The sequence below is a fragment of the Rhinolophus ferrumequinum genome, chromosome 7, assembly GCF_004115265.2.
Source record: "Rhinolophus ferrumequinum isolate MPI-CBG mRhiFer1 chromosome 7, mRhiFer1_v1.p, whole genome shotgun sequence".
Lineage (NCBI taxonomy): Eukaryota > Metazoa > Chordata > Mammalia > Chiroptera > Rhinolophidae > Rhinolophus > Rhinolophus ferrumequinum.
Window position 1 is genome coordinate 57,361,636 of NC_046290.1, and position 144,179 is coordinate 57,505,814.

General features: G+C 34.3%; 1 protein-coding gene, 1 long non-coding RNA gene and 1 pseudogene across 8 annotated transcripts; 2 read left to right on the top strand and 1 right to left on the bottom strand.

The window, feature by feature from the left end:
* Window positions 1–7,441: 7,441 nt before the first annotated feature.
* On the bottom strand, window positions 7,442–80,742 carry TMEM161B (transmembrane protein 161B). Of its 4 annotated transcripts, XM_033110268.1 has the most exons (13): window positions 80,591–80,742; window positions 60,835–60,938; window positions 49,057–49,140; window positions 46,941–47,038; window positions 43,500–43,656; window positions 25,595–25,746; window positions 24,987–25,047; window positions 24,333–24,473; window positions 21,377–21,490; window positions 17,228–17,402; window positions 14,787–14,883; window positions 13,517–13,629; window positions 7,442–7,594 (listed from the first exon to the last, which is right to left on the bottom strand). In XM_033110268.1, the coding sequence occupies exons 1-13, from the start codon at window positions 80,591–80,593 to the stop codon at window positions 7,478–7,480; spliced, it is 1,416 nt and encodes a 471-aa protein (XP_032966159.1). In that variant the 5' UTR covers window positions 80,594–80,742; the 3' UTR covers window positions 7,442–7,477. The 4 variants fall into 4 exon arrangements, with proteins under 4 accessions (XP_032966159.1, XP_032966161.1, XP_032966158.1 ...); XM_033110270.1 differs by lacking the exon at window positions 7,442–7,594 and having other exon boundaries at window positions 10,803–13,629; window positions 25,595–25,708; XM_033110267.1 differs by lacking the exon at window positions 7,442–7,594 and having other exon boundaries at window positions 10,803–13,629.
* LOC117024770 (heterogeneous nuclear ribonucleoprotein A1-like) lies at window positions 68,953–69,911 on the top strand (annotated as a pseudogene).
* Window positions 80,743–80,807: 65 nt separating the features above from the next.
* Window positions 80,808–101,473, top strand: LOC117024771 (uncharacterized). 4 transcript variants are annotated; one of them, XR_004423506.1, is made up of 3 exons: window positions 80,808–80,897; window positions 95,220–95,331; window positions 96,535–101,473. It is a non-coding gene; the product is annotated as an uncharacterized LOC117024771 (long non-coding RNA). The 4 variants fall into 4 exon arrangements; XR_004423507.1 differs by having other exon boundaries at window positions 80,812–80,945; XR_004423508.1 differs by having other exon boundaries at window positions 80,812–80,897; window positions 95,223–95,331.
* The last annotated feature ends 42,706 nt before the right edge of the window (window positions 101,474–144,179 follow it).

The following is a 144,179-nucleotide window of genomic DNA, read 5'->3' on the forward strand; positions in this document are numbered from 1 at the left end:
ACGAGTATTTCATAGCTCTGTCCTCTCACTGAGAGGGTCTGGGAACAATGACAATCCAAAAGCAATAAAACATAACTAAATGTACAACTCATGATTTCTAAATACCATTTTCCACTAAAGGAAACTAGGGTTTCTTAGAGAAATGACTGATTCCAGATTAGGGAAAATGCAGTATGAGTCTGGTATGTCTCGCTGTGCTGGAAAGGAAGGAAGTGCTCAAAGGATAATGGGGACATGTCAAAAGGTCACTGGAGGAACTTCTAATAGCAAAATGTGGGAAAATATGAGCATCAAATGACAGTGACAGATAATGACCCATTTAATAAACATGAGTTCATATGATTTAAAGAAATTAGTAAATTGTAAATTTGGTAAGAATCAAGATATTTAGAGTTTCAAGGCACCTCTCTACAAAATACTTATTAAAAAGGATGAAGAACTTTTTTATAGTGGCAGACACCACCTTAATAAAGGGATAAAGTGAACATCATCAGTATGTGTCAGCTGATAGGATACAATGAGAAAAGCAAGGTGTGCACGTCTGTAATAATCCTGCCAAAATTAAATAACCTGAATTTCCTCGTAAGAAAACATCGGACAAATCCAAATTGAGGGCCATCCTATAAAATAACTGACCTAAAGTCTTCAAAATCGTTATGGCCGTGAAAGCCAAGAACAAATGAAGGTGCTATTTCAGACTGAAAGACTGGAATAGTGACATGATAACTTAATTCAGTGACTGATTCTGCACTGGATTACAATAAAGGCCATTATTGTGACAACTGGCAAAACTTGACTGTGGTCTCAAGTTTAAATGAAGTCATGGATCAGTATAAAATTCCTGATTTTGATGGTTGTATTGTCATTACATAGGAGAATATCCTTGTTTGGCAAGATAGTGCACTAAAGTAATAGGAAGTGAAGAGGCATTTTGTGAGCAATTCACTATCAAATAGTTCAGCAAATTTTTTTAAAAAACGTTGTTTGTACTGTACTTGAAACTTTGCTGTAAATTTAAGATAGTTTCAAAATAACTAATGATAACAATAATCTTTTTTTTTTTTTAAAGGGCTTGCTATAAAACAGGCTACTTGTTAAGTTCTAGAGATACAGTAGAAAGAAAAACTCAGTTCTTGCCACCTGGTGCTGATGGTCTGGCAGGGAAAACAAGAGTTGAACAAGTAATTGTAAGTGCAAGAGAGGAAGCTGTTCAACTGAGGGGACAGTTGGACCCCTTGAGAAGGTGATTTTTATGCTAAGAATACAATGAGGCACAGGATTAGCTGGGTGATGGTGAATGAGTGTGTGCTACGGGGCTTGGGGATTTTGGACTTTGGCAATAGGATGTCACTGGGATGATACAGCTGTCCAAAACCCACTAGACATGCAAAGAAAGTGATTATTTATGATGTCAACCATCAATACCAAAGGACTTTAAAGTACAGATTCCAATAGTTTAAGCTCAATAAATGATTAAAATGAATTTCCTGAGATATCATTGTTAAAATGCATAGAGTAGATTAAATTTTGAAAGAAAAATATGCTGTAACACCTTGATTTTAAATAGTTCCTTCCCTCAAAGAAATTCAACATATTTTCACTTAGTCAATTTTTAAAATGTTGCTAAGAAGTTGTTTATCACTATTTTACACTTGGAGAAACTGCGGTAAATAACTTGCCAAATTCACAGAATTTTTAAGGTATAGGGCCAGGACTATGTCCTTAATTTTAAAATTCCACGCCAATGCTTTTAAAAATTATTTGCAGTGAAAATGTCAACCGTATTTTCATGGCATGACGAAAGAAAATATTTTATACTCTTCATCACAGAAATAGAAATATATTTACAAAGTAAGAATAGCACTGACCACTCAGTACAAATATATAATTACTTCATAATCAATGTAAATTTGATTACTTTCCCATTATAATCTTTCTTCTTTCACAGCTCTTTTACTTTTTGATGACTATTTTACTTCTAAGAAATATCAGACCTTTCCCTTTGCAATTCATTTTCGAACATACATGAGCTTTTATTTCAATGATTCCTAACCTATTTTTAGCCACAGATCTCTTTGAGAATTTGATAAAATTTATGAACCACTTCTTCAAAATGTTCACACACACCAACATTTGCATGAAGTTTTAAGGAGTCTGCTGAGCACTCTCCCTTCTCAATGTCATTTGTGTACCCCAGATTATGAACTCCTGATCTTCTATGCGTCAGTCATTGATTATCTGTTTTATTTTTATGACAACCTCTATGGAAGGTACTGTTATCCTCGTGACACAGCAGAGGAAACTGGGCCACATCAAGTAGTATCGCTGGGATTTGAATCAATGTGTCTTACCTTCCCTAGATCCTTTCACTTACATATTCTTACTTATAAAGTAACTCTCAAAACTCACTCACCTAAACCTCGTCTTACATTGGCCCGCATCTGTCCAATCAGCTTCCTCCACATGCCAACTATTTTAACAATTTACCCATTCATCTGAGAAAAATCAAGTCTAGGAAAGCTGCCACACCCCTCAGGAGGCTTAAAGAATTATTTTTAAATAGTTATCCCCTTGCTACGTGGTCTCTGGAAGCAGCTTCCTAAAATCCAGCCTAGCTATAAGTTCACTACTGAGGCCGGTTCCTTTGTCCACAGCTTCTTTGTAAATGTCAGGCTTATGATAAATAGGGATGTGGCTGGGCAAGGTTTTCTAAGTTCTCAGTCTCCTTTTTCTGGCCTACTTACCTCCTGGTTGACAATGTAGCCTCGTCCTAGAACCATTACTGTGCCTCTCATCCTCTCTCAGCATTAAACAAAAAATGAACTATATGGTAGACAGAATTTTCGAACAACTGGTTACATAAGGCAGGTGAAAACACTACCTCAACCAGGGAGTTATTTTTTAAAGATTTGTATGTCTAAATGCAAAATAAAAAATTTACCTTCTTGTTCTTCTGTACATCAGCAGCCAGACGGACAAATTTACTGTTTGTTTGACTGACTGATTATTGGAGCAGAAGGGTGAATGAGTTAAAGTTCCATTAGATGAATTAAACATGGGCAGATTCAGGTTTTGTGGATCCTGAAACATAAACAATTTAGGGGGATTCTCAAGGAAAATACGTAATCATGTATATAAAATTAGGTTAAAAAGTGGTTACTTAGAATGAAAATCATATCAAAACACAATTATAACACTGAAAATACAGATGTTAGAAAATCCGGAAAAATAACGTAATTTTTATTAGGTGACACATCTCTGGCCCAGCACCTCATGACATGAGGCTGGATGAGTCAGCACAGTGGGAGTTGGCGATATTCTAAAAATCAGTCCTATACTTGGATGGCCAGCAGTAACCAACCATGGAAGTGACAGTAAAATACATAAACTTACCTCACAAAACGTACCTGTAATTCAACTTGCTCTTAGCTGGAAGCCCCAGCCAATCTAACAAATTCAACCTCAGGAGCAGTGCAACCGAGGAAGATGTCTGAGTTTGAGTCGGCCATCTTAAACAACTACAAATGTTAAAATTGATAAGATTCAGGAAAACAGCTGCTATCCCATTCTTCATTTTGCCTAGTAGCAAATAATTTTCTTCTTCTGACACCATCACATGGTGTTTGCTTGGGGCTGAATGTGGACTCTTAGATGGCCTCTCCTCTTTGCAGAATGAATCTCATCCCTTCTTTCACTGTCTCTAATCTAAACCCCACCTCTAGGTTCCTCTAGCTTTGTCTCTGGATAAATGTATGCTCTATAGATTTAGTGTTTTCTGTTTTGTTTCATTAGCAACTACAAAGATGAAGAATTTTTGGAAAGAGACTGAGACAGACCATCTATTTTCTCCTTTATCTTATGAATAAGAAACCCTGCTCAAAGCGCTTATAATTCAGATTCCCAGACTTCAAAAATAGTGGTTTAAATGTTTCATACTGCTATCCCCACATCTATGATTCTAGAATGTAACTTTCAGTATTATTCCAACTGCTGTTTGAATTTCCCGCCTTGATTATTCTTAACATTATGAGTACTGATAACTCCTAACATCTTCATTTTCTTAACATTCAAAGATTCAGCAACACAAACTCCAACTTTCAAGGCAGCTTTTGTCCATTATAAAGTTTTCCCTAAAAAACAAATTTATATTAGTTCTTAACAAAGCATTTACCACTCCATATGGCAACCTTGTCTTAACTAGGTTAAGGTACTTCAGAGCAGACTCTCTTGTTCACATTTAAATGCACAGCATACATTACAGTGGCAAATACTAACTACTAAATATTTACTCTGAAAACTAATGCACATTTGAAAGATACACATCACTAAAACATACACTTAGTTTATAGAGGTATGATTATCAATGAAAACACTTGGAACTTGGCCTTGCTTTTTTAACGTTAACTGTTACCACACAGGCAATAGCCGTTGCAGAAATTGATGGAGGTTTCAATTTTCAGATAACCTCAAAAGGTTAGTCAGCGCAAGTTCCAACCTTGTAATCTAGGAAGAAAACACCCCAGCTCACTCCACCCTAAAACATAAAAACCCATGATGAACCTTACTGGGTTCCGTTACGCAGATTTCTACCCCTCACCTTCTGAATCCATTGCCCTGAGGGTGCCATCTTCTCCAGGGTCTTCATTTTCTACCTTACTGATTAGACCAAAAATAATGAGTTCTTTCCTTGGATTCTGAATTGTGGAAGATCGTAGCATTTCCTTTTAACACTGGAAGCCAGATGAGATTGCGGGATATCCTTGCTTTTATTTTACTTGGTTCTTCTGCTTTTTTTCCTTTGCTTAATGGTGTCAGAAAGCATCAGAAACCCATCTAGAGTCTTAAAAATATGTAGAGGTAGATTTATGAGAAACACCGTAAAGCAGTAATAGTATTTTGGCTTGACCAAAAAAGGAGGAGCAAGTTTCTGAAACTTTTCAGGAATTGGTAAATGCTCTGGCTCTCAGACTTTTTGATTTCAGGAACTAATAATCAACTTTTTATTGTAGTGCTATTTCATTATTGGTAGATCAAACCTACTAGCATCATTTCAAAGCAAAAGATATTGTTAACATTACAAACTCTAGAAGCAATCTTAGAATAAAGAACAATCCTTTCAATTGTATTACTTTAGCTTCAAGAAAACTTATTACATTGTCCTATTCTCCTTATCTGGCTACAGAAGAGCAAATACTCCACTACATTCAGAACCTATGAGTTCTGTTCTCACTCGGCATTCCTACAGTCCAATATTTATAACATTTTAATAACCCATAAACTTCATATGTATTTTTAAAATAAACTTTTACTAGTTTTAGATTTACAGAAAAATTGCTTAGTACAGAGCGCTCCATACACCCCATACTCTGTTGCTCCTGTCTTACATTAGGATGGCACATTTATCACAACTAATGAACCAGTACTGGTTCATTACTACCTAAGATCATACTTTATTCAGATTTCCTTAGTTTTTACCCAAAGTCCTTTTTGGCTTCCAGGATCCCATGAAGGATACATTACATTTAGTCTTTATGTCTCCTTTCTCTCCTCTAGGCTCTAAGTTTCTCAGAATTTCCTTATTTTGGTATTCTTAGAAGTTCTGAGAAGTGCTGGTCAGGTATTTTGCAAATTCTCTCAGCTGCCGTTTTTCTGATGGTTTTCTCATGATTAGAAAGGTGTTATTGGTTTTGAGGAAGACAACTGAGGTAAAGTGCCATTCTCATCACATTATATTAATGTAACTTACTGTTGATATGAATCACTTCACTGAGGTGATGTTTGTCAGGTTTCTGCACTGTTAAGGTTAGCTACTTTTTCCCTTCTACATTGAACTCTTTGTAAGGAGTCACTATGCGTGTAGTACTATGCCGAATAGTGTTCCATTGTACCCATATACCAGTGCATGGATCTACTCTACTATTGCTGGGACACTTAGGTTGCTTCCAGTCTGGGGCTATTAAGAATAAAGCTGCTATAAACATACTAACCAATCTTTTTGTGAATGCATTTTTATTTCACTTGGGTAAGCAAGTATAGAATTGCTGGGGTAAGTATATTTTTAATTTTATACGAAATGCTAGAACTTTTTATGAAGTGGTTATATCATTTCTAATGTGGCTGTACCACAACGTATGAGTGTTCCAGATGCCTCACATCCTTGCCAATATTTTGGTGTCAGTTTTTAATTTTACCCATTCCAGTAGGTATATAGTGGTATTTCATTGTGGTATTAATTAGCATTTTCCTGGTGATAAACGATGTTGAGTGACACATCTTTGAAAATAGTAAGTGAATGGAAGCCTGTCTCTGAACAGACTCTTGGTGGGGGACAAAAAGTCTCTAGTAAGAAATTGAAAGCTGGAAAAACTGCGGCCTTCCACTTCCTGTCCAAATGAAGTTAACAGGGACCAGATGCACTCTTCTATCTTACAAAACTAAAACACTCAACAAAATACATGAAAAAAGTTTTCAGATATTGAACAGGCAGCACAGGATAGTGATTCCTAAAAATTATGAGGTGAACTTTGACTGCTCCAGCTTACTGAGTGAAGGATCTAAGCCACAGCACAGGAAAGAACTGAAACTGAGAATCCAGTTAAGAGCATCCGAAAGGAGAGCACAGAGAGAGCTCCAGATATTTGGCAGAGGGTTCCTTCACGTCTTCAGCTGAGTTCTGATCAATAGATGCATCTGAAATTACCCAATGTTGGGTGAAGAACCACCAGAATGGAATAAGCAGAACAATCCTTGGGACTCAAACAGGGGTAGTTATAGCTCCTGTTCCCACCAGACAAAGTGAGAAAACTTTCTAATAATACATGGGAGCATTGGTGGGGTACTCAGAAGGATCTTTATTTCTTCAGTAGTGGGTAAACATTAGCACGCAATTAAAGGCTGCTCTTCAAAGTAAGCCTCAAAAGAATCAAAACGATCTCTAGGTTTCCTAGTAAGTTAACTGCATTCCAGAACAAAACTCAGGAATATTTTTAAAAAGTATAAAAACATCCAGTACCCAACAAGGCAAAATTCAGTGCCTAGCATCCAGTCAAGAATGCAAAAAAGCAGGAATATACGTGTGACCCATAATGAGAGGAAAAATCATTCAATACATAGCTCCAAATGACACAGAAGATAAAATTAGTAGACAAGGACAATATATCAGCTATTGTAAATATGTTTTGTATGTTCAAGAAAATAGAGGAAAATATGAACATGTTAAAGAGAAACATGGAGGAAATAAAAAAGACCCTAATTGAATTTCTAGAGATTAAACAAATAAAGGTCTGAGATGAAAAATACACTAGATAAAACTGAACATCAGATTAGACATGGCACAAAAAATTAGTGCAATTCAACACATAGCAATAAAAGCTATCCAAAATAAAGCAGATAGGAAAAAAAACTGGAAAAAAAAAGAAGTGTCAATGAGTTGTGGGACAAATTCAATTTAATAATGACAAAATTTTTTTTTATTGTATTACAAGCCAGCAACAAATACAGCTGAATAATTATAAACGCAGTACTTCAAAATTCTCAAATGGAGTGAGAAGACCAGAAAATAATTTTCTTTCAACACATTCTTCTGCAGAAAGAGCTGTCAAAAAAAAAACTATTGTAAAAGCCAACAATGTACTACAACTGCATTTCTACTTCTTTCCTCAGGATGGAAAAATTAAGTCTTTAACTCAACCTGAGATAAAAACCCAGGTATCTAAGAACCTTAGTGAACTCAGTACAGGAACCAAAGAAAACTATAACAAGAATCCTATTAATTGCTACAGGTTCAGCACCTTTTCATGTGCTTTTGGTCAACTGTAAAGTGTCTATATGACCAACAACATTCCTTTGTCTCAGGTTTTGAGAATATTTTATCTCAAGCTATGATTTTCTTAACAGGTTTTTTTGACGAGTTTTTAATTTCTATGAAATTGCTCTTATCATTAAAATAAATTTTATAATTACGTGTCCTAAGCAACCTCTGTCAACCTCTAAAGTCATCAAATATTCTCTTACGATTTCTTCTAAAAACTTTATGGTTTTAGCTTTTACAATGAGGTATATGGACCCCCTGAATTAATCTTTGTGTAGTATGATGTAGGGATTGAGGCTCATTAAAATGTGGATATACAATTATTCTAGTGCCAACAGTTGAAATGACAGCTTTTCCCCATTGTTGCAATGTTGCTTTTAAAATTTTACCAGTAAATTAAATATTTTTAATAATTAACATTTTAAAATAAAATTTTTTGGACTTTTCCTATAGTTCAGTTCTCTCATGTTGAAATTTGGTTTCAACAAACTATTCAGTTGACAGATTATTAACTTTAGACATCAGCCACTTATCCAAAACAGGTATGTGGACAACCTACTATAATAGAAATTTAAATATGTAGGAAAAAAATTACATGTCATGTTCTAAAGAACTGTTAAAACTAGAAATGAAAGAACAAGTAAATATGCATATAAACATAATTAAAATAATTTCTGTATCTTATCATTGCTACTTGTTTAACATAATTCTACTAACATGGTGTCATTTGTTTAGTCTTTTACAATTTTCTATTTATAAGTATAAATTGTTATACTATAGAACTACAGAAAGAAAAATGCAACCCAAATAAACAAAATAGATGTTAAAACTAATTTTTGTAGAGCACTATTTAAAAAAAACACATCTCCCTCTTTTTCAATACTTCAACAATGGGTACTTAATATACTCAAACTGTTATATACTTGAAATTTTGACGTTATTAGTCCAAATTTGTCCTCAGTCATGTTATCCTTTGAGTAATTTTACCTTTGTGTAACTGATTATCTGACATATTAAAGAGCAGTGGGTAAAATTTGTCTGCCAAATAGACACAACATATTGCTTTACGGTCTTACAACTCTTTTGAAACCCTCTGGGTCTTTAAAGGTTCTACAGAAATGAAATGTAAACATTTCCAAGTTAAATTAAAAAGTACTTGACAAAGAAATTATAAAAATGGACTCATGAGATTATATTTGTTGTACGCTTTCCTGTTCATTAGCAAACAAACAACATTTAATTCGATGGCTATGATCCTTCCTGTACAATACAACTGAATAGGAGAACACATAATATTGTCATCATTTTAAAAATTCCTTTATTGACCTCACAATTAGCAAAGCCCATGCAATCAGGGTGTTGTGTCAACCAAAGAACTACCATGATACAATTAAGGAAAATAAAAGTATGATGGTCCTCATTTCCGTCAAGTTATTACTCAGAAATCACCTTCTCAGTGAGGCTTTCCCTCAATACTCTATTTAAAAATTTAACTTTATCCTTCATAACCCCCCTTCCCTGATTCCCCTTATCTTCCACTAATCAGATCTTATCACTAACATGCCCTATATTTGACTCATATTTATCTTTGTTTAATATCTGCACTCCCCCACTAGACTCTAAACTCCTGGAGGGCAGGGATTGTGATGTTTTGTTCACTGTGCTATCTAGGTAGTCTTTGGAACATTAAAGGCACTCAAATATTTATTGTACAAATAATGAAATGAGTACAAACAAAAACATTCCTGGAGAAAACACTCTTTTGAAGTCATTTTCAGAATGTCTTCCAACTAACATGAAGCCATTCCTGAAGCCAAAAATAGCAATTCATTTTTCTCATGTTAACACAAAGCAGACACAGAAAATATGTAGCCATACATTTAATGTAAAAACAATTTTACGTGATAAAACTGAGGTCAACAGTGATAATACAATTGTATTTAATTAGTATAGGTTGAATACCTAGTAAGTGCAAAAAACAATTATAGGCAGAAATGGTGTAAGAAGAGAGGTTTCTGGATTTTTAAATTAACATTCTGTCCACAAAATTATGCTGCTATGTCATTTGAGATAATGAATAGTCTTTTGCCAAATGGGAGAAAAGAGGGGAATAACCACGTATAGGCAGTTTTAAAAAATAATAATAAACAACCAAGCCAAAAACAAAACAAAACAAAAAACTCTGATCCATTAAAGATAGGCCCATCCAACATAAATAAGTGTACTGCTAAAGGAGTCCCGTAATAACAAAAGACAAGCATGTGCATAGGCTATATCTGGTTTTACTTTTTTTCTTATAAACAAAAAGACATGAAAATGTTTAACATTTTAAAGAATGAAAAGATTGACATTAGCCTGACCATCCTTAGTGTTCACATCAGACATGTAAACAGCAAGGCATATAAACAGCACAGCTATAAACCCAAGTTATAGATATAATGAGATGAGTGGGAGTTAAAAGATGAGGTTGCATGACTATTTGAGACACTGGGTTCAAGCTCTAGGATCATAAGTATGTTTAAATCTGATTCTTTAAGCTACCTAAAGCTCTGTGAAGACACAAAATGATCCAAATTCAAAAATCACTTAGCTTTATTTTGCTGAATAGAGCCATATACTACCATGATACACCATTTTCAATTATGAGATGGCTCAGAAAGTGTGTATGAATTCAGAGAATGTTGAGACCCTACGCTTTGCAGTACTGAGAATTTAAGCTTTCATTTGAAAGAATAAAATCTATCCAGTGAAGTTTCAATTATAAATTTCATAATGAATTCTACTTATTGCTTCCTGGACCTATCAATTCCATTAATGGATGAATATCTCTTCTGAATCATAACTCAGGAAGAAATGTTACTATATTATCAATGATATTTATATCAGAAACAATAAGACAATGAGCCCATTCTATTTGGATGCATCGGTCATTTATACACAGCAAATGGAATTCTGGGGAAAATACCAAAGATAATAAACATGTATAGGGATATTAAGATAAAATTATAGGCTTTTTATTTCAAACAAACCAATTGGGGGAGGAGGGAGAATAGAGCTCTGATTTTTATAGCGCAATGGGCAGCACGGGGGAGAAGAAACAAATAAATTATCAAATAAAACTCCACAAATCATACAAAATAAGATTTTAAGAATTCCCAGGTAATTTCACAAAAATATACAATAAAAGTAACTGACCTCTGAAGCACATGTTGACTAGAGTCTAATATGAAAAATAAAATAATTCTACTGATGTAATTTAGGCTATTAAATATTATTTGGAATCACTCTGCAACACATACATGTATCAAATCATTGTTATACATCTAAAGCTAATACAATGTTATAAATCAATTATATCTGAATTTTAAAATATTTGGTTTACATAAAGTACAAACCCTTTTGCACTTAAAGAACATAAATCTTGGTACAAAGACAAGATGCATAAATAAACCAGTTAGTAATTATAACCATCATTCTCTTCAAATTTGCTTCTAAAGGCTTAAACAAACAAAATAAGAAACCAAACCCATTACTTAATGTGCAGCTTGTGTAAGTTCATTATACTGAGGGAGAATTCAAGTTTGAAAAGTATAAGTCAATAGTATTTTAGAAATATGTTATTCCATCCAATAATGCTATGCCTCTTTTCCCTATATAAATCCACTGTACAATCCTTGAAACTCAAAATAATTTTAATTATAATTTTAAAAATGTAGTTTTTAAATAAGAATGGTTATATCAGGTGAGATTCTTTTCAAGTTCAACACGTGAGAATTTTCACATAAAATGTCATACTTTGCTGTTATCTTGTAATAAGATACTTATTTTAGTGATGCTGATATATCTTCAGATATATTTGGCATGAATGCTTCTTTTGGAAATACACATGAAGTATCATTAGGCTATAGTCACAATTCATTTCAACCAGTTTTACCAACTTAAACACTTATCTTATTATTCAGACTTAAAATAGCAGCTATTTTTAAAATATTTAATCTACACTAAAATATAGGAATTTGCTGCATTGAGATTATTCAAATGAAAGTGAACCATGAGTCTTGAAAGTAATTCCAAAAGAAGTTTCAAAATTGCTTTCCAGTAGTGACAACAGCACTGAAATAGAAAATATATCCTCTAAAGACAGTTGTATGGAAGAATATTTATCAACTCTACCATTTGTTTAAAAAATAAACAAACATGTTTATCTCAGATCCATTCCCTTTAAAATTGTAACCCTTCATTTTGGGTTTAGATGTAAAAAGCATGAAAAACAATTTTGCAAGTTTTTAAACTTTCGTTTAAATTTTTCAATCAAATTCTATTTCTAGACTATAAAATAAAAATTCAACATTTCCAATTCTAGACACTACAGAAAAACAAGTCCTAATTACCACGATTTAAATGATACCTGTAGGTATGTTTAGACTGGGAAGGGTTCTGATTTTTGAAAATAACAGAAAAAGAATTTTTATTTGGGAGAAATCACCTATTTATAAAATATAACTACTCTCACACAGGTAACACAAATAAATTGCTTGCTCTAATGAACTTTGAAAATGTGTTTTAATCTCATTCCAAAAAGAAAGAAAAGTTCTAGATACAAATACATCTCATTCAATCATGTTTTAACATACATTCAGCAACTTAAAATATTATAAGGATCCAATATTTTCATCTTTTATAATCTCCATATATTATATATTTAATATATAATAGATACAATACATACAAGTAGTCAGCAGGATTACAAAGGAACTTTCTAAAAGTTTGATCCATATTGATAAATATTTTTAGATTAAAAAGAACTATTTAGGATCATAAAATAAAACATGGGAGGCCCAAACCTAACAGCAAGACTGCAAATGTTCATATAGCCAATCATTTTGAAAGATCCTTCAAGTTGGATAGAACACATTTTAAAACAATACTCTTGCTACTTTCAAGCAGCAGTACTTATAGATATCAAGCATGTACATCTCCATTAAATTTAAAATTACTATGCAGCTTTCTTTACTGTAATATACAGTAGCTATTTCTTCATTTCTGTTGGATTTGTTGTTGTTTGCAGAATGTGACTAATAATTACCAACAGAAGCGACTTTAGTTCTTCTCCCCCTCTAAAACATGGCTCAGTTTGAAGGTTGTTCTATAGGCAGCCACATGAATATTAAAAGTACCTTAATACCATTAAGAGCAATCAGTCATTAACTGGAGTTACATGAAAACTTTCAAAGACTGCTGGAGGTTTCTGTAAACCAAGGTAATCAGAAATATTACCCTGTGGATAGAACTCTCACATCAGTTAATACAAGGAGTTAAAATTCCAATGCCACAGTATAGCACTTAACAATCTATTCTGTAATTTTCCATATTATACCATTAATTCACCCTGAGAATACAGAGGAAGCATTTCAAACAAGATATCCTGATATGGTTTTTTTTCCTTTGTACTTGCTTTCTTCTGGTTTTTGTCAGCCCTTCAAGGGCACAAATATGTGAATCCAAAGTGTGACTTGGATATTCATTTTTGTTAACCGAGAGTCACGCCACAGTGAGATATTGGTGATAGAAAAGCCCAAAAAGGCTTGTAGAAAACAAACAGGCAGCAATCCACCAGGTCAGAAAAGACAAAAGTCCTCGAAAAAGCAGAGGAGTGAAAATGTTTTTTAAGCTGCTCAGTGCCACTGTTATTTGTGTAACAGTTACCTTCATATTCCCATCAGCAGAGGGTAATTCATGGTAAACAGAATTGGAGGGTAGACTAGTATCCACTGGCAAGGTAGAAATAGATTCTGGATAAATGCCCCAGGAATGATTACCTAGAAAATTCAAGACACAAATAACACTTGAAGATTAACTAATTCCAAAGCTTCTTGTTAAAAAAATTAATAAATTCTTTAACTCATATTTGAAATTAAGAATAAGAAATTTAGTGCTTATGTTAAAAATAAAGTAAAATAATAATCTTTCTATATACCTCTTAAAAAATTCACTTAACTTGACCAGACTACAATCTGGCTTCTTCAGTAAAAGTACAGATAAAAGCTACAAATCTAATTTACTTTTAATAACAGCATAAAATTGGACAAAATAATAAAAACAATTTTTCCTTGTATAATACATGAATCAACTACTTCTACTGAGTGGCAGGGACAGATTCAATAACTTCTACTTAGAATTCTTTTCTTCCTCTAGAATATCAGAGTAAATTTCTTCCTCAGAAACCATCTATGATTTCAATGTGAAAGGCTATTAATAGCTTGCAGAATTTTTTTCATGATATATTTTCCAATGTTGGATAGGATATGAATCACATAATTTACAATTGAGATACTCCTTATGTTCCATAGATTCCTAAAGGACATTTACATCTAACATTAGCTCTATGGTGTGTCTACTAAACCCACCCCAAAAATACTTTTAAGTTCCTTTAGCTTCTTAACCCTCCCCACTGGCACCAAGGGAAACGATCAATACAGTAATGGATAGTTCCTGAATAATACCACACAAGGACTTGATAGCTTAGCGAACACTTATAGGAGAACTTGGTTCTTCCAGAGAAATCTTTACTCTTTCAACATAAGTTATCTATAAAGTAGACCTCACCAAAGGATTCTGTAGTTCATATAAGTTTACAAGTACCTTGTAATAATTTAAATGTTAGGCACTAACAAAATCTTAAATCATCCTTTCATAACAAAATAAGATCAGCAGTGCTCATTCCAGTTATTCAGTAAATTTGAAAATTAACCTTCATCAAACAATTCTTATAAGTAAAGCATAACATTTAAAAAATATGGGCCTGATTTTCAAAATCAAGATGAGGAGCCAACTTCTACAGCCAGAAGTTTCTCATGTTTCTTCTTAAAATTTTTAAAGAGGGAAACAATTATAAAAGGCATTCTTCTTCTAACAAAAAGCATTATTAATTATAGATAGAAAATAAAACGTTTCCCAGTTGCCAGGGCATGCCTACCTAGTGTTTTCAAAAGCAGAGTTGTGTGAAGCAGCATTACCAGAGGTGCAACATACTGCAGCGCAATGACACAAAGGTAATAAAAGACTCGAGCCACCTGCAACCAACAACATTCTTAAGTGTCTAATATGGCTGACATGTTATGAATAAATTAAATTTTCATATAATTGTCAAACTCAATTGCTTAAGAGATTAAGTAATCCTTTCATAAAAAGGAAGCTAAATGGTAGTAAGTTTTCACTTCATTATAAATGCCCCTAAACTGACTTCAGAAAGGCTGTTTGAAGAGAAGTTTTTTTAAAATGTGAAAATATTAAAGTAAATTTCTTAAAAATAGTTCTTAAGTGACGAACATAAATTGGAGAAAATAACCACTAAAATTTAAATGGTATACGAGGTCTGGCAATTAAGTTCGCGAACTCATCCTAGAAAAAGCACTACATACCTCATTGCTGAATATCACTATGGTCACCTTCGAAGTACTCCCCTTGGGAAGCCATACATTTATGCCAGATCCCAGTCTGTCCTTCAAAGCAATTTTGGAATACTTTTTCTGGAATGGCCAACACACAGCTGTTGTCGTATTACCCTTGATGTTCTGAATGTCATCAAAATGTCTTCCTTTCAATATTTCCTTTATCTTCGGGTAAAGAAAGATGTCATTGGGGGCCAGATCAAGTGAGTAGGGAGCGTGTTCCAATACAGTTACTTGTTTACTGGCTAAAAACTCCCTCACAGACAGAGCCGTGTGAGCTGGTGCATTGTCGTGATGCAAGAGCCATCAATTATTGGTGAAAAGTTCAGGTTGTCTAACTTTTTCACGCAGCCTTTTCAGCACTTCCAAATGTTAACTGTTTGCCCAGTTGGTACAAATTCATAATGAATAATCCCTTTGATATCAAAACAGGTTAGCAACATCGTTTTGACTCTTAATTTGAATAGAAGGAACATTTTTGGTCATGGAGAATTGGCTGACTTCCACTGTGCACTTTGATGCTTTGTTTCAGGGTCATATTGGTACACCCATATTTCATCACCAGTGATAACATGGCCCAAAACATCATCTTGCCTCTCCAAAAGTCTTGGCAAACTTCAACTCTCCTTTGCTTTTGTTCATCAGTGGGCTCCTTCAGGACCATTTTTGCTCACACCTTTCTCATGCCAACATTTTCAGTTAAGATTTTCCTAACTGTTTCTCTATCAATGTTTACTTGGTCTGTTATGCTTCTTACAGTCAGCCGATGATTTTGACGCACAATTGGATGAATTTTTGCAATGTTTTCATCAGTTCTACTCGTTCCTGGCCGCCCTGACCTCTCTTCATTAGTGACGTGTTCTCTCCCCTCAGAAAAATGTTTAATCCATTTGTACACTTCCGTTTTCTTCATGGCATTATCCCCATAAACTTGGACTACCATGTCCCTGATTTCACTTCCACTCTTGCCAAGTTTAACAAGAAATTTAATGTTTATTCATTGCTCTAATTCAAGCCCAGACACTCTCGCGATAGAACACAAAAACACACAACAATGAACGCCACTCAGCAAGACACGGCCACACGTCGACATGAAGACAGCTATGAGACACTGATATACCAAGGTTATGAAACTTTACCGAGCTGTTTGTACAGTGCTGCTGATGTAGCGCACAGGGTGGCAAGTTTGCTAACTTGTCAGACCTCGTATATTCATTTACATTTCAAATATAAAACAAAATGCTAAAATCTCTAATGACACCTAAAACATTTAATGAAATAACAGCAACAGAGTTATATATGAGCATAAACCCCTTATAAATAAAAACATTAAAATCCCCATCCTATATGAACATATTTACTGAGTTCAAATTACAGAAAATATAAAAATATATAAAGAAAACACAGAAAAAAAAGTTGTTTGAATCTTTATAACCACTCCTAACTTATAAATCAGAGTCAAAAACAGGAGATCCAACTTCAATTCTCTAAAAAGAGATGATCAGGTAACAGGTCCAGTTCATTACAACAGTGAGTGGATTCCTAGCACTTTGCTTCTCTTGAAACTCCATTAAGTTAGATATTTACGTTTCATGTTAAATACTTAGAATACTGTTAAAAAGAATAAATGTAGTCATTGAAACTGGTATTTCCTACCTTTTAATTCATACAGGATGGACAGTATATTGTAATGTCTTTCAAATCAATTAGGGGCCCCATTTTAGCAACAGTAGACATACCCCAGCTTTGATACTTCAAACACTTGAGGCAAGGAGAGGAATTGAGACCCTTTATTCACTTAGCACCAAAATCAAACCAAGGTCTCTCTGGTGTCTGTTTAAAGTTGTCCCATTTATTTACAATAAGAATATTATAAAATAAAATGATTATTAATGGAAACCAAATTCTTTTTTTCTTGCAACACAGTATTTGCTATTTTTCATTTTAACTATAGTTTAAAACTTACCATTTTCTGTAGCTCAACCGTACTTATTCGCCCTGCTTCTTTCTTCATCTGATGCACACATTTCTGGGCTAAGTTCAAGTAAGCTTGCAGGTGACTACGCATCATGGCCAATCGCAAAGCACACAGCAGGATTATTAACCAGAGTCTCAGGGTATCGAACGTAGCTTCTGTCATTCTACAGATCAAAAGGGTGACATGGTGCTCTCAAAGATCCAAGTATGCCAGCATGCTAGTCATATGTATGAGTGTTCACCATATAAGACGTAGGAAACCTACATTAGCTTGAGACGTAAACAAAAGTATCCCACTGTCACAGGCTTACCTATATAATATCCATATATGTTCACTTGTATAACAGAACCAGATAGATAAATGCATCCTGAAAGTAAAGTAGTAACAGATATCTAGAAGAAAAAACTATAACAGTACTTGGGATCCTTCTCTACCTTCCTCCACGGGGGGAAGAGGAGGGGAAATGGCTGTGGAATGAAGAGAAGTTTGGTGCACTTACACTGGAAATTGCAAAAAAGAAAAAAGGAAGTAATAGGAGAGTGCCGAGCAACTCTCAAGAATGACCCATATATTACTGGCTAGAGTTCTGTCAATCATATAGATAGTTGGATAGGATCTTTTAATCTCCTAAGTTCCTGATTGGCATCATTGGAAAACATCAAGATTCTGATACATTATGAAGAAATGAAATGCTTCCGATTCCTTTTCAACAAGTCACCTGCTATGTACATGCTGAAGCTGGCTCAGTTTCTGAGCAATTGCTCAAGGCTAAGGTTAGGACTCCAGATGAGATGTACCCTCAGGACACTTTTTTCAGAAACTAGACTACTGGCAAGGGCTCCTTAAAGGGTTTTAGAAAGGTTAATTTCTGATGTCATTTTGGGGTTTAATGTTTTTAAAGGACCATGGTTTCTGCTTTGCTAAAGGATTATATTGTGAGTAATTTGAAAATAATGGCTACACCATGCTTGGCATCTGGTCTAATCTCTAGCACATAACAGGTACTTAACATATGACTGTTGAAATGTGTGGAGTGACTTGCCACAATAAGATCTGGAACTTACAAGGGTCTCTCCCTCAAAATTTTAAGACCATGAGGATAGAATGCATGGCTATAAAAAAAAAAAATGGGAAAAGATAAAACATCTTACAACATTTCTTCCTCAAACAGGTTCCGTTATCACCCTTTCTTCTGTCTAATTTTAAGTAGCTAGGAAAGGAACTAAAACTACAATATAAAAGTTGCCTTGGGAAATCAAGTTGAAGAATAGTATAGGAAACAGAGGCAGCTGAAAAGAACATGTGAAAGTGTACATTTTTTTATTTGAACTATTTATGAAATAGAGGTCAGACATCGGGATGCAACAGAGGCTTTATTATGTGTATGCTCTCTGATTTCCTTTTGACAAGGTCATTAGTGCACATGGATATAAAAATTCCAATGGAAAAGAACTGTTGGTTAGGTAGAATAAAGGCATAACTTTATATCCGTAACTTACAATTCCATTATAATAAACAATGACAGCAAGGAGACAGTCATGTAAGACTGACAGTACGTAAGACGCAAAGCCACCCACAGCCTTGAGCTCTTCCAAGGGGCCTATAGACAGCACTGGTCCCTGGAGTTGTGCAACAAGGAGGCTTGACTGGTAGCATGCTGAAGACAGCTATTATCTAGGCTTTGAGATAATAGAATGATGGGAATGGAATAAAGCAGTGTATCAAAAAATATTTGCTCAGTTTATGAGGAGTTAAGGATTTAGGATAATAGTCATTCAATAGTACCTTCTAATTCATAACTTCATAACTTAACTAACTTCATAAAGATGTGGTAAATTGATCTGATGGAGTATCTCAGAGAAACCCTGACCTGGGATAAAATATATAGGTAAAGAACAGGCAGAAGACATTTCTACTAATTTCTGAAGCCACTCTAAGTTTCACTGTATATGCTGTCTTTTTGTTTTCTTCTTGCAAGGTCACAAGCACACCTGGACTGTTTGCTCACATTTTATTTTTTTGTTGCTAAATTAGAACACACGGATAGATTTAAACAAATTTCCAGCTTGTAACTGCATTGTAACCATTTTTGCTTCTGATTACAAATAAAGTCCTTTCCACAAACCATTCAGTCTATGTAACATGAAAAACCTGTCACTTGTTTTCTTCTTCATCTCATTCTCTTTGACTGACTGGCATCCATTCTTTCTCAATCTACCACATGGACTGGATTTTAAACAAAAATGCAATCATTTCTGTCTAATCACTTAATGTAATGGTCTGACAAATAAAAAATAGGATGGAGCAAAGAAAAGGCTGTAATTTTGAAGTGCTTATGAAACAGGTCAGAAATGGGGATGGGACAAAGGAAATAAAGCTATATTAAGAGGATCCTAGGTCTTCATGTACAACAAAATTGTTCCTATAATATAATATATACCCAAGGGGAAAATTCCATATCCCCATTTCTTTTAAGCATAGTATTTGCTACTAATTTGCACAGTTTAGTTAGGGTGACAGTGAGAAATAAATGTTGGTATAACCACCAAATGCTTTATATGTACCAAATCTGACCGAATAACCTTAGCCAAATTATTTAATTTCTGAGTCCATTATTTCAGCCATAAAATGAGATGAGAACAGCAATCACAAATAGAATTACTACAAGAATGAATGTGATAAAATATGTGAAGTATCAATACCTAGCATAATAACTGATGTATGATGGGTATATCATAAATGCTGGTTTCCTTGTTTTCCTAACTAAACTAAGGCAAATATAAAATCAGAGAATATTATTACCAGCGTATAAAATCTAAGTAATATGACCAAACTTCAAAGGACTGGGAATGCTTTCAGTATTAGACATGAGTTAGAAGTTTCTCTGAAATTTTTGTCTAGAACCCTAGGATCCTTAGGATATACTTTTAAATAGTGAATCTGACAAATTAAAATTACCATTAAGGCTTATTTGTGTGGTGAAAAAACATTATGACTTCTATGAATACTTCCCTAGTTCAATAAGATTAAGTCCTTAAAAAAAGAGTTATGGTCATCATTGATTATATACTCGACAAATTTGTACCAGGAACTAAAAGAAATATATAATATAAAATGCATACTATGGAGTCAAGGACTAGTCAAGGGTTTTTATTTTAATTTTGATGAAGCAAAGCAGTGAAAGAACATTTATTAAGCACTTACTTCCAGCTGGTTGCATTACATGTCTTCTTTAATTCCAATGATAACTTTGTGAAGTAGATACTATTATTTTCATTTTCCAGATGGGGAAACAGAGGCTCAGCGAACTTAAATAATCTCCCTCAAGTGACATTTTAGTGAGTCTGAGAACTGGGGTTTGAACCAGTTGTATCGGAATTTTTCTATTACTCTAACATAGTTCCAAAAGGCTAATGAATTCATATATCAAGTAGAGTTATTAACACCTTTTAATAAATTGTTTGTTTCCTTACCATCTTCTTTTGTTAAAATACAGTTGTCTAACTGAGGGAATATAACCTAATATTAGATAATAATGTTAGACATTATTTTTTAATTTTCATAGGTGTGATGATAATATTGCTATGTAGGAAAATGCCCTTATTTGGCAGAGGTGCATACTCTGTAAACAATTAGTAAAAATGTTAAGCCTCTAATTTACTCAGAAAACTACATCAAAAATGAAACCAAAAAAGGGTGAAGCAAACATGGAAAATGTTAATATCTATTATAGGAGCTTCGTATATGATTTCCATTTATACTCATTTATTCCTCCATAATTTTCACAATTAAAATACAAAAGAACTGTACAAAGTATCTTAAAAACAGACAAAATGACAATAGAAAAATGTCAGGTAACAAGTGGACATTAAGTGAAAAAAGAAAAAAAAACTTATGCATATAAGATACTATTAATGCAGGGTAATAATCGTTCAGATTCATTAACGAAGATAACAAAAGATTAAATAATAACCTGTAGTTTCAATTTTATAACACATCTTTTAGCATTTCTATTAAGTTTTAAAAATACATGTCTTAATATTCTCCTTAAAAAACTTAAATACAGTATATAACATTTTGGAAACAGTTTTGAGCACATAATGAAACAGAAATTAGCTCTCAAATACCCATACTTACAATGGGACACTTTCTTTACCCAATGGTGGGTTCATAATGTAGTCTTTGGTGATTGGTTTTACCCAGAGCAGAACCATAAATAAAGGTGCCAAGAAGTTGATATGAAGTAATGTTCTGAAAGTATGTAAGAAATAAACATAAAAATCCAGAAACAAAATACAGTAATAAACTACAGAAACTTGGGACTTACAAAATAAAGGCAAAACTGTTTTCAGTATTTTACATTTAAGGTACTACTGTCACCATTATTTTATATTTATCACTATCACTTAACATTGTTTTGAGCCCTTGCAAAACTACCTCATTATCTTAATTTTTCAGATTTGAACATTTAGATCCAGGAAAGTTTTAAATGACTTGCTCATGTCAATATTATAGGTTAGAGGCAGATCTAGCACTAAAATCTAAATCTGTTCCCTTCTAGTCTAGTGTTCTTTAACAAACTGCCCCATCTCCCTGATTTAAGACATAGGTAAATGATTCTCTAACTTTACACAATCCAGTGAATTTTCATATGCAGGAGTCATCTTTTGACACTTTTCAGTGTAGCCGAAACAAAATGCCTCCTTATTTTCCAAGTAAAAGATAGTGATTAGCAAGGTCCATAAACTAGAAGGCATATCGCAGTTTGAACTTATTGCAACAACTTATCACTGAGGGACCCTTCAATGTGATGATCATATACTGTTCTAATTAGACCAGGGGTGTCCAAACTTTTTTCAATGTTTTTACCAGGGCCGTATGCGGTAAACTACACAAACAGCCGGGCCACTCACTCGAGGTGAAGTATGTATTGCCTCACCTGGTTTATTTAAGTAAACTAAATATATTTTTGGAATTTGCTGCGGGCCAACTAACAATGGATTGCGGGCCGCAGTTGGCCTGCGGGCCGCAGTTTGGACACCCGTGAATTAGATATTGCTAAAATTATAAATGATTCACTTGTTTCTTCTTAATTATAAATATACCTGAAATTAATGTCCTTAACAAACCAAGGAAATTTACATTACTTCTAACAATGCAATATACCTAATACAGCAAAAGGTTTCAGTTAACTATTGTCTCAAGTTTGTATCTTACAAAAACATGACTAGTAGGGATTTTTCTTATTTTACAAAACAGACAAACTTTTCAGATTATTTTACTAGCATATACTGCTTTCAATATCAACCACACTGACGGGCTCCACTGGAGGGGTGTAAACACACACACACACACACACACACACACACACACACACACACACGCACACACACATTTCAAAACATCACTACAGTGTAAGTGATAGTAATCTATGTGAGGAAACGGAGCCAGATCAAGAAACCATGGACACCAGACAGGACAGGGAAGGAATTCTGGTTCTAAGCTCTGGCATTAAAGTAAGCAGCAGTGCCTGGCGATGGGGATGAGGAGAATGCTGCTCTTTGTGCCAGTCATGCTACACAGACAGAACTAGCTTGCCCAAACCCTATGTCAAGGCTGAGTCCTTCAATACGTGGGGGCTACAATAAACTGAAAATAAAATAAAACTCCAAATCCCCAATGGGAAAAAAATCTTAGAAAGAAGCCAAGTTTTACTGAAAAGGATGCTGAAATGTGCTCCCCCACCCCCACCCCAAACCATCACTAAATGTTTTAAGTGTTTTTATACAGTGATTCTTTCACCCCACAGGCTGGGGAAGAAAGCAGCAGTATTAGGGATGCAGTGTTGCTAGGGAACACTCTAGTATTAAGGAGCAGCCCACAGCGGTTTCAGTAGCTGGAAAAGGGCTCCCCTCCACCCACCCTTTCAGCTTATTTAAATCCTAACACTGGGGTTAGAGGACTGAAGTGTGTGTGGAGAGGAGGGGGGAGAACCAGGTTTTGTTTTAAAGGAAGACATTAGAGAGAGGAATGATGGGAGAAAGGCAGGATGTAGCCAAGAGCACACTGAGTAAAAAAGGAGGAGAAAAAGAGGGATGGAGTGTATACTGGGAGTTGAGAATCACACACACACACACACACACACACACAAAGCATATGTAAAAAAAAAAAAAAGAAAGGAAAAAAACAAAAAGACTATCAAAATTAAAATAAGGGAAAATGACATAGGTAAGAGAGATAAGAATGTTAAGAAGACTAGAGAATCATCATCAAGTATGAGGTTTTAAAGATCAGAAATGTTAGGAAATACGATCACGCAAACTTAATGACTATAAATACATATCAAAAAGGACTATTCTCAACTTGAGCTTATGGTGCAAAACAAAAAGATGAGATGAGAATTTGGATCTGAATGTGAGTTGGAGAAATAAACCTGTCATTCTGCCAAGGTGTCTACATCAAGAAAAAAAATATTTGACGATCACAAAGAATATAGTAAATGGACTTTGAACGATATATATATATATATATATCTTTCTCCATTTGAGAACTAAAATAGAATTTGATAGTTAAAAGTAATCTGATATTTGACATTGTACAGTATTAGCAATCCCCAAATAAAATAACGTATTACTTTAACAAGAGTCTTACAAATATCTTGTATGTATACAGATTTCACTTTCAAAAAAATTTTAAATGAAGTATTAAATTATTTAAGTAAATTTATATAAAATTTAAATAAAATATTTTTAATTAAAATGTTGTAGTTTAAGAAAATTTCCATAGAACCAGTCGTAGAGATTACACTATCATAAAATTGACCTGTGAGCTAAAAAGAACTAAAATACTGGCTTTTCCATTTTAACAGATAAAAGAATTTAGTAATTGATATTATATTTTTTAAATAGAGGACTTAAAATTTGCAAGTGAATAAAAGAAATTTGCTTATAGTAGAAAGAGGAAGTAGTGTGACATCAATGGTTATTCATTAATTTTCAATACAATAATTTATGATTTCATTACAATAATATACCTTCATTAAGATGGAAAACATATATTTATCTGCATGTGCTTATGTACATTTTCCGCTTACTGTGTAATTTTTTCTGTTGCCAAATTCAGGGCATCCAGATGCATTTGAGCCAGCCGTAATCCAGGAAATGTCAAAAAAGCCCCAATGAGTGAACAGAAAATAGCCAGGAAAAATTTGAAAGTAAGTTTTGAAACAGGACCCCTAAAAATAAAAATTTTAAAACAGCTGATAAATTTTTAAAGGTAACTTTCTAGGAATTTCCTTTCTTCTAATCAATTGCTCTAAAAACTGCAATAATGTAATAAGAGTAATACAAAGCAAATGTTTACAAAAAGACCGCTCTTATTCAATTATCTGTAACAAATTTTGGCAAAGTATAAACTAAATCAAGCATCTCTTTAGCCACACTTGTAACAATCCAACCTATATATTCAACACAGAATTTGATACGTTGATATGACCCAGATATAAATTTAGTTTAATCTGTGGTGGCAGAGGAATTAAATAAAATCCAAATAACAATTCTATGAAAGATCCTAACTTTATACAAATGTAAAAATTACGAGCAAGGATATTTCTAAAAGTGACAGTCCTACTTGAAAAAGAACTCTTTTCACAGATTAAAAATAAAAAACTACTTATAATAAATACTGTTTTACTAAAAATAGAAAAATTTAAATTTAAAATCATGCTTAATATTTTAAAAAAACTTACTGAGATTCTAAACCTTGCTTTTCAAGAAACTGCATTGCACTGTCTGAAAAATTTGTAAACCCTGTAGGGGAGAAAAAAAAATATTCTTATCATGGGTAAAATACAGGATCTTTCTTTGGAAATAAAATGCTAGAAAACAGAGCATCTTAAATTTTGATGTGACTAGTTTAGTTCTTTCATGTGCTAATTAGTAAGCCATATGCAATAAAATTTGGTTATTAGCAGGAAGTCTTTGAAAACAACCCTTTGATATTTGTACATTCCATGAGTGTGCATAAAATTTGCATTAAGATTTGCATCTCTATCTTTGTGAGTAAACTTGAGCATTACACAAACTTATTTAACTGTAAGGAAAAATGGGGAGGGAGCCATATTTCTGGGTAAAGGTAACAAAAAACAGCTCCAAGAAAAAAAAGGAAGAACGATTTTACTTAATAATAATAAAGGTTAATTATTTAGAACATTACAGAATATGCACCTCACAGCTAATTTTAAAAACTTATCAGATATAAAACTTACTTAAAAATCAAAGTCAAAAATATTATCACTAGATAAAGCAAAACTAAAGTTTTGCTTCATACAAAATTAAAGTTGTATGAAATTATTACCTGTTTCAAGTCCAAATTCCAGATAGTTTTCTGTTACAATCAAGACTGCCATTGCTTTCACGAAGAAAAAAAATCCAAAGGTAACACAGACTGATCTTTCACCACCATCTTTTACTTTAAAATAGTGTGTAGTTAATGAAAATAGAACTTTGCTGCAGAAGGAAAAGTTCAGGAAAAACACCACAAATAACTCTGTGGGAGTTAAACACAACCATCTTTACAGGAATTGAACTCCAATAAAATTTGACTACATTTCTTTTGATTCTACAACATACTTATCTACAAGGCGGTTTTTGGAAGGAACTGAAAAACTAATGAAAATCTGAATAGTCTTCCAAGACACAGGCCATAGAAACGAAGCAAATCTAAGTGAAGTTATAATATTATAATTAATCAAAGGTGCACATACACACGTTAAGCTGTAATTAGGGAAGAACGTATTTCTAGTTTTTCTGACTCAAATTTTACTACTAGGTTATTACAGTAATTTTATGAAATAGGTTCTCAGTGACATGAAAAGCCAAGGTAGAGGTTATATCAGGGAACTAACTATCATTATTGGGCATGTTTCTCAAGTATTCATACTTAGAATTAAACACACAAACACAAATCACAGGAATCATCTGTAAATCATTCAATAACTCAAAATTTGACAATTACTAATTGCCACTGGCAAGCAGTGGTAGAAAAACTAAGTATCTGGGATCACTATTTCACAGTACAATTAAACAAGACTCTAGAGTAAACAAGTTCCAGTTGACTACTCAAAAGTAGCCAAAGGTTTGACATGCTGACCTATTAAAAAACATTAAAATATTTTAATTGTATATGAAAATATTAAAGAGATCATTTTATCTGAACTCTTCCCCACTAACTGATCAAATAAAGATCACATCAGTGGATGATCCAAATTAGAACTCAGATTTCCATCATACCAAACTGTTCTCCTTGAAAGCATCAACCCACCAAACAAAATAAGATGCTTGGCAAAAAAATCTAGAAAAGCAACTTTTATATAAACTATAGGTCCAATATGGAAAACAATAACAGCTGTCATTTAGTATTTGCCAAGTACTAGGCATTACCAATTAACTCATTCTATCCTCACATAGCCAGCTATTATCACTATTTTACAGGTTTTTTTAAAAGTGTGGGACAGAGAGATTAAGTAACTTGCCAAGATCACACAGCTACACTACAGTCAGATGGGATTTAAATCTAGGCAGTCTGGATCCAGACTCTGTTCACTAATTATACTGCCTCTACAAAACTGTACATCTACAAAACTGTACATAAGTACAGCACCTAAGTTATGTGGTGGTTTAGCAGTTACCTATAAAAAACAGAGCTGCCATGACAGAAGTAAACAGTTCAAACATTCTCACAATCAGAAGAATCTTTATTCAGGAATGGCTGGGCAAGAGTAAGGACTTTCATCCTTACTCCTTAAAAGGAAGCCGTCCTTTGTTGCCCTATTTAAAAGGGGTTAAATAGTTATTACCTACTATCTATTATTAGGATGCTACCTAGAATACTGAATATGAATGCAGAGTCCCAGCTACTCTAGCTACAGGTACCTACCCTAAGTTAGCCAACCCAGAGGTAATAAAAATGGATGACTCTTTTCGGCATCTTTCAAATAGAACTTAAAAATGGAAATAAATCTCTACTAGAATGTAAACTCCATGATACCAAGGATTCTTCTTTTGTTCACTGCTGTAGTTAGAGCACCAGGAAGTGCCCGGTGCATAGTAGGTACACAAGCAATTGGTGAATAAATTTTGCCATGGAAATGTTTTACACAGCAGTTTAGGTAAGCTGAAACAGTACTAATTCTATACTTTAATGGTAAGTAAATCTTTTGAAGAATGATATAAAAAAAAACAGTTTCCCAGGCATTGTATATTCTAAGTACAAAACAATACATAAAAGGTTTTAGTATAAGAACTGTTTTTATCGTCATTAATAACAAAAATACAAATTATTTACCACTCAGGGTAATAAACTTAAAGGATTTGCGGGTTTTATAAAGGATAAGGCTTTGTTTTCCTAAGGCTATGGATAGTTCCCACTTTAAAATGTCAACAAAAATAAAAAATAAAAAACCCACCGAACTACAGAATAACTCATATTTACCCACCTATTCCTGGGGCAACCTGGCCTTGAGAACAATGTATGATGGAAAGTATTTTTATTAACCTCTGTTGGTCAAGCACCTTATTTATCAGTATCATCCCTTTTCCTGCCTTTCACTGTTTTCAGTTAATTCCAATTTAGCTAAGCTCCCTTTCACACAAATCTCTACTTTTATTCAAATACCATCATTCAAGCAAAATACTTTCTCAAATTTGTTTCCCTAATTACTTATTAGCAGTAGCATTATGTTCCTTGAAAAAATTATGGTCTTGTTCGCTACATTACAGACCACGTGAACTTTCATGGGCTAATCTTTGCAGAGGGAGGGGGTCATTTATAGCATTATTTCTCAAAAAAAAAAAAGATTATTTTATTTCAATGTACATGTAAGTTGGAGGTACTTCCTGAAAACTGCTGTACTAGGAATTGGTTTCAACTTTTTAATATATTTATTTATAGACTATTATAATGATATTACTTACAATGCTACATTCTATAAAGTACCGGATTTGCTTCTAAGACAAGACAAAACCAGATAATGAAAAGCCAGATGTAACCTCTGAACTTTTTCATTAAAGAGACCTCTGCCTGGTTTCATATTTGTTATAATGAATATACGATATGCTTTAGGGTACATATAACTAGATATATATAAGAAAGCTTCAGCATACACCTTCTGAAGACATTCATCAGGTATGTTACTTTCATTCTAAATGTCTTCTTATAGTCACCATAACTCAAGTCATATATATATAATACATGCATACATATATATGAGTATATACCTATATATGTCAAGTATTTGAACAAATTCCTTATTTAATGTAAGAAATAAAACTAATAATCAAATACCATTGGTTTACAATTATTATCCCCATCAACTATTCAGCACCGTAATAAGATTATCTTGCCCAGTTTAACTCTGCAATACTCTGGTTCTTGAACAATACAGAAATGAAACTCTACTGAAGTAAAAAAGTTAATCCACATAATAATAAATGTTACTTTTTTCTATGATATTGAACATAAGGGGAAACTAAATTATTTTTATAACAAGGGAAATAAATCCTCAATAATATTCTGAACATTATAAGTTTTCCCAAAACATGTTTGTGAATCTTCTTCCTAATAGCTACTAAATCATGTATTAGCAATAAGAGTATACTGCATCACTGCAGAAGTTGGCCTGATTTTGTAATATTAAGCTTAAGCAGGATTGTCAAATTAATAGGATATCAGTTTCAATTAAAATTATTAATGAGGGTTTAACAAAGCACATTTAATTTCCATGTCATTTTAAGATGTAATGTGACTATTTTAAAACTTTTCCACAGTTTAATCATTCCATACACCCTACCACTACTTTTATCTCCTTTTCTTTAAGAATTTAATTCATTTCAGAGCTTATGCATTTTTGCTCTCACATCAACAACAAACACTGGTAATCTATAGTTGTTTAAAGTGAAAAAAAAAGGAAACAAAATTATGAAGACTATATATCCAGGACAGGACTCTGACAGTAAGCACTCAAGGACAGTCTCCAGCTAAGGGAGATGAAGACAGGACCTGCCCCACCACCAATCCCATTAACCTAGGTGAAAATATATTGTTTGTAATGAAGGATTGTAATGACAGGAAGGAGCTAGCTATGTGCTCAGGCAGAAAAAATGTTACAAAACATTAATCTAAACCACTTGCATAATCTAAATTTTTGGCATAGTTTTCTAATTAAACCAGGTAAATAAATATATTGTAGTTTAAATTTACAATATGATTTATTTTTTAGTAGTTCAATTGATAAAGAAAAACTACAGTTAAGACTTCTCTGCTTAAACTTTCTCACTTCTCGTAGGAGAAAACAATGTATTATACATAAGAGTCGATTACACAATTATTTTTAAAATTGTGCAATTTTAAAAGTATAACCTCATATTTATGATTAATAAGTGATATTAATCATTTCAGTAAAAGTTGAAGCCAGGTTAAATGTGAAAATATGAAAGGCAATCACACACACCCACACACACACACACACACAATCTGAGTTTTAAATAAATAAGACTACTGAAGCTTTTCGTCAAGCAAAAAATAGTTTTTGTTATAATGAGGAGAAAATCTGAGTACAAGCTTTCTAAGAAGCAAGTTAGGAACAAGTTACAAGTCTTAAAAGAAACTTCATTTAACTTTCAACATTCAAGATGGAGTTTACGAAACATAAACACTGTTTAAGAGTGGTGATAGATTCTAGAATACAGATGCTGAAACTTTTTCCTACAGGATATTCTGAATCCCATGTTCCTCACTCATCTGTTTCTTCTCTAAAATGTAAAAATAAAAGAAACAAAGCAAGTGGTTCCTTTTACTAGTATCAAACACAACAGGTTCATCTCTCTCTTTTTTTTTTTTTGGCATTGTAAGGAAGAGCTTACATATGGGAGAGAATTAAAACAACAAAAAATTAAAGAACAAAATACAAAAACTCCAGAACTATAACTGAACTGCTTTTGAGATCTAGCTATGATTGCTCTTTTGCCTGAGGACCCTAAGCCCAGGTTGGAAAAAACACCTTCATTTTTACTGAAAATGGATTCAGGAATCTATAAAGAGACAATTTCTAACTCGTTCACTTACACTAAAAAAACAAAATAACTTCCTTAGCCAAAATTGTTATCAAATGACCAAAATAAATTTGTCAAAGACTATACCCACTACCAAACTTTGTTACCATAGAATTAAATTACAAAATATGTCAACACTAAAGGAAAAAAAATTAGATGCAACTTAATCCATGAAACATAATCTTCCTTATATCATTAATACTTTAATCTGACATAACCCTGTACCACAAACACCTAGAATGCCATAATACCTGCATCTTCAATTCATATTGAATACTGGATAAATCTTAAAACCAAGTATTTATTGAGTCCCATGTTAGAACAAAAGCCTCCCATAACCCCAGTGTAAAATACATACAATATTCTGGTATGTAAGACTTACCTCAAGCTCTACATGTTTCATGAAGCTTACCTTTACCTCTCCAGCCCAGAGCATTCCCTTCCCCTTCCGAACTTATGGTACTTTCTACTATCACTTGCCAAGTCTATGAGACTGTAGTGTGACAGAGAGCATTCGCCTGGCTGAAAACAGAGGTATGAGTTGACCTCTGTATAAGCAGAAGTTGGACTCCCAACTCTCCCCTCCTATTACTCCTGTGCAGCCACGTAACAAATTCCACTCTGACTCCAGTAGAAGCTAAGCTACAGCCTCTGAAGAAAATGAATCGAAGGTACAATAAAGTTTAGATTTAAGTGAACGTCTGCATACTCAAAGGTATACTCACCTTTGAAACATGTGGAGCAGGCTTGTACACTCCAGGCAGGAGATTAGAGACTCTCCTCTATAGAAACCAAAGAGCCCCAAAGAAAAGACCAATATGTAATGATATAATGGTCTACCTAAAACAAAACTAGCTTCAGCATTACCAAGTTCTTCTTCAGCGAAGCTAAACAAGCCGTATTTACTTACAGAGTTTACAAATCGCTTTTAGTGCCAGACTCTTAAATATGAAATGAAAGCCAAGAATCACCAGGCTTTAGAGCAGGGATCAGAAAACTTTTTCTGTAAAGGACCAGAGAGTTAATATGTTAGGCTTTGTGGGCCATATACAGTCTCCGTAGCATATTATTCTGTCTGCTTTTTAATTTTTCTAAACAAGCCTTTAAACATTTAAAAATCATTCTCAGCTCAAGAGCTAAACAAACACAGGATGTAGCTCTGATACAGCAGGCCAGTTTACCAACTTGTATCCTAGCACAGCATTTTATGTGAAAGATAAAAGAGAAAGGGCAATGGGGAAAAAGTAACTTAGAGAAATGAGAGTTGATAAAGGCAGCAAAATAAAGTTTTATACATATATGTCAACACACACAGGTTTTGATAGATATCTATATGAGATACAGCTATAGTTCATGAAGGTAAACAAAGATAAATGCATCTCTGAAATATGAACAGGACGCTATGAAAAAAGAATGGTCAGATGTCAGAAGCGCAGAAAAATTAAAAATAGGACAGGCAAAATACATTTTTAAAAACGTATTTGAAAGATAAAGTTGAGGGAAAGTTCCACCAAGAAGAAAGGGTATTAAAATGAAAGAATCAATCCAGGAAGTAAAAAAAGTAAGAAAGAGCGGAGGGATTACAGAAGGGAAGAAATTATCAAACATAATAAAAAATAATTTCCAAACTCAAAGTTTCCAAATTAAAAGAGCCTACCAAAAGCCCAGCACCAAGAATGAAAAAAAAAATATTTCCAACAAGGTACATAATCATGAAACCAGAAAAATAAACAGAAAATTGTAAAAACTTCCTAAGAGAAAAACAATGCACAAGTCACATGCAAAAGATGAAATATCATGACATTGTACATTTTAAGAGCAACTATGAAATTGAGGACAATGGAACAATGTCTTCAAAATTATGAAGAAAACTATTGACAACCTAGAATTCTATACACAGCCAAAATACAATTGAAATAAATGAGAGTACAAAATTTAGGCACTTCCAGTACTTCAGTCTAAAACTAGTTACCTGCACACTTTGGCAGAAAGCTCCACCCAAACATTTGAACAAACCAAGAGAGACAAAAACACTGAATCCTGGAAACTGAAGATTAAACCTGGGGAAAAGGTAAAGAAAATTCTACACTGACAACAAAAATAAGTCCTGGGATGACAGCTGTGCAGCAAGAGTTAAGAACAAGCCCAGATAAAAGCCAGAGAATGGAGGTCTCAAAGAAATGATCTCTATACAGGTAAAAAAGTAAACTAATACAAGTTATAAGTGACCTTGTGGAAAACTATAGTGAAAAGCTAGTGGAATTAATAATAAACACACACAGGGGTGACCAGTTAGCTCAGTTGGTTAGAGCGTGGTGCTAGTCGCTCCAAGGTTGTTGGTTCGATCCCTGCATGGGCCATTGTAAGCTGCACCCTCCTTAAAAAATAAATAAATAAAAATAAAATAAAATAATAAACACACACAAATAAAAATAATTAAAATTTTAAAAATCATTAATTAATGAAAAAATTGCAAAAGAAGTTATAATACTTTATAATGCTCACATATAACTAATTAATGAAAAAATTGCAAAAGAAGTTATAATACTTTATAATGCTCACATATAACTATTTATATAATAATCACTGAATGTTGACTTCAGTAAAAATTATAAAATGACTACATTAAGAACATACAGAAGAGGCACAAAGGATGGCACAGTTTAAGAAAGAAAAACCTTGATCTACCGTAATTGATGAATCAGTAGTATAAGCATTATATTTAAAAATATGAACATTTTTAAAAGGCAGAATAAACAGCTGAAATAGGATCAAATGTGGCAAGGCAACAGAGAAGGGGACTCTTAGTTTTTAATACACTACTAGTACTTTTTGTCTATGTAAACTATTATATATAAATTATATTTTATAAAAGTTATCATTTTAGAAAATTGAATCTAGGTTTTAAGAAAGTTCTGATCTACAACCTACTCTCCACCCCCAACTCCAAAAAAAGTACATCACACCCTGGAGTTTAATAGAATCTAAACTACGTACAAATTCATGTAAAATACATGCACTGAGATTATTTCCACATCCTATGAATTAAAGTTCAGTGAAACGCTAATAATGATTAGTATTAATCACCTTGTTGAAAATGCTTCTCATGCTTGTGCAACACTATCATAAAATCTTAAGATTTTAATACAATCTAGTCCTTCACTGGCAAAGACCTAATATTCACATATATACACGCAGAACAGAACAAGTATTTCACTTGTTATAGAGAAGTAAACAGGCAGCTCTAATAGTCTCCTCCCAAAAGTAAAAAATATAAGTATTTTCCAGCAATAACCCCAGTGACTAAAATTCGTTCCTTGCCAATAAGAGTTAAGCAAAGACTTGCTGAACCAATTGAAGTCTATTTTGTAGAATCGTCATATTTCAACTCAAACTCAAATGTTTCTTCTATAAAACTTTTAGAGCACCATGAATTTTATTCCATTTACATACATAACCCCAAATAGTAGTACATGGTAGTAGACTAAACAGAAACCTCCTAAAAGAAGACAGACCTTTGTTAGCATTAGACACATTAGAATATAATTCTGGCTTTCTTTTTAAGAGACAGGAGAAATAACTGCACTTGGTATCCCACATGGAATTCCTCACTGACAACTGTGGTAACTTTGAGATCACTTACAAAGACTTTCTATACCAGCTAAGATACCAACAAAGTTTCTAATTGAGCTACTTATCAAATTTCTTTAGTACCTATATATCAAATTATTTTGAAATAAAGAAACAAAATCCTTTCATGCTCTAATTCTATAAATATGCTTATTAACAATAAGTTATTCATATAGGAAAACAAACTACATCTGAAATACTATAGAAATGGAATTCAAAATGAAATTTTTCTAAGTTATTTCCTTTGAATCTGCTCTTTCTTCATAAATTGTCCACAATTTCCAAGTAAATTAGATATACTTATTTTCTCCTTTTTATACATAAATACAACCTGAAAATGTAAATAACATAATACCAAAATAAAGCTTCTAAATTTATAGACAGTATAACAAACACTAGGTGAAATCATGGCATTTATGACTTAATGGAAATAATGGTCACGTACCTTCACTATGAGTAAACTGTAGCCCCTATTTTTATCCCATTATAATTTTCATAAATCATTCTATAAATTAAGACTTTCATAGAAAGAACGTATTAGTAAATATTCAAAACTGAATATGTCAAACTACCGATACAAATAGTCATTTTCTTTCAACAACCTTTTTCCCTTTGTTAACTTCACCCCTCAGTCCTAGCTATAAATGGACCAACTACTTATAGTGCTAATTTATTTTGTTTTATACTACAAAACCTCAACCCTTAAAATAAAGAGAATGGCATGATAAATTTTTTCCTGCTTACATGGCTGATATTTTATGAGTTTCAATTTAACATCAACATTTTTTCCAATTGCAATTTGGCTATAATTTATAGATGTAAATACAAAAATTACAATAGGAAAGGATTTTTCTATCAAGGACAAGTAAAAAGATTTACTCACTAGAAAGTATTTTAAATATATTTATCTCTGAGCTGGAGATAAGAGCCTCCAAATGATCAACAGGTTTATTTTTCATTCTAAAATGGTAAATTTCTCTCAGATTTAGGATAACAAGTTAAATAAAATATTCTTATCAAGGCACTAATATGTTTCAACTTAGTTTATATTTACATTGCTTTAATGACGCAATTCTTGTATTAAGAAAATGTCTTTTATACCCTAACATTTTTAAATTATCCAAAGATATTATTTATTTTATTAATGTTTTTTTGAGAAGGAAAGAAAAAGAAAGAGATCATAGGCTAAGAAATATTTTGTTGCCAATACACAAATCTAATGGATAGTATCCTAAGGAATCAACAGAGTTTTTCAGAAGTTTCTCATAATTTCAAATTTATGATTATCTTATAAAAATATATCATGTTTCCACTCAAGTAGGCAATTTTCATGTAAACTGAGTTTTTCTACTCTGTTAAAGATTATATTGTCTTTGCTACCACGGACAATTGAAAAAAAAAAACAAAGCAAAAATCCTTTTTTTCCCTACTCAAATGGTTAAATCTCCCACATCTACTTTCCCATAAGGTAAACAAAATACCCCAAATCATTTTACTACACATTCGCACTGCAAAGGAACCTAGAAACTATACCAAATATTTGCTACAGTGCCTGCATTGAAAACTAACAATAAATATATTAATCCTCATGACCTAGCAAGTAAAATCCTTTTAAAAATAATATGAACCTATCTTCCAATGTTAAAAAACAAAACAAACAACTTGGATAATTTTTAAGTAAAATATTTTTCATATTTTCTTTGAGATGAAGGCTTAATTCATATATTTTAAAAATGAAAGAAACAGAACCTAAAATTCTCTTAGATATAGGCAAAAAATTAATTATGCATCTGTAAAACCCATCCCACAAAAAGCTTATATAGCCAGCCAGCCTCAATCTAGCCAGACTGTGGAAGGAAATAATAGCCAAAGATTTTTGAAAGTATAAAACACAGACTTTGTTTAGAAATAAAAGCAAACAAAAAAAACTATTAACTAACCTCCTGGATTAAAGTAGAGCAAAACAATAAAGGTCACCCTTAAATTTTTAGATTCAGAAGGAAAATGATCACTTCCAAGCTAAAAGAAAAAAATGTCATACTTAATTATAAATTCATAAACAAATATAATCCTGTCTCCCAAGTTAAACTCCCTACATAATGCTAGGTTTGACCTGAAAGGTGAATGATTTGGCAGCATTAATGTCACAGATGAGCTCCAAAAGTTTATAAAAGGAACAAGCTTTGACACAATTTTTACACATGCCATGTAAAAATTTTCAAGACAAAGCAAGTACCTTGGCTCAGATTCAAAAGCATTGACTGTTTCTTTCTCACTAGTAGACTTGACATCTTACGCAGTTCACTTCAGGGTTTAGTATTTTGTTTTTCTTATTAATCTAAAGAAGAATATTCTTGTAAAGTAGGAATACAGTGATTTAGAATCTTTTAAGGAATTTAGAAAAGGTGACTTAAGTTGCAGTAGTTTGCTGCAGTTGTCTATTTTCTACAGCAAACAAATACAGCATTTAAATTACAGACCTTTAATTTACAAATCTACATACAGAACTGAATATTTAACACAAAAAAAGCCTAGAATTTATTTCAATTTGAATCATTCATAATTTTGTCGTGTATAAAATTTGTATTTCTGGAAAGTAAGGCAAATTAAAAATTTAAAACATAGCCTTAAAAACATACATAATAGGGTTTTGTACCTTAAACCATCCACATTGTAAAATACAAGCACTGTGGAAATGTGACTAATGATCCAGTCCTTTAACCAAATACAATAGGACTACTGAGAAGCTTTATCACTTTGTAGAATAGCTTTCTTCTCACTCAAATTCACGTAATTGACTCAATATTACCCTGTGATACAGCTTATTCATAAGAAAAGGTTCTTTTTCTAAAAAAAAAATAAAAATTGTAGAGTATGTTAATTTTTAAAAGTTTTACTTCCACCAAAGGATCTGTTTTTTTCAAGTTCCACTTTTAACTTTGCCTTTATTCATAAATGAAAAAATGTGCTTCACATAATAAGCAGACATTTCTCTAGTGACTCTAAGACTTCATGGGCCCATCATACCAAAAAAAAAAAAAAAAAAAAAAAAAAGGATAGTATCTACAACTGCTCCATCTTTACAGCAAGGTCTTTTTTACGCTTTACCTTCCCCACACCATGTAACTTGACATAAATGGAACACAAAGACTTGGTCAAATAGGTGGTTAGAATTACAAATAGATAAGAATATTAGTTTGGGTTTAGGAGTAAGATTGGAAGCAAGTGTGATAGCTGAGATGCATGTACAACTCAGTTGAAGCGGAAAGCAGAGCTGATGACAAGAGATGACTCTGTTGTGTGTTCCAGGGTTCAAGATTTTAGTGTCACACATTTTAAAAAGTCATTCTTTTGCTTTTAGAACTTTCAAGATTCTATGAATATTATAATTATTGTCCTACATAAGTATGTCAAATAAATCTGATTGGGAGGGATAACCGTGGAAATAATACATTTTCTTCCTCACTTTTAAGTGAACCAACTATTTAAGTTATATGTGTCTAATTTGGGGACCAATTTAACAAAGGACATTTCATCAGTAACAACTGCAGAGAATTTCTGAATCAACTGATGTATGTGTGACTCTGCAATTAAGTGGAGCTATTGTCCTACGTAATCAGTGGAGACATGTGTTTGACTAGTAAGTCGGCACATACAATAAGAAAATAAAGAGAAGCCAGACAGAGGTCACTGCAGCTAGACTCTGTTCATAGGGTATGAAAGGCATACCAAATATGTTACAACCAAGATAAGATAGGCTATAAACAGACTCCTCCTTGGTGTTAATCTGGATATCTGGCATTTAATTCTGGTTTCCTGCATGCCATTGAAGGCAGTAAATAGGTCCTTTTCTCACATGGTACAAGTCTGAAGGAAAATCCTGTACCTAAGCATAGACACAATTCTACTTTCCTCCTTCTTCCCTATCGCTTTGCGAAGGGTCAAAGTTGGGAGAAAATAGCCTGCATTCTAAAGCCCTTCAGCATTTACTGTCTTCTCTGAGATGGAGAAATGGCCAGCTACTAGATTCCCGCAGGGATGCTATTGTTTGGTGCCTTTCACGAGTGCACTACTTAAATCTATGCAGAGCCAGTTCAGTGCTAAAGACTGTGTGGGACCTTTGCTCTGACATTATTAGGCATTACTGACTGACTGAAATGGAAGATGAAATTTATTCACATAAACAATAATTGGAGTTGCTATTGAATAGTACATTTTTCTAATTTCTCTGGTAAGTGAATATTAAGGACTGTATATACATTAAATAAAACTGGTTATGCATTTCCAGGAGCAGCCAGTTAGCTCAGGTGGTCAGAGCGCAGTGCTCTTAACAACAAGGTTGCCGGTTGGATCCCCACATGGGCCACTGTCAGCTGCGCCCTCCACAACTAGACTGAAACAACTACTTGACTTGGAGCTGATGAGACCTGGAAAAACACACTTAAATAAATAAAAGTTAAGAAGAAGAAAAAAAAGAATATGCATTTCTACATAAATGTCATAAACATTATTTTAACATTGTATCTATAAATCATGAAGAAAATGAAGCAAAGACAAAATATTTCTTAATAAACAATATTTCAGAGAACATGAGAACTCCTAAGTATGAAAAAGTAACATGACATACAGTCAGCTAGTGCTAATTATCAAGTAAAATATTTTTAGTGTGTTTCATATGACTTGATGTCTAGAGATGGTTCTTTATTCTGACTAGGTATTTTCACATATTTTAGACTTAAAAATATTTTAATTGCTAGCATTTAACTTGCTCTTGAAATTAGTACATTAGATATCTATGGATGTTTCTCAACGGACACACATGATCAGTATTTTTACATGATCAGTACTCTGTCGGTACAATATATACTTTGTGAAGATGTTGACTCTTACGATTTTGTTCTGGCACTTCTGGTCTAAATTATACCTAAATCAATCGAAAAGTGTCAAAGAGAGATAGCATAGTGGTGTTGAATGCCCAATCATATTACATAATTTAAATGATATCCACTTACAGCTTTAAAACCAGAGTAGTAATTTCTGGTCTGATATAAAAGATGCAAGACATGCATTTACTCTGCTTACTCCCAAAATCTGACTAAATAAAACACTGAGGAAAGAAAGAAAAAACCCTCAAAAATAAAAAGTAGGAAGAGATGACAGTAGAAAAGCGATTTCAACAAAATGTGGAAGACAGTAAGTAGATGGACAAACAATAATTGATTTAGGTTTCAGCTTTCTCTGCTAAGCTGGGTCAACAGGGGGAGAAACTCAGTAAGAAGAAAATTCATTTCGAATATGCCCTGGCAGTCAGGAATTTGAGACAATAGGTACCTCTGATGGCAGGATTGTAGAATGGATGAAAGCAGAATGATTTGGCTGAATGTCTATATTAGTAGTAACTAGATTTCCCAGATTTTCTCTCCTGCCTAGTCATATAGTTTGGGTGATGGCCCTTCCCCAACTCTGGCAGAACCCAGAAAAATCAATGTTAACCAGAGAAGATTGGGCTTGGGAGTACCAGGCAAAACGAAGGGTGACAACGATAGGCCCAACAACATGCAGATACTGATATTAAAGGTTCCTCCAAGAATGTTGCCACGTCTCCACTCATCATTCACTGAAAGGCCCACCAATCAATAAGTTCCAGGCACTTGCACAAAACTTCCAAGTATTTCAGCTCCTCTCCTTGAATATACGAGGTGTGATCAAAAGACACGGTGAATGTTTAAATGAAGAGAAAATTTATTACAGTAAAAGATACACTGCCATTAATCCCCCTCAAAATACAAACTCTCGTTCTTGTCACTTTCTGAAGTAGTTCAGGAAGTCCTCTTTCAGGAGTATCTATATCATGACAACACTCCATACCACACATCGCTACTGGTAACAGCAATTTCTGTCAAATAAAAACATTATGGTGTATCCTCATCCACCTTATTCATAAGATCTGGCACCATGCAATTTCTGGCTCTTCCCCAAAGTCAAAATGATTCAGGACTTCGAGGCAGCCACGACAGTGCAACTAAAGACACTCAGGAAAGAGGACTTCCAGAACTGCTTCAGAAAGTGGCAAGAATGATGGGTATTCCCAGTGAGGGGGATTAACGGCAATGTGTCTTTTAATATAATAAATATCTTTTAAACATTCACCGTATTTTTTGATCACACCTTGTAAACAGATACTCAGAAATCACAAAACATTTGTGAACAATCTTTAACATGACAGTGATTATAGCAAAAAGGGAGGGAAGAGGCACTCAAACAATGTAAGGTCAAATTAAACTTAAAAGAGATTAATATCCTTAGAAATAAAAAGATATTACACATCCATGATATAAGAATAGAACATTAAAAAAAAAGGTCTTAAAAATTAAAAAAATAAGAGTTGATATAAAAATTTCAACAGAATGGTTAAAAAAGAAAATTCAGAAAAAACAAGAATATAGTATAAAATAAATGGAAGACAAGAGATAAGAAAATTAAGGAATCAGTCAAAGAAATCAAACATCTCACTAACAAGTTTCTGAAGAAGACAGAAAACAGAGAATTTTACCAAAGAGACAATTTAAAATTTGTGGATAAAAATAGCAGATTGAGTACATCCACTTACTTTTGGCCGCTTCCTAATCCACACCAAAATGACGATAAAGGAATTTGTTTTTAAGTACATAAATACAGTGAATGAAAAGAGGAAAAGCAGTAAAATTTTGGAAGCTAGAAAGCAGGCAGATAAGCGGTAAATGACTTAACAGAATGAGGAAGCTCAAGTGGAAAACCAAGAATGCAATCTGATTTTATTGCACAACTCCCAAAGAGGATAAGGAACTGGTCAGAATGCCACATAATTCCCGACATTGGGTGAAAGTGTGAATATGTGTGTCAGTGGTGATGGGCGGTACTAAGAAAAAAGCACTCCTAAAAATAAGTACTTTAATAAAATAACCAGTTAAAACTTTCCCCACCTGAAAGAAGTCTGAAGATTTCTGCTTGGAGGGGGTAGAAAAGATGATTTCTGGCCTACCTAAATGATTCAACAACTTGCCAAACCATGTCTTCAGAGCTTCCACTCAGTCTTTTAGTGCCTCACACTTAAATATGAACAGGCAAATATCACATCTTTCTAAGAAAAGTCTTTAACATGAAAGATAGCAACCAAACAAAACAAAATCAACTCAGAGTAAAAAGACAGTTGGCAGAAAGAAAACCTTCACAAAATCTATTAGTATCTCAAATAGACACAAGATAACAAAATCATAAAACAAGTAGGATTCATAAAGGGGGGGAAGAAATAAGGGAAACAAGCTCTTGAAAATTAAAAATTATAGCAGAAGCAAAAAACAAAAACTAAATTGGGAAGGTTGAGAAAGTCTCCTAGAAAATTAAAAAATATAAAAATACAAACATAAACATACATATGACAGAAAGAATATGACATTCTTAGAGAACCAGTCTAGGGGGCGATCCAGTATCTGAACAATAACCATTCCGGAGAGAAAATGGAGAAAAGGAAATCACAGATAAAATATTCAAGAAAAATTTCTAGAAGTCAAGATCATGAGTTTTCAGACTGGTGAAATCCCAGCACAATGGATGAAAACAGATCCCCAACGAGCTCATCATAATAAATTTTAACACACTAGGTGGCTAAAGAAAAGATGGTTAAGATTCAACAGAGGAAAAATACAGAACATACAAACAAATCAGAAATCAGAATGGCAACTAGAATTCTTAAAGAGCAACAACAGGACTTCAAAGACAATAAAAATAATACCTTAAAAATTATCAAGAAAATGATTTTAAACCTACAATTCCATTATCAAAGGATCAATTAATATTCAGGTACAATAAAAATATTTTCAGGTGTGCAAGGTCATAAAAAATGTACTTACCATGCAACCGTTCTGAAGATAATACTGGAGGATAAGCTCCAGCAAAATGAGAAAGTAAATCAAGTAAGAGCCATATATGGAATATAAGAAAAAGAGCACCAATTCAAGAAATGCAAAAATACCTAAGAAGTAATTGGTGCTTCCAGGAGGATAGCTGTGCATCAATCAGTTGGGAAGGTTAACCAATTTAGCTCCAAAAGAACTCCCTCCAAGAAGATGAAATTGACACACAACCTAATTCTTCTGAACAAAAAACTTTGAGGCTGAATTAATACATACAAAGAAAACAATGCAAATGGAAAATTAAGACAAGTATTTACCTGTGAATAATGTTTACATGATCATAATATAAGCACTGAATATTTTTCTTATAAAGGACATTACTATACTGGGAAGATGAGGTGAATAAGAAATGATCAGTGCTACCGTAGGTAACAACACAGGCAGGTGTGCAATGTCCTCATTTCCAGAATGAAATGACAATAGTTACAGCCTAAAACTGAAATTCAGCAGTGGTCTTGTATACATATAGAAATACGGATGTAAACATCAAACAGAAAGGGGCTGGGAGAAGTTGCCTCTGGAGAGACAGAAATAGAAGAATGTTTAATTTTAATAAAAATAAGAAAAAAGAAAAAAAATAATGCCCAGCAGTAAAGGAAATGAGTTTCCAGATTTAAAAGCTAAACCTAGAACTTAAAACAATGATGAAGCTTCAGAATAGCAAAAGGATAAAAATATGTAAGGGTTGGGGGTAAGAGGGGCATGCCAAGAGCAAGAGGGTTTCCAATTGCTCAAGTTTTCAAAACTCTGAGGAAAAATTATTTCTTACAGTATGTGCTGAATCAAACTGTCAGTTAAATATGAGGAAAAAATAATTGCAGGCATACACGATTTCAAAAGGCCACTATAGAAGAGTGCACTCTGCCAAAAAAAGACTAAACCAAGGAAGAGGAGATGATGTGATCCAAAAAGAGACACAGGGAATTCTTAGTAAAAGAGTGAAGAAAATCCCAGGGTTAACAGTTACGTAGGAAGTTCAGAGAACAGAAGGCTCCAGGGAGATATTTCCATGGGAAAACAAAATAGAAATGATACATCTGAACTACTGAGGTTTAGAAATCTGTAGAAGAGCTTAGCTTTTACATAAAAAAACCCCACACAATTGTTTAAGGAACGTAAAAGCACACTATAGTGCTTAACTATAAATATTTTCATAGACGTAACTGAAATAGACTAGTGATTTAATAAAAAAAGGTTGTCTCCTTACTTTTTTGAAAGAATTGAAGGGAAGAGGGGGAGAAAGGAGCACTAATATCTAAACTTAAATACCATTATCGCATAATAGTTAAACATATGGAAGAAAATCCTAAAAGAGATAAAAATGACTCTTCTGTGACATGAGACTCAAATAGGAAAGAAAAGGCAGGGAACTAGTATCTTCCCTTGTATTTCAGTTTTGAAACTATTTACCTCTACTTTAAAATTTTTTTCAATTAAATAAAGAGGATTTCAACAAAGAAAAATTCTCTAATGATATAAAATCTTTTTCAAATCAAAGATGAGATCTAATGGTGTTATCTGCAAAAGGAAAACAAATTCGTAAAATACTAATGATGTTCTGAAGGATACATTGCAAAAGACAAAACCAGCAGGCACCAGACTAAGCTGATATTCATTTCCTGTGTGGGCTTCATAAAATTGTAGTAGACTTCAGTTACTAGATATACAACTGTGGCAGCCACTGTGAAATCCACTAGCCATTGGTATTCTGGAAAGTAATGCAATGCTGAAAAATAAAGGTTAAAAAAAAAAAATGTTTTACTTAAACTTTCATAAACAGCTTAGAAGTGTTTACCTTTAATTCTAAACATGCTAGACTTTATTTGGTGATTTGCAATGTAAGGATTATAAATATGAGACTCTAAAAATACAGGAAATAGATCAAGAATGTTGGCATCCAAAACTAAATTTTAAACCCCATTTAAATTAAATAATTTAAATAAACCTGACATGCGGATCAAAACTTATTTAAATTGTTAAAAATATATCATTGCAAAATGAGTTGGTATTTTCTTAGCTGATTGGCTACTTTTTACAGAAATTATAAATCAAAACTTTTTTTAAAATCTGAGTAATGATACTTTAACTTTAGAATATAACAATGTAGACTACTACAGATTTACTTATATTCATTTTTGTGAAGTAAGACAGCTAAACTTATGTTAGTTATTAATTGCACTACTGGAGGGTTAGTAATTTTGAGTTACTGTGGATTAAAATAATAAATTAAATATACTTTTTATTCCCTCTTCTGCAAGAAAAGGTGATGAAATGCCTGTCAATGTCTACTTCTCCCTAAAACTACATCCTTTAAACAAACTATTCCATCCTTAATGGTTTAGATTAAAATTAGCATTCTCTGAAAGTAAATATGATTCCATCTCTTTTCATCTCAGATATTCTGGTTTACTTCTGCCAGAGTGCAGTCCAAAAAAATACCAACATCGTTTTGTAGAAGGGCTCCTAAAAATGTGGAAATAAATCACATACATAAACATCAAATTCTACATTCTCATGGGCACATAATAAAATGATCTACACTGTTTTGGAAAAATTTTAGTTGTAAAATGTAATAACTAAGGATATTCTGAAATCCCACATTTATAAAAAAAAGTATTTTAAAAATACCATTCAAAGTAAGATTTATTTAAAATATTAATATCAAAACAAACTAACCAAACTTATACTTCTATGAGGTGATAGCAAAAATTCCCAATCCGTTTATTAGGGTTTTCATTTGCTTTAAGTTAATTTAACACTCTTAATTTGTTTCAAGTTATTTAACCGTTTTTGTGATTGACCTAAAAACTTCTGAACATCAGTATGAAAAATTTGCCTCAAAGTGGTTGCAGGATTCCTACTTTCTAGTTACCTCTCTTGCCCTCTAAAGTCACCCAGTTGAGCCTTTTGAATAATTTTCTGGGAGGACGACAGAGAAATGGATGGAAGAGATAAACAAATATCTGTGTATCTAAAGGTTTTCAATTTTTATTAACAATTTAATTAAGTGTTCTCCATGCCTCCCCATATTCTCACAAGCTTCCTCCAGGGAATTTAACAGCAAACAGCCAAGAGACATTCAAACGCTCCTGTGTTCTTTAAGAGGTTCTTATAATGAACAGCTAGTAAGAATTGAGATATAATTTTAAGATAGTTATGCAGGTATCAATAATACATTCAACAAAAGTAGAAATTACACATATTATTGACTATGTATGTAATCCAAGTATTACATTCTTTTTGTATTCAATAATATAATTGTGTATCTGCCTTTTTATAAAACATTAGAATCAAAAGAAAACAGAGTTTATCAAACCAGGTGTTTTTCAATAAGCTCCTGAGAGTACCTAAAGTTCAAGCAGAAAATTCTCTACTTTTACCTAAACAAACGTGCACAGCATGCATTCACAAATAAATACATCAATATAAAGATAAATAAAACATCTCCCTGTTGTTCTGATTAACTGAAATGCTCTTGATATTATGTGGCCAGTTGTTAAACTAGTACCATTTACAATTAGTTCTCAAAATTGTACAAGTAAAACAAAACACTGAATAAGCTGTGTGCTGGAGCCAGACAACCCTAATTTCAATTTTTTAAGTTCATTAAAATAGCCTACTTCTCACTGACTGTCTCTACCACATTTGTTGTGTAACTCTGGCCAAGGTATTTAACTCCTGTATCTAAAGAGTTTTTTGTTTAAAGCTTGATGATAGTTACATACCTCATAGAATTGTGAGGATGAGTTAATACAAGTAAAGCACCTCTAACAATGCCTGGTAAATATGGAATTTTAAACTATCATTAAGGCAAATTATCTTATCTTTTAAATGTTTTAAATTTTACATGAAAAATAGTTAAAAAGAAAAAAAAGGATGACATAACCAGTCTTAATACTACTAGATAACTGACTTATATTTTTCCTAATCGACATTTTTGGGTTCTAGGATACCGTTCCCATATGTATACATAAAATCTTTGTACGTGTATAATCAACTTTCGAATAAATTAAGCCACTTTGAATCACAAAATGATTCTATAAGAGATGCTAGATGACTCTAGATTTTTCTGGGGTGCTGTGGTTTAATCCAAGAAGGGCCAAATTATATAATGATACTTTATACAATACTACCAAAATTATTTTTTAGAACCATATTATTTTATTTTCTCACTTATTATGTAAACCATCAGTTCTCAAACCTGCTAAAAAATTAGAACCACTTGGAACATTTTTAAACGCACAAATTCCCAGAACCCATTTTAGATTTATTCAATCTCCAATAGTGAGTATGAGTATTCTTTACTTTTACAGAGTTGCTAAAGTGATTCTGATGTACAGCCCGATTTGAAAACCAGTGTTTTAAATAATATCATATTAGATTCGTTCTCTTGTAAGATTCAAATAATATCATATAAATTTTAAAATAATTATAGTTATTATATAATTATAAACTTTGACTTATAGGAAAAAAAACTGAATGACTTATTCAGATACCCAATGGGTAAAAGTGAATCTTGAAGTTTTCTTATTCCTAATCCAGTTCGTTATTCTAAAACCACTTTCTTTTCTACTAAATATGAGCACAAAATGGAATTACTGTAAATATAGGTAATTCAATACAAATATACAAATGCATTTATGCAAGCCACATTATAAAAGAAACAGACTGGCAAAGATAGCAAAAACTCTCGAATTCAAAATAATGAAAACCTGACTATGATCTCAAAATAAACAGAAACTGTGTAACAAACTTATGTAAGTCAGCCTCTACTGAAAAATGGGAAATATAATGCTTACAATAAGTTAGATGAATAGAAAGAGAAATACAATTCCAACCAAGTCATCCTGAGCTTCTAAACTCTGAGAAAGATTTCATATTCTGTATAACGAATTTAATGATTAGAAAAACAAACAAAAAGTCTAACCACAATAGATAAAAATGAAAGCATTTTCACTAGCATAATATAAAACTGAGTTTTAGAGAACATTTTACCAAGATTTCCCTTACCTAAAGTATCCATTTCTGTAACTGACTTTGTTTCTAGATGGAGGTCAATATCCTTTGGAATGGTTAGTGGCTTACTTTCAATGTGACCATTGTATTTCCTACAAAAATCAAACAAGTGAAACAAAAAATAAGTTACCTACACTGTTATCCAAGTGCTTGTATCAAACTAATTACAAATGAAGTTTTAAATTTCACAGTGAAAAATAAGCAGGATTTCTAATATTTCATAAAAAAAGAGATACGGTACTCAAAAGCAAGTTTTTAAAAGGGGACTACAAAATGTGGATGTAAATTATTATGTGAATATACATATTACCAGGGAAAGAGTTACCTCCAGTAATAGGAACAAAAAAATCTTAATTGCTAGCGGGGCATTTTACCCCATTTATCCCACTGTCTCTTCTGTAGATTTAAAGACAACTTAACATCGCTTTTTTTAGGCCTAAGAGTAAAAGCAAATGAAGACAAAATGCACTTCTCTTTGAAATTATACATGTATACACATACATACATGTAAACAGATCTGTAGCTAAAACAAGTCATAGTTAAAAAAATATATTAAGATTTATGTGCATGAGAAATTCAGAAACATGAAAGGTCAACTCAGAGTAGCTTTTAAGAATTACGGATGGAGGAAAACAATTCTTCAGGTGCACATGCATCATTCCCAAATTTACCTTTTAAAAACAAACATAAATAAACTAAGTTTCAATAACATTAATTACAATACCAAGAAACAATTTTGCATGTATTCTTTAATAAACATAAACTGGGAAAACCTCAGTAAAAATATTAATTCATGTCAATAAATCAAATAAAGATTGTTGTCACTAGGAACAAGACAGTATCATTTAGTGCATCCTTTTGTAAATGTAAAGCATTTTCAACATATAAAAATTACTGGAAAAATAACAGAATTACTGACAAGGCATACACAATAAGAATTCAAATAGTTTGTAAAATAAGTACTTTACTACATAACTAAATTTTACAAATGTTGAACATGGCAGATATGAATAGGCAGAGATGGAACATATAATTCTGACTCAATAGTTACGTGAACACGCCAACTCCTTTAACATCTTTGATCAAAAACTTCACTAGTAAAATATAAATTAAATTAATAGCTAATCAGGGATGTTGGGCAGACTATGTAAAACTGTTCAAATGTGTTTTGGAAATTATAATATTAAATAGGAATATTTTATTAAAGAACGTAACTATTGGAATTCAGAGAAGGGTTTAAACTTCCAATGAGTTTCAAGGTTTTTTGTAATTATAAGTGAAAAAGAAAATGGTAGTGAGATCAGAAATGACAATTTTTTTTGCAAATTTCGAATTACATGCAAATAATCATGAAATTTTAAAGAATTTTTTAATTTTTTAAAATTTGACAGTTTATTATCACTGACATTTTATAATAGAGTAACAAGTTCAGGTCCTAAGAATTCTTTCCCCACTGAAGAAATTAAGGCCCACTCAGAGAGGCAAATTAACAAGTGCTTTCCTTGAGAATTCAATTTAAATACAGATACAAAATTTTCAAGCTGGAAAGAGCCTTCAAAATTACTGTTTGGTCCTTCCATTTCACAGATGAGGCTGCTGTGGTCCATTTAGTGAGGGTTAGTGAACAGTTTTCTTCATAAACTTTAAACATCAAAATAATATTCAACAGCTGAATGGGACCTAAGAAGTTATACTGCCCACCCATTTTATTTAAAAAAATGAAGAGAGGTCAAAAGTAGGTGAATTTGCCTCATATCATAATAGTGACTGGTAGCAAAACCCAAACCAACTGTTATGTTTAAATTACCTGTAGGGCAAAGATATGGTAACCTCCCACTAAATTTTCATATGATGGTTGTTTGTTTTCAAAGAATAAAATTTACCATTCTTAAGTAAAATCATCACTTTTGTGCTTGTATCTTAGATTACTACATATGGGGTTTTTTTTAAAGTGTGATTTAATATTATTTTAGATCATGAGTTTTGATCTCAAATTTATCAACTGTTTATGGCATAATTGGTAAATGTTCCTTTAACCAAAGTACAAAAATGTATTTACATAAATTGTATCAAATATTTAACAGTTTACAAGCTCAACAATATAACTTACCTATCTTTTTTGCTTCTCCCTTTTTGCTGCTTCCCTGCAAGAATTCTTAATTCTTCTTCTGTAGGATGCTGATACCATCTTAAACTAAGAAAAAAGGAATCCTTTTAAATAAGGCAATTAAAATCATCAGAATTATTCATGTATTCTTCAAATATTTATTGAGTTTCCTATTTGTAAAGAAACTTCAGAAAGTATCAGGTGAAAAATTCTAATCTGAAACAGATATGACTGCTTAAACTTTAAAAGAATTCAGATTCAATCTAGCCATCGAGCACTTACTAGATGCCAGACCCTAAAATACTGTTTGTAGGTATATTTCTTATAACTAACAATGTATTAACATATATTAAGATGATACAGGCTTACTATTAAAAGTAAACGGGTAAACTCTCCAGGTAGGCTGCAAGAGCACATCAAAATTCTCTACTCTTCCCTTCATTTGCACCAAAGGAACTGATATGTCTTAGAGTCCTTTGAATGCCCTAAAAAATACAAGTAGTCTTTGCTTTGCTTTCCTTTCTTTCCCTCCTTTAATTTAGTTGAAGAATTCTCAAACTTTATGTGTATTAAGAATTAGAGTAAATCATTGTATTTAAAAAACCCTTTACTCTTAGCGATATCTAACCCTCTTCAGTTAGGGCTCAAACAGTTGGGTGCATTCACCTCCACCACCCAATCAAAATATCCAAACAATCATTTGTTCCCTCCTAAGCACCCATTTGTTCATTCTCAATTTCCTGTCTAACTTGAACTTCCCATCTACCAGCCACCTAAATCTGAGATTCAGGTTTTATCTTCAATGTGCCCTCTCCACCTGTTATCATTAATTCTGTTCTTTAACTCTTAAAATTCTAAACTTGCCCGCTCCCCTTAGTTTAGGCCTTCATTCAGGGTATCTTCCATTCTAGCTCTGACTATGGCAAGACTCTAACTGGTATCCTTGTCTCCCCCCAGGACATTCTCCTAAATGCATTCTGATACTACATTTAGTTATTTTTCCATAATGCAAATATTAACAAAATATATGCCCATTTAAATCCTTTCCAAGGGGCGTCCAGATGGCTCAGTTGGTTAGAGCGTGAGGTCTGACAGACAGGATTGCGGGTTCAATTCCCACATGGGTCAGTGAGCTGCACCCTCCACAACTAGCTTGAAGACAAGGAGCTGCCGCTGGGCCCCCAGAGGGACGCCGGATGGCTCAGTTGGTAAGTGTGAGCTCTCAACAACAAGGTTGCTGGTTCAGCTCTCGCATGGGATGGTGGGCTACGTGCCCTGCAACTAAAGGCTGAAAACGGCAACTGGACTTGGAGCTGATGGGCCCTGGAGAAACACATCGTTCCTTAATATTCCCCAATAAAATCTATTAAAAAAAAAATCCTTTCCAAGACTCCTCAAGGGGTAAAGCAGTGAGAAGGCAGCTCAGCAGGCTAGGCAAGGGCTTTCACCAAGGTCCTGCTGTCGTAAGAGAAAAACATACACCTCGTATTGCTAGACCTTCCTAAGTTTCAAATACAAAAATCTAGATTCTTAAAGTGTAATATCCCAATTAAAAAGAATATTAGCAACTGATTTGCTGTTTGTAAAAGCACTGCAGAACTGGCAATTTGAGTAATGACTGGATATTTGATGTTAAACAATTATTAAAATTTTCAGCAATAATATGGGATAACAGTAATTTTTTAAAAGCTCATATATTTTAGAGATACACTGAAATACCTATGAAATATTTGCTACAAATCAAATTTGAGGGGGGGAAGAGAGATGAAAGGGAACACACATGAAACAAATTGGCCACCAGTTATTAATTGGGATGGCTACACAGGATCTCATTATATTCATTATATTCAGGTTATTCTGTCTACTCTTTGTATATATTTGAAAATTGCCATTAAAGTTAAAACACGTATTGCAAGGCCCAAATGTGTATAGGGTTTGTGAGCTCCGGTTTTCACAGTCTTTCAGTCTGACTGTCTACTTCACTGGACTCACCTTCAACAATTCCACTTTTGAACATGACATTCTACCTAGACTAAATGACATTTCACAAATTATTTCATTCCTTGGTGTTTTGGAATACATTCTTCTCTCTGCTTGTAAATACCTAGGCCCCAATCTGGCAAACTCCACATTTACCTTTTACTGCTCATAAGGCAGTCTCCAGGTGATACAAAAAAGAATATACATATATATTTTTCAAAAGCCCTAGGCATTTCCTGAGTGATAGTGCGTGTCTTTGTTATGCTAATGAGGGGACTCAGGGTGCAAGAGGCTAGTCACCAGAAATCCCTAGCACTTGTGATTAGAGTTCAGCCATGTGACCTCCAGGATGGAAGGAGAGGGGGCTGGAGATTAAGTTCAATCATGTAGCCATTGTTACCTGCGTGACCAACCATACCTAATGAAACTCCATAAAATCTCTGGACACTGAAGCTCAGGAGCATCCTGGAGGGTCAACATACAGGTGTGCCTGGAGGGTGACATGCCCTGACTCCACCAGGAAAGGGCAGGAAAACTCCATGCTCCTTCCCCAACCTCATCCTGTGTGTAATCTTTATAATAAAACTGTAATCATAAGTATAGCACTTTACTGAGCTCTAGTCATTTTAGCAAACTACCGAATCTGAGAGGTTTGTGAAAATGCCCTAATTTGTAGACAGTTAGCTGGCTGTTAGAAGCATGGGTGGCTTGGGGACCCCAAGTACTTGCAGCAGGCATCTGAAGCCTGGACATTCTTATGGAGGACTTTCTTTTTAATCTATGGTGTCCATGCTAACACCAGGTAGTACCAAAATTTAATTGCAGCTGGTATCAATCAGTTAGGTTAAAATGGAATATTCCCCTAACTGAAAGATTCTTGGAGTGAAGATTTTATGACTTTGCTTTTGTATTATTTCAAAACTAGTACAGTTACTGGTATATACTAAGTACTCAAAAAGGATCACTGAACCAAAATGAATTCAGTTCTCCTCTTAGTTTAAGGGTTTTAAAGTAAAATATATATCTACCCAAAAAGTCCCTAAACTATAATATAATTAGCATGGGTGAGGAGGCACTTCCTGAAATTTCCACTGAAATCCAGAATTTTAACTTACAGTCAATTCTCGTAATTCGCGGTAGTTATGTTCTATAAAGTCGCCGCGAACACTGAACCATTCATGCCTCCTAGGGGAAATACAGGGTTAGGTTCCTGCAAGCCTCTGGTCACATTTTCATCAACCAATAATTCGTCATCTTGTTTTATGTGTGTTTCTATTTAAAGATACTTTATTTACTATATATTGTTGATTCATTAATATTAAATTCATGGCCAAAAGCACTGTAACTCATGCCTGTACTAAACTTATCTAATAATTGTAATCATAAGTATAGTATTTTCCTGTGAATATTTGTAGCAAATTTTCTTCATAATGCACATTATAGCTTTCTTGCACTTAAAAACACAAGCAGCTGTTCAGCACTATGTTTGGGGGTCATTTTAAATAGTGAAGTCACCAACAAAAAGCAAAACTGAAAAATGGAGCACTAAATAGACCATGAAAAGGACGTCTGTTTACAATATGAAAGGTGAAACAATAAGGCCTCATCTGGGAAAATGGGCACAGGGCCACTGAAATTTTTCACCACTTTGCGGATGTTTATAAACAACTTCAAAAGCATCACAATTGCGGATTTTACTGTGCTTTAATAAATAACTTTTACAAACAATCATTAGCAAGTAGTCAAATCACAATATAGAATCCACAAATGATAGGAATTGAGTGCATAACATTTGGAACACTTAAACAATACTCCATTTAATAGACTAAAATTAGTTGTTTAGGTTTGAGAAATAATAAATAATTGTATAAGAAACTAATATAAGAAAACTTACGTTACATTTGGAGCCCTAGAATAATAAAATATTGTTAAGACCCTTACATTTTCTACTTTTTAAATATACTCAAAATTGTTTAACCTTAATTTGTGAACCCATTTCTCTAAAATTGATTGCATTTATTATACTTCTTATCGGACAACTCAGGTCATCTTTACTAACAATTATTTGCTCAAGGCTGGAATCTGAGGATGCCAGGTGCTCTTAGGGCCACTTCTAGTCTGTTACTCATCTACCATCCATTCATTCACCAGATATTTATGGAGTCCACTGTGGTCAAGTACTCTGCTAAGCAACAGAGATATAATCACACACAGTAAAGCATAAGTCCCTGATTTCTTGATGCTTGTATTCCAGTTGGGGCAGAATTTAACCAATGAAAAATATGACAAAAAATCATAAACTGGATACCACACAAAGGAACCAAACAAGTAGTGTGAATGAGAGACATAAGTAGGACATTATTAGGTTATAAGTAGGACATTACTATAATATTATAATATTGTTATATTATATATTATAAGTAGGACATTATTAGTAGGACATAGTAGGACATTTCAGAGAGGAAAAAACCTCTCTGAAATGACACTTACCCAGCAACCTATAGGATGAGAGTGGAGGGAAAGAGCATTCTACGCAGAGAACAGCATGTCCAAAAATAGAAAGGCGTGAAAGAAAGCACAGAACACTGCAGTAACCAAAAGGCCAGTGAGGCAGGAGCACCAGTGCAAGGAGAAACACATGAGGGAGGCTAGAGAAGTAAGGGAACAGATCATACAAAATTTCCTGGGTCATGGTATGGACTTTAGATTTTATGCCAAAGAAATGGTCTCAAAGCAGGAGAAAGGACTTGATTTACATTTTAAGACTTCTTTTGCTGCTCTGTGAGTTAGAGGACTGCAAGACTAACAGGGAGATATATTTTGACATCGAATCAATCAACACGTCTTACTGACGGACTAAAGGTAGGGAGTGAAAAAAAGTAAGGAATGAAGGATGACGCCTACATTTCCAATTTGAGGAAGAGGGTACATTTTCTGAGATGGAGTAGATAGAGCAGGAAGAAATCAAGAATTTAAACATAAGTGTTTAAGTACCTATGAGACATCAAGTTACAATATCAAGATGGCAACTGTATATTAGAATCTATAATTCAGAGATAACTTGAGGTCATTATATAATTGTGTTATTTAAATCTACAGGAATTAATAAGATCACTTAAGGAGAAAATAAAACATACCAGAAGGCTAAATAGCTAATAAGGAAATGAGAAAATACAGTTTACGAAAACAATGAATGTAACAAATTTGACTATAAAGGAAAACAGGGAAATAAGGCCAAAACTAAGGAATGGCTATAAAAAGGGCTTTGCTTTAAAGGAGCAAGGGAGGCAACCAGGTCTGTGACTCTTTTTTATTTATTGTTGCTATTGCTTTTAATGGGAGATCCTTCTTTTTTAAAGTGTGTGTGTGTGTGTGTGTGTGTGTGTGTGTGTGTGTGTGTGTATTAACAGAAATAATCCAACAGAAATAAAACAATTAATGACAGAGAAGAGAGGGACTAGCCAAAGAGCAAAGTCTGGGTGAAGGTTAGAGGGAACGGGGTACAGAGCACAAGCGCAGAAATTGGGCTCTGACAAAAAGGATACTTTCATCACAAGCTAAAATTAAAAATATAAACTCAGAAACAAAATAAGGGTTGCACGTATAACTGGGGTGGGTTTGGTGATGTGAAGATTAGAGTATGGACTCTAGTTTCAAGAGCTTAGAGTGAGGCTGAAGCGGGTACGCATGACGTTTGAGGAGAAAGGATTTGGGCTGAAAAAGCTGTCTACCAGTGGAGCACACAAAGACTACCAGGCAGAGTAGAGTGGCCAGCCAAAGTTTGAGATCATGAATTTAAAGGAAAACCTGTATGAAGTACAGTGGCACATTTTTTTTAAGAGTCAGTACTTCTACAGTTTGATTCCATGCCATATGGTTGCCATCTACTATACTTTAAGCTCTAGTCTCAATTTTTCGTCTTCTCCTTTCCTATTATTTGGAATAACTATCTCAGCAAAATGATTTGTAATCTGCTTATAACTGCTGCACTATACCTTTCTAATATAGGTTTGGAAGACAGATACAAAAGTTTATTAGCTTTAGATTCTCTGTAGCAGTTAATGGTTACAAAAAAAAAATCAGAGAAAAATGCTTTATGTTAATATGTTAAGTAAAAGGAACATGATGTAAAGTTGTATACACAATATAAACTCACAACCATTAAGAGAAAATATGAACAGAAAACATTAGAAGGAAATACAACAAAATTTACAGAGACAATCTTTGGCCAGTGGGAATACAGTCCATTACCTCTGATTTTTCCTTTTTATCAGTATGCCATCATTTTCTACATCATAGATGTGTTGTTTTTGTAATAGAAAAAAATAAACTTCTTAAACAATAAAAGTATAACAAAATCTCAAAAAAGAGCCTCTTACATTTAAATGTATTGATTTCAGTGTTTGACATTTACCTTGGTTATTCAGTGGCTTTTTTCACTTATGTTCAGATTGTCAGCAGTGTCTCAGATAATAAAGCCAACCTCGTGATACATATGACAAAATTATGAAATAATTTTCAATAATTTTCTTGTATAAATCTCTTATGCAAAATATGACCTTTCTTACTAAAGCAGTTCAATAGCACTGAAAAAAAAAATGTATCAGAAAATGTAGAATGTATTGGCCCCTGCTCTTTAAAAAATTTAAGCAGTACTATAATTTGAAGCAAACCACTTTAAAATTTTTCAGAAATAAAAATTTCAGAAATTTATAATGGAATTCTGAACACGAACAATAAAGAAAAATCCAGTACTGAGAGCAAGTTAAAAAGCTTTAATACATAAATAATCATACAAAACTCTATTTCAGAGTACAAAACATAGGTTTTGTACTAAAGACAGCTTGAGTCTCCATTCTAAATCTCCGTAATTTTGACAAGTGTAAAAAAAAAACTTGAGAAAACAAATACCACTTAAAACTTAGAAAACCTTTCAGTACAAGCAGCTAAAATATTGTGTGTGTGTGTGTGTGTGTGTGTATATATGTGTATATATATATACACACACACACACACACACACACACATATATATATGTATGTATGTATCGTAGCCTGTTAATTATTGGAAATTTTAATAGAATATCATGACATTCTGGAACGGGAAGTTAAGACAATTAAGACAAGGAGAGCAAGAGCTCAGGCATTCCGTAAGGATAGAAGCTGAAGGTTTAAACCTTTCCCTTAGGTCATAGGTCCCATCTACTGTGCATTTGAGTAGTTGTTTTCTCTCACCAAAGGGAACTTGCAGATTTGTGAATCAGGCAACATGCAAAAGAGAGAACAGGCAAAAAGAATTAGAGCAATCGAATGTGAAAGTGTTGTTCCACCCTTTTTACCCAATTCTGGATAAGACAAAATCAGAATAAATCTGACCATAACATATTTTCTATTAGGGACATATGAAGGGAAGTTGCAGACCAAAGTAAGAGCCTAGGGAGACAGAGGGGTAGAGAAAAATGCGTAAAGGTTTGAGCTGAACAATCAGGAAAATGGAAAGCAGGTTCAGCAAGGAAATTATTATGGAGAAAAAGCAAGATCCTACTCCTCATGCAAAATCCACTACTCAAATGTACAAAGAATGTAAGTAACCTATCACTTACCTCTCCATGAAAAGAGGGGCCAAGCAAACTTCAAAACAAAAAGGAACTTTCATTACAAGACAAAGTAGAGAATATTTCGGCTACAAATCAGTGGTATGTTGGACATGATAAAGAACATCTTAAGGTGATCTGAGCAACTGTTAAAACAAGTGTTCCTTACTTTAGGGAAAGCAGTTCACACTAAAGGTGCAGAAACACCAACTTCCCAAGAGTTTTCTTCCTTTTGGGGAGGGAGGGAGAGGGAAATAGGGCAATCTGAGAGAACGAGACTCTTCACAGTTGAGCTCACTGGTTTTGGCAGAAGAGATCTTGCTACTTAGGTTCTTCTTAAAGCAGGAATCCCTTCAACAAAATCTGATAGTTATATAAAAAGGCATGTAAAAAAAGAAGAGAACTGATAATATTTTCTAGAAGAAAAATATTTTTCTGCTAAAAAAATGGATGAGTGGAACACAAAATATTTATAATTTGTAATGTAGAATAAATTTAATTTCAAATGGGGAGGTGAGAGGTATAATTTGAACAACAGATATTTCTTAAACTTTACTTCATACTAAGCCTGCTTTTGGTAATCAAAATCAGGGCTGATGTGCCTTTTTAGTTTAGAATAAAAAGGTGGCTATGTAGTCATAGAGAAGCCATAAGACTACATTAAGCAAAGAGAAACTATATGCTATTTATAATCTGAAGATAATTTTTCCTAAAACTAAGTACAGCTATGAAAAAAAAGATAAAAAAGGAAAATCTTAAATAAAGTACTCTGGAAACTGCCAATAGAAGTCACAGTAGTTGTAGAAAAGTTTACCTCCACCAAATTCAAAACTGTTCAAGTATGTCAGTTCCAGGACAAGGTCTGGAATGGATGAGCAGCCAAAAATCAAATAAATATTAGACCGTGAATCAGATTTCCAGGGTAAGAAGCCTGGATCTGTTTCATTTTTCAGTATGTGAACGTGACTGAAGTTAAAACTTGTATTCTCATTTGTAAAAATGGAGACAATATCACCTACAGCAGAGAACTAGATACTCACCAATCCTGCTTTTAATTCCTAGGTAAAATGAAAACTACATTTCCCAGCCACGCTTGCACTTTGGGCTTAACTAGTCATAGGGCATTAGCTTATGTAATGTGGGCAGAAATGATACATCTACTTCTAAGCTAGGCCCCTAGATTCTCCTGAAAGATCCATATTCCCTCCCTCTCTCTTTACTTGCCAACTGGCAAAGCCTCTAACGCAGGACTCCAAGGTAGCAGGAGAAACAGAGGAGCCACAAAACAGAAGCAGCTTAGAAACCATAAGTCACCACTTGGAAGGATTGCTGAATCCTTGAAACACCATTTTGTGAATGATCTTTCTGGAGAGCTGCCCAAACACACTCTGATTCCCCCATGTGACCCTCATTCCTGTCTGAAGAAATTGAATGAGACACTTTTATTAAATTCAGACATTGCGATGTCTGAGTCATAACATACCCCAACCCATCTCCTCTCCTACTTAGCTCAGAGTGCACAGATCCAAATGAGGTAGCAGAAATAACCAGGCTAAAGACTATAAAGTTTTTTTTTTTTTTTAACTAGATCTACAATAGTTAACAGCAATATATAAATGCTATTTAACAAGTGCCAAAAAATGAGTCAATTTTTTTATATTAAAAAAATCACAGGGCTGCTATTTTTAAGCAAACAATGTTTATTTCTTCAAGGTATTTATTACTTCAGGAAAATGGCAGGCTTACTCCATTAAGTCAACATAATAGAATCAAGTGCTGTTTGAAACCTTCCATTTCAGAAGAGACAGTGGTTGATGAGAGATATAAACAAATTAATTTGTATGATACAAAAAGAGAAGCCGTAAGTTTTATGAAAAATATGAATATTACAATTTAAAGATATGATACAAGTGGAATAAATATTAAGACATACAGAGAAACTAAAAAGAAGTTTCTTCTGTCATACTTACGACTAACCCATTGAGGTATCTACACATATATTCACTTGAATAGTTGTATTAAATAGTTCTATGCAATATAGTCATTCCCAAGCCATCCTACACCATTTATAATTTAACAAGTCCTCAAGGGCCTCTTCCCTTAAATGATAAAGAATGCCCTCAGATCTTTCTCCATCTTCAACTCAGCAGCATCATATGGTTTAAAATGCAAACTGTCATTTCTGATCAATAAGTATTTATACGAACAATTTGTAAGAATTTTTTTTTAGATTTTTCTCAATATTAAAACTTTCATTTTATATCACAAAAAGTTGGTAAAAACAGTAATCCAAAAGAGTAAAAATCAATGATTTTATTCAATGGAGTTAAGAATTTGGCTTCATGATCTAAACATTTCAGGATTAACATTAAAGAAAGGTCTTAAAAAAACAAAACAGGGAGGAAATGTAACTATAGTAGAAGAGTAACCGTTACTGGAAAATGCTGATTGGTACCCCTGGAATCTGATTTGGAATTCGAGAGAGCATTAACATTAAATATAATGTTTACAAAGGCAAATCAAGAATATCAAAAAACATCAACTTCATGTTTATTTTTAAAGGTTGAGCTCCCCATCAAATTAGTAGTCTGTATACATACCTATGACACATACATGTCAAAAAAGTGAAGACTTTAAATATAATACATTGTTTGAATACTACAAAGAGAATTAAGTTTTCATCTGTGAAATTTTAGTTTTTACCTATAAATTTGTTTTATACAAACAAATGGAAATCAAGTTATGTAAGAACATGGAAATTGCCTATAGATGAAAATGTGACAAGGCTGTCAAGATCTTTACAGCCAAAAGAGATCTAGACATCTCACTGGAGTCTGATCATAAACTATCTAGAAATGTGCAGTTCTCAGTAGAGAAAAGGCTACATTAATGTATCATTTTATCAAGTCTATTTATTCAGATTCCATTTATTTAGAATAAATGATAATTTTCCTAGCTGATGTTTACCCTTTCATGACCTATAGAAAAAGTTTTTGCTAAGCAAAAAAAGTAAACAAGATTACACAGGGCATGACCCTACATATTAACAACTCGTTACAGGGGATAGATATTGCACTTGTTAATAGCTCTGATAGAGGTTTTCAACTTTACTATAACTTTAGTCATTATTTATTTTATTAATATACATCCTCAAGCAGCTGTTCTCTCACACATTACACACACACACACAAATATAATAGTGTTCAAAAAATCTTTTAAGCAGTCTGAATAATATTTTTCTGTATTTAAGCACTGATACGGAAAAAGTATAAAGCATACAGAGGAAGAACATAAATAATTAAAGAAAATAAGTTCCATGGAGTAAATTTAAGCTTTGTGGATAGAATGGCCCTTAAAGGTTTATTATTTATCTTGCAGTATGTGAAATCATTACGAAGACGAGAGCTATTGATTGTTTTCTAACAATCTAAACAAAGAAAACAGACATACAAATCAGTAACAGAGTTTGGTTATTTATTGGAGGTGAATAATTAGAGTAAAACTATAGGCCTAGTACCAAATCTGTAACTTACCTTTCATAATTACACAGGATTTTGGCATGTATTTCTGTGTGGATAGTTTTCCTACTTTTGCCTAGCTATTATGTTCTATATTTATCGTCTTTATTTTTGCTTTTATCATTTTACCACACAAATTTCAACAAGACAACTTAGCTCCTTTGTGAAGGTGTGGGGATAGTAGGCAAAATTAAAAGCCTACAAAATAATATAACCTCCTCCTTGCTAAATTAAGTTTAAAATTCTTTGCAGAAAAACAAAGAACACTGCACTCATAATAAACTCTCAACTGAGCCATCAATAATAATAGGACATATGCTTTGAGTCATTTTTTCTAACAATGGTGAAAATATTTAAGCATTTCAATTTACAGTCTCACCCTTTTGCTGACCAACTTTTTAAAAAAGTACGTAGTAAAGTTATGTTATTTTCAGTGGCCACGGACAAAGGGGACAGGGAAGGGGAGGTTCTGAATTTTTGACCATGACCCTATCACCTTTGTGCTAATCAGATAAACTACTAATATCTCACGTAAGAACAATAAGAGCGCTAAATTTTTCTCATGACATTCCTTTGCCATGTTTTTAGAAAACAGGAATTAATGCTTAACTATCTAGGAAGTTAATCAAACTGGTAAAGTAAATAGAGATTTGAAAGTGCCCAGTCACAATCAGCCTATCCTTGACTTACCTGCCATTACAGAGTAGCCATCGAGCAAGAGAATAGTGAGGTATAATCTTCTGCATGACACTGGTCATCACCATCGTAACAACCAGCTGTATACCTATTACACCCTGTGTAAAAACAAAACAAAACAAAAAAAAAAAAAAACAAGTTTAACAATGAATGAATGTAGATTTGAGGACATTGCTGGAAAACTTCATACATTTTGAAAATTATACTTTAAAAAAGATGAGTTTACTATTAAAACATGTATTATTCTGGCATTTAGGCATTCAGGACCACATAAGTTTAAACTTAAAATATGCAATTTCATCTTATAATCCTCTGCAAGTTACCCACGGGTGACATCCATGTGAACAAAAGTTAAATGAATCAGCACACACATTCAGAATCTATTCAAGAACTGTTCTCCATTATTTAAAAGTATCAAAATGAAGTGAAAAGCAGTGATTTTTTCCATCTTTCTCCAAATTTATTCTATTCAACTCATAAAACACTAACTGGGCAAGTTTTAAAAGTAGCACGACTATTTTTTAATTTTAGGGTGATAGTGAATGATTAAAGAGTGTTAATTATATTAAGTGTGATGGCCTGAAAGTCACTAGAAAATAAAATTTAACTCATGCTGTCCTCACCAACTTCCAGCGGGTGGGCCTTCAACCATGTTCAAAAATCCCATTAGTTTTTTTCCTCATCAATTCCTCTCCATAGCTAAACTTCAAACCTCCTTTCTTCACACCCCCAACCGCCCTCAATCTTTGAACTCTCAGCGCAGTAGAGGACTCCTACTTCAGAGAAAATACACACCAACAAACGGGAACTATCACTTGCCACGAACAAGCTCTCAATCACTTATATCTGCACGTCTTTTACCACACCCTCTAGAAATAAAAGAACATTTCTATACAAAGCAAATCCCTACATCTGTGCTGCAGAGCTTCTCCTCACTTTGATTTTCATGAACCTCAACCACAGAATAACTTCCGTCCTGTATCTTCTTTAATCTCCTCTATTTAAATGCTTCTTATCGGCATTGTAACATCTGTAAATTTCTTTCATCTTTCTAAAAAATAACAATAATCTTCCCTTACTCTACAGCTCTCCTCCCTCCTCATACAGCCTCTTTTCAAAAGACTTTTTCTCACAGCTTCTATTTTCTCATACCCAACAGTTCCCATCTGACTTCTGCTTCAGCCCATTCCATTTAAACACCTACCACCAAAATCACTTTATCTTGCCAAATTACATTTCCTAATCTTAAATCTCAGCAGTTTCCCTGGAGGTCTACCACATCCATGGCTTTACTCCCATGGTGACAATCAATTCTTTCTAACTCCTCTTTGGTGGCTCCTCCTCTACCCAAGCCATCCAAAAATAAGGTTGAATTCCTACCTCAAACCTAATATACCAAACAAGTACATAAAGAATATAAAATGTTTTTTTAAAAGCAGTATAGCATATTGGTTTAAAAGGATGAGCTCTGGACCCAAACTACCTGGGATAGAATCCACCATCTACTAGCTGTGTAACTTTAACAGGTAATTGAAACATTCTGTGCCTCTACTTTCTCTTCTATAAAATGAAGTTAATAATTCAACCTACCTAATCAAGCTGTGGTGAGGAACTGTGCCTGGTACAGAGTAAGAAGTTAATATGAGTTAATACTATTCGTTGTTATTGTCATTGTTATCACTATTATTACAGGATAACATTTAATATCAAGAATAAAGGCCTTTCAAAAAGTATCAGTCCAAAAGATAAAAAAGGACTACGAAAATAAATTGAAAGATCAAACTTAATTGATTTTAACAAATTGTTTGATCGGTTTTTCATCATTCCAACAAATATACCACTATGCTGTGGGACGTTCACAGTGGGGTAGTTTTGCATGTGTAAGGACAGAGGTATACAAGAACTCCCTGTACTTTCTATTTCATTTTGTTGTGAACCTAAAACTGCCCTAATAGATGAAGTTTATTAATTTTAAAGAATCAATTTCTGTATAGAGAAGCCATACAATGTGAAAAAACTAACTGGGAAAAAACGTTTGTAACTAACATCACAAAGAGATATTTTACTTATTAGATATTATAAAGTTCTCATAAATCAATTAGCAAAAGACCAAATGCTTAATTTAAAAAGAGAAACAAGCATATACAGTTGTAAGTAAAAAAAAAAAGTAAGTAAAAATGGCTCTTAAACAGGACTGTTTTTAAAATGTCTTTGAAACTACCTCAGCTATGGTTTTACTGTGGATATTTTAATGCCTTAAATTCTACCAATTGGGTTAAGGCTCAGACCACTTTTATATTCACCTAACATCAAAGGTTACATTTTTACCTTTTTCTTTCACATTTCCTATCACTCGAATTTACTATCCCATTTTCTGTGTAGTTTGTGATAGAAGTTCTGCAATCTCCATACAATGAATGCCATTACAAAGAACTCTTTCAGGCAGAACAAGGACAAGAAATATATTAGCAAGTATGTCAGAAGGTTGGTGTATTTGAGATTATAGACTTAAAAGCAAAGGATAATTTTTCAGTCAGAGAAAGTTCTGTGAACAAAGTGAACTTCAATCTAGTCTTGAAAGAAGTGATAATATCACAGAATCTTCAAGGTCATCTAGTACAATCTCTCACAAACATGTAACAATTTATTAGAATGTACACCCTTTAATAACAAATTATATCCGAGTCACAACTAATAAATGTTACAGATATTACTAAATGGCATTTCAGAAAGACTATTCTGGAACATATGATGAAATGTGACGAACTGAGGAAGAGCGGCATCTTGCCATAACTCTCCTCTCTTACTCCAAATCAATAAGCCTAATGAGATATTGCTGATAGACGCACTATTGAAGAGGTATGTGAAGGCAAAACAAACAAAAATCAGCAAACTGGATTGATTAGAATTAGGAATATCAACTAGGTTTCTCAATAATCCAGACCAGAAATGATAAGGTACTCAGAAGAGAAGTGTTACGAAGATACTGTTGCAGAATTCAGAGACTAATTAAATATGGAGGCAAAGGAAGAAGAGACCAATGTCGAGAAAGGCGAACACCATAATATAGCTGGCATATTATCAGTGTTGTAGTTAGTGTTTGATTAAAAAACATTCAATGCCAAAGTGTAACTCATTCCATTCCTTCACTGTGTCATTTTCATCTTTTTAAATAAAGCTGAAATACTTTCTCAAAACCTCATCTACAAGTATGTACTGTGCTAAATAATTATTTAATGGAAGTCTTCTTCCAATTTTCTAATAGAAGCCAACAAATCTTTCTTAGAATGTATGTATCTTCTGTTAGAAGACTCTTTATATATGTGCTATTGAAAGAAAATGTCATTTTTATCCTGATACAGGAATCTACCTAAACTTTTGGAGAGGTAATTTTTAAATTATGTGGAAAACACTTCACCAAAGTTATTCCTTTCAATATTGATTTAGGAAATAATCTTTGGAATATATTTTCAAAATGGCAATCATTTTACAGAATTATATATTATAAATTTAATACATTAATACTAAACTTAGATCAACTTTTGAGACATTACTATGCAATTGACAATTACAGTGTACATGCCAGAGATTAATATATAAAAACATAAAGTATTCAATTCATTAACTAAGAGATAAAACTATTTGAAACTTAAAAGCAAACCATTCCAATAACCTGACTTCACTGCCCAACTTAATATCTATGTATAAGTTTATACAAAAGCAGAATTTTTTAAATGTTTCAGTTAAAAGTCAAATTTCCTGAATATTTTCCATTACAATTTAATTAAAAGAGAATGCTTAAATAAACTTAACTATAAACAAACATAAATTTCACAACAGAAAACTGTTATACTGGACAGAGAAGCAGTGAAGCTACAAAGACCACCCTGGCGGAAGTCTCAAACACACAACCATATGGGTCATTGATTCAAGTGGCCTTAACGGTATTATTAACGCTTCAAAACACTAACTTGACCAAAGAGATGGTTTCTGTTTGGATTCATTGCCCCTAGACCCCTGATTCTCTTCATAACTGGGACTGGGGAAAGTCACGTATGAAATAGCTCATAAGCACCCAAGAAGGGTGAACACTAGGGAAACTTAGGCTTCAATCTTTTCCACATCTATTAACCTGAGACCATGAAGAGCATGAAAGAGATATTTGCCTTTAGTCTCTAAAGGAATGATCATTTCAATTTTTGTCAGTAATCATTTCTAGGTAAGTTAAATTTTTTTATTTACCAAGGAAAATTAAACAGTTCTCCAAGAAATAAAATACATCAAATAGCAATATTTTATCTTGCTTGTCAATACTGAAAACAAAATTCCCCAAACTTAAATGCAAACAGGCTGCAATTTTAAAATTCTAACTTGGAATATTGTGTTTTCAGTGAACTTGACATTTTGTCTTTTTTCATTAAACTAGCTCTCCGGACAAGCAGACTAAAACAAAGCAGACATTGTTTACTATTAGAAGACATATTTATAAACATAGTTGGGACTCAGACCACCCAAACTGGTTCCAGTTATCACCTCATGAATAAGTTAGAAGGGAGAAAAAGAGGATATTACTCAATAACCTTCCTATTTTTTGTTTCTTACCATTTGCTTATTTTACTGATAGCTAGACATGTTGACACAGCCTTCTTAGAGATGCTCAAATAATTTAAAGGTCTAAATTTTGTTATTTCAACCTAAATTCACATAAAACTTAGAATTCAAACTTTGAGCATTTAAACAAACCATCTCTAAACAATTTACAAATAAGGAAATTAGAGTCCGACACTCAAGATCACAGAACTACCCAATTACAGACTTATCCAGAACCCAGACCCTTAATTTCCAACTAATACTTTTTCCACTAAGTTGATTCAGTGCATTTGATGAACATTTATTGAGCAAAAAACTACATGTGCTGAGCATCAGACCACTTGCAAGCAATAGGGATAAACAGCAGTCCTTGCCATCAATGAGCAACCAGTCCACTAGGAGAGTAAATGGACCATTATAATACAAAATGATGAGAAGACAGGCAGAGCATTCTATGAGAACATAGCAAAAGTAGAAATCATTAAGGGCAAAAAGCTGTGAAGGGGCATTTTGGAAGGTAAAGCATGAGTCAAGACCCAATGGACTCAGTTTGGTGAACCATCAGTGACATCTGCTTCAAATGGGATGGTAGTAGGTTCAAACCAGATACTGAAGGGCAAAACTAATGGGTTTACAATTTAACACACAGGCAATCGGAAACCCAGGAAAAGTGATATGATCAGATCAGTATGCAAGAAGAATCTCTCTGGACAACCTATAAAGAATGGATGAAGGACAGCCCAGCAGCACTAAGGCAACTGCCCAGGTAGGAGGGGATGACATGTACTAAAGGTAGGAACAGTACTGTATGAAGTAGGGGTGCAGCTTCTCTTACTTTGGTTATAGCTATAAAACATTATATATTATGTGATGAATGAGTTAGGGTCTCAAACAATGTAAAAAAATCACTGCAAATCCAAATTATGTCACTATAGAAATTATTTATACTTATAAATAAGAAAAGCAAATAAAAATTTAATTTAACAAATACTGGCTGTCTGTGTAACATGCATTCAATATCTTGCTAGCTGTTTCAGGAACTTGACAAAGGATTTTTGAGTTTTACTGACTGCTGTATCACAAATATGTAGCACAGTGACACTTACAATAAGTCAAGGCACAGTGCAGGGCACTTCATATCTGTTGAAGAATGAATGAATGAATGAATGAATGGCATTACTGCAAAAGAATCTGTCTTAACAGACTTAATATGAAAATTCATATTAGCCAACAACAAATACATTAAGATAATATTGCAGCACAAAATTTCATAGTACTATGAACAAAGGGTTACAGACATTTTAAAAATTGAATATAAAAGTTACATAGAGTATATGAGAATTAAGGTGGAAATTGAAATCATACAAATGAAGAGTATAAGGAAAGGAATTCCAAGCTAAATAGCAAATGTGAACAGCAACTATGGAATAGCAAAAAGTCTATCTCAACCAAAGCAGACTTTAGTATATGATAAAGAATTGTGAGAAATAAGATAAAGACAGAATTTTACATTGTTGAGTCATTAAAACCAAAAGGACACATTTAGCTGATGTTTTTAAAAAGCTCACCTTGAAAGACTTCAACAGGCAGTGGTAGGAGGATGAAACAATGCAAGTAACATATAAAGAAAGTAACACATAGCAACATGTTGATCAATTGAAGAGAAAAACCTAAGACTAAGGTAGAAGTGGTTGAAACTAAAAAGGAAAGAAAAGGATAAAAAGAAAACCAATCAAACTTTGAGTGTGACAGAACATAAAGCAAAACAACTGTAGAATAAAACTGAGGAATGCCTTAAAGTTTATTTCAGGATGTTTTAGTTTGGATGATTGGTAGTATCCTAAAGTCACTGACAGGATAGCTGTAGATTGAAGGACGAATATCAAGAAAATGGACTAACAAGCCTCAGACAGGCCTGCCAAGGACACAACCTTGGCTGCACCCTCAGCTTTTCAGAACACACAAAAAACATGCTGTGCTGATACAACCAATCTGCATGAGACAGACTGGCAATAATCAGTTTGAAGAGTTTTATCAATTAATTTACAGTCAAACAAACTACCATGGATCAGATATTCAAATTCACTAAGTGTTCCATTCGATTACTGTCTTAAGGATACAGTGGAAGTCAAATTATAAGCAGGCTGCTTGGTAAAGAGTGACTGAGAGTAAAAGGCAGCATTGAGAGGCATTTCACTCAGGCAGTGCTGAAGTCTAAAAAATACACAGAACAGCCCTCTAGAGTGTAAAATACTCTCAACCCTAAATAGTTCTGGATAAATATGTTCAATTCTGGCTATTTAAACTGTTTTTCTAGACTTCCCTCATAAAACTTCTTTCCAACTGATATGCTCTTTCTTTAGAAAAAAATCTATCTAAAAATTATTTTATCTTTTAGTATGTAAATACCATTGATTTGGCTACAATCTAGTCTACCTAAGGCCTTGGAACTAATCCATATCTAAGTTCAAGGTTGAGAGGACACCTCATTTCTTCCACCATATTTGATTTGATCAAACTGTTACAGTGTTAACCACCCCTCATTACCACCTACAAATAATATGTGATAAGTGGTATGGTACGGGTAAGTGTCACTGTAACAGGAGCACTCCCAGAAAGGGAGTGATTAAATCTACACTGGAGAGCTGGGAATGACTGGTTCACAGAGGTGACATCTGAACTAGTCTCACAAGGTTATAGTATCCCTTTGTCAGGCAGAAAAGGAAGAGAAATTTAGACAGATGTACCTATCTGTACCAAGAGTAAAAGGCATGATCCAGAATAATGAGCAGTTCCACATGGCTAGACTTTGGTGTGGGTTGCATACAATGGACTTTTCTACAGGTATTTAGATCTTAAGCCTGGAAGTAATCAAATTTTTGGAAGGGTAACTCTGTCACTATAGTGAAAAAATAAAGTGGACGGGTAAAAGTAATTGGAAGCAAATAACCAAATTAGAAATCTACTGTAAAATACATAGCCTGAACTAAAACAGCTTCAAAAACAAAAGTAAAATCAAAAAGAATTCTGATTTTTAAGAAAATAGGAATTAGGCATGAGATTAGTAATTGCAAGGAAAGTATCAGTAGGTAAGGATAAAACTTAGATGATTATGTAAAGATATGATAGAAATAATGGGCATAATTATTCCTTGGAGAAACTAAGCAATAAGAGAAAAATCTGATAGTTACTAGAATGGTTTACATATATAAATACATTTTTTAAGGTAAGGAACCAATGTTAGGGAGGTGCTGAAGATTCTAGAAAGAAGTTAACTGTGGGAATTTAATCACTTAAGAATCAGAAATAGATGAGACCAAATGTATAAGTTGAAAGTACAACTTTATACCTTTCTGTGGGCGGACGCCTCCGAGGAAGCATCATTGAAGTCTCCCTTCCCGTGGTCGTCATATGTAAGTCAGTCTCCCAAAGAGCCTGCACAGCTGCAGAAACCCTTCAGTGGAGGCTTGAGCTTTGAAACAACCGATGAGTCTGAGCCATTCTGAGCAGTGGGGAACGCTCCCAGACTGTGTGGTGATGAGGGACCCAAACATCAAGTGCTCCAGAGGCTTTGGGTTTGTCACCTGTGCCGCTGTGGAGGAGGTGGGTGCAGCCATGTAGGCAAGGCCGCACGAGGCGGGTGGAAAAGTTGTGGGATCAAAGAGGGCTGTCTCGAGAAGATTCTCAAAGACCTGGTGCCCACTTCACTGTGAAAAAGATTTGTGTCAGTGGTATTAAAGAAGACTCTGAAGATCACGACCTAAGAGATGATTCTGAGCAGTGTGGGAACATCGAACTGATTGAAATCACGGCTGACCAAGGCGGTGGCAAAAAGAGAGGCTGTGCTTTTGTAACCTCTGATGACCATGACTCTGTAGACAAGACCGTCATTCAGAAATACCACACTGTGAATGGCCACAACTGTGACGTAAGGAAATCCCTATCTAAGCAAGAGATGGCCAGTGCTTCCTCCAGCCAAAGAGGTCAAAGTGGTTCTGGAAACTTCAGTGGTGGTTGAGGAGGTGGTTTTGGTGAGAATGCCTTTGGTCGTGAAGGAAACGTCAGTGGTCGATGTGGCTTTCGAGGCAGTCGTGATGATGGAGGATATGGTGGCAGTGGGAGGGCTATAATGGAATTGGTAGTGATGGAAGCAATGTTGGAGGTGGCGGAAGCTACAGTGATTTTGGCAATAACAACCCATCTTCAAATTGTGGACCCATGAAAGGAGGAGACTTTAGAGGCAGAAGCTCTGGCCCTTATGGTGGTGGAGGCCAGTACTTTACCAAACCACGAAACCAAGATGGCTGTGGTGGTTCCAGCAGCAGCAGTAGCTATGGCAGTGGCAGGAGGTTTTAATTATTGCCAGGAAACAAAGCTTAGCAGGAGAGGAGAGCCAGAGAAGTGACAGGGATGCTACAGGTTACAACAGATTTGTGAGCTCAACCAAGCACAGTGGTGGCAGGGCCTAGCTGCTACAAAGAAGACATGTTTTAGACAATACTCACATGTATGGTTAAAAAACTCGAGGACTTTTTGTGACTAATTGTATAACACATTATTTTAGTTTCTGTTCTGTGAAAAGTGTAAAGCATTCCAACACAAGGTTTCAATGCAGATTTTTCTTTTTGCACCCATGCTGTTGATTGCTAATTGTAACAGTCTAATCATGATGCTGAATAAATGTGTCTTTTTAAAAAAAAAAAAATAAAGTACAACTTTATGAGACAATGTCCTACTGAACGGAAATACAAATAGACATAGAGATGTATGAAATTTTAAAACTAAGTGAAGAAAGTTTGAGAGTCCTTGAAGAATAACCACAACAGGATCAAGATCTTGGCAACGTGACAGAGAGGAGGTCCAGAAACTTGAGAAGAAAGGTCTAATGAACTTATACATGTGGATGACTGACAGACCCAAGCTGGGTTTATAAAAATGATTAGCTTCAATAGGTTCTTTAATAGAATTGAGGGCTGTCTAGATTTAATCCAGAAGAGAAATTCTCCCATATAATGCCAAAACACCACAGATCATTAACAGGCAAGAATTCCTGCCCACAGACCACCTCTAGAATCCCAGGGTTGATTGTACAAGCTATCTTGGCTTTTATCTGATTTTATAGTATAACTCCAGCCCTACAGACACAATAACCTGTCCTGAAAACAAGAAAAAGAGGCCTTCGCTAAACAAATAAAATGAAAATAACGAAAGGTTTTGGCAGGAAATCAGAGATGAAGGCCATCTATTGATATTTAGTATACATTTATTGATTTAATCATTGAAGCCACAGATATTTACCTGTTTGGATCAACCAAACAGCAATTTTACAGTCTAAATTAACACGACAAATAGAATTATATATGTAAGAAAGTAAAATGAGCAAAAAGGAAGTATAAAGCACAACTATCAACATTATGATTTTGAACTCAAGCACATGGGTTTTCAAATTTAACTGCTTACAGGATTAGTTCGGTTTGCCAGCTTCAATGTTTCACAGCACAATACATTTGTAATTTCTTTAAGTAAAAAAAATACAACCAGAAAGTTTTGCTATTTTCCAATTGAAGAGTAAGAAATTAAAGTAATTTAAGGTCAAAAATCGTAAACCCTCAATAAAATTCCTAGATACATCCTAAATATCTTAATTTTAGACAACGCAGAATGCATGAATTTGACGTAATTATATTTAAAAGCAGCAGCTCCAGGCTTTCTGCTGAAGATGGTATCAGGCCGGTTTTTTAGAATTTGATTAAATTTAAAAATAAACTTAGGACATTTTCCTCAATATAAATCGGTAAGACAGAGTGGAAGACCAACAAATAATTGGCAAGGATAGATAATTTTTCAGAAGAGGCATTCTAATTAAATATAATTCATAAACCATTTTAACATTAATGTTAAAATTTTAACATTTTAACATTAATGTTAAAATTAATAGTTATTTATTTTAAGGTAATTTTCCAGATACAGGTTACATGAATTATACAATATCTCATATAAAACAAACCAGTCATTAAAATGTTGATGAATGAAATATTTTTAAAGATGTTAACAAGCCACTTCATCTCTAGACATGCATAAATGTTTCATTATAGCACTGATAAGTAACAAACGAAAGGTTCAGTGGAAGGAGGCATCCCTAAATTCTGCCATTCTTCCTAAACTGTACTTTCTGACATTACAGAAAATATCCCTACAGATCTATATTCTAAGAAGGTATTAGTCAAAACTAATAAATTTGTACTTGACACTTAACAAGTAACCTTGTTCAGACCAATTCCTACTCATTCCTCAACCTTCACTTCCTCTATAAAACATTCCTTGCTAAAAAACATACTCAAAACTCCGAAACAGCCTTTATCATTCTCAACTGTGACCATGAATTTAAGCGTCTCTCCCTTACTAAAACTGTATTCATCTCATTTCTTCAGCCCCATCCCCATTATCAAGGAAGTGCCTAGCACAGCAGGCTTTCAATACAAGTTGAATATTTACCTTTTAGATGAAATGAGAATAAAGCATATATTTACCCACTGTTTCACTACATTCAGGTTTCCACCATGTGTCAAGCAATAAAGTTTAGCATAAAGATGAAAATTATTCACTTCAAGATCAAAAGACAATATACTGTGCTTTCTACAAATCAGAGGAAGAGGTATACCTATTTTTACAAGATAATCTTCTCAATGCAATAGGTACTTGTGTCACAAATAATTTTAAACAAACTATAAATTACAACTTCATTAAGTACAGTAACAAAGCTTCACTAAACAAATTTAAAATAAAAATTTCAGCTTAACTCTAAGTTTTAAGCCATATCCAAGAAATTAAACTGAACCCCTAATGTTAACTATTAGAAAGACGCATTCACTGTAAATATTTTAATGTGTTGAATAATTAAACACACGAGGGTCATAGTAGTTCTGTCATTAACTAGCTACCTAGCAATTAGACAAGCCCTCTCTGAAACACACTCCTTATCTATAAAATAACGAGTTGGCAAATCACCTCCAAAATCTTAAAAGATCTTATTGTTGATGATTGCAATATTTTAATTAAATACACAACAGGTTGTTGGCATTCACATATTTACCATTTCTAAATACCATCAAAGACTGTGATGTGTAGTTATCGCTATTAGGAATGAATACTTATCCCTTTCTCATAAGGATTAAATAAGCAAACATTTATAGGAGACCTGAAAGGAAATCACAGCTCCAAGTAAATGTACAGGAGTACACCTAGCCCACTGCCCAGCATTTTTATTCAATTAGTGGTTTGTGGGAATTTCTCTGATTTGTGAATTCAAGTTCTAGTTTTTTGTTTTGTTTTCATTTATCTCGGCCAATTCTAATTCTCTCTTATTCATTTTCTTTATGATCTGAAATTTTTAAGTGACTATCAAAAGAAAGAGCTACCACTAAATACCTCTGATATGAATGACTGAGAAGCTCTTTATTAAAAATCAAGAATGTTAGTGGAAATCTAATTAGAAAATCGTTTTAGTCTTAATGAACCAATAATGTCTCAGTTAAAGTTATGACTTACATTACAATGAATGTTATCAAAACTTTCTTATCTGTCCCTCCTGACTAGAAGATACATTGTTGGAAATCAATTCTAATTCCAGTTTTCCAGATTCTTTTCTACTTTTTTGTCTTAAAGACTGGAAGGAAAAGATTAGTATACTCATTATGAAACATCTGATCTATCCAAACTTAGCTGTCTAGTGATAAATTACACCGTGAGTCTTCATCGTCCTAACGTTAACTAATTTAATAAGGGAAAGAAGGGGAGAAGTAGTAAGCATAAATTTAAGTAGAAGTAAAATTCTAATGAAGTTAGCCACTAATAAAAGCAAAACTTTTGAGGAAAAAACATCATGGCTTCTCTCTTGAGCAAGACTGCATCCAGAAACAAATGATTCTAGTCATGAAACACTTATACTTAAATACATATGCTCATAACCCATAAAATAATTGGAACCATTTTCAATCATTTGTACTCATAACAAAAATGGCCAAAGTCGTCTTAAATGATACAAATAATAAACATTCAAGTTAATGAAGTTTTGGTGGAGCAAAATCCTCTAGTATGACTTCTTTCAGGTGAAGAAAGCAGGAAACTATGGCATTGCTTTTTCTATGAGGATCATTGCATTTGGGCAAACACTAGCAATCAACAGGTAAAAGATAACAAAAAATCAGCTAAGCATTATGTAAAGGGCAGACATAGATAACTATAAAAAAATAAGCAATTCAGATTAACATTTCAAAGGCTTATGACAAAGATAAAAATATTACATTTATTTAAAAACCGCTACAGCTTTATAGTGCCTTATTTGTGACATAAACTGATGGCAGTCTATAATTATATATTTGTAATATGGAAGAGAACAGCTTATTTAAGTTTCTTTTTCATTAAGTATTTCTATTTTTGGAGAAGTCTCCCTTTCTCTCTCCAATGCCCTTTAGTATTTCCATCTCATCTTTTTTAAAACAATCCAAACCTCTCTACTCCCAAGAATTTACTGCAAAGGCCCATCATTATCATCTTGAGTGTCTACTTTTTTCCTAAAGGATCTTTATGATAAATAAAACCAAGTGAAAGGAATTTGAAAGAATCCTTATTGTGACTTACTGCAGCAGTGTCAGTGTTTGGCATCTGAGTTAGAACGGTCATTCATTAGATGCATGACAGTGGTGATTAATTTCTCTAACACCATAAGAGATGTAATACTAGCTTTTAACCAGGTTGAGAGGAGTTTCTAGACATGTAATAGTCACTAATTATAATATTATTTCTATAGGAAAATGTTTTTGACATTTCGTCCTTTTCGCAAGGTGAAACTTATCAAAGATAAACAATAAGACGGGCACTAAGGTACAGTGAACAAACAGCCTGGGTTGAAGTCAAATTCCACTACCACTGGCTGTATGCTTTTCCATAGGAATTTAAATGAGTTAATAAGAGTAGCTAAATATTCATCAGTAAGTTAACGCAGCTATTGTTATTATTCAGGAAAAGTAAAATTCAATTTCTTATCCATCTGACATACTTCTACTTACCTATAAACACCCAGTCCAATCAATCCTTTGGGAACTCTTTTTGAACTTAACACAAATTGAATATTCCCTCCTTTGTCCCCTCAATGTATATTCAACTAAATGTACATCAACAATATCCAGAAACTCACATATTCAGAATCACAGAACCGTGAATCAAACTATAGAGGTCATCTAGTTCTAGTTCAAGCAGACATTCAGTGCCATATATTTATTGCACTTTTCCCAAAGTCATTTTTAAAAGTATGTGCATATGAGCAGATTGGTTTTCATAATATCTAGATATGTTTTTTTAAATAAAAATACAAAGAAGTATAACATAAAACATCATAATCAGACATTAACATGTCCTGAGTTTCAATATTAAAGTATCAAAAGCTGAAATTGTTTCAGGTTTTCCTAAATCTTTTGTTTATGGCCAAAACATGAAAGATATTTAATCTATTTTAATAACAGAATTACTAAGTCTGTTTTAGATCAGCAAAAAATATGGATATAACATCAGGATATTTTGAGTGAAATGAGCTGTATTCTCTCCAGAACTGTAATTATTTACAAGACTAAAAAATTTGGCACAAAAATGCAATTTATTAAATAAAATATAGTATCACCTACTACCATAGGGCTTTTGAAATAAAATATATACATCACTTTCCTGTTCACTGTTTAGAAAAATGGTAATATATAACTTCATCAAAAGATTTATACAGCTAAAGACAATATGAGCTTTGTGCCTGATACTACAGTAAGTTTTTAGGGTGCGGTTCATAAATATGTACTCATAGGTACCAGGCATAGAGTCTGAATGTATACATATAAATTCACATTTATTCCAATGTCACCTCCTCATTGAGACTTTCCCTAAATGCCCTATGAAAAATAAGCTCCCCAATCATTTTTGATCCCTTAATGTGCTTTATCTTTCTTCGTTGCATTTACCACATACTATGTCTCATTTGATTGTCATCAGACCTCCCAATAAAACATAAGCTCCATAATGGACCGTCTGTATTTTATAAACAGTTATATCCCTGTTGCCAAAAACAGTACCTGACACATAGATGGTGCTTCACAAATAACGAATGATTGAAAAAATACTTTTGAGATAAAAACATGCTTTTTAAATGTTTGGTGAAACAAAACATATGATCACTTCAATAAAAATGAAGAGAATGTTCATTTCAACAGGACCCACAATTTACAGACAAATTTATTTCTTCAAAGTTCCAAAGTTGTGTTCATTCTTGACTTTGTAACATGGATAAAACCATGGTACAACAGTAAAAAAATAAATTCTCTCTTAAAAATGAACAATTTAGTGTATCGCCTGATTTACTAAAAATCAATCAAATTTACTTTAAGTTTTTATCTCAGAACAAATAAAATGAACCAAAACCCAAAGTATAAACCAGTCTTAAGAATTAAACTTGAATCAACCAAATGCTAACCAAGAGAAGTTTCTACTATTACTTGAACTAAGCCTCTTTAGGAAAGAAGCAGTGAATGTGAGGAGTCAGAGGAAAGATTAGAGAACTGAGAATAAACCCAAATCTTGGCCACTATGTGGTTAACTGATGAAATCTGACCAGAATCCATCATTCATGCTATACATGTCCATTCACCAAGACAGACCACATTCTGGGCCATAAAACACACCTTAACAAAGTTCAAAGAATAGAAATCATAGAATGTCTGCCCTCAGATCAAAATGGAATTAAACTGGAAAATCCCAAAATACAAAGATTAAACAACATATTTCTAAATAACACACAGGTCAAAGAGGAAATCTCAAGATAAATTAAAAATATTTTGAACTAAATGAAAATAAAAACATAACATCAAAGTTTATGGGATGCAGCAAAAGCAGTGCTTAGAGGAAAATGTATAGCATCAAACATATATATTAGAAAATAATATTCAAAATCACCTAATGTATCACCTTAGGAAATTAGAAAAAGAGCAGATTAAATCCAAAGTATGCAGAAAAAAATACAAGAATTAGAGGGAAAAAGATCAACAAAATTCAAAACAAGAAATCGAGAGAAAAATTAACGAAACCAAAAGCTGGTTCTTTAAAAAGATCAACAAAATCAATAAGCCTCTAGGCAGAATAACTAAGAAAAAAAAGGAGAAAACAAATTACTAACACCAGAAATGAAAGCAGGTATATATATTACAGATCCCATGGACCTTCAAAGTCTCATAAAGAAACACTATGAACAACCCTATACCCACAAATTTTATAACCTAGGTAAAATAGACCAATTTCTTGAAAGACACAATTTGCCAAAACTGATACAAGAAATAATCTGAACAGGTCAGTATCTATTGAAGAAACTGAATCAGCAATTAATAACTTTTCAAAACAACACAGCAGGCACAGATGGGTTCACTGGTGAATTCTACCAATCATTTAAGAAATTATACCAATTCACTATAATCTCTTTCAGAGGCTGGAAGCAGAGGTAATACTTCCTAACCAGTTCTATGAAGCCATTATTACCCTAATACCAAAACCAGGCAAAGACATTATAAGGAAAAATAAAAAATGAAAATAAAAAAACTACAGATCAACATTTCTCATAAATATAAATGCAAAAAAAAAATCCTAAACAAAATCCAACAATGTATAAAAAGAATCATACATCACAACTAAGTGGGATTTATTCCAGGTATGCGAGGCAAGTTAAACATTCAAAAGTCAATTAAAGTAATCCACCATATATACAAACTGAACATGTCTGATTATCACTAAGCACAACAACCTCCAATATCTTCATCAAAGTCTCTAACGTCTGCATTAGAGTTATCTGAAAAGTGTGGTTTAACGGCCACCAGTTTCAGACTTAACTGCAACACTCATTAAAAATAAGATTCTGAAACTCCACCCCCCAAAACAAGGCCCAGATAAGCATGTTTATCAAGCACCACAGGTGAATCCTATGCAAACTCAAATTTAAGAACTAGTGTCCTAACTCACTTTTCAAAACTCAAGATGCAATCACCTGCTACATAACCCCTGGCCCCATTTAGAATTTCTTCCTCTGTACTCTGAGCACATTATATATATTTCTCTTATAATATTTACCACATTGTCTTCCCAACACCCCTCCAACCTACCAAAAGGAAAACTTTCTCATTAACTCTAAAGCACAGGTTCACACCCCTCCCCCTACCACCAATAAACCATAGCTCAATCCCAGCAGGAAAAGTTACCACAGGATGCTACATAGATAAAACAAACCATGAGATGCATGCAATTCCAGGAGCTAGCTCTAATCTACTTTTCTCTGCCTCAATGGCGGAAAGATTTATTTGATTTAAGTTGGTCTGTAATTTCCAAAACATATAATAAAAATATAGTTTTATTCATTTAGTAAATTCTAGATTATCCATTTTCACAACATGAACACAAAAAAATTAAGAGTGCATACTCAGTATTTTCAGTCTGGATCATAATACCATTGTCATTTGTTCAAAAAAGGAGAACCTAATTACATGCACAAGCATTTACTGCATTTTTATATATTATACATAATGTATCAAAGAGAAAAGAAAGAGTTTATACCACTTAAAACAAAAATAAAATTAAGGTGTCCCAAGGTTTTATTTTTCCATTTTGAACTCGCATTGAAACAGTAGTGAAATACTTGCCCAAACACGTGGACAAAGATTCCAAATATTACCTACATGATGTATTAAAAAACAAAAAGAATGACAAAAGAAATCAAACTTCAGAATCAAACAGCAAAGAAAAAAACACTGGAAATCAGACTAAATCTTATTTAATCAGAAACATGTACGTACTCTGAAAAAAGTCCTGAGTCAAGTCATAAAATCATAAATGAGTTAAAAGGTACTTTAATTTTTAATCCCCATCAAGTCCCACTTCTCTTATCTAGGAAGAAGTTGGAACTCTTAACTAAGTTGGGTGATTTTGCTATATTCATGTAACTAATAATGGGCAGAATCTGGGTCTTCCGAGTTCAAGTATTGTATTTTCATTATATCATTTGGTCAAGCACTACAAAAGTTCCCAATTCAACCAAGCTGAATCCTAAATAAATTCAACCCTTGCTAACTTCATTTAATGGCTAAACCCTTTCTTTTGAAGGATTCCAAGCATTGATTACACTTACATATACAGACCTGATTAATTTCATACCCAGGAAAGCTAAAGCAGAATTAAGTAAATTAATTTAGAAATATAAGCAATACCAGAATGAAAAGAATCAAGTACCTGGTCCCTGGTGACATTCTCTTAAGTGACATTTTGAAAAACAGCATGAGTTTAAAACAAAACTATCTTTTTTGAGTTATCGGGGGAGAGAGGTTTTACTTCTATTTAGTATTAAAGAATACTGGAAATAAGTTCACATTCAACTTCTCTATGACTATTTATGAATTCAAGGTTTTAAATTACATTCTATCTTCAACTTCTCAGACCAAGAGATCAAAAATTGAGCTTAAATTTAAGAAGTGGAGATCTGAGTTTTAGTACAGACTATGCTAAACCACTGTTACCTTAAGTAAATCACTGTCTATTTCTAAACCTCAGATACTTTCTTCTGTAAAACTGGTGGTGGGGGAAGCAGTTAGGCTAATTTTTATCTTTGGTTCCTTCCTGTTGTACTGTTCCCTGTCTTTGTCTAATTTCATTGATACAAAACGAAAAAAATATTACAAATTATTGTATGTGAATAATGTATTATTCACTGAGGTTAAAACACACAGCGACCAAGAGTCATAGGTTAGTAGTCATAGCACAGTAGAGTGCACTAGGAACCACATTATTTGGAGGTTCTTTTGTTTCATATTCAGTCAAGTTTCTGAAAGTCATTCAAAAGTCAATCATTATACACAATAGCTGAATGTCAACATTTGATCCTGAAAAAGCATGGCAAGCTGAAGCCAAATTCCAAGAAAGAATCCCCTCCAGATGAGGATTTTAAATCTTGTATATAGTCAAGTAACTGACAACGTTGAATTTTACCAGTCCCCTGAGATGCTGGAAAACAGCAAAGGTTAATAAATCACCCCGCCTCACCCCCTCACACACACACCCTCCTTTTGTATCCTAGGAAAGTCTTACTGCAAAGAACCACTGGTCCCCATAGGACTTGGGCTAAGACTAAGGCCTCTCTTGTTTACCTATGACAAGGCTGGATACAAACCTGCAAACTCACATTCTTTGTTTCATAAATGACTAATTGAACTGCTAGTCCCCATAGATCAATCAGAACAAAATGTCTGTTACCCAAATTCTGGTTAAGATCCTCTTTCCCCAGGTCCCTGAACTTTGGTCCACCCTCAGTCTGAAACAGCATGCAACTCCTCCTTAACAGTTCCACAGAGTAGGCCCGCCTGAGGGTGAAACAATCTCTGATCTACTACTATCCAATCACACTACCCTTTAATTTCACTTACCCATACCCGGTCCTTTTTAGCCTTGTTTACTCCTCCCCATAGAGAAAAACCCTTTTTACCTAACCTTTGACTCTTGCAGATCTTAAGGTCAGGGCATTCTCCCTATCGCAATATTCCTTCCGAATAGTCTTTCCTTATTAAGTCCGAATTTTTCATTTGACACCTTTTCCAATTCTAAAAGGGCTGAGTTTGAAAGATAAGCTGACCTTGCCGTTTAAGTAACTGACAGGTGTTGATTCTCTACAGAAAGGAATCCGTTGTGTCTGCCTGGAAAGGCTAAAAGCATTTATCCCTAAGACCAGGGCTTTTGGCCACTGCCTTGAAGCTAAGGAGCAAGGAGAGGAGATGATCTACGGGCAAGGTCAACTATGAAACCACCTAGCGCCACGTGCCGTACAAGTGAATGGGTCACCAACATTTTGGCTACTTACTCCGTACTCCTGGACAGAACTCACGGTTGGACAGGATAGATGCTGCTTCCTCAGGGGTCCAGGGGCCCAGGCACTCCGGGGCTCCAAGGCAGTTGGTCAGTCCTACCCTGCTGCTCATCCCATTGCTCCCGCCCGCTCCATCCTCAGCTGGGCACCCGATCGGCTCCCGTCACAGGACTGACCTCCTGGCCCCTTCCTCCCAACTGCTGTTACTCTAGCCCTCACAGATAGACTCACCATGGCGCCAAGGGCAGGTCGTGGACAAGAAACCCTGGAGTCGCCGGGAGATTCCCGGACCCCTCGTCCCGACCCTGCAGCCGGGAACCTCTGGATACCGCGAAAAAGAGGCTCTTCCGGCTGTGCCGGAAGTTCTGTCGCGCGGGACAGGAAGTCCCTCCCCTCTCCTGATCGCCGGCGACCCCACGCCACGTAGAGGTAAGGATACGCAAGACGTCCTCTACAGCCACTTCCGTGGGTGCTAGGTTAGAAGCTGGGGGCGGTGCTGACCTTGAAAACGCGCCGGGGAGGCGCAGGCGCAGCACAGGTAGGTGGGCGGGCGGCTCGCCGTTGCCGCGCCTGTGAGGATCCAGAGGTAGGTTGGGTGATTTGCGTAAGAGCGTATCCTCACCCTGGGAGGTGATGGAGGCTCAGGTTGGTGAATGTGGTTGGAGCTGACCCCAAGCCCAGCAGATTCAGTGAAGGAGAAAACCTGTTAGGGCGTGCTCGTGCTGAGACACCGCAGTACTTGCTTCGGCTCAGCTACGCCCTTTCTCTTTTTACCTTCTCATTTTCTGGCTGGCCCTTCTTGGAGACTGCGGATCTCCATAGACTTCTCTCTGTCGTTTGTGCTCCCTGCGTTAGTGGGTCCTCCCCTCTACCTTTCCTCAGGGAAGTGAAATTTGATCGTGAGAAGTTTCTTCACTATTCGCAGATACCAGCTGAAGAAGAACGTCTACCAAGAGCAGAAAAACCAGGAAGAGAAGTCTGCCTATTTAATATATTACAATATGGACGGATTTCTTTTAGTTTGAAAAATATGTATCAGCTGGAAGACAGTGAAACTCCCCTATATCTCTTAGTTTTGTGTTGTTTCTTTCCAAAATCTGTACCCATCCAACTCTCTGCGTTTTTATTTGGCTCTAATAAGACATGGTACTGGAAGAAGGCTTGAAATGAATATACAGAGCATCTTTATCCCAGAAATTAATCTCACAACTTGGGGATCCTTGCTTAAGTCAAGACTCTAATCTGCAGTTTCACCTCTGGGATCTTTTGCGTAGTGTCTAGTTTTGTCATAAAGCTGGAATTGGGGTGGGGAACTAGGAAGTTTCAGAAGTTAAGAAGATTGGCCAGGTAGAGGTGGCTATAGATGTTATGTCTCACCCTCCTTATCAGACTACGCTGACAGCCAAGCTATAAATGGTCAAAAGACCCAGGGTATCATAGTTCTGAGCCATCCAAAAGAAGCATGCACGGGGCAGTTGCTTTTTATTGGAAAGGGGGCTAGAGACTGAGTATAGGTTGTTTTTACTTTCAATTTTGTTTTGTGGGCAGATTAATAGCTTAATTAGAGAAGATACAGGAATCGTAAGTATTAATACTGGAAACAGCTAGAGGTGGGGTGAGGGTGCCAAATAGTTTGTGGAACATCCTGCTGTGGATGGATCCAGAACTTCCCTGAGGGTCCCACTTCTGCTGTGGAAGGACTAGGTTGTAAATAGGACAGCCCCAGGGCATCTGCAAATGGTTAAGTGTGGTACAGGGACTGGAGTCGCCTGCTGGTGTATCTGTGGGAAGCATCTGCTATCCTTGAGGAAGAATAGGTGCAGAAGGAAAGTGGCTATCAGTCTGTCAGTGACAACACATCTTGTGAAATCTTTCCCTTTCGTATCTGACACTGGTTCTTACATCTGTCCTAAACCTGGCAGCCTCATTGAGGTTCAAAAAGCATCTTCTTCTAAGTGACAGTAAGACTGGAATTATTATCAGGGTGGAATCCATCCCTGCCAGAGTAAAACCATGAAAGGAAATCACAGTCAGTATTTGTTACCTTATTATTTTTAATAGATCATGGTTCTATGTTCCTTATTTGGTGTATGGCAAATTGATAACCTTTGGTTCTTGTCCTTTAATGTTTCTATTACACTATTTCTATTACATTGTGAAAAGTCTGTTATAAGTAATGTTTTTTAAAGATTGAAATGCATACAATATATGTTTTAAGACAGCATTTCCAAGTTTTTTTGTTTGTTTGTTTTTATCCCACAGAAAAATTATAATGTTTTGCATTAGTTACATGCCTTGAAGTAGAGGGATTTACCTATTTCCGTTACTTAAAATAGATGAGAATCTTTGACAAAAATATAAAGAAATGGGAGAATTATGAAAGGGAAAAAAGATCTGGATGATGGAGAGTAAAAAGAAATTTGGTAGTTTTTGGCAAGGTGGGTAGGAGTCCAATCCTTGATAAAAATCTTGGAGCTTTGTGTTGAGAGCTTCCTGAATGAGAACTGTTCTTATGTACTAAAGAACACCAACAAAAAGTTACCTCTTCCAACACCACACCAACCTGGAACATTTTCAGCCATAAAGACATCACTTTTTCCAAGTTCAGCTCCATAGTCTTTGCAAAATGTTTTTCTCATTAGCTCCTCCTCCTAAGAAATTTCCACTATTCTTAACTTTAATAAATATTATTATTATATGCATTCTTATACTGTGCTTTTGTAGTCCCCTCCCCCAATGTATATTGTTTTCCTAAGTAGACATAAATGCCTGGAGAACTGGATCTTCTTTTTGTGTTGCCCACCCCCTTCCCCTTAAGAAATACCATTTAAATGAATGTTATGGACAAAAATGTTATTTGTAGCAATAATTAGGTAAGAAATTAGGAACAATCTTTAACAATTAGAGATTGGTCAAATTCTATCATGTATGCTTAGTGGAATATACTATAGCAATTTTTAAAAAGCCATTAGACTAGTTTTTCTAATGGAAAACTTTTATTTCCTAAGTTAAAAGAGCAGGATGCAAAATTGTGACCAGTATGATTGCTTTGATGTGAAAAAAATCGTAAGCACAGAACAGAGTAAAAAAGGAAGTAACCAAAATATATCATTCACCAAAAAAATCACCATTCCTGGAATTACCACGCTAAAACAATCTTTCTATAAGGGGGTAATTTTTTAAAAGTGTATTTTCTTAAGAATGAATGAAAGGAGCTTTTTAAAAATTATCATTTATGCTTTGTAACATCCACCTATGTTAGTCTCATCTTTATAATTTGGGACAAATGAACATGTTCTTCAGTAGCATATTACAACTGTAATAATTCAGTAGCCTTTCTCCAAACCTTTCCTTTTTTACATGTTATCATAGTTATATCTAGGACTGCAGCACACATCTGATTAATTGGTAGAATAACTCCTGCAAATTTTACACAAATTATACAATGCACATTTTCAAGGATCACTAATATACACAAATGGGATCTTGATATCATTTGACACCTTTTGGTATCACGAAAGTCGTTAAACAAAACCAACAGCATTAAACATACAAAACAATAAGAAAGTATCTATCGGTTTAAAACCTCAAGTAGCTTTATTCATTCATTAAATAATAATTGAGTATCTGCTTGTTTCAGTCACTGTTCTAGACTTGGGGAAACCGTGGTAAATAGAGGATAGGCAAGGTCCCTGCTATGAGGGAATTTACATTTTAGTGGTAATGGGTCATAAATAAGCAATAAAAATGTAAGATGATAATAGTGCTAGGCAGAAAATTAAAATAGATGACTATCTTAGATTAGGTGACAGGAAATCTAAGAAAATGCCTTTTAAGCTGCTTTTGACAGGAGAACCCAGCTTTGCAAAAATTAGGTAAACTATCACTTGCAAAGGGGACAATAATGTAAAACCCTAAGACATGAACTAGCTTGAATAATTCAACAACCAAAAGAATGCCTGCCTGGTTGGAGCACAGTGACTAAAAGAAGAATAAGTTTGAGGGTAGGAAAGGGCTAAATTACATTGGCATTGACAGCCAGGAAAGGGTTTGGATTTTATTCTAAGTGCAATGGAAAAAGTATTTTAACCTAAGGACTAATATGCAATAATGTATTTTTAAATCTATTCTGATATTTATATTTTGATTGGATGTTTATTCTGCTTACTTGTAACACAAGTATACACACACACACACACACACACACACACACACACATGGATTTAAATCAACTATTGTATTATTTGCTTTTTTTTGTCCCATCTTTCCTATATTGATTTTCTCCTTTTATGCCTTCTTTTAGATTGATTATTTTTATTTATTCCATTTCTCTCACCCCATAAATTTGACAGTTCTATATTTTAATAATTTGTATTGTATCTCATCTGGACAATGTAAGGACTCAACTTCATGTGTCTACCACCTCACTTCATGTTATATACATTGTGTATACTTAATATATATTTTCTAAATTCTTCAAGATATTATTCTTATATAATGTATTTTTATATTTACTCAAAATTTTACTTTGTCTGGAATCATATTTCTGCCTAAAGAACATGCTCTAGTATTTCCTTTTGTAAATGTCTGCTGGTGACAAATTCAGTTTTTGTACCCTGAATCTATTTATTTCACTTTTATTTTCAAAGAATGTTCTTATTGAATTAGCAGCTATTTTATTTTATCATTTTGAAGATACATTCCATTGCTTTTGGCTTCTATAATTTTTCTGAGAAATAGTGTCACTTTTATTTTTGCCCCTTTAAAGGTCATCTCTTTTTTCCTCTGGTTGCTTTGAAGTTGTTTGTCTTAAATTTGAAGCAGTTTTATTATAAGACTAAATGTATTTTGTTTGTTTGTTTGTGTTTGTTTTCTGTTTGAGGTTTGTGATACTTCTTGAATCTGGAATCTAGATGTCATTCTGTTTTGGAAAATTCTCAGCTCTTATCTCATAAGATAATGCCTCTCCACCATTCTTTCCTCTACCCTCCTTCTGGTACTCCACATAAACATATGTAAGATATTTCACTTTACACCTTATGTTTCCGTTTGTTTCTCTGTGGTTCATTCTGGATAATTCTTACCTTTTTTCAGTTCACTGTTTTCTTTTTAATAGTCTCTAATCTCCTGTTAAACATATCTGTTAAAGGATGTATTTCAGTTTTTATCTTCTGGTTGTCAGTTCAAACATTTCTGTGTGGTTCTGTTTTATATTTCCAGTTACCTATTCAATTATCTATCTCAACCTGATATTTTCTCAAACATTAAGCATAATTATAACCTCTGTTTAGTAAACTATGAGGTCTGATATTGTCTGAAGCTTCTTTTGTTTCTTTGTCATGGTTGTTGTTTATCATATTGTCTTATTCTATGTCTTTTATACTATTATATATTGTGTTATTTTTATTTATTTATATATTTATTTTTATTTATAAAATTTTGTTAATTTATGTTATTTTATGTTCTTTTTGATTGAATGCCAGAGCTAGTATATGAAAAATATTATACTTTGGGGTCTAAAGTGATGATATTTTCTGCAGAAAGGATTTATGTCTCGCAGAGGCTTTGGGCACCAGTAATCTAAACTTCACCTTAATCTATTCTATTACTTTTTCCCAGGGTATAGATCTTTACTTGAAGCCCATAGAGTTTACCAGAGTAGGCTCTGAACCACCAGTTTTGTCTTTTTAATTCTATGAGTTAGTCAGAAACTGTTCAGCTTCTTAGCCACCCTCTCAAGAATCAGCAGATAACCCAGAGAAAAGGCTATCATAAAGTCTAGGTTCAAAGCTCTGTTTTTTCCTTCTGTATTTTCCACTGCTCACTAGCTCTCTAATGCCTTTAGGTGTTTGTTTTATATTTTGTCTAGACTTTCTAGTTGTTTTCAAGAGAAGGGCTAGTCTCAATTACCTAGTCCATCTAAAAGTAGATATAAAAAAATATGAAAGTAGATATAAAAACATATTTATTTACTAAAAGTAGATATAAAAAATATTTTAAGTACACAGAAACCATTTACAAAATTTAACAATTAAAAGTCTGTCAAAATTTCAAAGGATTGGTGTCAGATCACATTTTCTAATTGCAGTATAATTAAGTTAGAAATGAATGACAACAGAAATCTAGAAAACCTCATATATTTGGAAAATAAGAAACCTATTTCCATGTAAAATGGGTCTAATTCAAATAATGATTCTCAAAGAAAAACAGAAAATATATATTCAGAACTGAATAATGACAGAAACACTGCATATCAATATCTATAGAACAGTAAAGCAGTACTTATAAGAAAACTGAAAACTTTAAATACTTGAGGAAGAGTGAAAATTAAAGAGCTAATAATCTGTCCTAAACCTAAGGGATTAGGAAAAGAATAATGAAAGTAAAATAAAAGTAATGAAATGAATGAAGCAGAAAGCAAATATTCAACACAGACTGGCAACAGAGTTAACAGTTGTATCTTTTTGTACAAATTGCCAAACATAATAACAGTCAGGAGGATGTAAAGTGCAGCATAGGGAATATAGTCAATAATATTGTAATAACTATGTATAGTGTCAAATGGGTACTAGACTTATTGGGGTGATCACTTTGTAAGTGATAAAAATGTCTAATCACTATGTTATACACCTGACACTAATTTAATATTGTATGTCAACTATAATTGAAAAAAAAGTTGTATCTTTTAATAACAACATTAACAAATTTTGGACAAGGTTACCCAAGAAAGAAAGCAGACACAAAGAATATTAGAAATGAAAATAAGGACATTATTCAAATACTGTAGTGATTGAGGAGATATCATTAACAATTTTGTTATATGGTGTTTCCCTGAAAATAAGACCGAGCCAGACAATCAGCTCTAATGCGTCTTTTGGAGCAAAAATTAATATAAAACCGGTCTCATATTATAGTAAAATAAGACCAGGTCTTATATCACTTTTTGCTCCAAAAGACGCATTAGAGCTGATTGTCCGGCTAGGTCTTATTTTCGGGAAAACACAGTAAAAATAGAAAAGAGTAAGTTAAATAGTTCCAGAAAAGTGTAACCTTTCAAAAGTCATTTAAGAAGAAATAGAAAATATGGAGGGTCTGATTACTGTGTAAGAGATTGAATCAGTAGACATTTCCAAAAAAGAAAACAGAGACTTGCCAAATATTCAAAGAATAAATTCCAATAGTACACACAGCATTCCAAAGTATAGAAAAGAGAAGATGTGATTGTATACATTTTATTAGGCTTACTAAACTTGGTAAGGAAAGTAAAAGAGACGCCAGTTATATGCATGAAGATAGAGGCAACAATCCTAAATAAAATAGCAAACAGAACCCAGGAAATGTGTAAAAAAGATAGTAAAACATGATCAGGTTTAATGTATTTTAGCATGTTAGAAGACTAACAGAGAAAATCTATAAGCTTTAGAAAAAATTGACAGATGTGGATAAAACCTTTTGCCAAAGTAGAATTGTGCAGACTTCCCTAAGTCAATAAAACCTACAACAATTTAAAAATGAAATTTTTGAAACAATCCCTTAGAATCAGGAATAGCTACCATATTGGAGGAAGCGGAAGAATGGGAATAAATAAATTCTATTTTTAAAAAAATGTGTATATATATATATATATATACACATATATAAATTACATAGGAGTAAATTAGAAAATATAGAAGACCTTTAAGGGAAAAAAATCACACAGCATTATTGAATGGCATTAAATAATGTCTATTAAAAAGAGAAATATACCATGGTCAAGTATTTAGAGACTTTGGAATTAAGATTCTCCCCTACACAATGAAGGCAATTATAATAAAACTCCCAAATAAGTTTTTCCCAGAAAACTGACAAGCTGATTCTGAAGTTTATATGAAAGAGCAAAAGGTCAAGAATGTCAAGATATTCCAGAGGTAAAAAGTTTAAGATAGAGGGAATTGACTTGTAAGATAAGAGTTATTTTTAAATAGTATTAATTAGGTATTTGTAATAGCCAAAATGTGAAAACAACACAAATGTCTATCAGCTGATCAAAGGATAAACAAAATGTATATCTATTCAGTGGAATATTATTTGGCTTCATAAAAAGGAATGAAGTATGGCTACCTGCTATAACGTAAATGAACCTTGAAAACATTAAGTGAAAGAAGCCAGTCAAAAACCCCCACATATTACATGGGTGTACTCATGTGAAATATCCACCATAGGAAATATATAGAGAGAGTGTATTAGTGGCTGCTTAGGGTAGTGAGGTTCAATGGCATAGAATAGTGATAGCTAAAGAATATGGGGTTTCTTTTTGAGGTGATGAGAATGTTCTAAAATTATGATGATTGCATATAAGTGAATACACTAAAAACCATCCACCGTACACTTTAAATGGGTGAATTGTATAGTATGTGAATTAGACCTCAATAAACCTGTTAAAGCTATAGTAAATAGGATAGCATGGTATTGTCTTAGTGATGGAAAAATTGATTTATGCTGGAATACAAGCCTAGAAGTAGATGTACTCTTATAAGGAATTTTGATTTAAGACAGATGGCATTGCAAGTCAATGGGAAAAAGAACATAAATGTTGCTGTATATCCATTTGGAAGAAAATGAAATTGTATTTAACACCATACAGAAAAAACAAGTTTCAGGTGAATTAAAGATTTGAATGTGAAATGAAATTCTATTTAACTTTCAGAAGACAAGATGCAAGGTATCTTTATGATCTTATGGTAGGGAAATGCAAACTGTAGAGAAAAAAAACTGTATTTAAATATATTAAAAGCCTTTGTTCAAAAGACACCATAAAGCCTTAGAGTAGTAGTTGATTTCAGTTAAGCACAGGAATTATATTGAACTTGTAACATTTTATTGTGCAAGATAACAAGAAAGCTATCATAGACTAGTAAGGTCATGTCAAACGGGACTCAGGAGACAACTGAAAAGTATCCCACTGGCCAAAGTTGGGACAGTTCGAATATCAATAAGGATATACAGGTTCGAAATTCTGAAATACACCTGAGCACAAGTTGGAACATAACAAATGCAATGGATTGGAATGTACCAAATTATCAAATGTGTTTAAATCCATGAGTTCATAATCATAGTAAAACTAACAAAAAGCATCTAGTGGTCAACAATGGAGGATGCTATGGAATCCATTCATTATTTCGAAAACCAGTTAAAAAACAACAACATATGAATTGTACCAAACTTAACCAAATAGTAAATGAGGGGAAGTTCTCTATATTCATGTACTAATAAATGAAGAAAGAATGACAGAAAATTTCCATTTTGAGATTCATAATGAATAAACGGATTTATTCATTTTTACATAAACAGCTGCTAGCGTGACAAATAAGGAAACTGTATATCTTTTAATGGAAAAACACACCATCACCTATTTAAAAACCTTGCCTAAAAAAACTGAACCTGATATCAGGAAATACAGAGAACATGTTAAACACCATGACTATGCAATCAGGAAAATTCAATCTACGAAAAATTATGGGACAAATTAACTTCAACAAATACGTTGCAGGAGAGGGAGAAAGAAGGTGAAGAAAATTGTAGATTAAAAGAGGCTTACTTGAAATAAGTCAGACAGAAAAAGCAGAGAACCATATGATTTCACTGATATGTGGTATATAAACCAAAAACAACAAAAGAACAAGACAAACAAATGAGAAACAAGAACTCATAGACACAGACAATAGTTTAGTGGTTACCAGAGGGTAAGGGGGGGTGGGGGGTGGGAGATGAGGGTAAGGGGGATCAAATATATGGTGATGGAAGGAGAACTGACTCTGGGTGGTGAACACACAATGGGATTTATAGATGATGTAATACAGAATTGTACTCCTGAAATCCATGTAAATTTACTAACAATTGTCACCCCAATAAACTTTAATAAAAAAAAAAAAAGAGGCTTACTTAAAAGACGTATGAAGCAATAAACTTGTTATTAGTTATTTGTTGCTGTATAACAAATTACCCCAAGACTAAACAGCTTAAAACTAAAAATATTTATCTCACAGTTTCTGAGGATCAGGAATCCAGGAGTGGCTTAGCTAGATATTCTGGCCCAGGGTCTTAGGAGTTTGCAGTCAAACCGTTGACTGGGTTACAGTCTTCTGAATGCTTGATAGGTGATAGAAAATTCATTTCGAAGATGGCTCACTCACAAGGTTTCCTTAGTGTCCTCACAGCATGGCCCCTGGCTTTACCCAGAGTAAGTGATCCAAGAGAGAGAAGTTAAAATCACTCAGTGATATATCATTACTCCTGTATTCTATTAATCCCACGGATGATCCCTGATACAGCGTGGGAGGAAACTACACAAAAGCGTGAAAACAAATTGTGGCTTCCACAATTTGGCTTTCAGAGTCACATCTTTCCCATATCCAAAATATATTCTCCCAAAGTTCTCCAAAACTCTCACCCCATTATAGCAATAGCTAAAAGTCTAGAAATCTAAATCAAGCCTGGGTAATGGGTGAGGCTTTTCAGGTGTACTTCCATAAGCACAGCTCCTTAAATAGAATTTTTCTTCATCTGAACACCTATAAACTAAAGACTTGCAGTATCTGCCTATGCACACATAATATAAAGTGGGTAGGATAACCATGTGTATAGATGTGTATTTGAAAGGGGAAGGAGGAAGAATGAGGCACACAAGTTCACAGAAATTCTGAAATCCATCTGGGCACAGGTACGCAGTTCCTTGATTAAGATCCAAGGCCTGTGAGTAATTCTCCATGGCTCTTAACTCTGCTTTCTGGTCTCCGATCCACCCATGTTTACAGCTGTGTAGTTCATTGTGCCTATAGAAACTTGGATGTCCAAAGCCTCTTTTCATTTGGTACCCTGTCCCTTTCTGTCCAGGCTGGCAAACAGCCTTTTAACATAATTCCTTTTTTAAAAGTCTCTTTAAAATTGTATTCTGCAAGTATAATTCTCTTATAAACTTTGTGAGTCTCCTATGAATTTTATTTGAGTTTACACCTTTAGACAAAGCGATACCCATAAATCTCTTCCATATAAACCCTTTTCTGCCTTGGGCTTTTGATGCTCCACACCCTTAAACTTCTTTGAAGCCCTGTAATTTAAGAGGTTGTGAAGCACATCCTTTATGTCTGAATGAAAATACTCTGAGGTAGCACACTCGATCCTTCTGAGGACTTAAGGGCTTTACAACTGCACCCTCAACTTCATATCTTCCTGTTAGTGCCCTGCATTTGTTCTTTGTTCTGAGCCATTTCCTAATTTTATATCACTTGTCACTGGGAGAAGCTGGAAATCTTCAAATCTTGCAAGTTCTGGCTCCTTTTTTAACAGGTCTTCCTTTAACTTATTTCTCTCCTCACATTTTACTATATGCAACGAAAAGAAACCAGGTTGACATCTTTAACATTCTGGCTGGAAATCTTAGCTTGATCACTCAGTTTGTAAGGCATATTTTCTACTTTGCACATAACTGCAGGTGACAAATTTGCTAAACTTTCTGCCACTTTCCTTCAATTTCCAGTAAGTCTTTTCTAATCTGTTAAGACTTCATCTGCAGCCTCAATCTTATGCGTTTACAAATCATTTCCTTAAGACTCTTCAAACTCACGAACACTCTCCTCCAAGTCCTTCCACCTTCTGCCTTCTGCCACTTCCAAAGCCACTCTTTCATTTTAGGATTTTGTTATGTCATTATGCCACTTTTAAGTACCAAAATCTTTATTAATTTTCTATTGCTTTATAACAAAGTACCCCCAAAACACAGTATTTAAAGCAACACACATTTCTTATCTCATGCAGTATGTGAGAGTCAGAAATTCAGGAGCAGCTCAGCTAAGTGGTTCTGGCTCAGGGTCTTTCAAGAAGTCCCAGTCAACAGGGAAACTGTCAACTGGGGCTACAATCATTTGATGGCTTAACTGATACTAGAGGATCCACTTCCAATATGGTTTATTCCCATGGTTATAGGCAGGATACCTCAGTTCTTCACTGGCTATTTGGCAGAATACCTCAGCTCCTCACCACATATGCCTCTCCATAGAGCTGCCTGGCTCCCCCTAAAGCAAGTTATCTAAGAGAAAAGAGAGACAGGAACCATCATGTCTTTTGTGTTTTTTGACCAAGCCTCAAAGCATACCATCGTCATGCAAGTATGTGACCAACAGGTTGATCACACATACCAACCAAGCTACAGTGTGAGAGGGGGATTACACAAGGGTGTGAAGACTGGGGAGTGGGAATCATTGGGTGCCATTTTAGAGGCCAGCTATCACAGGACTTTGTCATGATTCAAATAAACTTAAAATTTTTTTATGATAATTACAAATTTGAAAGCTTATTGAATATTTGATGATATTAAGGAATTGTAAATTATATTTTTTGTGTTATAGCAAAAAATTTTAAGCTTATCTTTTAGAGGTACATATTAAAATATTTAGAGATGTAATAATGGGGTATACTTCAAAATAATGAGATGGGGAAAGTGGATGGTAGTATATATTAAGCAAGATTGGTTATGAATTGATAATTAATGAAGCTAAGTATAATAGGTAAATGGGAGCTCATTATTTTATTCTGCATACATTTATATGTTTTAATTTCCATAAAAAGTTTTAAAAAAAAGACCATAAAAAGAGTAGAAGGTAAGCCACAAATTGGGAGGAGATCTTTACAACCCATATTACTGGCAAAAGGCTTTATATTTAGATTGTGTAAAGAACTATTACAATTTATTTTTTTAAAAAAAGATAGGTGATGCTCTCTGCACACCTCCCCTTCAAACAAGCAATTCATAGAAGAGAAAACCTGAAGAGATTCTCAACCACAGGAAATAGCATTTCACACTCACCACTTAAGCAAAAACTTGAAAGTCTGACTATATCACCAGAACAATTATACATTGCTGGTTGGAGTATAACTTGATATATACAATTTGGAAAAACAATTTATCTAGTCAACTTGAAGATGCACATCTTCTATGGCCCAGAAGAAATGTGTACCAGGATATATAAGCAAAAAAATTCATAACAGTATTATTTATAACAGTAAAAATTTGAAACAATTGTTTATCAACAGTCAAGTGGTTAAACACATTGTTTATGCTCATACAGTAAAATATGACAGTGGAAAAAAATGAATTACAAATCAATGGACATGGATGAATCTTAACTATTGAGGAACAAACATCACAAAAGAAGGATACTACTTCTATAAATTATAGAACCAATAAAAGTAAATAATATCTTGTTTAAGGGTATGAACATAAGTAAATTTATAAATTCAAGCAAAACTGATAATCATAAAATCAAGATAAGTATTTAGCTGCAGAAGGAAGGGAATAGAATAAAGAAGTACACAGGAGCATAAAAATAATTATACATGTTGGTTTAGCCAGTATAATCCTGGTTTGCCTATTTTCCTGGTATAATAATAGCAGTCTTTCATTCTCAAAAGTGTTCTGGTTTGAATAATACGTTATATGTTCATCCTTTTTAAAGTCACTTTTTCCCTTTTGATCTGGATGGAGGGCATATAGATAAATCTTCATTGATATATCTTCCTTATATCATGTAGGTATTTTACAAATATTCATTTGAAATCGCCAAATTTGATAATGTAATTTTAAATCTTGGCCAGTGACAACAGTAAAAAAAAAAAAAATGTAGGATAAATGTAAATAGGATTTGAATGAAACCTCTATCTGGGTGGACGTGGAGATAAATATTATACCATGTGCCTGGCATTGTGTTAAGCCCTTTACAGATATTCATCTTCATTGCAAGACTTTTAGGTAGGTATTATTACCTCCATTTTACACATGAAGAATCTGAGGTACAAAAAGTACACATAACTTAGCCAAAGTCATACTGTAAGTGACAGCAAAATTTGAATCCAAGCAATGTGACACCAGACTACATGCTCTTAACCATAATGCCAGTCTGTAATAGACATTCTTAATCTTTTTTGTTTCATGGATCCCTTTAGCAGTCTGATGTAGCCTATAAAGCCCTTTTTTGAATCATGTTTTTAAATGTGTAAAATATGTGTAAGATTATAAATGAAACCAATTGTACTAAAGCATAGTAATCAAAATAGTCAACAAAAGTGTGCTATACAGATGCTTTATTTTTTAATGCATCAAATAAAATCTAGTAGAAGGTTTAATAATGTCTATGATTTTAAAGTGGTGAACATCAATTGTATCTTGAATATTCTACAAATTTAATAATATTATGGGAAAATTTCTGTAATTTCTATGGATGAAAAAGTAACCAGTACTTTTGATAACACTGTGGTTTTTACCTATGTTCACAATTGAAAGAAATGCTAAATTTCACTTTGAAATTAGCAAAAATTACGGTATAATATGTTTTTCCCATTGAAATTCAAAGCCTTCTGTTTTATGACCTTGATTCATAGACTTTCTGACATATAGTTTACTTCAGAGAGGTCATATTCCTCACCCCACCTCCCACTTTCTGGTTTGAAATTATACTCAAAATGAGATACACAAATTTATTAGAAGTAAAAAATATTTCTCCATGTGGCTGTCTTGAATGGATGATGAGAAACAGGAAAGTGTTACAATGACAAGATGTGCATATAGATAATGGGATGATTGAAACTGCTTTAGAGTGTTTTATTTTATATAGTTCCAAATATTCACATTGCACATGTAATTATTTATAAAAGAATTTGTTATTGATACCACAGTGCACTGCAATATACTATTTGTCAATATCTGTAGCAATGCAACAATCAGAAAAGAAAATTCAAATAGCTGGACACCTTTTAAAAGTTTCATGGTGCTAAAAGAAAAACATCTGACAAGTTTTTGATTTGCCTTTCTCATGATTTGATGTCCCAGCAGAGCAACTGGGGAACCTAATTCTGACCAACAAGGAGGAATTGCCTGGCTAATTGGAAGTGACAGAAACCTTGGGAGAAAACAACCACATACCAAGGATAATTATAAGAAGGTAACATGGGCCCTAAAGGATAGTGTCAAGAAATCTGAAACACCCAAATGAGGTGAGACTTGCAAAAAATGCTAAGACAGGACAAAGAATGGGCTTTTTAAAATTCTGTTCAGAGCCAGAAGATGATCAAGGAAGAGAAAAGGCCACTTGCAGTTTCTGGTATGAGGTTAGAGCTGACAGAGAAAGCAGAACTCCGAAAATATTTTTTTGCTTCATTCTCCACAAAGGAAACTTAAATGGGTTGACATAGTAGAAAGAACTATGTGTATTCGTGGGTCTGGCAAACCTGGCTTTGAGTCTCTGTTTCAACACTTAGTAGTTATATTACCCTGGGTCTCCTTTTTCCTGTCTGTAAAAATGGAGATAACCATATCTTTCTCGTAGGAGTGCTTGGAGTAATACAGAAGCAACACATCCAAAACACTGAGCCAGGGTCAGTTATGACTCAATAAACAGCAACTTATTACTCAAAAGAGTAGTATAAATATTGACAGGAAGCAATACTCTTCCCAAATAGGGGGACAAATTCTAAGAAAGTAACTTAACAGTTCCAATTTAGATTACACCATCTGATATGAATGGCTTATATTGCAGGCTTTGAGGGTTGCGGAGTAGGAGGAGGGGAGTACAGATGAGACCTGAGAACAACTGTTCTCATCTTTGAGGAATTATGGGAAACGTAATAGGTGCTAGAACACCAAACATAGGCAAATGTCTACCTTCAGGGTGAAAAGTGGAAATCTGAAACCTGGAATTATTTGCTCTCTTTGACTCAGTGATATTTTCTCCCATTGATGTAGTATTTATTTGTCCAGGGAAGGGGGAATCCCCCCTCCAAAAAAAGCAACTGAAACAAAGGAATAGATTGTATTTTCCAAAGAAGTGCTTAAAACGAAGGTACAAGTCTTGAAAGCTAAGTTGATGGAGAAAGAACAGTTTTCTTGAATTTCTTCAAAGCTTCAAGAGGTAAAGCTTGAAAAAAGGAAAAAATTGTATCCTTAAGCAAGATGCAATGGGTTGAATGATGGCTCCCCAAAAAGATATGTCCATGTCCCAATCCCTGGAACCTGTGAATGTTACCTTGTTTGGAACAAAGGTCTTTACAGATAAAAATAAGTTAAGGCTCTTGAGTTGAGATCAGTCAATCCTGGATTGTTTGGTGGGCTATAAATCCAGTGACAAGTATACTTCCTTATGTGACAGAAGAAAACACATGGAGAAGAGGAGGCAATATGACCACAGAGGCTAAGATTGGAGTGATGTGACAATAAGTGAATGAATGCTGACAGCTACCAGAAGCTAGAAGAGGCAAAAAAACAGATTCTCCCCTAGGTCTTTCAGAGGAAGTACAGCCCTGCTGACGTCTTGATTTCAGACTTTTGGCCTCAGAACTGTAAGAATAAACTTCTACTGTTTTAAACCACCAGTTTGTGGTAATTTGTCACAGCAGCCCTACAAAGTTAATACAGAGAGTTTAAAAGGGATCTGTAGTAATATCTCTGGTAGATTAGGTTTTTGTGGGTTGGAGGGAATAGGAGACTGAAATGGACGGTGGAGCGTGGAGAAGGCCTGAGGGACTCCTTGGAGGGAATGTGTGAATCAGAGTGGAGTTAGCAAATTACAGACTACATAGTCTCTGCCTTGACAGAGATTGTTAGCTTAAAAGAGACCTCACAGGGTTACCCTGCATTGCTAGGACCAGGAAATCATGTGTCAGGCAGCCAATGCAGTATTCAAAGTTGTGTTTGAATATTGTATTTCATGTTATAAGAGAGAGTTTCTGTTTGATTGACAAATGCTTTCCACTTCCGACGCACTTGATCTGTCAGGAGTAACAGCTCTCTGTATGCTGGTATTTTACTCAGTTCTATCTAAACTACTCATTAAAAAAAGTACTTTTAGGACAATTAAAGGGGTTGCAGTGATACAGAAGGGAATCCATATCACTTCAATCGTTACTTGACCAGGATTTGATTCATTCAATTGAGAGTCCCTCACACCTCTAATTCCCTACCAGGACCACATTGATCCCAGGCAAGAATCTAAAAGGAATTCTTAAAAGGATGCTCTGGCAGTATCAGAGAAAGCAGTAATAAGTCAAATAGAGTATGGGTTTACCAACCAGAATTTACTTGTCTAATTTTATTTTCTTCCTGACAGGGTTACTAGGCTAGTCCATTAATGAAATGTAGTAGACAATACTTATCTGTGCCCAGCACGTATTGACATTTTTCATCGCATACTTATGAGTAAATGGGGGAGGAAAAAGAGCTAGATGATAGACTGACTCCTGAATGGCAGTCAGCCTCTGCAAAGGTTTCTAGTGTAGAACCACTGTCCCTTACTGAGTCAATGCTGTATTTCATTGTCTTGAGAAAATGCATAGAACCCATATTTATCAAAATTTCACCCAATTCAAAGTTGGAAAGGGTAGGGGGTTTTACAAACCTTAGAACAGCTTGATGTTGACTTTGGGCTAAAATCTAGATAGTCATTATTGGAATCATAAAATTTTGGGATTCTAACCATGTAAGTGGAGCCCAACCAATAGGGATTTTTAAGTTGATTCACTTATTTTGGTGTCACAAATTTATGGAACATCTACGCTGTGTAAATGTCTATATTAGACTTTAGAAAGATGATTATTGTCCTTGGATTGCAGGAGTTTAATATCCGGTGAGTAAAACAGACTTGTAAACAGATCAAACATATTACAGCATAAATATTCATCATAAGGCCTTATATTTAGGAAATATAAAAAAAAACCAATTAACTACATTTAATTGTTTGGGATGGAGTGGCACTAGCATATGTAAAACATCTTTAAGAGTTTAATTAGCTGGAAAAATATAATACTTGTCAAGAATATGACAGTGAGCTGATATTCTAGCTCATACAGTTGACTTTCTAAAAATTAACAATGGTTTAAACACCCAGAGGAGGAAATACAAATAGCTAATAGAGATATAAAAACCTTGTAAAAAGTCATTCTCATTTGTAAGCAAATCAAGACAACAGATTTTAAAAAAATTAATAATAGTATCCCATCCTTGCAAAGGTGTGGTGAAATGAGCACTTACATACTGCTGGTGCAAACATAAAATGGTAATATTATATACAAGATATCATATACAAGTCATACTATGCAATACAGCTATTTTCTTCTAGGAATCTACTTTAAGAAATAATCTAAAATATATACATAAAATATACATGAGGAAGTCCATAACTGCATTATTTATAATAGCAAAAAATGTTTAAGATGAATGATTAAAAACATATGTCTTATGATGGAATGTCACAATAATCAGAATTGTGTCTTAAAAAGAGAGTGTCTGCTATATTATATTTATTATATAAAGTTATATCAAATTATATTATATCATATTATATTATATCATATTATATATTCAAGTATAAGGTTAGGGATCATGACTTTTCACTGTAAACCTTGGACATTTTGAATTTTGGGCCATATGCATGTAACACATTCAAAAAATAAACAAAATTTAAAAATATTCAGCTTAAAATTTTAAAAATACATTTACAAATCTTTTTTGTACCATGTTAGGAAATACACTAAGTGAAATGCAAGGAAATTTCATTATTTACTGCATAAAATATGTATAGTTAGAAAATGTATTTACTCTGGCTGTGTTACTAGAAATATTTTGTTCAGTATTTTGCATCATAAGAAATCTGGGACTACTTTACATACAAGCAAGAAGGATGGTAAAGAAGCTCATCTAAGGAATGATTGGAGGAAAATGTGAATGTTTAGTCTCGAGTATGTATGTCTGTCAATGGCTGTCTTCAAGTATCTAAAGTACTGTCATTTGGAAAAGGGACTACACTTCCTCAGGAAAGTCTCAGAGAATGAAACCATACCCACTGGCAGGAGCTATAGTAAGCCATTTCAGCTCAATGTCAAAACACTTACAGACTTGCTTACTTGTTTATGATCCATTTCAGCTCAATATCAGGGAACACTTCCTATTAGAACTGGACAAAAAGAGTGAATTTCCAGTCACTTGAAGGATTCAAGCATGAATTGTCACCAACTTGATCAGACATTATAGAATAAATCCAAGCATCAGAAGTGTGGGTTTTGGTATGATTCCAGCCGTGTGAGAAGTTACTTAACCTCTCTGGGACTCAATTCTCTGTAAAACAGGAAAATTCGACTAAATAACTATCATGTTCCTTTTGAGTTTTAAATTGTTTTGATTCTGCATTGGTTACATTCGGCTGTCTTTTCCAGATTTAACATAATATCAGTCTTTTATCACTTGAAATTTATCTCACTATACTGGGAGAATTAATTGAGGTGTTTAAAAAAGTATTTGTGAAAATGCAAAACACTGTGTAAGGATAAGACGTCATTATAGTTCAACATCATTGGCCATTTGGAAAATATAAATTAGCACCACATTGAGATAACCACTACACACCTCTTAGAATGGCTACAATAAATGGCTAAAATACTGATGATACCATGTGCTGACAAGATGTGGAGCAACTGTATCTCTCATACTTTGCTGATGGGAATAAAACTGATACAACTACACTAGAAAACAATTTGGCAGTTTTTTGTAAAGTTGAACATATCCTTGCTATAAGACCCAGTAATCCAACTACTGGGTATTTACTCTAGAGAAATGAAAACATACATTCACATAGAAATCTGTGCATAAATGTTCGTATCAGCTTTATTTGTGATAGCCAAAAACTCGAAACAACCCAGATATCCTCCAAGGGGTGAATGAATAAACTGTGGTACATCCATATCATGGAATACTACTGAGTAATAAAAAGGAACAAACTTGATCCACACAGCAGCTTGCATGCATCTCAAGGCTGTTATGCTGATGAAAAGCCAAGCTCAAAAGGTTACATATGGTATGATTCCATTTATTTAACATTCTTAAAATGAAAAAATTATAGTGACAGAGAACAGATTAATGGTGCCAGGGGTTAGAGTTGGGAAGTTACTTTGGAGTGATGGAATGATTCTGTGTCCTAATTATGGTGATCACTACATGAATCTATTACATGTGATCAAGTTTTATAGAACAATATACCAAAAAAATTATGTTTATCTTCAAGGTTCTGGAAAGCAACAAAATGTGTATCTTCATTCACTTTTTGTTTTCACTGACTTCTTTTATGTTTAGCTATGAGCTGTTTTGTAATCAATAATGTGGAATGTTGAAAAAAGTTTTTCTTCCTGAAGCATACTGTAGAAATAAGAGTGTGAGGTGTACTTATTTTATGGTAATTTCACTCTTTAAAGGAGAAAATGTTAAAATGTTAAGATAAATTCAGGTAAAGCTCACTTTTATTTATGTTCTTGTTTTTAAATTTTACAATCACATTTTCAAGGAATCCTCTGGAAAAAAATTTTACATACATTTTCACAGCTCACTCAAATGCGATCCATTCTTCATTATTTATCTTATGACTGAAGAGACTGTTAGCCTTGCCAGGTTCTACTTTAGCTGCTGATTCTCTCTGTTTATACTTAACTAAACTTCCTTCCATTCAAATTGCATAATAAACACAGGAGCTTAAAATTAATTCCTGTCCTAGGATGAGATCAGTACAGAGAGTTTGTCCCAAGAGTGAAATTCTCTTATAAGATGATCCTTATGGATACTAAAATATTAGCCACTCTCAGACAGTGTAAGACTGTTATTGCAGCTAACATTACCAATTCTCACTAATATTTTCAACCTCTTCTCTTTTTCTGATATGTACAGTAGTCCCCACTTATCTGTGTTCCCAAAACAGTAAATGAAAAAATTCCAGAAATGAACAATTCATAAGTTTTAAATTGTGTGCTGTTCTAAGTAGCGTGATAAAATCTCACACTGTCTTTCTGCATCCAGGCTGAGAATAATCCATTTGTTCAGTGTATCCACTCTGTGTATACTAGCCACCCATCAGTCACTTAGTAGCCGCCTGGGCTATCAGATCTACTGTTGAGGTGCAGCATTGCTTGTGTTTAGGTAACCCTTATTTTACTTAATAATGGCCCCAAAGGTCAAGAATAGTGATTCTGTCAATTCAGAAATGCCAAAGGACAGCCATAAAGTGCTTTCTTTAAGTGAAAAGTACAATTAGATATTTTGAGAGAGAGAAAGACCCCATTTACATAACTTTTATTACAGTATAATGTTATAATTGTTCTATTTTATTAATAGCTATTGTTGTTATTCTCTTACTGTGCCTAATTTATAAATTAAACTTTATCATAGATATGTATGTACAGCAAAGGAAAATACCTTGTATATATAGGGTTTGGTACAGTGTGTGGTTTCAGGCATCCACTGGGTATCTTGCAGTGTTTTCCCTGCAGATAAGGGGGCACTACTGTAAAAGATTACTTCTTAGTTCTGCAAGTTAGGCAGGCCCATAGGACTAGTTCTACCTATGGACAGTGACTAGAGGTGATGTATTCCAGGCCAAAGCATTTAAGAGTTAGTGCATGATTCACCATGCTGTCTTTCCTAGCACAAGGAACCCTCAGGCATAACACTGAAATGGAGATACCAGAGGAAGGAAGCAATCTGGAATGTTGAACCGTTACATGAAGGGCTGTACTGGAGAAATTCCTGGACTCTTAGCAGATTTGCCTGAATAAGAAATGTTTATGTGATAAGCCTCTGAGATTTGGGTATAGTTCATTACTGCAGCAGCATCTAGCCTATCAGACGAATAGAATCCATATACTAACTTTGCCTATATTAAAAGGTTTGTGGCCTTTGTGCTTTCTGCACATCAGATGAATATTTACATATAAGTTGTCAATTTTTCCAACAAGAAAATATTTAATATAATAAACATTTCAATTAATAACTTATTCAATTGGTCTCCTCCACCAACTTAAGATCTCAAATTGTTAATCTAAATGAACAATACTTTTAATTATACATACCTTTATATCACACTTGTACCTTATGTTAATCATTACCAACCAATAAAAAGGATACATTTCTTTTTTTGTGCAGTCTTTTAATTCACTAACTAACCATTGATGTTTCTGGTCATGTGCCCTGGGAAGCAGACCCTGAGATAGAGATTTGTATGTAGGTAAATGTATTAGGGAATTCTCTTGGGTCAACATTTAGGTTGAAATACAGGATTGGCCAGAGGGAGAAACTGGGCTGTGATACAGTTACAACAAAACCTAAGCCAACAACACTATGGGTGGCCCTTCAGAGGGTTCCAGGTTGAGGCAAGGGGACTGGGCCTTCGTATACTCACCAATGACCAGTCATTGGATAAAGACGCCCCGTGTAAGTGGGTGTGACTGTAGGTAAGGCATTTCCTAATGGCGCTGACATCTTGAAAGCTGTGACCCAATAGCATTCCCAGCGGCTGGACAAGCAAGTCCTTCAGTCCTAAAGAGGAATCTGGTGTCAGTGGAATCTACCTCAGTGTGCAGTACAACTGATGATTAGAAGGGCTTGTCTCTGTCTGAAGTTGTTAGATGATCACCACCACCACAGTTACTATCATCATTGTCATCGTCACCACTACCACATCCACTTACAACTTTACTTACGCACCCCGTACTTGTCCTAAATGCTTGGAAATTACTAACTTGTGTAATTCTAAAAATAAGCCTATAATATAATCTCGAATGCTTTGTCTTCAAAAATAAAAATCAGTATAGGTGCTTTCTGCAACATATCTCAATTTCAGAAATGCTTTGCTAATGATCATTCAGTAATTTTTATTGTAAGTTACTCTATCCAGTACAAGCAGCCCCATTCAGATATTATCATTTGCCAGGATAGTTACTTTTTTCATGGGTTGCACCTTCTAAATCATTACGATGCCTGTAATTTATTTTAAAATAAGTGATTATAGATAATGTGATATTGTGTGTGAATAGATATATCTGTTTATTTTGGCTACATCAAAAGTGCTGCTGCTTGCCATAATTAGGAATTCACACTCCCAGTTAAGGTCAGCTCATAGTTAATCAAAAGGCACACTCTAGAGGAAGATAGGACAAGTGCTTTAGTCATGTTTATCTTGAACACCAGAATTTTGCTAATTGACATATGAATATTAGCAATGGGTTTTCATTGGTGACATTAGTGTTGTTCATGGTATGGGGATTGGCTAATATATTTTAGACATTTCACTTTTGCAGAATAGGGTGTGAAAATCTAGCAAGCACTAAATCTGTATCCTTAGGAAAGGCACCAAGGTTTGATCCCTAAAACATCCTATATCCAGCCGTTGAGTCAGTGGATTTGGGTTGCCTGATTCCTAACTCTAAACATTGCTGCATCTGCCTTAAGTGAACTTTCATGCATGCTGCAGATTGACCCTCAACGACCTTAATACCAATGCTTCTTACTATTCGTCTCTTTATGTAGTTCCCTCCCACACTGAATAGAGATGACCTGTGTAACCAATAAGATATTCTGGAAATGAAGATACATGACTTCCAAGGAAAAGTCTTAAAAGACATTGCAGACTCTGCCTTGTTCTCTCTTGGATTATCTATTGTAGAGGGAGATAGCTACCATGTTATGAAGCTGTTCAAGCAACCTTGTGGACAGATCCACATGGGGAGGAACTGAGGTCTCTCGCCTGTAGTCAACAGTAACTTGCCAGCCATGTGAGCAAGCCATCTTGGAAGCAGATTCTCCAGCCCCAGTCAAACCTTCAGGTAATAATAGCACTAGCCATCACCTTAATTCACAAGAGACCCCGAATTAAAACTACCCAGACAACTTGACCTATACCTGATCTACAAAGCTGTGAGATAATAAATATTTATTGTTGTTTTAGTCACTAAATTTGGGGGTAATTTGTTATACAGCAATAGATAACTAATACATCATAGTACATGAAAAGACACAGAGCTGGAACTTAATTGGGCTTATAAAAGAGACTGTATGAACTATTTTAATGTAAGTCTCCTTGCTAATAACTATTTACTTTTAAAATGTCTGTTTATATGACAGAATTTGTCTGAGACTTGCTTTCACTGTAACTAAGTAACAAGGCTACGTCAAAGTAACCACCACCTTTCACTTATCTCAAAAATTGGTGGCTACTTTTATCTGTCAAAAAGAACAAAATAGTTGTGCCTGACTTAATTGGGTTGGAATATTTTGTAAGAGAGTCCTATTGGTTTTTCTGCCTACTGTAGCTTGATTCTATCCACTTTATCACTACCATCAATCCAGGCTACCTTCATCTCTCACCTGGACCACAACAAAAATCTTCTCCCTCGTTTATTCATATCCATTGGCCCTGTTCTATCCCATTGTCAATATTAAAGTTACACTGATCCTTTTAAAACATATCTCTATTCATGTAATTCCACCACAACAACTGCCCCCATTTAATATTTTTTAGTGTTTGGAAAAGGTAAAGCAAAGACATAATACAGTCTACAAAACCCCTGCGAGGTCTGGACCTACCAACCTTTTGAGCACTGTCTCGCACTCTTCTTTCTCTTGCTCTCTGTGATCCCACCTCACTGGCCTTCCTTTAATTACTTGTACTCTTCCTATTCCCATGCACCCCATACAGAGAATTTGTATGTGGTCTTTCCTCTGCTTTGAAATCTCTTTTCCTCTTTATCTAGTTCAAGTCTCCCTATGCTTCATATCTAGTGCACATGTCAGTTCCTCAGCAAAACTTTCCCCAGTCTCCCTGATTTACTCTTATAGCATTATGCATCCTTCCTTTCTGCACCTACCCCATTGCAATTTTACATTTGTTTGTGTAATTACTTAATTAAGGATGGTGTTCACTGCTAGAGCTTACATTCTATAAGAGCAGGTGCCATATCTGGTTTAACGCATCCGTGCATGCCCTAGAGCCAACCGCAGTGCTACGAACATAGTGCATCTTTGATAAATGTTTTATTAAAGTCTGAATAACGGATTCACTAATTGAATAGACTCAAGTGTCCATGAATGTTGTTCAAAGCCAGAGTGCCTAGGTTCAAATTCTGGCAGTTCCTATGTAATGTTAAGAACAATTTTACCCCCTTGTTTCTTAGATTTGTCCTCCATAAATCGGGAATAATAATTACCTTATAGGCTTTGGCAAGGTTAAATGAGTTAATATACATTAAGGGCTTAAAGCCATACTATATATGGCAACTGCAATTATTATTATTTATATACTCAGTCATTTTGTCATGCTAGTTGCTTAGGCCATAGCCACCAGTTCCTTGGATAAGTTCGTGCTTTCCTTGTGCATATTGAATTTCCAGTATCTATGTAAAAACAAGAAGCTATATCAAAGATTTAAGTTTAGGGCAGAGTATATAAGTCTTTTGGGGCTGCCTAGTTTTGATTAAGGTGTAAGATGCTAATGTTAACCCTCATAATCACCGGTGTTTAGTTGGTAACTATTTATACAAAAAGTCCAAGGAAGCAGGGTTTGAATTAGATGAGAATATCAAAGACTTCTATACTTATCTTTTACTAGGGCACAGTTTCTGCACCCAAAAATATTGAGCCCACCATCTCTCTCTGAGTTTTTGCATTGGTTACTTACTAGTATTTCAAATAATGGCAACACATTAACATTACACATACTGTAATATTATTGATCTCTTTGGATTATAGATCTTCCATACACTGACTTTAAACTGTACTTTAAATTGACTTTAACTGCAGTTAAAGCTACAGGTTTGTAACTTTTGGACACTATCTGCTATAAACCATTGAAATGATGTCACTTCGTATTTGACAGTAGAAACATTCTTCATGCTCAGTACAAGGGCAGCAATGGTTGGACCTTGTTTAGCTGCTAATGCTTTTTTCAGAAGTTGTGAATGCTGGCATTTTATTATACTCAGGGACCCCACCAAAGACAAGTCCATTGTAAGCTGCCATTAATTTCGGCAATCGGTCATAAACTGAAGGGCTGTTCTAGGTAAGTGTTACCAATGATGCATTCTGTTCTTTGTTTACTACCAACTATGAAAAACAAGACTTTGTGCTTTCCAGAGAAACCGAGATCACCCAGTCCTTGCAACTTAGGTCATTTCAGTCTGGGAGGGAAAAAAATAAAGACAAAACAACTCTTTTCAACTTTTTGCCAGTTCCTTCTGGCTTTTTGAGAAGGAGATACCTCTGAAAGAAAATAGATCAAAGTTACATGGGATTAAGGGCAGATCAGATAGCTATACTTTGTAGTCTGTAGAAAACAGAACTAACTTTACTGGGAAAGAGATCATGTGTTATGAGGAGCAGAGAAAAGTTTACTAGCCTAAAACACCAACCTCAATTCCTCTACCAATTTCTCGGGCCTTAAAATTCCACCATTAGAAATTATTTTGTTTGCATTTTAAAAGATAATTTCTCAAAGCAGTTACCTGTGGGGAAAAAAGTGAATTTTCTATCAATTTCTTTTCCTGAAACTCAATTTTGAAAGCACTGAGACCAAGAGGTTACACTAGCTCCTGAAAGCTCTGATTTGCCTATAGAAGTACTGTGGAGAGAAAAGGTTGGAAGAGCACAGGTGATATTTGAAGAGAGGCTAGAGGGAAATCTCTGGCCATAGAAAACAATGATTTCAATGTGTGATGACTACGAGAAGAAAGAGAAAAAAGAAGTGGATTTTTTTTTTTTTCATTTGCTGCTCTGGGCATCTCCAATAGAAGAAAGAAAATACATTACTATATGATGAAATAGAGTGAAAGTGACACTCAGACAATATACCAGGGTCATTCCCCTGTCATACTTAGAATGTGAGAATAGCTTCACTTGCATAAACATCCTGGTCATTAGTGTTTTTCTGACCATAATCACGCTAAACTCATTCCTGACTTACGGAGGGATACAAAGCACCTTAAGTAATACAGATTTCAATTTTTCTGTCTTTGAGGCACTCTCCATCTGTCCTCTCCTAGTAATTTATTCATCAATGCACAAATTCTTTATCTGTTAAACTGAGTGTTATAGATTAAGGCTCCTTCCACTACTAAGTGAGGAAACACAGGTCCCTTTGTCCTATAATAAGGAACCAAGGAACATACCAAAAAAAGGTAGGGTGAATAGATAAGGATGGAAGCTGGTACAGATTTATACACTTAAGTGTGATTATGTGTTTCATATTTACCAGTTGAACTATAAAGGAAAAGCTGTGTGTGAAAAAAATCTGTGTGTGAAAAAAAGGAATTTTGTGGCAGGATGAGAATTTGCTAGTGGGTGTAGGGGAGATAGAAAAGGTAGGAGCAGAGGGGCTTTACCAATTTTCACACTACCAGCAATGTATAAGTGTAATAGTGTATGATTTTCAAAACTTTACTGTGTCGTGGTACCTGATTATGGTTTTCATTTGCATTTCCCTCATAAATAATGATAATGAATACTTCTTTGTATGTTAGTTGAACATTTAGATATCTACATTTTTGAACTGTCCATTTTTCAAAACATTGAGTTGTTTGTCTTTTTCTTATTGAAAAGGTACCTTATATGTTTGGATATAACTTTTTTGTCAATAATTGTTTTTCTTCTACTCAGTGGATTGTTTTCTCATTTTAAAGGTACCTTTTGATAAATTAAAGGTCTTAATTTTAATGAAGTCTATTTTATCAGTCTCTTCTTTCATGGTTTTTGTATTTAAGAAAACATTGCCTACCTTAAGGTCAAGAAGATATTCTCCTATGTTTTTTTCTAGAAGTTTTATTGTCTTACCCTTCACATTAGCTCTTAATCCATTTTGAGTTAATTTTGTATATAACGTGAAGAAGGGGTCAGGGTTCATTTTCTCTCATACAGAGATATTCAATTGATCTAGAATCATTTATTCAAAAGATCATTACTTGTACCTGCCTCATAAATCACATAATTGTATATGTGTGATGACTTCCCCCAAATAGTCTATGAAGCATATTAATTGAGTGAACAATTCGATTGATATTATACAATTAGTAAAGAATTTTTCAATTGGTTAAAAAAACAAAAAAAAACACAAACAAAGAAGTGACGGAAGTAAATTCGAAAGGACACAAAATACATATGGTGAAGAGTAGAAGTGAATGTTCCTCATTACTCGGTTCCTCAGTACTCCATTTCTTTCTCCAGAAACGATCAAAAGCATCACTGCCCAGATATGCCCAACATCTCTGCTTAACTTTTTAGGGTCCTTTAAAAAGTAAGTCCTTTATCCCAAAGTCTACCCCAATTCTAGTTAGTGACTTCTCTAGAAGATTCTGATATTCAGTTTCTATGTGGTTCTGATGCTGAGTGGGTTCCAACATAATTTAAAATTCCATCTTCTCTCTTTTAAAAAGCATACAGCTGGATTAAAAAAGAAAAAAAAAAGCTCAGGTAGATAAAGGCTTTACTTTATTGGGGGGACTTAACTTATTTTTACTGTGATTATATTTATTCCTGCCATTTTATTTTATATTCTCTACTGCTTTTTAAAAAATTCTTGTTTTTTTGTGGAATTAACAAGCTTGTTTTCTTTCTTGTTCTAGTAGCTTAGAAATTATACATTTTATTTTTATTCTGCACCTAGACATTGATATTTTAAACCCCATTATATATATTTTTTCTCTTACAGATTAGAATTAAGCAGCATCTATATCCTGCCCTTGATTAATTCCACTTCCTTCTCCCCCACTTTCTCCTACAACTTAAACAGGGGTGGATACAATTTTTGTAAGCCTGAAGCTTATACAATTTTGGAGATCATCTTTAAAACAATGTGAAATTCTAAATTTAAAAATTCAATGAGAAAGTAAATGTTTCTTGGGTTGAGAAAAAAATCAGAACAAATTATAAATTTTTAAATTTTACAGATTTACAAATCTTTAAAAAATGATTGTTTCACAAACAATGGAATCCAGAAATATAATATTTTTATTTATTGCCTGGGAAAATACTTTTTTCCCTACATTTCCTCTCTTAGAAGTTTGCATTTCTGATTATGAAAAGACTAATCCACAAACTGTCTTCTAGCTGTGTATATTTCAAGTTTGGCACCCCCACTATCTACATAACCTCCAGTGCTGGGTACCATGGGACACAGTCACATTATGATGCAACCCTGGGCTCTACAGCTTTCCTGGGGGAGTCAGCACAGTGGAAAGGAGTGTTCCTAAAACCTTCCCTACATCAGAGGAACACTAGTGAGAAAGTTAACTGTTCACAAATTGCCCATGAACCACCTAAATGTATTTCCTTAAATCCAAATTGTGATTTCCTCAATTCAGTTGCCCCCATGGCCAAATCCCCAAAATATCCATGACTACCCAATGCCACCTGTCTTAAGAAGTATAACAGAGAAGAATTCAGAGAGGAAACAAAATGATCAAATGATTATTTTACCAAACAAAATATTTTACAGTTTCAACTATTTTACATTTTAAGGAATTTCTTAAAGGATGTATATATATATATATATATATATATATATATATATATATATATATATATTACCACTGTAAAGATTAAAAAGAAATTGAAAACGTGTTACCTCTGGGGAAGGGGAATGGAGACTAGATGATGGTAGGTGAAGTGGGGGAAAGACTTCTCTTTCATGGTCAACATTCTTGAACCTTTTATTATTTTTATTTTTTTGTTTGTTTTACTACATACACGTATTACTTATTCAACTTGTGAAAGAAAAAAATAATAAAGTTAACCTTTAAAATCTAAAAGACATAAAACATTAAACCATGCAGCTAACTCTTATACCATTTTCTACTGTGTATCTATAAACTAGAAATGATACTGCTATGGTCTGAATACTTTTGATCCCCCCGGCCCCCCCAAAAAAATCATATGGTGAAATCCTAACCCCCAAAGATGATGGTATTAAAAAATGGAGCTTTTGGGAGGTGCTTAGGTCATGAGGGTGGAGTCCTCATGAATGGGATTAGTGTTCTTATAAAAGATCCCATAGAGAGCCTTGCCCCTTCCACCTCACAATGAGAAAGCACCCTCTGGCTCTGAGCCAGGAAGAGGGTCTGCACTTATCAGTTCTGGTGCCTTCTTCTTGGGACTTTCCAACCCCCAGAACTGTGAGACATTTCTGTTGTTTATAAGCTACCACTCTGAGATATTTTGTTATAGCAGCCTGAATGGACTAAGACAGACCCTTTCTTGCTTTGTTATAGGCTCAAATGTTTATTGTTCTCTCAGTTTAAAATTATATTGCCCTGCTTTGAAAATAGCTAACATTTATTGGGAAGTTCTCCGTCCTACTACCTTTCCTTAAAAAGTTTGTATCTGATAGATATTATTTCTTTTTAAAATGTTCGATAGGATTCACCAATGAAAAGTACCTGGACCTAAAGCTTTCTTTATAGGAAGATTTTTTAATGAAAAAATTCAATTTCTTCAATTGAAGGTCTATTTAGATTTTTGTTTCATTTTTTGTGCCAGTAGAGTAAGTTACGTTTTGCAAAGAATTTGTTTATGTCATCTAAGTTGTTGAATTTATTGGCATAAAGTTATTCATAATATCTTTTCCTTATTATCTATTTAATGTCTTTGACATCAGTACTGATACACCTTTTATTCTTCACCTGATAACTTGTGTTGTCTCATTATTTTCCCTTGATCAGTTTAGCTAGGAGTTTAACACTTTTGTTATCCTTCTAAAGAGCTGTTGGTTTTTTTTTTTCTTTGCTAATTTTGTAATTTATTTCCATTTTATTGCTTTCTTCTCTTATTTTTATTGTTTCCCCTTTTCCACTTTTTTTGAGTTACCTTGCTTTTCTTTTTCTAGCTTCTTAGAAACTTAAGTTACTAATTTTTATACCTTCTTTTCTAACACAAACATTTAGAACTGTAACTTTTCCTCCGAGCATTGTTTTAGCTGCATACGATAAACTTTGGTATATTGTATTTTCATTATCATTCAACTTGAAATATTTTCTAATTTCCATTATAATTTCTTTTTTGACCCACTGGGTTAATTAAACCTGTAATGCTAATTTCAAATAGTTGAGTTTTTGAAAAAAATATCTTACTGACTTTTAATTTCATTGTGATAGCATAGTTTGCAAGACTTCCATCTTTTAAAATTTATTATGACTTGTTTTATGGCTCAGCATTTAGTCTATTTTGATTAGCATACCATGTATACATGAAAAGAATGGATATTCCTGCAGTTGTCATGTATAATGTTCTATAAATGTCAATTAGGTCAAAGCAATTGGTAGTGTTCAGATCTATACCTTTACTGATTTTTTTTCTAGGTTCTCAATTGCTGAGAGAAGGCTGTTAAATCTACTATGGTTGCAGAATTGTCAGTTTCTTCATTTAATTGTGAATTTTTACTTCATGTGTTTTGCTGGCCTTTTATTATTGTTATGCCTTCTTAATGAATTGATCCTCTTCTTATGGATTATCCCTCTCTATCTTTGTTAATTTCCTTTGTCTTGAAGCCTATTTCAACAGATACTAATATAGCCACTTCAGCCTTCTTTGACCATTGTTTGTATAGTTTATATAATGTTCCATCTTTTTACTTTCAATCTATGTCTTTAATTTTTTTTAATTAAAGTTTATTGGGGTGACAATTGTTAGTAAACTTACATAGATTTCAGGTGTACAATTCTATATTACATCATCTATAAATCCCATTGTGTCTTTAATTTAAAGTAAATCTCTTTTAGGTGGCATGTAGTTGGGCCTTGCATTTTATCCATTCTGAAAATTTGTCTTTCAGCTTGAGTTTTAACCAATTTATATTTAATATAACCATTATTTTGGTTCTATTTAATGTTATCACTTTAGAATTTGCTTTTTGTTTGTCTGATCAGCTTTTTGTTCGTCTGTGTCTACTTATCCATCATTTTTAGGTTAATTGAATTATAGTTGTTTAAGCCAGTGAGACTACAGATTTCCATATTTTAGTCACCCAGCAAGGCATTAGCTGGGTGAAAAACCCACAAAAACAGGAAACTCACTTCGTATCATTAACTTTATCAAATTTTCCATGCCCTTTGAGTTTTTTATTGCTTTTGGTTATATTCCCATGCCTTCAGATAGTTGTTTGGATATTTTGTTCATAGTTTATCATTGTTATCTGTGGAACAGGTTGCTCTACAGTACCTACTCTCCATTGCCAGAGCTAGAACCTAATTTTTAAAGATCATAACTATGCTCTTCACTTATACAGTGTCTGATGAATCTAGGTGTTTAATGCCCACCAGTTTGCAGCTGTGGCTTTCTGAAAAAAATTTACTAGTAGATATGTATTTCTTTCATGGATCACCACTAGCTCTAAAATCTACTATTGGTAGAATCATAAAGAGAATTTTGCTACATGATTTTTTTGTGTGTATGTGTGTGAAATATTTATAATGTCATTAAGAAAATGAATAAGCAATGTATTAAGTGTTTATCTTTGGATAGTAGAATGATGAAGTGATTTGTTTTCTCCTTCATGCTTTTTAGAAATTTCCAAATTTCTATAATTGACATGCTTTATAATTGGAATGAAGGATTTCAATTCTCTTTGAATAAAAGGAATGAAAAGACACTAACATCTGCTGAACACTTATGCGCTGGGTCATGAATTAGGCACAGCCCCATTTTAAACTTAATGATTTTTTTGTAACTACAGGAAAATATCTTTAAAATTAACTATTAAGGTGCAGTTTAAAAGAATATTTATTTTCCATTCTAATGATGTCCCTGGCTGTTATTTTAATAGGAGCATTTCCTTGTCCTTCTCGGGTTAACATTAGTGGATGAGTTCTAGACACACATCAATATCTGGAATGCAGTAATAATTGAGAAAAACCAATGCTCTTTCAATATACTCAGGCATTAAATTTGGCCTCTGGCATCTTGGAAGGGGACAATTACCCTATTATCTTCCTGACATTCTTGAGATACCCAAACTGTAGAATTTTGTGTTTCTTCTAAAAAGCAATAAAAAAATTTATTTAATTCAGAAACAATAACACCTTTCATGTAGCCTCATTTAATTTACTAATTTTTTTTCTTCTTACTCTTTCAGAATGCTTAAGTAAGATGAGGACAGTAAGTCCTCACTTAACATCCTGGATAGGTTCTGAAACTGTAAGTGAAACAACATATAAGGAAACCAGTTTTACCATAGGCCAATTGATATAAACAAGAGTTAATTTCTTGTGGCATATCATCAAGTTATAATGATATGACGTTGAACAAAAAGACTTTACTTGAGGATCTGCTGTATATTGGATAGTAGAGCAAGGCTGAGCAAGGTAACTAACTCTTCAGCCCTCATTTTCTGAGGGCCAAAAACAGTTTCTGTGTTCTTGCCCTAGGGCTCACCCTCAGTACTTTCTAGGTAAAACTGCTTTGGCTTCCCTCTCCTAATCAGGGAAGAAGTGATTGGATTGTTTCATGTTTCACCTGAAGTATTTTGGCCCTTTATTTGAACTAGTCACTACATCTTGAGGCAGTTGTAACTAGGATTGCTGTAATGATCTAATGAAAACCTGTTCCTTCAACATTACTGGTCATTAATTCTCCAAGACAAGATGTGACATGCCACAGCCCTCAGACAGTTCATCCAGTAGGAGTCTCTTCTTGACAAATATACCTTTTCTCCTTTGTTCATGACAATTGTATTTCTTTCACAAACTACCAATTTTTCTGAGTTACCACTCCCTAGTTGGACCAATGGACTTTTTTTTTTCACTTCAAAGAGAGGTGCTACTACTATCTTTTCACTTTAAATTGTATCTTACTAGTCTTTCTTAGAATAGTAATTTTAAGTAGATATATATTTAAATAGCAAAGCTTGACACTGATACCTATAAATGTTTTCTTTCCCATTATTTTTGCTGCAAATTTTACAGTTTGAGGTATAAAAAAAGCTTTTTTTAATCGTATGCACTACTTCATGTTTTATGTGCACAATAAATACTTATACCACAGATTGATGTCAGAATAAATCCAGTGATTGGGATTTGCCTGAAAGTAAAAGAGAAGCAGGACACTTGGTATCTAGTTTTCAGTATCTAACTTTAAGTAACTTTGACTACCCAGGAAATTATGAAATAAATTCTCTAGTAAAAATGGGATCATTGGTTCAAAATAGCTCTATCCGTTTCCCTCCAGTGGCTAAACCTATGGACAGCGACATAATTGATACCAAAGTTGAGAAGAAGTATTTTCCTCTGAAGGCTAATTCCCCCTGGAAATCCTCATTAACTAGAATCTAGTTTCAACTTTCTGCCACCTAGTGCAATCTTCTGAACAAAAATAAAATGGATCATGGTTATTTTTTAACTGACATAAAATGTAATTAAGCAAACAACATAGGAGTTCATAGGAAAATGAAGCTGATAAGACTTGAGAAAGATAACATGACTGATAACATAATGGTTTCCTAGCAGTCTGAGATGACAATCTGAAGAATGGCCAAGGAAAGACCTTCCAAGTCAAGTTCAGGAACTGGCTGAAGGGAATAAAGGAAAGAGGATTATGCGATTGCCAGATGATATCTGAAGATATAAGGGCATGGACTCCTATATTGGGCATAGATTCTGTTGGGTATGCTGTAGCAAAATTCAGTGAGACAGCATTTGTCAAGGGTTAGCTTAAGATGAGAAAGAAAGAGAAAGAGGAGAAACTAAGAAATACAGGGTGAGTATACAGTAACTTCCCCATCTAGTTTAAGAAAGAGCTCTTGTTCTCTCTTGAAGACAGTCACATTTCGTCTAACACAGGATCAGCTGCAATAATAATGAGAGATGAATGGATGAGCTTTCTGAAGAATTGAAAGAGATCAAGTGCTAAGGTCTGAATGATTGGTGGTACCTAGAGAGGTGAGGCTAGGAGGAGAAAGACAATGGAGGATACAGGGGAGTAAACTCATGAATAGCGGTTAAAATTATTAATCACTAGGTAAATTGCAGCGATTTAGTTACAGAACAAACTCACATTTTGTGGTTAAAATTCTCTTAAAAATGTAATTAGATGTGCTCTACTTCCCAAATATATATAATTTTAAAAAATAATAGTCTGGGGGTAGCCAGATGGCTCAGTTCATTAGAGTGCGAGCTCTGAACAACAAGGATGCTGGTTCAATTCCCACATGGGATGGTGGGCTGTGCCCCCTGCAACTAAAGATTGAAAATGGCAACTGGACTTGGAGATGAGCTGCGCCCTCCACAACTAGATTGAAGGACAACGACTTGGAGCTGATGGGCCCTGGGGAAACACACTGTTCCTCGATATTCCCCAATAAAATTTATAAAACAAAAACAAAACTACTATTTTAACAAAATAGTAGTCTGGATTATGAACTAGAAAACTTATTATTACAATGTAATGATTTAATGTGATGGGGTGTAATTGTTTATAATTGTTCCATGTTCCCTCATTTTCTGTTTTTCTCTCTTAGTTAGATTTTCAGTACCTCCAGGGCTGGATAAATATCATGCATTGCTTAAAGACCAAAACTCTGAAGCCTGATAAAACGGGTATATTTCCTACTCTCTTATTTGTGTGGCCTTGAGCAAATTATTAACCTCTTTAAAAGCTTCAGTTTCTTCATGTATAAGTGGGAAGCATAAGAATACCTTCCTCATAGGATTGTGCTGAGGAATAAATAATGTAAAATGAATTAAATGATGTAACGTAAATAAAACATTTCTATTTTGTGACAAATAGCACAGTATTTAAGTTGGCTAATGTTGAATAATAGGATGTGTCTACAGTCTTTTCTTCTTTCATGCATGCCTTCAGGTCTGTTGTAGAAGACATATTGTATAAAATGCATTCTCTTTGTTATCACATCAAGTGAAAAGTTCAGGACTGACTTTCACCAAATTTGAGGTTATGTTTAGGATGGTCTGACTGAAACTAAAGATTCAAAAATGTGATAATCTCTCAGAAACTAAGGCAGCTGAGACTAAGGCATAGTAACAGGTCCGTGTGACTACTCATTGCAGAGGCATGCCACGGGCAACAAGATGCAAGGGAAGAAATGAACAAGCAAAAATTTCTAAGGGACAGTACTGCAAATGGCAGTTGATTTGCAATCGGCCAATTCCCACATGAGCAACTCTAGGTATATATTTATACGCCAGGGAAAGCAGCAGCAGCAAATTATTTCTTTTTATATATTTCTTTTCATGACAATACATTTATATGAGGGTGTGAGCATGGGAAAGATAAGTCAATATCTTGTGTTTTATTCTCTTATTTTATTCAAAACAAATGAAAATTTTACATTACCTCAAATAATTGCAAATACAAAGCCAAGGAGAACTGGATTGAATTACGGTTTGTAAAGAAACTTTTGGACCCAGCCACTGAGCTTCCTCACCATTTTCTGTGCTTCCAGAACCTTGGTTCCTCCCTCCCTTCTGCCAGATAAGCAATGTAAAGGCAATATCAGTTTTTAAGTGTAACTTGGATTAGTATAGCTGATTAATATAACAAACTGAAAAGAGTCATTCAAAGAAAAAGGAAAACATACTATAATTGAAGACATATAACATTCACTCAATCTATATTTTCTAAGACAAAATATATACAAATACATAAAACATATAAATATAGGTATAATGTGCATAAATATAGTTACTAGGCAATCAGAAAGTATTTAAGGTAAATTGTATAAACAATCAAAATCTGTCATATATTTCTATTTAATGCATCCAGGAACCCTAATGATTACTGAATAGAAGCAAGCTGATAAGCTGCAAGCTATGTCTAGAAAATTGGTCACTAAGATGATATTAGATATCTTCTAAGAATAGAAGTAAACAGAAAACAAATAAGTCTAATTGTTTGCATAGTTGTTGTAAATATTAAATTAAAATATACCACATGGTTTCTAAACTTGCGATTCAAAAGTTCTTGGCTTAAAATGTGAAGAATGCTTTCTCTAAAGTATACCTAAAATAAAACAAAGGCGTAATGGCATAAATAACTTTGATAGAGATCTGTGTTTTATTCTCTTATTTTATTCGTCTGGTTCATAAATGAAGGACTTCAGTCCTTTATTTGGCATTTTTCAGAAGTACAAAATTTACACATATAAAAAAGTAATCATACTTTTATTTTCTTATGTGATTTCAGAAGGCAAACAAACTGGTGGTTTTATTAATCATTTATTAACCTTATTATCATGCTTCAGACTTAATGATAAGTATATTGCTTGTGTGTCCTAAAAAATATTTCTTTAAATGTGGAGGAATAGACCATCTTTTGAAAGACAACAAATACAAAACTAAGAACTATCCAAGTTCACTTGCCATTTAAGCAGCATTTTTTTTCCTTTCTTTTTTTTTTTTTTTTTTTTTTTTTTTTGGAGAATATGAAACATTTTTTCCTTCAAGCAGAGTTTTAAAAAGATTAGTTACTTGGGGCTAATAATGGGCAATAGCAGAGATTTGGTTACTTGATATTGTTGCTATGAGATTTAATTCAACACAACATGTGTGAGACATCCTTGGCCCTTTAGCTCTACTGCACTCTAAGGTATATAGAAGTGTGCAGTGGTAGATTTTTTTGGTGCCATGTGATTGAAGACTTCAAATATGGGATACAGAGATTGCCCATAATTGGGTAAGGAGTAAAGGACAACTGAAGATTGAGGGGAAAGGCAGAACGGGAGGTCATGCTTAGAAAAACCAAATTCTTAAAAAAGGAACTCAATAATTTACCTGGTGTGAAGAACTGGTAGCTAAAATAATTTAAACTGAAGATTTCAGAAAGCAATGTCTAACTTAGGCATGTAGTAATAATTGTATAATCTATAATTGGACTTCAAAAGTGGGATCCAAACTGATGTATCAGAGATTCTTTAGATCCTAGTAAAATCCTATGTAGAGGCAAGTGGGTGTGGTGGTAAATGTGATCAGTGGCTTTCAAACATTTTTAATAGTGAGCCATTAAGTTTAAAAATTAAAAAAGCAATCATACACAACATTTTATTAAGACCAATGAAAGCAAATCTGCTCTGGTTGACATGGGGATGAGGAATGGGGATACCCAACATGTCTCAGTGTGACCCCTGGACTTCTCCACACGATTTTAGTGCATTGCCCAAAACAAGAGAAGAGCGCTGGACTAATGACTTCTCTAGTCCTCTATAATCCATTATCAATGATAAACTAGCCTGGCTTTAAAAGATGTATCCTTAGATTTTTGCAAATTTCCAAATTAGTCAATACCACCAAAGTATATAATTATTTTCACTCCTCCCTCCGATACAGCATAATTTTATCAGAGTGACTGCACATACAATAAGTAGAAAACTACAAAAATGTCCTGAAATGACATGCTGGGTAATTCCCTAGGCTCACTTGTTATCTACATGACTTATTTCCTCACATCAACCTTGCATAATAATGTAACTGTTCAGATAAATCCTTTTGCACAGTCCTTTATATAATCCCATTTTGGTTTAATGTTGGGTTTAGTATTTCACTCCAAAGTATGCATAAGCATAATGGAAACTAAATACAACCCACAATTTCCTTTTCAACATTAGAAATTATGAAGGAAATATCGTGAAAGATTTTGTGAAGTTCATGTTTCAATTCTATATGTCCTGTTAAGATATGATGAAATTCTTGAATCAATGAAATATCAAAACTGAAGAAATTAAGGATATCCATTGATTAAAAACCCACACTTAAATACACAAAAGTAAATAAACATAAAGACTGTTCTCTATGGAATTCAAAATGCTTCACAGATGATTCTTTATCATTCATGTTAATGAAGGACAGCTGATCTTCATTTTAGTTAATTGCTTTAATTTTCCACCATGCCAAATTTTTTACTGACCTGACTGCTAAGTAATTTAAGCTTAGTATCCTCTTTATCTCTTTGCATCATCCTTTGAGGGGAGAGCTAGTGAATAATAAAAACATGCAATTGGACAACAGGTCTAGAAAGGGCAAAAAAGAAATTCTTTTTTTTTATTATTACTTTCAGGAAAAAAGAAATTCTGAATGGTTTATAATGTCTATAACAATGGGTAACTACTCTATTTAATCTCATGATTCTCTTGTGAGATAAAATGGGAAAATACAATTTACTAATAAGGAAATATGTGAAGAGAACATATTCACTATGCAAATTCCACACAATTTATCCAATGTCACCCTGAGCTAAGGCTCAGCACAGAATTGAATGATTATTGAGATAATCCAAATATGGCATTGGATTACTAAAGAAGCACCTGGATCTCCTTCTTAGAAAATTTAAAAATAGGATTGGTGCTCATGCTGTTTTTATATAATTTTGTCAAAAAATATGATTATTAACTCTGGGGGAAATAACTTCTTTTAAAATAGCATCCAATATTTTAGTTTGAATTAAAAACTCTTGTTTGTCCTATTAGACTCAGGACACTGTGTTGTGCTGGATAGGTGCTAAAGGGCAGCAACAAACAGATCTTACCTTCAAGGGACTGTAAATCTAGGAGAGAGTATAAAATGTATGCCAACAGTTATAAAATGTTCAAAGCAGCATTAGTGCTGCAAGAGAGATACACAGAGGAGGGAGTGATTACATTCTGCTTGGAACCTGATAAAAGCTTGAGTAGTAGGTAGGGATACAGATTAAATAAGACTGGGCATAAACTGATAATTATTGAAGCTATATATTGGGTACATGGGGGTTCATTACATTATTTTGTCCATTTAATTTTTGTCATAATAAAAAGCACTTCTTAAAAAGACTTTATGGGAGATACAAGATGGCAAAGTAAACATTGTGCCTGTGTCCTTCTGTGAACACATTAAAATTACAACTACATTATAGAACAATCAACCTGGAGAACCATCTGAAGTCTAGCCAAACAGAAGTCCTACAACTGAAAATATAAAGAGGCCATGTCAAGACTGGTAGGATGGGCAGAGAAATAGAATGGGCCCCAAACCTCCCTGTGGTGGTTGAGAATCAGGAGGTATATCTCAACCATGGAGATTACTCCTGGAGGATCGAGGGACCGAAGCTTCCCACACCAAGTTCCCCAGCCTAGAGTACTGGTGCTGGGGAGAGAATCCCCCACAACATCTGGGTGTGAAAAACTGGGGATTCTGACCATTTGAGTGGGACAGAAGACGGTGGGAAAATCAGACGTCCTCTTAAATGGCCCGCACATGGATTCACTCACTCGCAGGCACTCACCTTGGACTCCAGCGCAGGGATGGTGACTCGGGTGGTGGCTTGGAGACATACGGGGACAGAATAAGGTGTATGGCTGCAGGGGGAGGACTGGAGAACAGTAGGCATTTTTCCAGTGAGAAGTTCTCCTCCCATGCAGCTGGCAGGTGGGTGCCATCTTTTCTATGTTGAACCCATCCCATAGGACAAATCTGAATCTGATTGGCCTGGTAAGCTCTGCTGCTCCACCCTGTTGATTCAGCTGAGAACCCATCCCACCCAACTCACACACAGCTGGAGGCACTTTCTCTGAAAGCAGTCAGCCGCTCTCGCATTGCACTCTTTCTTGGAAAAACTATCAGAGGCTACAGGCCCAAGTGGGCAGTAATTGGCCTCTGTGTGCTCTGAGACTTTTGTTGAGTCATCCAGGCTCAGCACATTAACCTGGCAATAAGAACTCTTCCCACTCTGGTGATTCCCTGAGACCCTGCCTCACCCAACTCACGACTGCAAAAGGCTTTATCAGTGGCTGAAACTTAAGTGAGCTGGCAGGTGACAGCAGGCCTCCAGTTGTCGTGCCTTTCTGTGGAGTTACCCCAGGCCTGGTACTGGTGGCAGACATCCTCGGTTCACAGTGTGACTTCTCCCATGCATCTCTAGGTTTAGCACAGGCAGCAAAAAACTGCAGATCATTTTGAACTTGGAGGTTGGTTTCAGACCACAGCAGAGCCAATTAGCCCCACCCAATTAGCCCCACAAGTGACACACACAAAGGGTGGTCTAAACAGGCACCAGAGCCCACTGGATGAATCCCACACAGAGGGGTAAGCCTCTTGTACAATAACCTATAAATTGTGGACATGACCAAACCCACAGCGAGTCAGCCTAAGGGTCAATACCATCCACTGACATGTCAATAGCAATCAAGGCTCAACTATAGCAGGAGGGCACACACGATTCACACAAGGGAGACTCCTGGAGGACCCAGCTCCGGCGACCAGGAAGACTGTGCCACTGGGCCCCACAGGACCCCTACTACATAAGGCCACCCGGCAAGACTGGGAGATATAGGACCCCTACATAATATGTAGAAACAAACACAGAGAGGCAGCCCAAATGAGGAAACAAAGAAATGTGTCCTAAATGAAAGAACAGAAAAAAGAACTAAATGAAATGGAGGCAACCAACTTACCAGAGACAAAGTTCAAACAAGGGTTATAAGGATGTTCAAGGAACTTAGTGAGAACTTCAACAAAGAGATACCAAGCACAAAAAGGACATAGAAACCATAAAAAAGAACCAGTCAGAAGTAAAGAATACAATAACTGAAATGTAGAATGCACTAGTAGGAATCACCAGCAGACTAAATGAAGCAGAGGATCAAATCAGCAATTTGGAAGACAAGGTAGCAGAAAACACCCAATCAGAACAGCAAAAAGAAAAAAGAATCCAAAACAGTGAGCATAGTTTAAAAGACCTCCAGGACAGCATCAAGCATAACAGTGTTTGTAAAATAGGGGTACCAGAAAGAGAAGAGAGAAAGCAAGAGATTCAGAACGCATTTGAAGAAATAACAACTGAAAACTTTCCTAACCTGGTGAAGGAAATAGACATACAAGGCCAAGAAGCCCAGTGAGTCCCAAAGAGGATGAGCCCAACCAAACAGGCCCACACCTAGATACATCATAATTGAAATGGCAAAGGTTAGAGAGATGAAGAGAGAATCTTAAAAGCAGCAAGAAAGGGCCAGCCCAGTGGCTCAGGCGGTTGGAGCTCCATGCTCCTAACTCCGAAGGCTGCTGGTTCGATTCCCACAAGGGCCAGTTGGCTCTCAAACCACAAGGTTGCTGGTTCAACTCCTCGAGTCCCACAAGAGATGGTGGGCTCTGCCCCCTGCAACTAAGATTGAACATGGCACCTTGAGCTGAGCTGCCTCCCGGATGGCTCAGTTGGTTGGAGTGCGGACTCTCAACCACAACGTTGCCAGTTCAATTCCTTGAGTCCCGCAAGAGATGGTGGGCAGTGACCCCTGCAACTAACATTGAACATGGCACCTTGAGCTGAGCTGCTGCTGACCTCCCGGATGGCTCAGTTGGTTGGATCGTGTCCTCTCAACCACAAGGTTGCCGGTTCGACTCCTGCAAGGGATGGTGGGCTGTGCCCCCTGCCACTCGCAACGGCAACTGGACCTGGAGCTGAGCTGCGCCCTCCACAACTAAGACTGAAAGGACAACAACTTGAAGCTGAAGGGCACGCTCCACAACTAAGATTGAAAGGACAACAAGTTGACTTGGAAAAAAGTCCTGGAAGTACACACTGTTCCCCAATAAAGTCCTGTTCCCCTCCCCAATTAAAAAAAAAAAAATATATATATATATATATATATATATATATATATATATATATATATATATATATAAAATAAAAGCAGCAACAGAAAGACAATTAGTAATTTATAAGGGAACTCCCATAAGACTGTCAGCTGATTTCTCAACAAAAACTTTATAGGCCAGAGGGATTGGCAGGAAACATTCAAAGTGATGAAAATCAAGGACCTACCATCAAGGTTACTCTCCCCAGCAAGGCTATAATTTAAAATCAAAGAACAGATAAAGAGCTTCCTAGACAAGAAAAAGCTAAAGGAATTTATCACTACCAATCTAGTATTACAAGGAATGTTAGAGGGGCATCTTTAAGATGGAAAAAAATAATATCAAAATTATGATAATAAAATAGCAATAGCTACATATCTATCAACAATTACTTTCAATATGAATGGATTAAATGTTCCAATTAAAAGACATAGGAGGGCAGAATGGATAAGAAAACAAATCCCTTACATTTGCTGTGTACAAGAGACTCACTTCAAATTAAAAGATACACAGAGACAGAAAGTAAAGGGATGGAAAAAGATATTTCATGAAAATGGTAAAAAACAAAAAAATCTAGGGTAGCAATACTTATACCAGACAAAATAAACTTTAAAACAAAGGCTATAAGAGGAGACTATGAAGCACCCAGTAATTCCACTTCAGGGTATTTATCTGAAGAAATCCAAAACACTACTTCGAGGGGACATGTGCATCCATATGTTCATCGCAGCATTGTTTACAATAGCCAAGATGTGGAGGCAGCATGGGTGTCCATCAATGTTAGAATTAATAAAGAGGAGGTGGTACATATATACAATGGAATATTGTTCGGCCAGGGAAGGGAATGGGTTCTTGCCATCTGGAGGGTGCTGTGCTGAGTGGAGTGTATCAGACAAAGAAAGACAGATACAATGTGATTTTACTTATCTGTGGAATCTAAAGAACAAAATAAACAAACAAAACAGAAACAAACTCATAGATACAGAGAACATTTTGATGGTTGCCCGATGGGAGGAGGATTGAGGGTGTGTGTGAAAGAAGGAGAAGTGATTAAGTACAAATTGGTTGCTACAAAGTAGTTATAAAGATGTAGTTATAGTGTAAAGGATATAGTCAATAATATTATAATAACTATGTATGGTGTTAGATAGGTATTGGATTTATCAGGGGGATAGATGGGAAAGGGATTAGGGGGCAGGGTGAAAAAGATGAAGGGATTAAGAAGTACAAATTGATAGTTACAAAATAGTCATGGGGATGTAAAGTAAAATGTAGGGGATATAATCAATAATATGGTAATAACTATGTATAGTGCTAGGTGTGTACTAGACTAGTCAGAGGGATCACTTCTTAAATTATATAAATGTCTAACCACTATGTTGTACACCTGAAATTAATATAAAATTATATTGAATGTCAAAAAAAAGCCTTAAAAAACATAATACAAAATAAATAAACAAAACAAAAAAAGGCTTCATGAATGAAGTGACATTTGAGATAGACTTTGACAAAAGGGTACTATTTGGTAACCCAAGAAGTGCAGCTAGAAACAGCAAGGTCTTGATATGTAGTTGAAAAAGCGCTGGCCTGTTGAGATTCAAAATTATACTACTTAATTAGAGCATAAGGTATATATTGGAGTATAGGAGAATGAGATAAAACTAAAAATTATTTTTATTTTTGTTGTTTTGATGACTTGAATATTAGGCTGTGACATTTAAAATTATTACAGCAGTTAATAGTTTTTGGTGACTTTCACATGATTTGATTAAATCTTTGATATGGGGGAAAGAGACTGGAGTAAAGCAAATCTCATATGAGGCAACCGTGTCTTGGAGAAAGAGTGCTTATCAATTTGAGATTCACTTTCTATCCTTCCTTCTCTTAGAACAAAAACTTTTAGTAGGTGACAACCTGAGGACCTGAATCAGTTCATTTCACATGAGCAAATGCTTGACTGTATTTTATATATTTATTAATGTAAGCATGAATGTTGTCCATTAGTATTTCTTTATTTGGGGGCAGTTCACTTCTCTCTCCATTTTCTATTGCTCCCTCTCTATCCCCATAATAATCTTTCCATTTTGTCACTTTTTGGTTTCTTGGTAAATATCCTTTTTTTAAAAAAAAAATCCTATTTTAAAATTAAACCTTTTGCTTTGACATGGTTGTGGAGTCACATGCAGTTATATGTAAGTAATAATACTAACAATCCAGTGCACCCTTTAGCACTCAGTTTCACCTAAAGGTAACATGGTACTAGTACAATATAGGACAGTACAATAAATATCACAATCAGAACATTGACATTGATACAGCCAAGATACAGAACATTTCTTCCATCACCAGGATCTCTTTTTTGCCTTTTATAACCACACCAACTTCCCACCGACCCACACCTCAAACTCGAGCAACCACTAATCTGTTTTCCATTTTTACCATTTTGTAATTTCAAGAATGTTATATAAATGAAATCATATAATATAACCTTGTGTCATTGGCTTTTTTTCTCCACTCAGCATAATTCTCTGGTACTATTATTCCAGGTTAAGTATATTAATAGTTTGTTCCTTTTTTATTGCTGAGTAGTATTCCATGGTATAAGTGTACCAGTTTATCTTTACCATACACTACCTGCTGAAGGACATCTGGCTTGTTTTCTATTGGGGGCTATTACAAATAAACCTATTATAGATATTCATGTACAGGATTTTGTGTGAATTTATGTCTTTATTCACATATATAAATGCCCAAAAGTGCAATTGCTGAACTGGAAAATATTTGCATGTTTACCGTGTTTCCCCCAAAATAAGACTGAATCTTATATTTAGGTTTGCTCCAAAAGAAGCATAAAGGCTTACACTCAGGGGATGTCATCCTGAAAAACATGGCAAGAGCTTATTTTCTGGTTAGGTCTTACTTTCGGGGAAACAGGGTAGTTTTTAAGCAAATGATCAACTATTTTCCAGAGTGGCTGTACCACTAATCTATATTTCACATTCCCACCAGCAATGTATGAATGATCCCGATTCTCCTCATTATGACAACATTTCGTGTTGTCATACTTTTTTGAAGCCACTCTGGTAAGTATTTAGTGATGTTGCATTTCAGTTTTTCGCATTTCCTTCATGGATAATGATATTGAGCATCTTTTCATCTGATTATCTGCCATCTGTATATCTTCTTCAGTGAAATGTCTCTTCATGTCTTTGCCATTCCCATGTCCTAAATGGATTGTTTGCTTTTTTTACTGTTGAGTTTTGAGAGGTGTTTATATATTCTGGACACAAAATATCTTTTTGTCAAAGTATGGTATTTTTTGTCAGATATGTGGTTTTAAATATTTTCTCCCATTTTGTAGCTTCTCTTGTTGTCCTCACAAGAGGGTCTTTTGCTGACCAAAAGTTTTATCTTTGATCAAATCAAAGATAATATCAGTTTTTTATCAGTTTTTTTCTTTTATGGATCATGCTTTTGGTGTCCAGTCTACGACACTTTTTGCCTAACCCTTGGATCCCTGAGATTTTCTCCTTTTTCTGCTTTTTTTTTTATAAAGGCTTTGTAGTTTCACATGTTACATTTGATTTTGTGATCCATTTTGAATTAATTTTTGTGTTAGATATGATATGATAATCTATGTAGAAAATCCAAAGGAATTGACAAAGAATTCCTGGAAGTGATGTGATTATAGCAAGGTTGCAGGATACAAGGTTAAGATACAAAAGTCAGTCAGTTTCCTATATACTACCAGCAATGAACAAGTGGAATTTGAAATTAAAAATATAATACCATTTACATTAACAACACCCCCCAAATTAAATACTTAGTATAAATATTTCCACATGCAAACAAATGAACTTAGACACAGACCTTACACCCTTCACAAAAATTAATTTCAAATAGATCACAGACTTAAATGTAAGATGTGATACTTTTAAGCTCTTAATAAGATAACATAGCAGAATATCTAGACCTTGGGTTTGGCAATGACTTTTTAGATTCAATACCACAGGCACAATCTATGAAACAAAGAATTGATAAGCTGGACTTCATTATACTTAAAATTTTTGTCTCTGCAAAATATACTGTCAAGGGAATGAAAAGACAAGCTATGGACTGTAGAAAATATTTGCAAAAGACATATCAGGTAAAGGGCTGTTATCTCAAAATATACAAAGAACTCTTAAACCTTTTAGAATAAGGAAACAAACAATCTGACTCAAAAATAGACCAAAGACCTAAACAGATACCTCACCAAAAAAGATATGGAGACAGCAAGTAAGTATAAAAATAGATGCTCCACATCATATATCATCAGGAAAATGAAAATTAAGACAACAATAAGATACCACTACATACCTATTAGAATGGCCAAAATCCATAATGCTGAAAACACCAAATGGCGGTGAAGATGTGGAGCAATAGGAACTTACATTCATTGCTGGTGGGAATATAAAATGATACAGCCACTTTGGAAAACAGTTTCTCAGTTTCTTACAAAACTAAACATATTCTTACCATATGATTCAGTAACTGTGCTCCTTGCTGTTTACTCAAAGAAACTGAAAACTTATCTTTAAACAAAAATACACCCATAGATGTTTGTATCAGCTTTATTCATAATTGCCAAAACTTAGAAGCAACTAAGATGTCCTTCAGTAGGTGAATAGATAAACTGTGGTTGGGACATTCAGACAATGGGATATCATTCAGTACTAAAAAGAAATGAGCTATCATACATGAAAAGACATGGAGGAAACTTAAATGCATATTACTAAATTAAAGAAACTAATCTCTGGGGCGGCTGGATGGCTCAGTTGATTAGAGTGCGAGCTCTGAACAACAGGGTTTCTGGTTCGATTCCCACATGGGCCAGTGAGCTGCGCCCTCCACAACTAGATTGAAGGACAATGACTTGGAGCTGCTGGGCCCTGAAGAAACACACTGTTCCCCAATAAAAATTAAAAAAAAAAAAGAAGAAACTAATCTGAAAAGGCTACATACTATATAATTCCAACTGTACGATACTTTGGAAAAGGAAAGCTATGGAGACAGTAAAAAAGATCGGTGTTTGCCAGGGGTTGAGGGGAGGGTAAGGAGGGATGACTAGGGGGAACCCAGAAGATTTTTAGGGCAGTGAAAATACTCTGTGTGATACTATAACGGTTGTTACATGTCATTATATATTTGTCAAAATCCATAGATTGTACAACACTAAAAATAAACTCAATGAGAATGTGTAGATTCATCAATTATAACAAATGTGCCACTCTGGTGGAGATGTGGATAATGGGGAAGTCTATGCACATGTGGAGACGAGGGCTCATGGGAAATCTTTGTACTTTACACTCAACTTTGCTATGAACCTAAAACTGCTCTAAAATTAAGTCTATTTTTAAAAAGTTTAACAGAAAATTAACTTAAGTAACAATATTACAAAAAATTGTATATGGCATGCTATATTGTTTTGATAATTACTCTAATCCCTCTCCACTACAGAATCTGTGAAACCTCTAGTCAGCTATAGATTTTTAGTAATGTCAGTAATGATTCTGTATCATTCTGTTCTCTTTTCTTCTGGTTCTGGGTTAAATGCAGATTCCGGTATTTTGTTTCTACTATCTGATACACCCTACACCAGACAGTGTTTGAATAGTCACTACTTTGAGTACAGAGTACAGAGAAAATCTATGTCTTTTTCAATTACTCAGAATTCAAATAGTACCTGAATGTTAAGTAATATCTTCCTCAAAAATATTTCTAAGTATTTTTTTTTCTGGACTTTCATCCTTCTCTTCCTTTTCTTTAAAATACAAAGGAAGAGATATGATGTTTCAATAGCATAGAAGCTAGGCATCTTAATCAAGAATATGTCAGACATTAGAAGGAAATTTCATTTCCTAGAATTTGGGTGCAGGATGCTATAGTGCTATAGGGTCAGGCTTTTGGTGAAAAGTAGTGGGAGATTTCCATCCATTCAGCTATGGTGTGTCCCTACCATAAAAACAAGGCTCTCATATCAACCATAGAGAAGCAAATCACCTCCTCACTGGGCAGGAGGTACTTTCTATTATAGGAAGGACAGTTCCATTGTAACCTCCTCATTCTCAAATTCTTTCCACACCCATCTTTGAAGTTTCACCTCTCTGCTTAACAGGAACTCAAAAAAAAAAAAAAAAAGAACTAGGAAGGCTCAGAAGTTTAAAGCAGGTGTCAATTTATATGTGGCTATATGGATATGTAAAAGAGGTAAAACAGGAACAGCCATGGCAAAAGAATAACTCATAATTACCTCATATTATCCAAGATAAAACACATCTGTCATACTAAGAGACTTAGGCAGCAAGATCAAGGTATTTTTTTTAACCGCCAGATGAACATTAATAAAGAGATTTTAAATACCCATAAAATTGGATAGAAACGGTACATACCAACCAACCCTTCAACTTACTATCTAAGACAATGGATACAAGAACAACTAAGTAGACAATGAGTGGAAGACAGGACTAGATAGATTTTTCCTAACTCATAAATGCATACAAAAAAAAAAAAAGAAAACAATGGAGGCCTATGAAAGCATTCTGCAGTGTCAAATTCAAATGTCACTTTTATGATATAAATGAATAGCACAGTTTCAAAGAACAACCACCACAAGAAATTTTAGAAAGCTTTCCCTTGTATATCCAAAAATCCAGGAAAATTTAGATTCTGTGAATCAGGAACTAAAATATGAGACAATAGACTGGGGATAAAAGGGAGTTAGCCAGGAACCAAGTGCACTGGGTTATATCAAGAAAGATGAGCATGAAACAAACAAACAAAATGCATCTGCAGAATTGAAAACCCTATCATAAGTAATAAATTACAGATATAGAACAAATGTTTTGTTGATAAGAAAGATACAGTATAAAAGAAAAAATAATTAAAATTATGAAAAAGATCATAGACACCAAAGACAAAGAACAGAAATCCAACAAATGAAAAAAAGAGAACAAATGAAAATAAAGGGAAACTTAAGATCAAACAGAAGAAAATTTCTGGTCTGAAGAAATACTGGTATATATAGATTGAACAGGCTCATCTTGTAGGTAGTAAAATTAATGATAAGACATCACTCTGAAAAGAGACTACTATTTAAATATACTCCCATTTCTTAGGGATTTTGAAGCAAAAGGAAAGATCCAAGAGGCATCAGGAAAAAAACAGATTTTCTATCCTAGAATAAGAATTGGGCCTTATACATCTTACAATTTTAAAAATAAATAAATAAACATAATAAACTAGAGCAACATCTACAGTTTGAGGGGAAAAAAGATTGAGACTCAAGATTTCCATACAAAAATAAATTAATAATTTATGTGTAAAGGCAGCAGAAATGAGTCTCAGTTATAGAAGCACGTAGAACATATGCCACTCATCTGTTCTCCTCAAACAAACTGTAAAGACATATTTCAGCTAAATGAGAGACAAAGCAAATATAAAACTTAATCATGGCCTTAAAAGGATTAATTGTAAACATCAAAGACAATGAAATATAGAATTAAACTTATAAAAAGATTTTAAGAATGACTTCAAAACAAAAGGCAAGATCACTTTTAAAAATAATGACATACAGTATAAAAACATTTAACAATCTGGATGTTGGGTGGATGAAGATAGTACTTTCTTTGTGTTACATATTTTATTTCATTCAGTATGTTAATCATTAAGGAAATGGATTTATTATTTAATATGAATATTATTTAATAGTATTTAATCATTAATACAATGATAAAAATGGATACCATCAAAATCACTAGGCTAGGGAAATTTTAGTTTTCATAACGCAAAACTTGAAATCAATAAAAAGGTCAAAGAAGCAAAAACACAAAATCAAAATGACACATGCTAACCTGTGCAATGACATCAGCTATGACAATAACTATCAATGGATTAAAAATTTCAATTAAAATACATAAATGTTCTCTGAGTCAAAATACGAAGTCAACTATATGCTCTTTATAAAGAGTCGTAGTGCCAAATAAAATAAGAATATTTTAAACTGTTCTGACAAAGTAAAAAAAAAAAAAAAAAGCAGATATATTACTAATGCTGGTCAGAGTAGAACCCAAGGTAAGGAAAGAGCACTAAACAGGACAAAGGTGATAATTATTTTATTTTTATAAAAGATAACCCTTTCTTCAAATATATGGTGATGGAAGGAGAGCTGACTCTGGTGGTGAACAACATAACACAATACATAGGTAATGTGCTATAGAATTGTACACTTGAACATTATGTAGCTTTGTTGACCATTGTCATCCCAACAAATTTTAATTTAAAAAAAGATAGCTATAGTGGACATAAGTGATTATGCATATAACATATCACCAAAATGTATAGAATAAAACTATAAAACTAACAGACAGTAATAATTCTATTAGTACTTGATATGGTAAAATATTAATAAGTCTATATTGTATCTGAATGTCATAAGTTTTAAAGTTTAATTGTTACATGTATGTATATGTTTAACTTTGTACCCCATAAACAAAGGATAAATTATCTTTCAACATTCCATGGAACTTTGAACAAGTTGATCATGAATTAGACCACAAAGAAAACACTGATAATTTTAAAAAGTGAAAATTATACAGACCTCATTATTATAAAGCAATAAAATTTTAAATTAATAACAAAAGATTAAACAAATACTTGAACATATGAAATCTTATAAGTAATTATTAGATTAAAAGAATATCAAAAGTAGAATTATAAAACATTTTAAAGGTAAATATAAATACGCCGTTCTTTGAATTTTTCTATAGGTTTGCAGATATGCATAATAAAGTTTGGCAAACTACAGTGTGAGAACCACATAAATTTGAGTACTCTTGTCCTGCTCTCTTTGCTCTGCACTGGTGAAGGAACAAAGTTTCATGGACAACTTTGGCATTAGTCATGAGGAAAACAACTTTCATGATGTACCTGGAGAAATTGTGTTCTTTGAAATAGTTAGGAAGATCACCCCTGACAGCACCTTGATTTTTTTTTTTTAACTTATTTATGCTCTCAAAGTATGGCCTTCAGGAGCATGTGGCCATTCAAACCACTTAATACAACTTTAATTCCATCACCACAATAGAGTTGTTCACGTGGGTATGAAGTCTGGTGCTATAATCCTCTCATGCGATAGCGTGCTTTTGTAAGCTAGAAGTCAACATTAAAAAGGCTCATGGAGTTAATTTAGCTTCTGTACGATTCATCACTCAGCATGTCATTGCCGACTACACTGTCGGAGAGGAGGGGTAAAGTAGGAAGAAAATTGCCAGAGCTCTCCTTTTTGATAGAATAAAAATCTTAAATTTTAGGATTATCCTGCTGAGAAGAACATGTACCCTTTGTTGGAAATTCAGGATTTAAATGGTGAATTAAAACTATCTGGACAACTTGACTTTTTTTTTTTTTTTTTTTAGATGTGAGAATAAATGGTGAAAGTACATGAGGATATTAAGAGGCCAGCATTCTCCAATTGAAAAGGGCACATTGTGACCAGCAGTGATTCAGGTAAATAAATGTTTTTCGGTTGGACTTCCAGTCTCATATCTGTTCCTTTAATTGCTCAGTGTTAAACTGCAGTTCCCAAACCTTTGATAAATTTTGCCTTCTTCTTCCCAAATTTCTGTAGCAGTTACCACGTAATTTCCTTTCTTCACCTTGCTTTTCTTTTCCTTCCTGTTTTAACCAAGTAATCTCATTATGCAATTAGCAAATTAACAGTTTTTATGTGGTTGAATGAGAGTTCAAGAATATCTTTTGAGAATCCAGAAATATTATCATCTTAAATCTTGCAACCAAAAATTATGTTTCAAAGACTATATGATTTTTAAAACTGAGTTTAGAAGACCCATTCAGCATTTACTATCCTTTGCTTTCCCTAATAACATCAAGATAATGAAAGTTGATCATGGACATGTTAAGTTTCTTGCTTTAAAGAGTCTTTTTTTTTTTTTTTTTTTTTTGGTTTCTGTCATTTATGATAAATGCCTAAATTCAATGGTTGAGATCACAGGGCTAATGAATCATATCCATAGAAGTGTTTTCCCTCTGGTGAAGTTCAATACACTGTTGAAGTACTATTGCTTTTAAGAATTAACATTTTTTATCCTAACAATTAGAATAATTTGAGAATAGAATAGTTATCTATACAGTACTCCCCCATTATCTGTGGCTTTGTTTTCTGCAGTTTCAGTTACCTGCAGTCAACCTTGGTCCAAAAATATTAAATGGAAAATTCCAGAAATAAACAATTCATAAGTATTAAATGGCATGCCATTCTGAGTAGCATGATGAATGAAATCTTGCACTGTCCTGCTCTGTCCTTCCGGGGACATGAATCATCCTTTGGTTTGGGGTATCCACACTGTATTTACTCCCTGCCTGATGGTCACTTAGTAGCCATGTCAGTTATCAAATCAGTTATTAGAGAGTGAGAGATACTACATTCACATAACTTTTATTACAGTAGATTGTTATAATTATTCTATTTTATTACTGTTGTTAATCTCTTACGATGTAAGATTATGCTGAACCTTACACATAAAAACTTCATTGTGTCAGTCTCTCTGTTTCATTACCTTAGTGACTGCAACTGGGGTTGATTCCCAGTTTAAACAATCCATTCATTTGTTTTGAACTCCTCTTTCTCAAGTTAACCGAGATTAGTGATTAGCAGCGGCTTAGTTTTTGCTAATTGCATTTTATTCCTCTGTGCCTTGCATTGATCACCAAATTTTATATGTAAGCTAAATCTTTATCTATATCCTTAGGAAAGTAAGAAAAAAAAGAGCCCACAGAATATAGATAAAATAGACTCATACCAAGACATATCATTGTGAAATTTTAATACACTGGGTGTTCTAGAAAGAAAAAAAAGAACTCACATAAGAAAAATCAAAATTGTACCATACTTCTCTTTGAAATAAAGGAAGTTCAAGGTCAGTAGACGTACACCTTCAAAATTTCTGAAGGAAAATGATTTCCAAACTAACATTCCAAACCAAGTCAAATTTTAATCAACTTTTACGGTAGAATAAGTAAATTTCAGGCAGGCAAGTTCTAAAAAATATATTTTCCTTGTTCCCTTCTCTCAGGAAGTGACTGGAGGCTGAGTTCTACCAAAATGAGGGAGCAAATGAAGAAAGAAAAACTGGCAAACCAAAACCAGTATTTCTAACCGAATAGAGAGATGAAGGTAGTAACCATGATGTTCATGAAGGGAGATCTCAGGATATAAGATGAGGCATATAGGACAACCCATCCATACTGGAGCATGGCAGAGGGTCTGTGAGAAACTCCATTAGGAAAATGAAATTGATAGGATATCTAATACATTTGAACATTTTGAGAAAAGATTTAGAGAACCTGTGAGAAGTTTGAATGGAATCATTGATAAATATATGGAAAATTAAGCAAATAAGAAAAGAAAATTATTAGTTCTAGACAAATAGAAGTTAACAGTAAAGGAGGAGTAATCATGATTTCCTTCCTGGCCCAATTGGGAATAGTGCTTGAATTATATTAGTATAGCCACCCCAGATCTCTTTTAGTTACTCTTTCCATAGTATGTTTGTTTTCTATCATTCTGCTTTCAAGTTATTCGTGTCTTTGTGAAGTGTGTCTCTTTATAAAGCATATGGTTAGATTATGGTTTTTCAAAAACCCATTTTGTCAATCTTTGCCTTTTGATTAGAGTATTTAATCCATTTAGATTTAATGTAATTACTGATAAGGTAGGATTTATGTCTGCCTCTTTGATAATGTGTTTTTTATGTCGTTTTGTTACTCTATTCCTCCACTATTAACTTTTTGTATGTTAAATAGTTATTTTCTTGTATATCATTTTAATTTACTTGTCATTTCTTTTATTATTATATTTTATTTATTTTATTAGTGGTTGCCCTCAGAATTAAATTTAGCATCTTAATTTAAACAATGCAATTTGGATTAATACAAATTTAACTTTAATAGTACAAAAAACATTGATCCAGTATAGCCATGTTCCATCTCCCCCCTTTGTGCTATTATTGTTATATAAATATTTATACATTATAAACCCATCAACAGTTTTATAATTATTGCTTTACAAAGTTGTCTTTTAAATCAGACAGGAGAAGAAACAAAAATACACTTATGCTGTCTTTCATATTTATTTATATAATTACCTTTATTTGTGTTCTTTATTTCTTTGTGTGGATTGACTTACTGTCTAGTGTCTGGTATATATTAATTTGAGTTTATCATACTTGGAGTTTGTTGAGCCTCTTGGATGTATAGATTAACATTTTTCATCACACTGAAGATGTCTCTGGTCATTACTTCTTCAAACATTCCTTCTGTCTCTTCATCTTCTTCTCCTTCCAGAGCTCCCATTATGCACATGTTAGATGCTTGATGGTAAACCATAGGGTCTCTTAGGCTCAATTAATATTTCTTCCTTCTTTTTTCTTTTTTATCCTTCAGAGTGAATATCCTCAATTGATTTATCCACAAGTTCATTGATTCTTTATTCTGCAAACTCAAATCTGCTGTGGAGCCCATTCCAGCTATTATACTTAACACCAAAGTTTCTATTTAGATCTTTTATAATTTCTATCTCTTCATTGATGTTCTCTATGTGGGGAGACATCATTCTAAGACTTTTAAAATATTCTTTAGATATGGTCTTCTTTACCTCTTTAAACATATTTATAATAGGTGATTTAAAGTCTTTGTTAGTAGTCCCACATCTGGGCTTCCTCAAGGACAGATTCTATTAACTGGTATTTTTCCCTTGTGTGTGGGCCATACTCTGTGGGGTCTTTGTGTAGTGTTTTTTCTTTATGGTTTCTTTTTTTTAATGTCTCATAACTTTCATTGAATTGTTGACATTTTAAAAGATATATAGTAGCGATTCTGGAAATCAGTTACCTACCCCTTTCAGGGCTTATTATTTTGCTGGGGTTTTGTTGTTGTTGTTTTGTTGCTGTTGTTATTTAGTGACTTTTCTGGACTAATTCTGTCAAGTGTGTATGCCCTGTTGTGTTGATATCTCTCCTTGGTTACTGCTATAGTCAGCTAATTATTGGACAGATTTTCTTAAATGCCTTAACCCAATAAGTCTTCCACCATTTGCCTAAGATCTCTATGTGCATATTGGGTCTCTGACACTTGACCACTCTCCCTTTGCCTTCATTTCCTGATTGCACAGGACCCCATGGTCAGACAGAGGTGAGAGATAAGGCTATTCTGTTTTTTTTCTGGACATGTACATAGTCTGTGTATATACACGGCCTTCCAATTCCCCAGTAATCTCCTTGATGCTACTGATGACACCAAACGTATTGTCATAAGCCACAGAGAGGAGAGAAAGTTTTAAAGATTGTAGTAGGAAGGAGGCTTGTTGAGCTCCATGGCAAGAATCATGTCATGGCATTCTGCCTTCTCTGCTGGTGAGGCTGATGCAGTGTCTGCTCCTGGTTTCTTGCCTCATGCTTTGGTGAAGAACCCTCCCACCTCCTTCCCCTGGGCTCATCTCTTTTGCCAATGATGTTCATGAGGCCACTGGATCTACTCAGCACCCATGCACCCTCAGAAGCTTAATGTGGGAAGGGTGCAGCTTGCTGGTGGGCAGGTGGGGGGTGCCGTGACTATAAACCCGCTCACTGGCTGACTGTGTGTGCTGAGGCTTAAACCTTGAATGTCACCACTGCATTCCTAGCGTTTGGCTTCCCCAGCAGCCACTTGGACAGGCTAGATGGCTGTCCAATCTGGAAATACCGAGTTGTTGATACTCGGTGGAGTAAATTTTGACCTAAGAGAACCAAGAACTGTTAGATAACTTTTTCTCATTTCCTATGAGCTTTCTGAAGACATTCCATAAGTGCAAGTAATGATCCTAAGCAAGGAGATTTTGGTTTTCCTGACATACCTTTACAACTATTTTTCTTTCCAGACTGGATGCATACATAATGTTGATAATAGAATTTTAATCGTAAAGAAAAAAAAAAAGATGGAAAGGAGATAAAAAAAGTACTAGAGAATGCGCTGCATCTAAATGAGAAAGTAAACCAAGAAGAAGATATTTGATCCAAAAAACATAAAATTCATCAAAAGAGGATAAAAAGAAGTTTTGGAATGATAGCTGAGGCATGGATCTTGAGTAAAACAAAGAAATGAAGGTCTGCAGGAGGGATGTGCCAGGACAAATGAAACTGGTCGGTTTTCTGATGTATGTTAATCTGGAAAATAATTTCAAGAGGGTTTAACCATGTACCTTTTGGAGTGTTTCGGAAGAATTGGCGATATGTACACAGGGAACCAAGGAAATTTTTAGAAAGAAGCAATTATTAATTTCACAAAACAGCAAAGAGTGCATCATAAAGGAAAAGGAATCAGAACACAATTTAGCTCAACAGTGGACAAGATTACATAATTATAGCAATGTGAACACTGAATATGCATAAAGTTGTGACATAAATATAGTGGGAAGAAGGGACACGGTGGAAGAGAGCTAAACACTCATCTGTCATCACAGAAAGTCAGTGGATAATGTCAAAAATGGATATGTGAGAAAAGTTCCACAAAAGCATGTTATTTAGAAATATAGTAAAGCCATGAAAAACAATTAAGTGAATTGAAAATGTTTGTCACTGGGACAGGGTAATGGCAGGAACTACTATTTTTTTTCCTTTGAGTCACATAATTTATTTATACCATTTACTTAAAAAAATAGACTCTATTTTTAGAACAGTTTAGATTTACAGAAAACTTGAGAAGATAATCATAGAGTTCTCATATAGTCCACACCCAGTTTCCCCTGCTATTAATATCTTACTTTAGTGTAGTACATTGTTTATAATTAATGAACAAAAATCAGTATATTGTTATTAATAAAAGTTCATCATTTATTTAGATTTTTCAATTTTTACATAATGTCCTTTTTCTATTCCAGGATCCCATCCAGGACACCACATTATATTTAGTTGTCATGTCTCCTTAGGCTCTCATGGTCGGAACTTGCTCAGACTTTTTTGTTTTTAATAATCTTGACAGTTGTGAGGAACAGTGGTTAAGTATTTTGTAGGTACCTCTCTATTGGAATTTGTCTGATGTTTCTCTCATGATTATTTTGGGGTTATAGGCTTTGGGAAAGGCCTCAGAGGTAAACTGCCATTTTCATCATATCACATCATATTGTATCATATCACATCATATCATATCAACAAGACTTATCACCATTGATGTTGGACTTGATCATCTGGGTGATCTTGAGTTAGTGATTCTCAAGTTTCTCCACTGTAAAGTTACGTTGCCTCTCTCCCTTCCATATTATACTGTCCAATGACTTTTTAAACAACATATGTACATATTTATTACTATGATTTAATTTAAAATTAATTAAAATATATAGATGCTTTCTAGATGTTTCATTTCTGAACTAAGTGGTGTATTCACAGCAATGTGGGCAGTAGCATGTAAAAGTGCAAGATAAGTAACCAACAAAGAGCCATAGTGAGCATAGAGAGGTCTTTACACAAGGAGAAGCAGAGCAGTCTGTGTGAGCCTGTATGAGGTATGCCAGTATGAGCTGGAACAAAACCATCATCAGGTTCAGGAACAGTTATGGATTGGAGGTACATGGATGGGTTAGAAATTGATGGGTATTGTCTCAGGGCCCAGACAACGAGAATTGAGACAGACTAAGTTGCCAGAAAGTACTGAGGTGGATCAAACAGGTTCCCAGGCAAATGGTTTGAGTATTTGAAAGTCCTGGATCTAACTAAGATTAATAATGGATCAGGAAATTAGGTAAGGAATCTGAACAACAGGAACAGAGCAGCCTTGAGAAAAACAAGCGAACAAAACAAAATTTGGCATTTTAAAGACATTTTGACTCAGGTCAAGGTCTATTTCTGAAAATAGGAGCCAGCCTCCTTTATTATCTACCTTGAGGCTTTCAGCTTAAGGCTAGGTTGGCTATCTTGACTGAAGTGGGGAATGAGGAAGCAGCACTTCTGGTGTAATACAAATCGTATCTTGGTGATATATGTCATAAAGTTTCAATAAAATGGCACAGTTAACATTTTATGTGTCTGTCAAATTGAAGCTGGTATTCCTTCCATCTCCAGAAGTATATGTCACTATTTTGAACCAGAAGAAAGAAAAAAAGAAAAAAAAATTTTCTTCTGGGATATTTTTCTAGAACTGATGGCCTCTACAACAATAATCAAAATTGCTTTCCCACATAGTTTTATAAGGGACAGTGGAGCGTGGCAAAATTTGTCTAACCTAAATCACCGTTTTGGGCATGAATGTTATTCCTAGGCAGAAGTAGAGGAATAATCTCCAATGTGACTGCCCCTACCTCACCCCCTCCTTCATTCATCCATGGAAGTGACTGGTTAGAAACAGGTTCTCAGACCAGTGGTCCATCTTCACAGGGAAAAAAATGCTGGTTGTTAATTTAATTAAGTAATTAAATAAAGTCTTAATTGCACCTCTAAAATATTTTAAAACTCTGTTAAGAGGCCAAGAGTACAAAGTAAACAGGACACAGAGACTGTCCTTAAGAAGCTCATTCTAGTAAGCTAATTCCTTCCTTTAGTAAGGAATCAAGACAAGAATACAGTTCTGTTCCCCAGTGTGATTAGTGCTGTGCTTAGGATAACCACATGATGTCACAGAATCACTCTGAGGAGTATCTAACCCCATCTCGGGGGTAGAAAAGCTTGTTGGAGTAAAGATTTTCTTCAAAAGTGTTATTGCAATCAGGGGAAGGGGACTGTTGCAACAGGGAAAACACTCACACCTTAAGATTTGCAAACATCTGAAAGGTCATACAAAAAGGAGTTTTCTTTTCATAGGGAGGGAGGAAAAATCTAGAAGTAATAAGGTATGGGGGAGTGGGATGAGCAGGTAGCATGATTGAACAGTTAATGAAGGAAGGTCTTTTCTTGAGGTCAGCTAATCATCTGGAGAGGCTGTTAAGGAGGAACTGTTCTGCTCCAAAGCCCAAGGTGGAGCAAAGGTCAGGTGCCTCGGGAAGGGGAAGAAGCCTGACTAAAGTTTGGTCAAGTCAAGCATTTGGTTCAGATTGGTCAATGGGGACAAACAGTTCAACTAATCATTTATGAGGCAAAGATGGGAATGGGAGACTCTGTGTCTGTCCTTGTCATAGGTAACCAAGGAGGGCATCAGTGAGTCTTATCTAAGAAGAGGAAGACTGGTTCTTGGCTATAAGCCTTTTCCTGAAGCACAGGGCCCAGGTAAAATTCATCATTATCAACATCTAAACTGATACTATTACGCAAATTAAGGGGACATTTAAAATGGGGGGCGTGAAGGGGTTAGACAGCCATGAGTCAGGATAAATATGGTATTTTAAAGCAACATGAGAAATTGGTGCAGTTGATCTTGGAAGTAGGAGATTGTTAGAAGGCTACTGCAGCAATTCAGAAAGAAATGTTCACTTGAAATAAAGAGTTATAGTCAAATGCCCAGATATATCTCGTCCTGTGGGATGGAGTAAAGGGAAATCTAGGCAACGTGATCTATAAAACTACTGAAGAGATTTACTAAGGAAGACAGTGTACCTCAGTTGAAAAGAAAGGTCAAAGGAGAAATCAGATCAAGAGGGTGGACAGTCAGATTGATCTGAGATAAGATATCAGACCTTTATATCCAGAAGGCCAAGAGGCATAACTATATAAAATAGACCTATTTTCTGGGCAATGATTTGTTTGGATGTGATCCCAAAAGCACAGGAAACAAAGTAAAAAATAGACAAATGGTTAAAAGACTCTGCACAGAAAAGAAACAATCAACAGAGGAATGGGCAACCAACAGAACGGGAGAAAATATTTGCAAACCATATATCTGATAAGGGATTAATATCCAAAATATATAAGGAACTCTAACAACTCAATAGCAATAAAACTAACAATCTGATTTAAAAATGGGCAAAGAATGTGAACATTTCTCAAAAGAAGATATACAAAAATTGTTGAACATCACTAATCATCAGGTAAATGCAAATGAAAATCAAGATGAGATATCACCTCACACACATTGAAATGGCTACTATCAAAACGACAAAAGAAAAAATGTTGGTGATGATGTGAAGAAAAGGAAATCCTTGTACAATATTAGTGGTCTGTAAATTAGTACAGACATTATGGAAAATACTATAAAGGTTCTTCATGAAATTAAAAATAGAACTACCATATGATCTAGCAATCCCACTTCTGGGTATATATCCAAAGGAAATGAAATCAGTATCTACATGAGATCTGCATTCCATGTTCATTGTAACATTATTCATGACCGCCATTACATGGAAACAACCTCAGTGTCTGTCCACAGATGAACGGATAAAGAAGATGTGGCATATACATGCAATGGAATATTATTCAACCTTAAAAAAGAATTAAATCCCGTCATTTGTGACTGTATGGATGAACATAGAGGACATTCTGATAGGTGAAATAAGCCAGACACAGAAACACAAATTCTGCCTGATCTCATGGATCTATGTGGAATCTAATAAAGTTGAACTCATAGTAGTAGACTACAGTGATGGTTGCCAGGGGCTGGGGAGTGGGGTAAATGGGAAATGTTAGTCAAAGGATACCAAGTTTCAGTTATGCAGGATGAGTAAGTTCTGGAGATCTAATGTACAACATGGTGACTATTGTTAATAATACTATATTGTATATTTGAAATTTCCTGAGATCTTAAATGTTCTCACCACACACACATAAAAAAAGATGACTATGTAAAGTGATGGATATGTTAATTAGCTTGCTTGTGGTAATCATTTCACAATGTGCACATGTATCAAAACATCATGTTATACACTGTAAATATATACTTTTTATTTGTCAATTATACCTCAATAAAGATGGAAAATAAATTTTAAAAAGACCTATTTTAAGCCAATTAGATAACTATGAACCCACTGTAATGTCATACTTCATTACCATGTTCATATTCAGTTTTTTTCTTTTTTTTATTAGTTTCAGGTGCACAAGACAAAGTAATACTTAGACATTTATCTTTTATATCCCTCATATTGTGTGAACCCCCCTACTTCCATCTACTAACCCTCTGACATCGCACAGAGCCCTTAAATTCCCATTGTCTCTATTCCTAATTCTGTACTCCGCTTCTTGTAAGTACACACACACACACACACACACACACACACACACCCCACACACACACACATATATATACACACATACATATACATACAAACTTGTAGTTGACATTCATTATTGTTCAGCTTCAGGTGTACAGTGCAGTGATCAGGCATCTACATCATCCCTGAGGTGGTCTCCCTAATGAGACAAGTGTCCATTGGACACCCTACAAAATCTTTACAACATTATTGATTGCATTCCCCAAATTAATTTTCAGAACCCCGTGGCCATCTTGTGGTTACTGACTATTTTCTAATCCCCTCACCTTCACCCTTATCCCCAACCCCCGCCCATCTAGCAACCCTCAGTTTTTCCTCTATGTCTCCAAAACTGTTTCTGATTAGTTCATTCACTTATTATCTTCTTTAGATTCCACAAATAAGTGAGATCATATGGTATTTGTCTTTCTCTGTCTGACTTATTTCACTTAACATAATGTTCTCTAGGTCCATCCATGTTGTTGCAAATGGTAAGATTTCTTTCTTCTTTATGGCTGCGTAATGCTCCATTGTATAAATGTACCACAGTTTCTTAATCCAGTCATCTACCAATGGGCATTTCGGTTGTTTCCATGTCTTGGCTATTGTGTATAGTGCTGCAATAAACATAGGAGTGCATAAAGTTTTTTGAATTAGAGTTTTGAATTTCTCCGGATAGATACCTAGGAGTGGAACTGCTGGATCATAAGGTAGTAGTTTCATTTTCACATTTTTGAGATACCTCCATACTGTTTTCCATAGTGGCTGCACCAATCTGCAATCCCACCAACAGTGCACAAGGGTTCCCTTTTCTCCACATCTACACCAACACTTGTTGTTTGTTGATTTATTGATGATAGCCATTTTGACTAGGGTGAGGTGGTATTTCATTGTGCTTTTTATTTGCATTTCTCTAATGATTAGTGAGTGTGAGCATTTTTTCATATATCTGTTTGCCATCTGTATGTCCTTTTTAGAAAAATGTCTCTTCATGTCCTCTGCCCATTTTTTAATTGGGTTGTTTGTTTTTTCGGAGTTGAGTTGAGTGAGTTTTTTATACATTTGTGATATTAACCCCTTATCAGATATATCATTGGCAAATATCTTTTCCCATTCAGTAGGGTCCCTTTTTGTTTTATTGATGGTTTCCTTTGCTGTGAAAAAACTTTTTAGTTTGATGTAATCCCACATGTTTATTTTTTCTCTTACTTCCCTTGTGCGAGATCTATCAGTAAAAATCTTACTCCGGGTAATGTCTATGAAGTTTCTTCCTATATTTTCTTCTGGAATTTTATAGATTCAGATCTTACATTTAACTCTTTAAGCTATTTTGAATTTATTTTTGTATATGGTGTAAGGAGGTGGTCCAGCTTCATTTTTTTGCATGTGTCTGTCCAGGTCTCCCAGCACCATTTATTGAATAGACTGTATTTACCCCACCGTACATTCTTGCTTCTATTGTCATAGATTAAGTGGCCATATCGGTGTGGATTTATTTCTGGACTGTCTATTCTGTTCCATTGATCTATGTGTCTTTTTATGCCAGTACCATGCTGTTGTGATTACTGTAGCCTTGTAGTATAATTTGATGTCAGGTATTGTTATACCTCCCACTTTGTTCTTATTTCTCAAGATTGCTGAGGCTATCCGGGGTCTTTTATGGGCCCATATAAATTTTAGGATTATATGTTCTATTTCTGTGTAAAACGTCATTGGTAGTTTGATAGGAATTGCATTGAATATGTATATTGCCTTAGGCAGTATGGACATTTTAACTATATTAATTCTTCCTATCCACGAACATGGTATGTGTTTCCATCTATTTGTATCTTCTTTCATTTCTTTCTTCAGGCTCTTAAAATATTCTGAGTACAGATCTTTTACTTCTTTGGTTAAATTTATTCCTGGGCATTTTATAGTCTTTGAAGCAATTGTAAATCAGATTGTTTTTTTAATTTCTCCTTCTGATGTTTTATTATTGGTATATACAAATGCAACTGATTTCTGAATATTAATTTTGTATCCTGCTACTTTACTAAATTCATCTATCAGCTCTAATAATTTCTTGGTGGAGTCTTTAGGGTTCTCTATATATAGTATCATGTCATCTGCATATAATGACAATTTTACTTCCTCCTTACCGATTTGGATGCCTTTCATTTCTTTTTCTTGTGTAATTGCTGTGGCTAGAACTTC

Excerpts from the sequence above, each read along its gene's own strand:
- TMEM161B (XM_033110267.1), bottom strand. Across the intron at positions 49,141-60,834 it reads TGGCTACTCTGTAATGGCAG|TTTAAGATGGTATCAGCATC; the intron begins GTAAGTCAAGGA and ends CTTTTTTCTTAG. Across the intron at positions 24,474-24,986 it reads AAGCAAGGTTTAGAATCTCA|GGGTCCTGTTTCAAAACTTA; the intron begins GTAAGTTTTTTT and ends TTTTATTTTTAG.